This window comes from Notolepis coatsorum (assembly GCF_963971535.1).
Source record: "Notolepis coatsorum genome assembly, chromosome: 1".
NCBI lineage: Eukaryota > Metazoa > Chordata > Actinopteri > Aulopiformes > Paralepididae > Notolepis > Notolepis coatsorum.
This window is the reverse complement of record NC_140165.1, coordinates 64,046,051-64,190,229: the sequence shown is the minus strand read 5'-3', so window position 1 is coordinate 64,190,229 and position 144,179 is coordinate 64,046,051. Positions and strand designations below refer to the sequence as shown.

General features: G+C 44.8%; 2 protein-coding genes across 2 annotated transcripts in view; both read right to left on the bottom strand.

Annotated features, from left to right (window-relative positions):
- Nucleotides 1-49,272: 49,272 nt before the first annotated feature.
- On the bottom strand, nt 49,273-105,065 carry LOC311235828 (uncharacterized protein; the record flags this gene model as incomplete). Its single annotated transcript, XM_084323334.1, has 3 exons — nt 49,273-51,604; nt 80,366-80,516; nt 105,057-105,065. The coding sequence occupies 3 exons, from the start codon at nt 105,063-105,065 to the stop codon at nt 50,550-50,552; spliced, it is 1,215 nt and encodes a 404-aa protein (XP_084179460.1). The 3' UTR covers nt 49,273-50,549.
- A 34,115-nt stretch (nt 105,066-139,180) lies between these two features.
- LOC311235719 (solute carrier family 22 member 13) overlaps nt 139,181-144,179 on the bottom strand; it is a 122,832-nt gene continuing 117,833 nt past the window's right edge. The window contains exon 10 of the mRNA XM_084323185.1: nt 139,181-139,888. Coding sequence (XP_084179311.1) covers nt 139,576-139,888 — 313 coding nt within the window. The 3' untranslated portion in view covers nt 139,181-139,575. The remainder of the gene's footprint in view (nt 139,889-144,179) is intronic.

Here is a 144,179-nt window from a genome sequence, read left to right as displayed (position 1 = left end):
CCATGTGAAGGTATTCTGTATCTTTGCATGTCAACTAATAAAGAAACTTGAAACTTGAAACTTGAATGAGAGCAGAGGTGAAATACACCTGCATCTGACGGTAGCTCATGCCATCTTGTGTGTGCTGTGTTTGCTTGATAACAGGTGTGACATCCTCGGCACGACGCAAAACACAAGCAGGTTTCTTGAACTGATTTTAATGAAGAAGCTTGATCCAACCTCATCTAAACCTTCATCCAAACCTACATCCAAACCTTCATCCAAACCGTAAAATGAAATACAAATGCATACAAAAGATACTATTACTATTACAAGTCCATTAAAACCAATGGTCGGAACGTCACTAAACATATACCACAATTATTATCTACAACAATCAATACCTTATTGGCTGCGTGCCAGTATATGAGAACATCGATGTGTTACTGTAGTATGTCTTCTTTTTTTTTTAAAGCAAACGTTTTTATTGGTGAAGCAATTTTGTACAATAACAAAGTCAGAATTATTCATTCACCCTTTTTTTTTGTATAATCTACCCCACCCATCCCACCCCCAAACCCACCCCATGGATCAACAGGTAGGGTTACATACATGACATGCAACAAGAGAAAAGGTTAAATTACAGACAATAATAACAATTGCTACTTACAATGATACAATTAAATTAAAATAAATAATACAAAATACAAAAATAACAAAGACAAATTAAATAATATAATAAAAAATAAAAAAAATAATAATAATAATAAACAAACGGAAAATAGTCTGAGTCAGGTATGGTACATTAATCAATTATCGAGTATCTACATATTTATCTGGTGGTATTACATAGTACTGTTTGGCCTGGTTAGATGGGAGGATAACTCAAAGAAGGAAGACACTCAGTCAGTCAGGAGGGAGAACAGCTAGGCTGTTAAAGTAAGAAATGAACGGCTGCCACTTCTTAAAGAATTTTTCGTCAACTCCTCTAAGTGCATACTTAATCTTCTCTAGTTTTAGAAACGAGACCATATCTTTTAGCCAGGCGGAGAAGGGGGGAGGTGTAGACAGTTTCCAGGCTAGGAGTATTCTCCGTCTGGCCAAGAGCGTGGCAAAAGCCAACATGTCAGTATCGTTTGGCTTAATAGGGAGAGGCTCAGCCGGTACGCCGAAAATGGCCAACAGTGGACAGGGCTGTATTGTGGTATCTAGTACTATCGAGAGCACATTGAATATCGAGGACCATAATGGTCTAAGCCCCGGGCAGGACCAAAACATGTGAGAGAGATCAGCTTGTGGGCTATTACAGCGGTCACAATTGGGATTGGAGTCTGGGTAGATTTCAGCTAGTCTTGCTTTGCTGTAGTGTATTCTGTGTACCACCTTTAGTTGTATTAGGCTGAGTCTGGCACAAGTAGAGGAGGAATTCACCCTATCCAGTGCTCTCCCCACCACCCCTCTGTCAGTTCCACCCCCAGCCCCTCCTCCCACCTGGATCTCGTCTTAGCGCTTTTGTCTTTGGTCAAGCACATAGTATTTTGATAAATTTCAGATATAAGCCCTTTTTGGTTTGGTGGTAGACCCAAGAGTCTCTCCCAGTTTGATCGTTGAGGGGGGCTAGGAAATGAGTCAAATTGTGAATGTACAAAATGACGTATCTGAAGATAACGAAATAAATCGGAGCGTGGAAGACCAAATTGGAGACACAAGGAGCTAATACTGGAGAAAGTGTCACCGTCATATAGATCCTTGAAACTATTTATTCCGAGTCTGTTCCAGCGTGTAAAAGACGAGTCCAGAGTGGAGGGAACAAACAGGTGGTTATTACTAATAGGCCCCAAGATTGATGCTGAACAGAGTTTAAAGTGGCGACGAAACTGTATCCAAATCTTTAAAGTGGACAGAACAACAGGGTTTGAGGAGTGCCGGGAAGGAGAGAGAGGGAAAGAAGAGTAGACCAGAGCTGCCAGGGAGGATGAACGGCACGATTGCGCTTCTAAGCTACACCAGTCAGTTTCTGGGGCTTTCAACCAAAGAATAATTTTATGGATGTTGACAGACCAGTAATAGTGCATGAAATTAGGGAGCGCAAGTCCACCTGACCCCCTAGGTCCTTGTAGGATGGTTTTGCCTATTCTAGGGATCATTCCCCCCCAGATAAAGGCAGATATTGCTTGGTCTATTGTGAGAAAAAAGGATTTGGGTAGAAATAGAGGGAGACATTGAAAGACATACAGGAATTTGGGCAGGATATTCATTTTAACACATTGTACTTTACCGGAGAGTGAGAGGGGCAGGCTGCTCCAACGTTGAAAGTCAGCTTTCATGTTAGTGATTAATGGGGGGAAGTTAGCTTCAAAAATAGAGTTTAAGGTGTGGGTGATCTTTATGCCCAGATATTTAAAGCCTGATTGTGACAGACGAAAGGGAATTGAAGATTGTGTAATTTGTAAGGCTGAGTTGTTAATGGGGAAACATTCACTTTTATGAAAATTTAGCTTATAGCCTGAGAAAGAGCCAAACTGTCTTAACATAGATTTTATGTGAGGGATGGAGGTAATAGGATGCGTCAAATAGAGCAGAAGGTTGTCAGCGTAAAGGGAGACCCTGTGTTCGACTCCGTGACGGGTGATACCACGGAAGTGGGGCGAGGACTTGAGTGCTATGGATAGAGGTTCAGTGGCGACGTCACTAAACATATACCACAATTATTATCTACAACAATCAATACCTTATTGGCTGCGTGCCAGTATATGAGAACATCGATGCGTTACTGTAGTATGTCTTCTGTCCGTTTCTTGGAAGATTGTCTTGTTACGTTGACTTGATGGATTGTTCTTTACTTATTAGAACGCCAGGTAAGTCCATTACCATTCAAGTTCATGTTCCAACGCAAGAGAGAGAAGGCGGAAAAACACGTCACCGGATATCAGGTGTGTCAACTCTCGTGAGATGTGGTAATTGCACAAACAAAATAGAAAAATAGTGCGCCACTAATCTATATCTTAACTATCATAACTATATTAACCAACTGTTAACCATAGCTGCAGTTACACTCCCACCAATTACACATACCAATAAATGTGGAATGTCTTATTGCACATACTTATAGAATGTGGAATTTCTTATTGTGGATACTTCAAAGAATATGTCTCTAAGATCAATTGGATTCAACCAGGTAAGTATCTCTTTTTAGTGCAAAAACAAAACAAATCAAAAACTCCTATTTTAGAGTAAAGGCAAGCAGAAAATGGGTACGTGCCAAAACAACTTAATGTTAAATGACTCACTAGTGCTCTAGTCTGCTTCTATCAATGTAATGGTCTTGTGTATTGGTCTCTCTAAATACACCGTACTGGTTGTAGCTTTCCCTTTGCTATCGTATGTGGTGTGGCTTACTAACAGCTTCAACTTTCTGACTCTACCATCTTGTCCTGGGTAGACTTCAGTGACTCTTGCTAGTCGCCATTCGTTGCGTGGTGTCAATTCATCTTGGAGAAGGACGATGTCGTTGACTTTGGAGTTCCTTCTGGTTTTACACCACTTATGTCTCTGTTTTAAGTTGAGAAGATATTCTTTCCTCCATCTTGTCCAAAACTCGTTGGCCAAATACTGAACTCGGCGCCACCTCTTTTGTAGGTACAAATCTTCTTTGATGAATTGTCCAGGTGGGGGCAGAATGATTGTAGATTTCATCGTTAGAATGTGATTCGGGGTCAAAGGGTCAGGTCCGGATGGGTCGTTCAGAAACTCAGCGGAGAGCGGCCTGCTATTGATTATGGACATGACCTCGTACAGGTACGTCCGGAGAGAGGTGCTGTCAAGCCTTTGTGAGGACTGGTCCAGTATGGTAGTCAATATGCTTCTTATCGTTCTTATTTGCCTCTCCCATACACCGCCCATGTGGCTTGCCGCTGGAGGATTCATGAGAAACTCACATCCCAGAGCCTTCAGTCTTTCTTCACTCATTCCCTTCATGAGTTCTGTAAATTATCTTCTTGCGCCAACAAAATTGGTTCCTTGATCGCATCTGAGTTGGCGAACGTTTCCTCTGATCGCAATACATGATCTGAGTGCATTGATGAATGAATCTGTAGTCATATCGTCAATCACTTCTATGTGAACGGATCTTGAGCATAGACAGGTGAGTATAAGTCCATATCTTTTTAGATCTTTTCTTCCTTCTTTTACGCAGATTGGGCCGAAGCAATCTATCCCGGTGTAGGTGAAAGGTGGAGTTGCTTCCATCCGATCTTGAGGTAGGTCGCCCATTCTTTGTTCTTCGTGGGGTCATCTATACATTCGGCACTTTCCAGTTCAGAGTCCAAGTAAAGCCCCATCCACTGACAAGACGAGGTGTGCTCTCTACCGTAGCCTCCATATATGACCCCCTGGGGTTTGTGGCACCCTTCGTCCTCCTCGGGAAGCAAGTTCTCCAGCAGATGTGCAGAGACAAAGTCGACTGGGACGATGAACTACCAGAAGCCCTAAGACCTCAGTGGGAGTCATGGCTCAGAGACCTCCCCAACTTGTCCGAGACACACGTACAAAGATGCTACGTACCTCCAGATTTCGGCGATGTCAAAGGCTACGAACTTCACCACTTTGCAGATGCAAGCGTCACAGGATACGGCGGATGTTCATACCTTCAAACAATCAACGAGTCTGATGAAGTACATTGCTGTCTAGTAATGGGAAAGGCAAGAGTTACTCCAACGAAAGTTACAACAATACCAAGACTCGAACTCGCTGCAGCAGTTGTTGCCGTTCGAACCAGCGACATGCTCCGGAATGAGCTCGAAATCCAAGATCTACAAGAGTCCTTCTGGACGGATTCCCAAGTTGTTCTTGGCTACATAAACAACGATGCTAGAAGATTTCAAACCTTCGTAGCCAACCGCATCGAAAGAATTAAGTCAAGTACAAAACCTGAACAGTGGTTCTATGTTGCTTCTGAGAACAACCCCGCGGATCACGCTTCTCGAGGTTTGACTGCAGATCAACTTATGTCCTCAAACTGGTTCACCGGACCAAAGTTTCTTTGGCAAAAGCGTCCACTCCTCAGAGAATGCAAGAAGGGAGAGGTCAACGAAGATGACCCAGAACTTCACAAGGCTCTCGTGTGTAACACTGAGACAAAAGAAGAGAGATCTTTACTAGACAACCTGAAGAAGTTCTCTGACTGGACAAGAGCTGTAAAGGCAGTGGCAAGGTTAAAACGAATGGCCAAAGAACATAAAGGTCTAAAAGAACGCACCAACGAAAAAGTATCGAAGAAAGAAAAGAAGCTGAGTTTGCTATCATTAAGCTTGCTCAAGAAGAGGTCTTCCTGACTGAGATAAAAGGACTCAAGCAAAAGCAGGAACATGTCAAGACAAAGGGAAGTAAGCTACACAGGCTAAGCCCCTTCCTGGACAAAAACGGGATCCTCAGGGTGGGAGGGCGTTTAGGCCAAGCGGAGCTACACCCACACATAAAACATCCGGCGATACTTCCACAGAAAAGCCACATCGCATCCCTAATCATTAAACACCACCACGAAAAGATCCAACACCAAGGGCGTGGAATGACCACAAACGCACTCAGAGCTAATGGATGGTGGATTATGGGATGCAGCAGCGCTGTCTCGTCGCACCTCTACAGATGCGTCGTGCCGAGGATGTCACAGGTACAGTAGTCTTTGTAATAATTTCCATCTTTGTTCAGTCTTCTTTCGAGACCTTTCAGGCGGTGAATCGCGCTGATATTGTTGTTAGGTAACTGTGAGGGTTCGCCTGTCCCTGGGACCTTCTCCTCTCCTCAAGAGCCCCCACCCTTGCATAAACGTTCCTCTCCTCCTCACCAGCCCCCACCTTTGGACAAGCTTTTACTTTTGGCTTTTGTATTGTCTCCCATGTGTTTTAACCTTGTGTTATCTCTAGTCTTGTTCCCTTTGTAATTGTTTTATTTGTCCCTTGTATGGTGTTTACTCTGTCTAGTGTTCAGTCCTTTCTTGTGTGGTTAGTTTGTTTGTTTCCCTGTTATTTCCCCAGAGTGTTTGGTCTTGTGTTCTCCCCATGTGTGCCTCGTTGGTAATTAGCGTCCCATGTCTTAATTAGTCTCCCTATATCTGGTGTGTGTTCCCTACCCTTCAGTGTCGGTTCAATTTTGGAGTTCATGTTTTGGTTCCTTGTTGATGCTTGCGTTTGTTACTGTTGTGTTTCATGTCCACTGTTCCTTATTCTGTCATGCTCCAGTTTAATAGTAAGTGTATTCTAGTGTTCCATGTTTTGTTGCTGCTCATCTTTGTTTTCACATCACAGTTCGTTTTTTGGTTAGTGTTTATTTGTAGTTAGTTTTGCAATCATTTTCCTGCCAGCCTTGCTGAGTTTTTGTGCTTGCCCTTGGAGAATCCTTTGTTTGTTGCTACTGCCTATTTTTGAAGTAAAGACCTTTTTGTTACAATTCACCCCTGGCTCCACGTCTCCTCTGCCTATCTGCCTGTTCTCCCCTTGTTCTGTTCCGCGATTGGGTCCTCAGACAACAATATCCTTAACAGTAACTCTGGTCGTTCCTTTTTGAACGGCAAGGGCATCTCAAAGTGACCGTTTTCCTTCTGTGTGATGTTTTCTTTCAGCTTTGATAAGAACTTCAGGTCATCTTGTGAGATGGGATTATCTTCTTTGAACCTTTCTGAGAAGTCGGACTCTAGGGCCTTTAGTATTTCTGTAGGGGTCACTTCTTTCACTTTGAGCCGATTTACATAGTGTACTTCTGTTCGAAGGTTGATTGAAGACTCAACATCCGGTGTCACTTGTTTTACTTCTATATGATGACTCGTTCCGATGGCATCTCCGAAATCAACACAGGGACTTCCACATCCCACGATGCTCCATCCTAGGTCCGTCCGTTGTGCGTAGGGCTGGTTCGATTTGCCGGATACAACTTCCCTTGGTAGAAGCGCTTGGGAGCAGTTGTACCCGATGAGCAGGCCTACTTCGCAGTCCAACAGAGGTGCTATGTCTTTCTGAAGGTGCTCCAGGTGAGACCAGGACTTTGCTTTTTCTCTCGTTGGAATGTGAGCTCTGTTGACTGGGATGAACTCTCTTATATAGGCTGGTGGCAGGGATATCGTCTTGCCTGTATTGTAGCCACGGACTTGTAGATTACTCACTTTTAGAGAGTTTACTGTAGAGGTTGCAGTCATCGTGGTGAGTCGTAACTTGATCTGGTCTTTGTTGGCTTTCAACGTGTTGGCGACTTCCCTTAGAATGAAGGTCGAGTCGCTCTGGGAGTCCAGCAGCGCGTACACAAGGACTTCTTCTGCTGGGCAAGTTGTTGATGAGAGCCAGACTGGGATGATTGCAGAGGTGATCGCGCCAACATTACCAACGATAGCTCTGTGAGTCGTAGCCGCTGTAGTGGGTATTTCAGGAGGCGTCGATTTAGTTTCCTCTTTATCTTGGTACTCCCTTTCTCTGACGTGTGTAGGTTTCCTGTATTCCTTGGCTCTATCCGAGTGCAGTGATGTAAGGTTCCGCTTGTGGCACACGTCGCATTCACTCTTTTTGCTACAATTCTTTGAGAGATGGCCAGGCTTAAGGCAACCGAAACACAGCCTGTTCTCTTTAACGAAGGAGGTTTTTTCTTGTTCTCCTTCTTTCATGAATCTTCTGCATTTGAGCAAGGTGTGTCCATCCCTCTTGCAGAAGACACATGTCTTGACCGTCTTCTCGTTGGAGCTTGTAGCCAGTACCTTTGCTCCGACGGTCCTATTTCTTCTGTCCTTTGGGTGCTCTGCTTCGCCTTGTTTGATTGAATGCATGGAGGTAATTGGGTGACAGGCGATCCTTACTTCGTAATTCAGGAACGCGATGAACTGGCTGAAAGTTGGGAAATGGCCATTCCGATCTTCCATTTCAACAGACTTTCTACTCCACCTGGCCATCAACCAGTCTGGAAGCTTGGAGATAATCTTCCTATTCTCATTACAGTCGTTCAGGATTTCCAGGGCTTTTATGTGAATCATAGCCGCCTCACAACTGCGGAGAAAATCAACAAAACTTCTGAGCTCGAGGCTGTCTTTGTGTCCGATCTTGGGCCACTCGTTGAGCTTCTCTCTATAGGACTGTGCGATAGTGAATGGGTTTCCATATCTCTCGTTCAAAAGCTTCCACGCTGCAACATAAGCGTTCTCTGTGTTGAGTAGGAAATAGCCATTGATCGCCTTTCTTGCATCTCCATCTACATACTTGCGGAGATAGTAGATCTTTTCATTTTCCTTGATGTTCTTCTGATCTATCAGAGTTTGAAATGATAGTTTCCAGTCACTGTATAATAATGGATCCCCTTTGAATACTACAGGTTCAGGAATGGGGATTCTGTTTGAACTCACTGCGTCAGCTAGGATCCTGACAAGCTCTGAAGTACTTTCACGCAGGAGGGGGGCTACAGTTCTTGGTGCAGAGAGCACATACGGGGAAGGAGGAGTTGTAGGAGCAGGTATTTGGTTGATTGTTCTCCTCCCGCTATCCACTTCGATGCTTAGCTTCTCTTCTTCTTCTGTAGTCGCCACTTGGTTGTACACTTCTCGCTTGGGCTGCATCTAGACTTTTCATTTCCTCCAGTTGCTGTATCCTTCTTTTCCTTTCATCCAGGGTTCTTTGGAGGGCTGTATGCTGCAATATCATTTGAGCTTTGATTGTAGCTTCCTCTTCCTCCTGCTGCATTATTCTTTTCAACTAATCTGTTTATCTCTCCAAGCGATCCGCCTCTCTCTCCAAGCGACGCTGGACAGCTGCTGCTTTTTGTTCAGCTATCTGTTCTTTAGCTTCCTCTTCCAGCCACTGTATTTCTCTATGTTCTTGGTGTTGCTCTTTTGTTAGCTTGAGAACAGCTTGGCCTGCAGCGACGTCGGCAGCAGCATCTTGACGTCTTGCTGTGGACCCTTTCGAACGTACGGAGGTCTTCTTTGAGTTAGAGAAGTAAGAGTTGTTGCTTCCTGTGAATAGAGTACTGTCTTCAGGATAGTCATCTTCATCTTCAGGTGTTCCATACAGTCGGCTTGAGGCTCTTTTGAAGATGATCTGGGATGTTTGGGAGCATAGATCGACTCTCCTACGGGTTTCCTGATCTGGCGTGTCAACTTGTCGTAATTCTTCATATGCGCGGTGGACATCAGCGGAGAAACCACGGATATCAGTAATGACTGTTTCGAGTTCCCCAGTCACTGTCTTAGTTAGTGATAGTATCTCCTTGGCGTCTCTCACATAATTTTTCTATCTCTTGTATACTGCTTGGAACCTTCGCTGGAGTCCTACAATTTTCTCCTCTTGCATCTCTCTGCCCTTCTCTGTCAGAGTTATGATTCTTCCACTTTTTCTTGTATTCCTTTCAGCAGTGTCGCCGTCTCTTTATACCTTTCGGGCTGCTCTTGGGAATCTTCTGTGTTTCTGGGTTCCTCTTCAACCGGTTCGATGATCTGTTCCTTTTGAGCTGTTGTGTCATCTTCTTGTTCTAGCTCAGTAATCTCTCCTTTACGTGACATGTTGAAGACAATGTGTAAATGTCAAGTAAATATGCGAGACTAATAAGTGTATAAGCCTTGTTATTATTACTTGAAGTGTGATTACTTAATCAGTTGCTTAGTTATAAATGTAGACGTAATTAACCAAGCTAGTTGACTTATTTAACTAGGCTGGTTGACTTATTTTATACCAGGCTAGTTGACTTATTTAACTAGGCTGGTTGACTTATTTTATACCAGGCTAGTTGACTTATTTAACTAGGCTGGTTGACTTATTTTATACCAGGCTAGTTGACTTATTTAACTAGGCTGGTTGACTTATTTTATACCAGGCTAGTTGACTTATTTAACTAGGCTGGTTGACTTATTTTATACCAGGCTAGTTGACTTATTTAACTAGGCTGGTTGACTTATTTTATACCAGGCTAGTTGACTTATTTAACTAGGCTGGTTGGCTTCCTATTCCCAAGCGTCCCTGGTCGCACATATCCCTGGATTTTATTTCCGGTCTTCCCTTATCGGATGGGTTCACTGCCATCCTGGTGGTGGTGGACCGGTTCTCCAAGGCGGCCCACTTCATTCCCCTCCCCAAGCTCCCCTCGGCCCGGGAGACGGCTGACCTTGTGGTGCAGCACGTCTTTCGGGTTCATGGGCTTCCAGTGGATATTGTGTCCGACCGGGGTCCTCAGTTCGCCTCCAGGTTCTGGAAGGCGTTCGCCGCCGCGTTCCATCCGCAGACGAACAGGCAGACGGAGCGTGTCAACCAGGACCTGGAGGGCGTTCTGAGGTGCTACGTTGCTGGGTGTCCGGCGACGTGGAGTAGGAGGTTGGCCTGGGCTGAGTATGCGCATAATACCCTCCTCTCCTCCTCTACTGGTATGTCTCCCTTTCAGTGTCAATATGGTTTTCAACCTCCTCTGTTTCCCGAACAGGAGCAGGAGGTGGAGGTGCCGTCGGCCCAGGCACATGTGGCTCGCTGTCGCAGGACGTGGAGCAGAGAGCGGACGGCGCTGCAGAAGGCCTCGGTTAAGGCTCAGCGGCAAGCTAACCGCAAGCGTCGTCCGGCTCCGGTTTTCCGTCCGGGACAGCGGGTTTGGCTTTCCACTCGTGATCTCCCTCTCCGGGTGGAGTCCAGGAAGCTGGCTCCTCGCTTTATAGGGCGCTTTAAAGTGGTGCGTCGGGTGAATCCTATGGCTTACAGGCTACGCCTTCCGGCCTCTATGAGGGTCCATCCGACGTTTCATGTGTCCCTGTTGAAGCCATTCCTCTCATCGCCCTTGTCCCCGCCACTCCCTGCGGTTCCTCCGCCCCGCATTATTGACGGTCAGCCTGTCTATACGGTGCGGAGAATCCTGAGTTGTAGGCGGAGGGGTAGGGGGTTTCAGTTCTTGGTGGATTGGGAGGGGTACGGGGTAGAAGAACGTTCTTGGGTGCCTCAACGGGACATATTAGATCCCAGCCTGATCGATGATTTCCGGCGGCTGCATCCCGAGGCCCCTAGGTGAACGTCAGGTGCCGTTCGTCGGGGGGGGGTACTGTAACGTTCGGGAGACTATCATCCTTAGGATTGTCTCCCACTGTCTACCTGGGTCACTCCTGTTGTTTTGGTTCACTAATTGTCTGTCACACCTGGGTGCTGTCATTGGCTGTCAGACTGCTGCTCCTCATTGACAGCGTGGAATGTTGAGAATGTGACGTATTTAACATTTGCTCTATTCCTTGTTCTTTGCTAGAGCTTCACCTAATTCTACGGACGTACCTACCGCTGGACAAGCACAGACAGATTGTCTTCTCCCTGTTATAGTATATGCTTTTCCCCTGTTAATAAACAGTTCAACTGTTTTGGTATAGTAAAACATTCTCCGTCTCGTTCTTCTACCTCGACAACTTGGAAGTCACTTACCCGTTCGTAACAAATCAGTTGCTTAGTTATAAATGTAGACGTAATTAACCAAGCTAGTTGACTTATTTAACTAGGCTGGTTGACTTATTTTATACCAGGCTAGTTGACTTATTTAACTAGGCTGGTTGACTTATTTTATACCAGGCTAGTTGACTTATTTAACTAGGCTGGTTGACTTATTTTATACCAGGCTAGTTGACTTATTTAACTAGGCTGGTTGACTTATTTTATACCAGGCTAGTTGACTTATTTAACTAGGCTGGTTGACTTATTTTATACCAGGCTAGTTGACTTATTTAACTAGGCTGGTTGACTTTTTTTTATACCAGGCTAGTTGACTTATTTAACTAGGCTGGTTGACTTATTTTATACCAGGCTAGTTGACTTATTTAATGTAGGCTGAATTCCCCTTTACTCTATATGTATCAAATAAGGTTGAACAATGAAATTGCACTTTTAACCTCAAAGCTCTTATTTCAATACATGCATTAATGGGGATCTAAACTACAGAAGAATACAGTGTTTCAAAACGTTACAAATTAAACACATGGAAAAAAGGCGACACCTTGTAGTTGTGACTCACTCCTATCACCCTTCTAATACATTTACAAAATTACCCTTTGTTAGAACACTAATTCTTACAAGTGTCCAACCATATGGCTTTTGCAAATATAATAGTGAAGAATGTGAGTTTAGAACGTTACCCTGATGCCCTCTTCCAGATGCTGTTGTTGATAAACGTTGTCTTGAACACCAGCGCCATCTTGTGGTTTACACCGTGGTCCTTCCCTTGCGCAGCTTCATAAGATGAAAACCAGCGGCGCCATCTTGCTTCCACTTGACTTAGTGTGACAGTTAAGATTTTACTGTGACATCCTCGGCACGACGCAAAACACAAGCAGATTTCTTGAACTGATTTTAATGAAGAAGCTTGATCCAATCTCATCCAAACCTTCATCCAAACCTTCATCCAAACCGTAAAATCTGTATGAAATACAAATGCATACAAAAGATACTATTACTATTACAAGTCAATTAAAACCAATGGTCGGAACGTCACTAAACATATACCACAATTATTATCTACAACAATCAATACCTTATTGGCTGCGTGCCAGTATATGAGAACATCGATGCGTTACTGTAGTATGTCTTCTGTCAGTTTTGTTGTGAAGGATCAGATAAAACCGAATATATATATTTATTTATGGATATATATTTAATAGTATTTGTATATCGTTTGATATCCCTTGTATATTCCTCGTACATATACACTGAATATCCCTTTAGTCTACTAACAGCCCATAATAGTTTCATTCTCTCATTGGACAAGAACTTGGCGCCAGCAGCCAAGCCCCTTGGTTCAAGTTCAATCGTGCCGACGAACATGTCGTTACTAGCCCCGGTTCCGCGTAGGAATACGTCTGGCGAAATACGAATGGTACTATTTGTTCACAGCGCATATATATATGGCGCAAGTAAAGTAGAACTTTCTTTTAGTCCCTTAGCCCTTAGTTCTTTACCCTCCAACCTAGTGGCAAGACGTTAAGCCTCACCCACGATCCACGTGTGGTGCAGTATGGTCAATTTGGCCTCAGAATGGCATTGAGACATCGTGCGGATTAATAGTTGAATTGTCATAGTTTGGCACTATACCGTCGAGTGGGACGTATTTCTATTAAGTTAATAATAGTCTATTATGTATGGTGCATCGTTCGGTTAGAGTTATAAAGTGAGCAGTACCCCCATCGTTTTCCTCGCGTTATCTAGAGTCTTAACCAGGCTGGGCAGACCACGTGTGGTGCTTTCATCCGAGGAGTTCTGGGCTAGGACGAGTGGACCTGCACATTGGATTACCTTACCCGGACGACGGCGAGCCCTACACGGCTTGGATTATCTACTTGCTTTGGGTGCTTTGATTATGCCATGGATAACAGCCAACACTGGTAAGTGTTGGAACTACCCCCGAGAGGAGTCCAGGTGAGACGGCGCTCTAACCCGAGTGAGGTCGCCTCACGTCTCTTCGTTGTGGACCGGCAGCTACCGTCTACAAGAGGGCCCAACTGTATTCATCTGTGGACCAAGGTTCTGTGGGCACCGTGTTCAGCACTCTGAATTCTCCCAAGAAATCGTTGGCCAGATGGGATATCGCCAGCGGCTCTCCTAACCCCCCCCCCCCTACTGACTTACAACCAGCGGGACCCCCTTTAGTGTATCCAGCTATAATCATTAAGTACCATCGCTATAGTTCCCTAAAGAACCAGGTTGTATACTTGCTTCCTGCGTAACCAGAGATTGGACATTCAATGTTGATTTGCCTACGAATACTCATTTGCCTTACAAGTGCATTCAAGTCATAAATGTCATTACGTGAACGTTGTATATACCCTTTGCTATATATTAAAGATTCGACGGATACATTTGTGTGGACTTGGTTTCATGGTGGGAAAGTGTTCATCATATCTATATCGTGTACTGTGTGGCCAGTAGTTAAAGTACATAAAGCGGTAGTGGTTTAATGATACCATACTTATCAATACAGTCAGGGAATTGTACCCCTCAGTTACAATTGGTCCTTCGAGCCGGAGGGTAACTAGTGTAATATTAATATAGTGTTATTAATATTGAAATGGCCTATGATGAACACTCCACGAAACGGTCCTCCTAACGTAGAACGCCCGCGGCGCAGACGACAGCCACCTCCGTACTTAGAGGATTACGCTGTCAGTCAACTACCTAGCCTTCTACAAACGGTAAACGCGGTAAAAGTAGAAAGTAAAATTATGTCTGACCTTAACGACCAGGTTACCCCGACCACAGAGGCCCTAGTGGGTTCTAATGTAACTGACCAAGCTCACGGTGGGGACCAGGAGGGAGCTGACATGCCTTTACCCCCAGCCAATACCGAAGAAGTAGTCCCCGACCAGCCCCGGGAGGAAGACAACCCTACAGAGAGAGAACTCTGCACGGAAGAAGAGGAGGAGAGCGCCGAGGAAATAGAGCTCCAGGACTCCCCAACGAGTACCGCCAGGAGCGGCTCACCTCTACAACCGTCTTCCCCCAGCGAAGCGGAGAGGATGCTATCACAGGCGTTCCTCGTCAGCCTGACAGCCTCTACCGAACGCGATCGACTCCAGGGTGAACGCGATCGACTTCAGGGTGAACGCGATCGACTCCAGACACAGCAACAGAGCGAAGAAGAGCGCATACGCCTGGAGATGAGACGCCTTCAGACGGAAGAGAATATGGCAAGAGACCGAGCAGACACCCAGCGTGCCGCTGCCGGTGCCCAAAGAGAAGCAGAGCGCGACCTTGCTCTCATCCAGCGCGAAACCGAGCGCGACAGACTACAAGCCGAGCGCGACAAGCTACAAGCGCAACTAATGGAGCAGCTGATCCTCAAGGCAACACCCTCTCCCTCCGCCAGGGGTTCAAGGAACTCGTCGAGACAACAGTCAAGGGCAGCGTCTCCTAACCGAGCAAGCGACCCTGAACTTGACCAACAGACCAAGCCTATACCCCCCGCAGACCCCCTTCCCCGACCGGTCCAAGCGAGACCCAGCTACAAGGAAGGAGCAGCATACACTGCGGAGAAGCTAAATAAACGACTACAGGATCTAGAGGACCTGATAGAAGAAGAAGAGGGAGAGGAGGAGAACCAAGCCCGACGACAGCACAGTACTCCACCGGACCAGGAGGTCCAGTACAGCCCAGGCTATACCCCCGCGGCGCTGCGCTACAGACCCCCGACTCTATTCACGGGTGAGCACGACGCACGACCAGCCCCGAGGAATAGCACCTGGACCAGCGGGCCATGGTACCCTGCCGGTACCAGCCCACAGAGAGGCGCAAGAGGAGACTCGCCTAGGAGGCCTCTCCCCCAACGCTCGCCGATGTATCAGCCATCCACGGCGTCATACATTGCCACACCGACCATCCCAGACTTCACCCATGAGAATCGAGCACAGTACACGGAGCTCCGGATGTGCTTAGAGACAATGATGGTGGATGTCGTTGATGAACGCCACAAGTATGCAATATTACTGAAGCACCTGAAAGTACCCCGAGCGCACAATATAGCGCTAGCCTATGCCACCTCTACGACCCCATACACCGCGGCTCTAGCAGCGCTGGACCAGAGATATGGACGTATATGGGATTACATAATCCAAGAGATAAGGCATATTGACCGCCTACCCCCAGCAACAGACAATCGCTCATTAGACGACCTGTCTATAAAAGTGCAGTCCCTGGTAGGGATGCTGGGAGCGCAACGAGAAAAGGGTATGCACGAGCTATACGCCAACTCTAACGTCGAGAGGATTTTAGAGAAGCTGCCACCCGCCAGACAAGAGCGCTTTAGGCGGCAGAGAGACCACCGTGATCCTAACGGTCCCGAACCATCCCTCCTCGATCTAGCCGACTTCCTGGCGAGAGAAGTCAGCAGCTTACGACTGGATACGTTCGTGCGGAGCACACCAAGCTCCAGAGAGGGACCCAGGAGAATAAACGATGGAAGAAGATCGGTGACTGTCATGCACCAATCAGAATCAGTACCGAGCAGTAAGAACCACAGTACCCCCTCGAGAAAAGAGAAGTGGAAGATGGTGTGCCCGTACTGCGAGAAGGAACACTGGCTGTCACAATGTGACCTGTTCACAAAGATGAATGCAGAAGAAGTGAGTCAATGGATAAAGTCCAACAGGCGCTGTTACCGATGTGCGCGCAGTCACATGGCAGCCGAGTTCCGCCTAAAGAAGAGGTGCAGTCGGTGTGACGGAGCCCACCTAGATGTCCTACACGACAGTAACAGAAGAAAGCCTGCACCTGCACCATCGAGCAGCACCAAGGCAAGTGTCATGTACATTGACCCCGCCAGCAGCAGCGGCGCCCAAGTGCTCTTAAAGGTAGTCCGTGTAACATTGAGCTACCAAGATAAAGTCATGGACACTTACGCCGTCCTTGATGACGGGTCAGAGAAGACCCTTCTGCTCGCGTCCGCTGCGGCCCAGCTGGGACTGCGGGGGAGCGAGAACCAAATGATGATTCGGACAATAAGAAGAGATTTAAAGACGATAAAAGGCGAGAATGTCTCCTTCACTATCGCAGCAAGCGGGCAGCCAGAGCGACGGTATAGGATTACAAATGCTTTCACCAGCCAAGAAATAGGACTATCACAGTACACCTACCCCATCGCCAAGCTGATGGATAAATATGTGCACCTGCGTCAACTACCTATCCCGCTCATAGACGGCGCCACCCCGACCCTGCTGATAGGCTCCGACCATGCAGACCTCATAGTCCCGATAGACCGGGTCCATACAGGACCCAGAGGCTGTCCTGCAGCAGTCGAGACCCGCCTAGGATGGACACTACAAGGCCCCCTCGCTAAATCTCTTAACCGAACAGCAGCCACTAGCTGCCTCCACTCCAGAGTGACAGAAGAAGACACCACTCTCCGGCAGCATGTCGAGAGGCTATGGACACTAGAGACAATGCCCTTTAAGAACGAAAAGAAAGACATTCGTTCTAAAGAAGACATTTACGCCATAAACCTCCTCGAGCAAGGGACAAAGAGAGTCACAGTCGGCGGAGTGATGAGATACGCAACTCCACTCCTGAGGCGAGAGGGAATGCCCACCTTTCACGCCACGAAAGAAGCTACGGAGCGGTATCTATTGAACACAGAGCGGCGCCTAGCCAAAGACCCCGCTCAAGAGAGTGTGTACCGCGCTGAGATTGAGAAGCTAATCACAGAGAGACACGTAATGAAGATTGACATTAAAGAGGCCGATCAGACGACCGAATCATGGTACGTGCCGCACCACAAGGTCCACCACAGCGGCAAGGATCGCATTGTGTTTAACTGCAGCTACCAGATCGGATCCCAGAATCTGAATAAAGAGCTCTTGCCCGGCCCCACACTCGGCCCCTCTCTACTAGGCGTGCTACTACGCTTCCGCCAGGACAAGGTGGCTATCAGCGGGGATATCAAAGGGATGTTCCTGCAGGTGAGACTAGTGGAGGAGGATAAGCCCCTACTGCGGTTCCTATGGAGAGAGAGGATCGGAGCTGAGCACCCAGCCATCTACCAATGGGAAGTCCTCCCCTTCGGAACCACATGCAGCCCGTGCTGTGCTACATTTGCACTGCAGAAACACGTCGCAGAGGACCCAGCAGCAGATGAAGAGGTCCGACACAGTGTGAAGAACAGTTTCTACGTGGACAACTGTTTACAAAGCGTTTCGACCCAAGAAGAAGCCGAGGCTCTCCTACTCAAGCTACGCGCCTCCCTGATCAAAGGCGGCTTTGATCTCAGGCAGTGGGCCAGCAGCGACCCGCACGTATTGCGCAGCCTCTCCCCCGCGGACAAGGCTGCCAGCAGCGAGACCTGGATGGCGACAATCCCAGGAGAAGCCCAAGAAATGACACTAGGACTAGTCTGGCGCTTCAAAACAGACTCGCTCCACTATAGACACAAACCCCTGACCACGGAGCAGGGAAGGTCGACGGCGATACCGACCACCAGACGGAGTGTGTACAGAACACTCGCCAGACAATATGACCCGTTGGGATGTATTCTACCTTACACCACCAGGGCAAAGATGATTGTACGAGCACTATGGGACAAGGACCAGGGCTGGGATGACCCAATACCCGCACACCTTGCCTCCACATGGAGAGAGTGGGAGACGGAACTCCGCTCACTCCCAGGCATCAACATACGCCGCAGCTACTTCCCACCCACAGTGAGGCCAGAGACATGCAAGATGGATCTACACGTCTTCAGTGACGCCTCCGAAGTAGCCTATGGATCGGTGGCCTACTTGCATGCCCAAGAGAAGGGAGGAGAGATACACACTGCTTTCATCCTGGCTCGCTCAAGAATAGCCCCACGAAAGCAACAATCTATCCTGCGTCTAGAGCTCTGCGCAGCCCTAGCAGGAGCGCATCTAGCCACATTAATCCAACGTGAACTCACCATTCCGGTGCACAGAACAATCTTGTGGTCAGATTCCACGACAGTACTCACATGGATCAAGTCTGATTCATGCAGATACAAAGTCTTCGTGGGAGTCAGAGTCACCGAGATTCAAGAGTTAACAGAAGCAGCGAGCTGGCGGTATGTGGACACCAAACACAACCCAGCTGACGTCATCACCCGGGGAATGTCCCTAGATGACCTCACCCGTCACAACATCTACAGTGACGGACCAGAGTTCCTCAAGCTCCCGGAAGGAGAGTGGCCTACGCCCACCCCACGGGAGGCGAGTAAAGAGGAGGCTGAGAACAAGAAACCTATGTTCTGTGGACTGAGCACAGTCGCCTCCACAGACCCCAACATAGATGACTGCCTCACCCTACAGAGTGCGCAACTAAAGACATTTCTGTGGCACCACCCAGAGATTCAGCCCACTGCCGACATTTCAGCAGCTGACTACGAAGAAGCAGAACTTCTTCTACTACAACGAGCCCAGAGAGACTCGTTCCCCGACGAGCTAGACTGTCTACAGGGAGGAAAGCCCGTCCCATCAGACAGCAGATTGCTCCACCTGGCACCCGAGAGCGACGCCCATAATCTCATCAGAGTGGGTGGTCGTCTGCGGAGAGCCCCCGATCTACCGGATGACGTTAAGTACCAGATAGTCTTGAACAGCCGACACAAGGTCACAGAGCTGATCATAAAGAAATACGACGAGGATGTACACCACGCAGGAGCAGAGAGAGTCTTCGCGGAGATCAGACGTCGCTATTGGATACTTCAAGGAAGAGAAGCGGTGCGACGCTTCCAGCGAACCTGTCTAGACTGCCGAAAGTGGCGCGCGCAGCCCAGCATACCCCGGATGGCTGACCTACCTCCCTGTCGCCTCCGACTCGGCGACAAGCCATTCCACTCCACAGGCATGGACTGTTTTGGCCCGTTGTATATAAAGAAAGGAAGAGGAACTGAGAAGCGGTGGGGTATTGTATTCAAATGCATGACCACCAGAGCGATACATATCGAACTCCTTCCAACCATGAGCACAGACTCATTCCTTATGGCCTTCCGAAGATTCACATCACGGAAAGGAAAACCGTCTACATTGTTGTCTGATCACGGGACAAACTTCAAAGGCGGAGAAAGAGAGCTGAGAGAGAGCTTCCAAGCTATGGGCCCAGAACTTAAGACCCACCTCGCTCCATCCCAGATTGACTTCCAGTTTAATCCCCCGAACGCACCCCACTTCGGTGGAACCTGGGAACGAGAAGTACGTTCTATAAAGACAGCCCTGTACGCCGTGCTTGGGGCCCAGACTGTAGCGGAAGAAGTCCTAATGACAGTCCTCACGGAGATCGAGGGAGTATTGAACTCCAAGCCCCTCGGCTACGTCTCCCGTGATATAGCAGATGTCGACCCAGTCACCCCCAACACACTCTTGATGGGGCGGCTGGACCCCGCGCTACCCCAGACAATGTACAGGCCTGAAGAAGCGAACGGCCGAAGAATGTGGAGGTACAGTCAAGTACTAGCTGACAAGTTTTGGAACAGCTTTCTACTCCACTACCTACCGTCTCTACAGACCCGCCAGAAGTGGGTAAAAGAGAGAGACAATTTGACAGAAGGAACAGTCGTCATGATTATCGACCAGTCACTACCCAGAGCTATGTGGCCGGCTGGCCGCGTAAGCAAAGTGATCACCGGTGCCGATGGCAAGGTCCGAGCAGCTGAGGTGCTCGTCCAAGGGCGAACTTACACACGACCCGTGGCGAGGCTAATAGAACTGCCCAGACTCCCAGACACTATCGATGACGACCATGACCCCATGACTTTGTGAGTTGACTGACCCTTACAGCGGACCTTGAGTGGTAGACGGTGCGGTTAATCTGTCTCTGCTTAGCTAATTAGGTGGGACTAATTAGGGGGCGGCTGTTGTGAAGGATCAGATAAAACCGAATATATATATTTATTTATGGATATATATTTAATAGTATTTGTATATCGTTTGATATCCCTTGTATATTCCTTGTACATATACACTGAATATCCCTTTAGTCTACTAACAGCCCATAATAGTTTCATTCTCTCATTGGACAAGAACTTGGCGCCAGCAGCCAAGCCCCTTGGTTCAAGTTCAATCGTGCCGACGAACATGTCGTTACTAGCCCCGGTTCCGCGTAGGAATACGTCTGGCGAAATACGAATGGTACTATTTGTTCACAGCGCATATATATATGGCGCAAGTAAAGTAGAACTTTCTTTTAGTCCCTTAGCCCTTAGTTCTTTACCCTCCAACCTAGTGGCAAGACGTTAAGCCTCACCCACGATCCACGTGTGGTGCAGTATGGTCAATTTGGCCTCAGAATGGCATTGAGACATCGTGCGGATTAATAGTTGAATTGTCATAGTTTGGCACTATACCGTCGAGTGGGACATATTTCTATTAAGTTAATAATAGTCTATTATGTATGGTGCATCGTTCGGTTAGAGTTATAAAGTGAGCAGTACCCCCATCGTTTTCCTCGCGTTATCTAGAGTCTTAACCAGGCTGGGCAGACCACGTGTGGTGCTTTCATCCGAGGAGTTCTGGGCTAGGACGAGTGGACCTGCACATTGGATTACCTTACCCGGACGACGGCGAGCCCTACACGGCTTGGATTATCTACTTGCTTTGGGTGCTTTGATTATGCCATGGATAACAGCCAACACTGGTAAGTGTTGGAACTACCCCCGAGAGGAGTCCAGGTGAGACGGCGCTCTAACCCGAGTGAGGTCGCCTCACGTCTCTTCGTTGTGGACCGGCAGCTACCGTCTACAAGAGGGCCCAACTGTATTCATCTGTGGACCAAGGTTCTGTGGGCACCGTGTTCAGCACTCTGAATTCTCCCAAGAAATCGTTGGCCAGATGGGATATCGCCAGCGGCTCTCCTAACCCCCCCCCCCCTACTGACTTACAACCAGCGGGACCCCCTTTAGTGTATCCAGCTATAATCATTAAGTACCATCGCTATAGTTCCCTAAAGAACCAGGTTGTATACTTGCTTCCTGCGTAACCAGAGATTGGACATTCAATGTTGATTTGCCTACGAATACTCATTTGCCTTACAAGTGCATTCAAATCATAAATGTCATTACGTGAACGTTGTATATACCCTTTGCTATATATTAAAGATTCGACGGATACATTTGTGTGGACTTGGTTTCATAGTGGGAAAGTGTTCATCATATCTATATCGTGTACTGTGTGGCCAGTAGTTAAAGTACATAAAGCGGTAGTGGTTTAATGATACCATACTTATCAATACAGTCAGGGAATTGTACCCCTCAGTTACAAGTTTCTTGGAAGATTGTCTTGTTACGTTGACTTGATGGATTGTTCTTTACTTATTAGAACGCCAGGTAAGTCCATTACCATTCAAGTTCATGTTCCAACGCAAGAGAGAGAAGGCGGAAACACGTCACCGGATACCAGGTGTGTCAACTCTCGTGAGATGTGGTAATTGCACAAACAAAATAGAAAAATAGTGTGCCACTAATATATATCTTATATAAAACAAATAAGAAATACAGTGAAAAGCAATTGAGTGTATTATTACTATTATACAGAGTAAGCATATAGATTGTAAACATAAATAACTATATTAACCAACTGTTAACCATAGCTGCAGTTACAACAGGTCACAGAATTAAACTGGACGCAAACTGGCTATCTTGTTGTCGGCGTATTCTTCCAACCACCCAGACACAACGCAGAGCGGATCACGCTACACATACGATAATTTCTATGTCCGATATTATCGGCCTACCGATATTATCGGCCGATATCGGCATTAAAATGTGATATCGGAAAATATCGGTATCGGTTTTCAAAAAAAAAAAATATCGTTTTTTTTTCTTTTCTTTTTTACATTTCTATAACCTTTATTTACCCAGGCAAGCAAGTAAGAACAAATTCTGATTTTATTTATTGTCAAAAGTATGCATATTGTTGTGTTAATTCCACAACAAGAGATATGTAATGTTAATTACCTGAAATTATAAAAAATGTTGGGGGGGGGAAACCCTGCATATATCGGTATCGGTTGATATCGGTTGATATCGGTATCGGAAATTAAGAGTTGGACAATATCGGTATATCGGTATCTGTTGTGAAGGGCCAGATTAAACTGAGAATCTACCTTTATTGTTTGATATACTTTGTATATTATTTATATATATACACGGAATATCCCTTTACCTGCGTTCAAACCAGAGTAATATTCGCTCTCCTTATTGGACAGCGCCCCCAGGCTCCAGCGCGCAGGCCCCCAACGGCAGGTTCAAAGAAAAGTTCAGGCATGTCAGGACATGCCCGGAGACAGCGTATTGATACCAGACAAAGACTGCGGTTTGGGACTAGATATTCACTTAGATTCCTAATTTATGCAAATGACATGTCGTCAGCTTGTGACTGCAACTTGTTCCTGTTTGCGGACGACTCAGCCCTGCTGGTCTCTGACAAGAACAAGTTACAGGTTGAAAAAGCCCTCAGCTCGGAACTAGGCAAAATCTGCATATGGCTCGCCGACAACAAACTATCATTACACATGGGCAAAACAGAGTCCATTCTCTTCGGTTCAAATAACAAACTCAGCAAGACCGACGGCTTCTCGGTTACAGTGGGTGACAATATTATCACAAGGAAAGATGAAATTACCTACCTGGGTTCCATCCTAGAGGCTAATCTTTCCTGTGACAAAATGGCATCCAATGTAATAAAAAAAGTCAACCAACGAACGCGATTCTTGTACCGGATCTCCTCTCTGGTAAACAAGAATACCCTGAAGACTCTAGCAGGAGCACTCATTCAAGGGTACTACGACTATGCTTGCACCTCATGGTACCAAAGCACCTCAAAGGCACTAAAAAACAAATTACAAACATCTCAAAACAAGCTAGTCAGACTACTACTTGACCTGACTCCTAGAACCCACCTCACCCCTGCCCACTTTGACAACCTAGGATGGCTTAGAGTAGACGACAGAGTACAGCAACTTGCAATGGGCCTGGTCTACAAGATACACTACGCGACCAAGGTACCCATGTACATGTCAAAATACTTCCCAAAGGTCAGTGAATACCACGATCACAACACCAGAGGGAGCTCCACAAATCATGTAAAACCCAGATTCGGCTCAAACAAGGGACTAAACACGTTTCGCAATTATGCCACATCAATGTGGAACGCCCTACCTAAAGCTGTAAAGGAATGTGAATCACTACCCACCTTCAAAAACACTCTCAAAAAACACCTACGTGAGACTGCAATTCGAAACTGGCCCCTACAAATGTCCTAACCTAGTTGTACAGTAAATGACCAAGTAAGGCTTTGTCAATATTCCAATGTACAGTGTAAAATGTGTGTGTGTCCCCCCCCCACCTCCAATGTACAGCCCTCACCCAACCCACCCAACCCCACCCCACCCAACCAACCTCCTCCAATGTACAGTTTCTATGCCAAATGTATATACACTCCTTTTCTGGACACTTTTGTATCACAAACAGTACTGTATTTGCAAATCTGATATGTTATAAATGTATAGATGTAGCAGTACTGTCTATCTGTATGTCATGTATGTCATATATGTTATGATGAATTGAAAATGGGGGACCCTGATGTAAACAAGACGAACAATTGTATGTATTGAGCTGTACTGTACTGTACCCATTCTGCAATCTGTTAATAAACTTTTCAATCAATCAATCAATCAACTTAAGTATAAATACAGCACAAGGTGCGCACACCAGTTCAGTTCAGTTCAGTACCTTACCCCACCTTCACCCCGAGTCAACGTGCAGTGAAGTGAGCAACCTTGCTTCTAACAGAGCGTTGAGAACCACGTGCGAATAGAATAGTAAGTGTCAGAGTTTAATGCAGTAACGTCGAGTTCGACCTAATCTAATGTGAAGTAAATAGTCGTTCATTTATTGTATATCGTGCGGCCACAGTTCGTTCGTGTGTAGCATTACCCAGCGGTTCGTCGTGTCTTTAGCTAGTGTACTTAGCCAGGGTGTGTGGCCTAAATACGTCGCCCACACCCGAGGAGTCCTAGGCGGAGAACCGTTGGACATGTACACAGGAGAATCGACGTCGGCGATTGCAGAACCATTACTGGTTGGATTATATTGATTTGGAACGTGGTACCCGGAGAAGAGCATCGTTGATTTCCACTATCGTTTGGGATTCAACCTCGTGAGGATTACAACTCGGGCTGGCCTCGTGGACGGAGGCTGGCTAGCTGTCATCAATGCTATCGAGCATTTGGATTACAATTATTGCTTTGCTGCTGATCAAGGGAGTTTACAAGGACCGACTCCTGTACCTGGAGTCTCTTTATTCCTCATTGAATCAGACGGAGCATCCGAACATTCCTCTACCCTCCAGGCCTTACACCCCCGGAGGGAACCCATTGTCTCCAGGCGGTACCAGTGTTGCCCTATATAGTTGCTACTATACGACAGGTGGTGTCAACTTAGACCCATCGTAGGATTCCTGCTATTCTTAGTGACTCATGCTATTGACTGACTTTACGCATATTCTTCGCCATACAAGCGCGACCCTAATTCTCATTCTGTAACCTAATGTTGCCTAATAATAATAAAATACCCTCAAATACTATTTCTTTGTCAATACCGTGTTCTTGTGGGTGTTCACCATCTATATTTGATGTACTGTCTGGCTAGTAATTAAAGTACATAACTAGCAGTGGTTTAATCTATCACAATCTTTAATACAGTCAGGGTTTTGTAACCCCTCAGTTACAATTGGTCCTTCAAGCCGGAGGGTATCAGTGTAATATTTAATATAATATTAATATTGACATGGCCAGCGGTGAACACTCTCCAAGCGGCTCCCCTAAGCTAGAACGCCCGCAGCGCAAACGTCAGCTACCTCCATATCTGGAGGACTTCGCTTTCATTCTACCCCCTAGCTTATCTAAACAGACGTTAAATACGGATAAATCGGATAGTTTAAGCATGTCCAATCCTATCGACTTGGCGACCCTGCCAGTAGAGACCCCAGTGGGTTCAAACGAAAACTAACTTAGCTCACGGGGGGGACCAAGTGGGACATGACGTGACTATACCTCCAGACAGCGTCACCGGGATAGACCCCGGAGCGCTCCAGGATAAAGAAAGCGCTCCAGGGATAGAACCCGACACACAACCAAGAGAAGAGTACCGCGCCCAGGAGATAGACCTCGGAGCGCGCCAGGAGAACAGATCTCCAACAAGCCCTGTCAGCACCCGATCACCTCCGTCAGTTTCATCCCCCAGCGAGGCGGACCAGAGACTGGCGCAAGCCTTGATCGCCACGCTGACAGCCTCAACCGAAAGAGACCGACTTCAGGGTGAGCGCGACCGGCTTCAAGCAAAGACGCTTAGTGAGCGCGAACACTCTGCCACGGAGAGAGAGCGCCTCCACGCGCAACTCCAAGCGCAAGCCCTTAGTGAGCGCGAACACTCTGCAGCGGAACGAGAGCGCCTCTGGGCGCAACAATTAAGTGAGCGCGAACACTCTGCCGTGGAACGAGAGCGCCTCCAGGCTCAACAAATGAGCGAGCGCGAACAACGAGAGCGCCTCCAGGCGCAACAATTAAGCGAGCGCGAACACTCTGCAGCAGAACGAGAGCGCCTTCACGCGCAACTCCAAGCGCAAGCCCTTAGTGAGCGCGAACACTCTGCAACTGAACGAGAGCGCCTCCAGGCGCAACAAAGGAGTGAGGACGACCGCATCAGACTGGAGGAGAGGCGCCTTCAGACGGAAGAGAACATCGAACGAGACCGCGCCAATGCACAGCGCGACGCCGCCAATGCACGGCGCGAAGCAGAGCGCGAAGCCGCCAATGCGAAGCGCGAAGCAGAGCGCGACCGGCTGCAGGCGCAGATGATAGAACAATTGATCGCCAGGGCGACACCCCCTCTCTCCGCACGGAGCTCCCGGAGATCATCACGACAAGGGTCTAGGGCACCTTCCCCTACCCGACAAAGCTACCCGGGACCCGGCCAACAGGAGGAACCTGTCTACGACTCCGAGCCCCCTCCCCGACCGGTCCATACGAGACCCAGCCAACGGGAAGAACCGGCCTACGTCGCCAAGAGACTAACTAGAAGACTCCAGGACCTAGAAGAGGAAGAGGAGGAATATCAAGCCCACCAGCACGAACGTACTTTGGACCAGGAGGCCCAGTACAGCCCCGACTTCAGCCCCGAGTCACTGCACTACAAACCCCCGACCCAACTCACGGGTGAGTTTGACGTACAGTCAGCACCGAGGAACAGCACCTGGGGACCCGGCCTCTGGTACCCACCAAGTACTAACCCACGACCACACGTACGGGGAGACTCGCCCAGGAGGCCTCTTCCCCTACGCTCACCAATGTACCAGCCATCCATGGCATCGTACCTTGGCACACCGACGTTCCCAGACTTTACGCGCGAGGACAGAGCACAGTACACGGAATTACGCATGTGTTTGGAGACTATGATGTCCGATGTCCACGACGAGTCGTACAAATATGCCATCCTCCTCAAGCATCTCAAGGTGCCCAGAGCGCATAACATAGCGCTGGCATATTCCAACTCAAGCACCCCATACTCCGCGGCTCTGGTGGCCCTCGACCAGCGTTATGGACGCATATGGGATTACGTGATCCAAGAAATACGGGATATCGACCGTCTCCCCCCAGCCAAAGACAATAGAGCACTGGATGACCTCTCTATCAAGGTACAATCCCTCGTGGGGATGCTGGGGTCCCAAAAGGAGAAGGGGAGATATGAACTGTATGCAAATTCTAATGTGGAGCGAATACTGGAGAAGCTCCCTCCAGCCCGCCAAGAGCGTTTTCGGCGGCAGAGAGACCACCGTGATCCCAACGGCCCAGAGCCATCCCTCCTAGACCTGGCCGCTTTCCTCGCAAGGGAAGTTAGTAGCCTACGACTGGACACATTCGTGTGGAGTGGATCTAGCCCAAGAGATGGACCTCGGAGGTCCAACGATAACCGCCGGTCAGTGACAGTTATGCACCAGGCCAAGTCAGTGCCGCAGCACAAGAACCACAGCACCCCCCAGACCAAGGGGAAGTGGAAGATTGTATGCCAGTACTGTGAAAATGAACATTGGCTGTCTCAATGTGACACCTTCAAGAAGCTGACCGCTGACGAGGTGAGTCAGTGGATCAAAGCCAACCGCCGCTGCTTCCGCTGCACGCGCAGCCATATGGCAGCTGAGTGCCGCCTAAAGAAAAGATGCAGCAAGTGCGACGGCGCCCACTTGGAGGTCCTACACGACAGCAACAAGAAGAAACCCGTACCCCCAAGCAGCTCGAGAGTGAACGTCATGTACATAGACCCTGCGAAGAGCGGGAGCTCCCGAGTGCTCTTGAAGGTGGTCCGAGTGCTCTTAAGCTACGAGGACATGGTCATGGACACTTACGCCGTCCTAGACGATGGGTCAGAAAAGACTCTCCTCCTCGCATCCGCCGCAGCCCGGCTGGGTCTGCGGGGGAGCGAAGAAACAATGACAATTCGTACCATTAGAAGAGACCTGAAGACCATAAAGGGTGAAAATGTCTCCTTCACGATAGCAGCGGTCGGGCAGCCCGAGAAGCAGTATAGCATCACTAACGCCTTCACCAGCCACGACATAGGCCTGTCACAGTACACCTACCCCATCCCAAAGCTGATGGAGAAATACGTGCACCTACGTCAACTACCTATACCGCTCATCGACGACGCCACCCCGACCCTGCTCATAGGATCCGACCACGCACACCTCATCGTCCCAACGGACCGGGTCCACATCGGGCCCAGAGGCTGTCCAGCAGCGGTCGAGACCCGCCTGGGTTGGACACTACAAGGCCCCCTCTCCGGGTCTTCCAACCGACCGACAGCCACTCGTTGTCTCAACACGAGGATAAACGAAGAAGACACCACCCTCTTGCAGCACGTCGAGAGGCTATGGACATTAGACGCGATGCCCTTTAAGAATGAAAAGAAACTCGTTCGCTCAAAGGAAGACACTTATGCCATAGCCCTCCTCGAGCAGAAGACAAAGAGAGTCGAGGTCAACGGAGTGATGAGATACGCAACTCCACTCCTGAGGCGAGAGGGTATGCCCACCCTCCACGCCTCAAAAGAAGCGACAGAGCGATATCTACTGAACACCGAGCGGCGTCTAGCCAAAGACCCCACTCAAGCCACTGTGTACCGCGCTGAGATCGACAAGCTGATCACAGCGGGACACATAAAGAAAATTGACATTCAAGAGGCCGACCAGACGACTGAATCCTGGTACGTGCCCCACCACAAGGTCCACCACAACGGCAAGGATCGCATTGTATTCAACTGCAGCTACCAGATCGGACTACAGAATCTGAATAAAGAACTCTTGCCCGGCCCGACACTCGGCCCTTCTCTCCTCTGCGTACTACTACGTTTCCGCCAAGACAAGGTGGCCATCAGCGGCGACATCAAAGGGATGTTCCTGCAGGTGCGACTAGTGGAGGAGGACAAGCCCTTGCTGCGGTTCCTATGGAGAGAGAGGATCAAAGATGAGCAACCATCCATCTACCAATGGGAGGTCCTCCCCTTCGGCACCACATGCAGCCCATGCTGTGCTACGTTCGCACTTCAAAAACATGTGACAGAAGACCCTGAAGCTGACGAGGAGGTCAGACAAAGTGTAGAGAGGAGTTTCTACGTGGACAACTGTCTGCAAAGCGTCTCGACGCCAGAAGAAGCCGAAGCCCTCCTGCTCAAGCTCCGCGCCTCACTGATCAAAGGCGGCTTTGATCTCCGGCAGTGGGCCAGCAGTGACCCTCAAGTACTTCGCAGACTCTCCCCAGAGATAAAGGCAGCAAGCAGCGAGACCTGGATGGCGACCACCCCAGGTGAAGCACAGGAAATGACATTGGGCCTAGGCTTCAAAACAGACTCGCTCCATTACAAATACACACCCCTGACCACGGAGCAGGGAAGGTCGACCCCTCTACCGACCACCAGACGGAGCGTATACAGAACACTCGCAAGTCAATACGACCCGCTGGGGTGTATCCTACCTTACACCAGGGCGAAAATGATTGTGCGAGAGCTGTGGGACACGGAACAGGGCTGGGACGACCCCATACCCGACCACCTAGCTTCCACCTGGAGAGAGTGGGAGAGAGAACTCAGCTCGCTCCAAAATGTGAACATACGCCGGAGCTACTTCCCATCCACAGTGCGGCTGGAGACGTGCCAGATGGACCTGCACGTCTTCAGTGACGCCTCGGAAGTGGCCTACGGCTCGGTGGCCTACTTGCGGGCCCGAGAGGAGGGAGGAGAAATACACACAGCCTTCATCCTGGCTCGCTCAAGGATAGCCCCCCGCAAGCAACAATCGATCCCGCGTCTAGAGCTCTGCGCAGCTCTGGTAGGCGCGCAACTCGCCACGTTAATCCAACGTGAACTCACCATCCCGGTGCAAAGAACAATGTTGTGGTCAGACTCCATGACCGTACTCACATGGATCCAGTCCGATTCTTGTAGATACAAGGTCTTCGTGGGAGTCAGAATCACAGAGATTCAAGACCTGGTAGGATCAGCGTGCTGGAGGTACGTGGACACGAAACAGAACCCAGCCGATGTCATCACACGGGGGATGTCCCTAGATGACCTCACACGTCACAATATCTACAGTGACGGTCCTGAGTTCCTCAAGCTCCCGGAGGAAGAGTGGCCTACCCCCACCCCTCGGGAGGCTAGTCAAGAGGAGGCAGAGATCAAGAAATCTATGTTCTGTGGGTTGACGCACATCCCAGTCCCCACTGACCCTAACATAGACGACTGCCTCACCTTTGAGAGTGCGCAGCTAAAAACATTCCTGTGGCACCACCCTGAGGTTCCCCCCACTACAGACATTGACGCATCGAACTACGCAGAGGCAGAACTCCTTCTGCTACAGCGAGCCCAAAGAGACTCGTTCCCCGACGAGCTAGACTGCCTGCAGGGAACAAAGCCAATCCCGTCAGACAGCAGACTGCTCCACTTGGCCCCCGAGCGCGACACCCATGGCCTCATCAGGGTGGGTGGTCGTCTGAGACGGGCCCCGGACTTAACGGATGACGTCAAGTTTCCTATAGTCCTCAACAGCCGACACAAGGTCACTGAGCTCATCATAAAGAAATACGACGAGGATGTGCACCACGCTGGGGCAGAGAGAGTCTTCGCCGAGATCCGACGTTGTTATTGGATACTGCAAGGAAGAGAAGCAGTACGACGCTTCCAGCGGACCTGTCTAGACTGTCGCAAGTGGCGAGCACAGCCCAGTATACCCATGATGGCCGACCTGCCTCCCTGTCGCCTCCGACTCGGCGAGAAGCCCTTTCACTCCACGGGCGTGGACTGCTTCGGCCCGCTCTACGTGAAGAAAGGAAGAGGGACAGAGAAGAGGTGGGGCATTGTATTCAAGTGCATGACCACCCGAGCAGTACACATAGAACTCCTTCCGACCATGAGTACGGACTCATTCCTCATGGCCTTCCGGAGATTCACAGCGCGAAGAGGAAAACCGTCTACGTTGTTGTCTGATCACGGGACAAACTTCAAAGGCGGAGAAAGAGAGCTGAGAGAGAGCTTCCAAGCCATGGGTCCAGAACTTAAGACCCACCTCGCTCCTTATCAGATCGACTTCCAGTTTAACCCCCCGAACGCCACTCACTTCGGGGGAACCTGGGAAAGAGAAGTACGTTCCATAAAGACAGCTCTGTACGCCGTGCTTGGGGCCCAGACCGTGGCTGAAGAAGTCCTCACAACAGTCCTCACGGAGATCGAGGGAGTATTGAACTCAAAGCCCCTCGGTTACGTCTCAAGTGATGTAGCAGATGTCGACCCAGTCACCCCCAACACTCTCTTGATGGGGCGGCTGGACCCCACGCTTCCACAGACGGTGTACAGACCTGAAGAAGCGAACGGCCGAAGAATGTGGAGGTACAGTCAAATATTGGCTGACAAGTTTTGGAACAGTTTCCTCCTCCACTACCTACTGTCTCTCCAAACCCGTCAGAAATGGGTAAAGGACAGAGACAACTTACAAGTGGACACAGTCGTTATGATCATAGACCAGTCACTACCCCGAGCTATGTGGCCGGCCGACCGCGTAAGCAAAGTGATCACTGGTGCCGACGGAAAGGTCAGAGCGGCAGAAGTTATTGTCCAGGGGCGGACCTACACCCGACCCGTGGCGAGGCTGATAGAGTTGCCGAGGCTCCCTGACTCCCCTGATGACGATCATGACCCACTGACTTTGTAGATTGCCCTACTCCCCACAACAGACATTGAGCAGTTGACTGGACTATTAATCTGTCTCCTTTAACTAATTAGGTGCGGACTAATTAGGAGGCGGCTGTTGTGAAGGGCCAGATTAAACTGAGAATCTACCTTTATTGTTTGATATACTTTGTATATTATTTATATATATACACGGAATATCCCTTTACCTGCGTTCAAACCAGAGTAATATTCGCTCTCCTTATTGGACAGCGCCCCCAGGCTCCAGCGCGCAGGCCCCCAACGGCAGGTTCAAAGACAAGTTCAGGCATGTCAGGACATGCCCGGAGACAGCGTATTGATACCAGACAAAGACTGCGGTTTGGGACTAGATATTCACTTAAGTATAAATACAGCGCAAGGTGCGCACACCAGTTCAGTTCAGTTCAGTACCTTACCCCACCTTCACCCCGAGTCAACGTGCAGTGAAGTGAGCAACCTTGCTTCTAACAGAGCGTTGAGAACCACGTGCGAATAGAATAGTAAAGTGTCAGAGTTTAATGCAGTAACGTCGAGTTCGACCTAATCTAATGTGAAGTAAATAGTCGTTCATTTATTGTATATCGTGCGGCCACAGTTCGTTCGTGTGTAGCATTACCCAGCGGTTCGTTGTGTCTTTAGCTAGTGTACTTAGCCAGGGTGTGTGGCCTAAATACGTCGCCCACACCCGAGGAGTCCTAGGCGGAGAACCGTTGGACATGTACACAGGAGAATCGGCGTCGGCGATTGCAGAACCATTACTGGTTGGATTATATTGATTTGGAACGTGGTACCCGGAGAAGAGCATCGTTGATTTCCACTATAGTTTGGGATTCAACCTCGTGAGGATTACAACTCGGGCTGGCCTCGTGGACGGAGGCTGGCTAGCTGTCATCAATGCTATCGAGCATTTGGATTACAATTATTGCTTTGCTGCTGATCAAGGGAGTTTACAAGGACCGACTCCTGTACCTGGAGTCTCTTTATTCCTCATTGAATCAGACGGAGCATCCGAACATTCCTCTACCCTCCAGGCCTTACACCCCCGGAGGGAACCCATTGTCTCCAGGCGGTACCAGTGTTGCCCTATATCAAGTTTCTTTAATAGTTGTCATACAGAAGTACAGAATACTTTCATACAAAATGCTTCTTACTGTTACGCTCCAGAGACTGTGCTAGACAAGATAGTATCAAATAACATAGTATAGCATGTAATATCCCTTTACCTGCGTTCAAACCAGAGTAATATTCGCTCTCCTTATTGGACAGCGCCCCCAGGCTCCAGCGCGCAGGCCCCCAGCGCAGGCCCCCACCTGTCGTATAGTTGCTACTATACGACAGGTGGTGTCAACTTAGACCCATCGTAGGATTCCTGCTATTCTTAGTGACTCATGCTATTGACTGACTTTACGCATATTCTTCGCCATACAAGCGCGACCCTAATTCTCATTCTGTAACCTAATGTTGCCTAATAATAATAAAATACCCTCAAATACTATTTCTTTGTCAATGCCGTGTTCTTGTGGGTGTTCACCATCTATATTTGATGTACTGTCTGGCCAGTAATTAAAGTACATAACTAGCAGTGGTTTAATCTATCACAATCTTTAATACAGTAAAAAAGCCAATATCGGGCATCCCTCATTTCTAAGCAAAGTGTGGGACGACCGTGCGTACCTGGCGCCCGGTGGTAGAATATGAATATTGCAACGCGGAAATAAGCTTCCGTGCATTAGTTTCAACACTGCCGTGTTCTGTAGTATGACCCGTAATTCATTATAGTTCATTGTAAAATAGCGACAGTAGTGTAATTATTGTCAAACCCTATAAATATAGCATTTGGAATAGGTCTTTCTTTCCGAATGAATGCAGCATGGTTTATATATAGGGTTATCGGAATACTATGGGGTGCACTGACTGGGCTCCGCGGGGGACTGTTTTCAGAGATAGCAGATAGGAATGAATGAATGAATGAGGGGCAGTCTAATTGCAGAGAGAACATAATATTAACTAGAGTCCGCTATACCCGAGACACCTCCTTCATTTGTACTGCAATTTGAGACCGAAATTGGAGCGTGGAACAAAACGCACAAATGCCATCCCCATGCACATTCAAGTCAGTCTCCACCCTCGGGTCTTTGGCCACCGGCACGGTCCATCGTGATATTGGAGATGGATCGAGCAATAGACTGTTACTGTACCACCCATGTAGCTGTCAAAGCTCCATCACAAATGCAGTTATATACTCGTACTGGCATCGCGTCCCGCTCTTAAGCCATACCGAGATATACCTCATCTCATGTACCTAGTGTACTCCATCAACGAATAAAAACCAAATACACCCAGCACCTGCCAGGCCCCGCCCTAGTGACGTACTATATAGTACTAGGCGTGGTCACCACTCACTCTTACTCTATTTTCGTTTCCATCATAGCGGATGCGTGCACCCTATGCAACTATATGAAAAGTTTAGAGAAATTGCATAATATTGAGTGCTTACCGGAGATTTGCTTACCCCTGGAATCTTCGGGGCATGTTCCAACGTCACGTCGGGTCTATTCTGATGTTTCCTCGTCTTGTGGCAGCAGATCGAGGGACAGCGTGCAAGGTTTGGCTATCGAGCCGGCTCGCACACAGGTAGGCCCTGTGTCATCAGGCATTGATGCTAGTGTTAGTAATGCTGGTTGTTTTGTTACACAACCGAGTTGTGTGTCGGCGCCAGGGGCGGGATGTTTTGGTGAACGTTCCCCTGAAGTGGATGGTTTCCAAGCGATCCTGGAGCGTGCTGCTAACACTAATGCTAACGCTAATGCTGAAATGCTGGGTCACTGTTCTAATGTTCCCCGCCGTGGGATGTTGCCGCTTTTCCCTCCTCTTAACAGGTTCATTGATGAAGGTCAGTAGGTAGCTAATGTGGGTTTTTTTGCTGAGTCCTATTTTCCCTTTTTACGGGTAAATGGGTTAACAACAGGGTGCAGGGCGGGTGTGCCGTGGCTAAGTAGCCAGGTAGCATCGATCCTGTGCCCCGGCGGGGTTGGACGGTGTCCCACCCGGAAGCCGACGCTTGAGAGCGAGTCGGCCCGGCGGGTGGCAGTATGGACTGATGAGAGCTATACTGCTGCAGGATGGAATTTAGCGGCGGCCAGTGTTGTGGCTCAGCTGACTGTTTTTCTGTCCACAGCGTCGGGTAGTGGGGCTACAGGACCAGCCGACGCTGAAAACATTTTGCATGTTTTTGGTTTTATAGAGATCTTGACTCAGTCGCAAGCTATAACTGCGGGGAGGATTAGGATGCTATCAACGCTTGTTAATAGGCATTTCTGGTTGGAGCAATCTCCTCTTGGGGAAGAAGAAAGGTTTTCTTTCCTCACGGCTCCTTTTTCCACAGAGGGACTCTTTGGTCGTTCTGCGGAGACACAGGCGGTTGTTGATCTGGGTCCCACACCGCCTCACGCTATGCAGCCAAAGGTTGGAGCAGGGCCTCGTCAGCGACTGTGGCAAGGCCCTCGACAGGCGGCCATGTTTCCCCCGCCAGTGGTACCCTGGGTGGAGAGTCAACAGGGGTCCACAAGGCCGACAGCCTTGTCGGCCGAGGGATCGGCCATGTTGGAATTACTCGGCTTGGAAGATACAAGCCGTCGTCATTCTGCCGCGAACAGCCTGCTCCCCGATCACTCCTCTCCCCGTCACCAACGGAAGAGGGGCTCTGATCGTTTTCCTTTGGCTGCGGGCCGCGAACCTTCTTTGAAGCGCATGCGGCTCCACTTTTCGCTTCTCATGGGGACAGGGGCTGACACCCAGTTGATGGCTGAGCCTGGGTCTGTCCGTGAGAATGTTGTGCTGTCACGTGGCTCCCACGCCACACGTTGTGTGATTGGTGAGCCTGGTGTTACGGCTGCCACTATTTACAGTGGTCAGCAGGGGGACTCGAGGCCTCTTCGTTTGAATGCTTAGCACGGGATACCCCGACCTCGCCTTCGCCAGGCGGGGTATCACGTTGATGCCTCCCACTCCCACGAGATCGGCAGTGGTCTGCAAAGAAGAGGCGCGCGTGATTTGGGTGGTAGCAATATCACTGCAGGGCTACGGTGTGTAGGAACCCATGGGGTCCTCACGCCTTGCATGTCTAGCTGTAGAACAACTCCTCAGCATGCGCTAGAGGGGTGTTCAGGGGGGAGCGTGTGTCAACCAGTTTGATGGCAGCTTCTCCCGTATCAAACCGGCCCTTTTTGTCGGGGTCCCCCCTTGGGTGCAACCGCCCTGTCCGCTTTGGCGGGTTCAGAGGCTACGCACAGCGGGAGGGACCGGGCCACCTATCTACTGTTCCTTGCGGCCCAGCGTCAGTTGACGGCGGGTGCTCTCTGGGATTATTATCACATATGGCGACAAGAATGCCGTTTGGAGGGGTGGATGGAGAGAATGTTGAGGCTGGGGCTTGTTTTGCAGTTCGCAAAACCCCACCCTCCGTTCTCAGGTTTGGTGCAGACCCTATTATCAGGGTCAGCAGCAGTGACAGCTCTGGCCGACGAGATCCAATCTCTGTTGGCGAAGCAGGCCGTAGTCGTGGTCCCGAGAGAGGACGCGATGTCAGGCATCTACTCCCGTTAATTTCTGGTGCCTAAAAAAACGGGAGGGGTCAGACCTATACTGGATCTGTCCGCGTTCAATCGTCTGATTGTGGCGAGACCATTCAGGATGTTGACCGTCAAACACCTGCTACTTGCTGTCAGAGTGGGAGACTGGTTCACTTCCATAGACCTGAAGGATGCGTATTTTCACATCCCGATTTTCCCTCCTCACAGGAAGTTCCTATGGTTCCTGTTTCAGGGCGTAGCGTACGAATACCAGAGGTTGCCGTTCGGCTATTCTCTGGCTCCCCGCACATTCACCAAGTGTGTAGAGACTGTGCTGGAGCCTCTACGTCGTCAGGGAATACGAATTCTATTATATCTCGACGACATTCTGCTCCTCAGCCGGTCGGAGGAGGTCGCCAGGTCTCATACCAGGCTGGTGGTGGAATTCCTCACCAAGCTGGGTTTTGCTGTGAACTGGAAGAAGTGTACGCCTCCTCCCAGTCAACAGGTGGAGTACTTGGGCTTGACATTGAGGTCAAGGCCCATGATTGTAACCCTCTCGGAGCAACAGAGGGTGTCTATCCTCCACACGCTCGGTTTCCGTCCTGGGAAGACGGTCGCGGCGCTGCAAGTGATGCGCCTGCTCGGTATGATGGCATCTGCTCACACGGTGGTCCCTCTTGGCCTCCTCTTCATGAGGAGGATACAGAGGTGGTTCTCCAGTATGAGAATAGACTCGGTGAGGGACAAATGGAAACGGTTGACAGTTCCTTTGTCGATATGGGGGGATTTCGCCCATTGGAGGAGGCCTGGTATCCTCACCAATGGGGTCCCCATGGGCAGCAGACGCTCACACGTCACGGTCTTCACCGACGCTTCCCTCACGGGTTGGGGAGGGACGTGTCGGACCAACGCAGTGGGGGGCAGCTGGACGATCCATGCTGCCCGGTCTACCCTGCACATCAATGTGTTGGAATTGAGGGCGGTCCTCCTGGTCCTCAGACGGTTCGCCCACCTGGTGGTAGGCGAGCACGTTCTGATCAGAACGGACAGTATGACGGCAGCGGCGTATATCAACAGGCAGGGTGGAACACGATCCATCCGCCTGCACCGGGCGGCGGTCGAACTCTGGCTATGGGCAGCTCTAAACAGGCTGCGCAGTCTGAGGGCGCTCCACGTCCCTGGCAAGGAGAATGTGGGCACGGATATGATGTCTCGGGGCGGTCCTCGTGCCGGCGAGTGGGAACTGCGCCACGATATATTCAGGCAGATCTGGGATCGCTTCGGGGAGCTTCAATGGATCTGTTTGCGAGCAGACAATCCCACAAGTGCCCCTTGTGGTTCTCGGTCAGTCGGGCAGATCATCCCCCCTTGGGGGTGGATGCCTTCTCGATGTTTCCATGGCCGCCTGGCCTTCTGTACGCCTTTCCCCCTATACATCTGTTGAGTCAGTTGTTGGAGCAGATACGGAGGGAGCGCAGGACCGTGATCCTGGTCGCGCCGGACCGGGGCACAGCGGTGTGGTTCCTGGTCCTGATCCAGCTACTGGTAGCCCCGCCGTGGCCTATTCCTTGGTCGGCGGGGGCCCTCTCTCAAGCACACGGGTCGCTGTTTCAGCCCCCGGTGATACGCCAACCTCTGATGGTTTGGCTGGTGAGAGGGTAAGTCTGGAGAGGATGGACCCTTCTGTGGTTGACACCATCCGGAATGCGCATGCTCCCTCCACTGTCGCGCTTTACGCGGGTAGGTGGCGTATGTTCCAAGAGTGGTGTAAGGAGGGGGGCAGGGACCCGGTGTCCTGCCCCCTGGATGCTGTCCTTATTTACGTTCAGTCTCTCCTTGATAGACTGTCGGCCTCGACGGTGAGGGTATATGCAGCGGCTATATCCTCTTATCATGAGGGATTTGAGGGTGTTGTTTTGTTCAGCCACCCTCTTGTGAGGCGTTTCCTGCTTGGCGCTCGACGCGTTAAGCCGGTAAAACGCTCTTGGCTCCGAGCTGGGATCTTCAATTGGTCCTCGGTCGGTTGTCCTTCGCCCCGTTTGAGCCTCTTGAGCAAGCGCCGTTGGAACAGCTGTCGTTCAAGACCGCGTTCTTGCTGGCCGTCACCTCCGCTAAACGCGTGGGTGAGCTTTGTGCTCTCTCGGTACGGCCAGAGTGCCTGTCTTTTCGTTCCGATTGCGGTGCCACTCTGCGGCCTAATCCTGCCTTCGTGCCTAAAAATATCCGGAGTTCTTTCCGCTCCAGGGATATTATGGTTCAGGCGTTTCATCCGCCTCCTCACGCTAGTGAGTTGGAGGCGGGCCTTCACCTGTCATGTCCGGTCCGGGCTTTGGGGGTTTACCTCAGCCGTACTCAGGGCCTCAGGGCTACCGATCAGCTCTTTGTCTGTTACGGTGGCTCTCGTGCTGGTAAGGCACTGTCGAAACAGCGCCTGTCCCATTGGTTGTGCGAGGGCATTGCCCTTTGCTACACGTTGGCCGGGCTGGCTCCCCCTGGGGGCGTCAGGGCGCACTCCACTCATGGGGTGGCGGCCTCTGCCGCTCTACTGGGTGGGGCCTCGGTGGAGGACATCTGTGCTGCGGCTTCATGGTCCTCCCCGGGTCCCTTCGTAAGGTTTTACCTCATGGACATGACCGGGGGTTCTGTCTCCCAGGCGGTTCTGAGGTCTGTGGCCTCTCCTGCTTCCCGTCCTTTGGTGGGGTAGCAGGAGTGTGTGGGTGTGGGCCACAATGTGTTGTGTCACACGTGGTTCCGCATGTGATGTGCGTTCAAGAGGTTCTAGTTCCCTCTTGTTCGCACTCGGGTGGAGTTGACTGCCGCCCCCTCTTCATTAGGAAGAGTGGGGTGACGGGACTCCCCTCCCCCCTAATGTGGGCTTACGGGTCCTCAGGGGGTGCATTTGTCGGGCCTCGCGTCCGCTCTACCCCATATCTCGGTATGGCTTAAGAGCGGGACGCAATGCCAGTACGAGTATATAACGATAGGTTATGTATATAACCTAGTTATATGAGTACTGGCTAAGCGTCCCACTCTTAGCGTGCCCTGAGTTCCCTTGGGGAAACTTTTCTTTGGAAACGATTTTCCGAGGAAGAGTGAGTGGTGACCATGCCTAGTACTATATAGTACGTCACTAGGGCGGGGCCTGGCAGGTGCTGGGTGTATTTGGTTTTTATTCGTTGATGGAGTACACTAGGTACATGAGATGAGGTATATCTCGGTATGGCTTAAGAGCGGGACGCTTAGCCAGTACTCATATAACTAGGTTATATACATAACCTATCGGTATGTGAATAGAAAGGTTCTTGTATATGCTCTCGTATTATTGTTTATATAGGCTACCTAATACCGACATCAAAATAGATTGTATGCCTCTACAAATCATATGCAGGTAGAAAATTTACAGAAAATCTGTGGCGATTTGGAATGAAATTGACGGAGAACTTTATTCCCTGGGTATTAATCGAACGAAACGAAGAAAAAGCAGTCATATTCCAGCATGGTTATTAATGACACCAATGGCAAACAGTGGTCAACTCTTTATTAGTGTTTGCGCTGCCCAGGCAGGCAGCAATGGTCATTAGGAAGTTAATAGATATCATATCCGACTGTTTCTGACATCACAGTGTAAACTGTGTCTGTCAGCCTGTCGCGTATTTCTCCCAGGCGTTCGCTCGGCTTAGTCCACTTTTCCACATTTCATGGGGGTGTTTCATTACCATATATGGTTAATTATGGGCGGTTCTATATGCAAATACGTAAAACCGTGCACGAGCACGGAGCGTAAAACAAATGGTAATTATCAACAATTATCTACTTGCAGGGACACTTGCAGGGACACGTCTACGCACGTGTGATAAATCCAGATTTTTTTTGTATGTACACACATTCTAAATTCTGTGCTTAAGAACAAAAATAGAACACTTTCTAAGAATTGATGATAAATGAGGGCCCAGGCTTATGCATGTGCTATAAGCATAAAGTATAAAGATAAGCTTTGCAAAAAAAGTATGCAGTCCTCAAGTTCAAGTAAAAGAATTGCCACTTTTCTGGGTGCATGTTAAGAGGTTAAAACAATAAAGGCATCTTTGAGTAAACTTTGAGTAGAGATTCAAGATTCAAGAGGTTTATTCATCACATACAGTACAGTACATACACAAGACATAGTGAAATGAAGGTGGCCATGCCCGCTTCGATTGTGCAAAGTATCATTAAGTATCTCAAGGCTGGGGCCAGCATGTCCTCTTTTTTGGAAATCAAAATATGGTCACCCTAGTTAAATGCCAGGTAAAAACAGAATAGAGAGACATTTTAAGAACATACTTATAGTATAGTATTTGAATATAACAGCATAGTTAAAAGTGGTTAAGGCTATTAAATACACAATTTGCTATAGGCAAAGTGGGGAGAATACTGTGATGTGAATGAGCTGCAGGGCAATGACGTCAGGAGCAGGGACTCCCTGATGATGGGATGAGACGCTGAACACTAAAAAGACAGTGGGACTCTCATGTCGGGGTGGGAGCACCTCACTACAGTGTCAGCACTCTGTTGGATGTTGGGGGGAGTGAGGACACGGTCAGTTAGGACCGCCGGCGATGAAGACAGACAGCCAGCGGCCCCCGGGTTCCTGTTAGTGCTGAGAAGGGGAGGCTTAACCTCCTGGAGCCAGACAGGGACGGGGATAGAGAGCGCTGCGCTGCATAGCTCCCATACGCAGCGAAGCCGTTTTCCCGGGGAGTTGGACGGTGTCCAAAGCTCAGACCCCGGGGAGGGTCGCGCCCGTGAGGGCGAAGTCCACTTTTACATATTGTATAGCATATTGTATTTTGTATATCACTCTTGTATTGTGGTATATTTCAGGCCTGTTGTATGTTAACTAATTGAAGGGTGGCGGGGGGAAGCAGAAAGGGAGGGGTAACTAGTACCAGGAGGTGGTCCCCTGTGTTCACGTTGGACCAGTCATGGTCGGTTGCAGAGCTGGTTGATTGTGTGCATTGTTTGATGTGCAGTGCCTCTTGTAGAGGGTGTTAGCGTGCCGTGGTTAGTGGTGTGCTCTAAGGCTAGGCTAGTAGGCTTAGCCTGAGGTGTAGTGGTTTCCTTAACTTAATGGAAGCCTTACTGTGGCTGGTTGCCCCCCATGTCTGTTACCCCCGTTCTCCCTGGTAGGAATATGAACTTTGGTTTCATTATTTATGCTAACCATCCAGATCAGATTGTTACCTTTTGTACCCCGGTTGTGCATTTGATTATTTAAGGTATTTGACAAACAGCAGCTTCCCTGCTAACTAGCAGTTTCTCCTGCTTGTGGTGTAACCCACTTTTTATTACAATATTATCCCAAATCAGCTTACTGTTTCCATTTGCTTTATTGATTATGCCAATAAAAACAGATGCCTTTGCCAGTCTCAGTTCTTTGGTCACCCTATTTCTTAGGGTTGTAAACCTATGTTCGTTGTGTTCCATGTTGGACTTAAGGACTACTTTTAGGGAATGATCTCTTTCTTTCATTGACTTTCTTATATTTTTGTTTATCCAAGGGAGGGTGCTCTTTTGGACACATTTGGATTACATTTCTTTAAGAAAGCTGTCCATTGTAGATTTGATAGTAGAGAGGAACAGGTGACTGTCAGTTTCTACATCAGTCCCTGATAGTATATCACTCCAGTCAATTCCATGTATTGCTGCTTCAAAGTGACCTTGGTCAGCCTTAGGGATTCTGAGGTAGGTCTGCTTTTTGGTGGTAGTCAGATTAAATCCATTCTTAGACAGTTTTCTAGATACAAGCGTTAAGGTCAGATAAGCCAGTGATTAAATGTAATGATTTAGTAATCCTCTCTGGCTTGTTACTAAACACTAGGTCGATTTGGGTCTTATCCTAGTTGGCCCTTTAACCCATTCTCTGCCGGGCATTGTACCCATCATTGTACCCTCTCTGCCAGCGCTATAAGTCTATGGAGATGTTCACCTTCTTTGCAGGGCTAACTTTTTTAATTGTATTGCTAAATTGACATTACTATGGCCCATTCAACATCAATTATCTATCGTTCAGGATGTAGGAACGTTTTACTTTTTCATTCACACATTCATACTAAAATACCGTCTAGAGTATAAATATGTTTTTATCGTTTTCTGCAATATTTCATAGAACGTGAGATATAGGCAGAAATGCATATATTAAATGATAAAATGCAGTTTGATAGTTTGATACCGATCAACGTTATATAAAAAATGTCAACTGTACATGGTCCTAAACGTCATGACTGGTCATCTGCGGGTGAACGGAGGGGGGGGGGGGGGGTTGTTTATAATTCAATGACCGACGTTAAATGATTCATGTAGTATGGGTGATATATTGATCAGAGCAGTTTGTATAGAAAATGGTAAAGAAAAACGCTGAAACTCACCCCAGTCTCCTTGTAGCGTTGGGCGATGAGAGTGGAGCAAAAAGATTGCTATTATGGGATGTTGATCGATGCGATCCATTTCCGGTTTGTATATTACTAATACACGTCCAAATCATGTTGATTATTGAGTTATGGCAAAGATTCATATCGACGGTGTCTGTATTGAGCCCCGGGACAATAAGCGAGTGGCCGGACGAAAATAGGGGACGGACCGAGCACTTCCGGGCACTTCCGGTTTGGCAACTCGTCGATCGGCCACGAGGTGGCGGTATTGAAGCGTTGCAGAGTTGTGATGGCCCAGACAGCATCACCCAAGACTCCGTGGGTGAAATATGAATACCATGACGAAAATATGAAATATTGATCTCAAAAACGCCTTACGGAGTTATTGGCAGACAACGCATGGCGGAGAAACCCGCCTTAACACGTGAATGGCGGAGAATGGGTTAATCATCTGAACAAAATCCAATTTTTTAGGGCTTTTCTACCACGTTTATCTTCCCAGTTTATGTTGAAATCTCCCATCAAAAGTACTTCTTTATCAAAGTTGCACTCTCTAAGTATGGTGTTCAGCTGGTCAGAAAATATAGCTTTGGAGTCTGGTGGTCGGTACCGCCCTAGGAGGGTAAAGGACATTTGGGGAGACTCTAATTCCTTATCTGAAAAGTGGATCTGGGTACAGTGGATATTATCTTTAACATAAAACATCACACTTCCCCATCTCCCTTCAGGTCTCTCTAAATATATTATAGCCAGGTACAGTCAGAGCAGCAGCTGGGGAGTTATCATGAAGCCAGGTTTCAGAGATAAATAAATAATCCAAATGTGATTCTAAGAGTAGTTGTTTAATCTGTTAACTTTTAGGGGTGATGCGTATGTTTAGGTGTCCCCCTGGAAGGCCTCTAGGCTTGGCATGGGGGTCCAAGACCACTCTAGCATGATTAACAATCTAAACCTTTTTAGTTTTTTAATTGCTTCTTCAGATTGACAAAATATAATAAAAAACAACCTGGACATCCTGAAAAAATTGGTCCCAGCTTTTATTTGTGAAAATGTCTCAGAAACCCCTCTTTATCATCAATGTATAGATACACCATAAACTCTCTTAACGCCCCATATCTCTAGTTTCAGAGTAAAGGTTCATGAAGTCAGTTTATAAATATATATCTCCATTACATGAAGGTGGAGGTAGATGTGACCTAAATAACTATGGACCAAACTGTCCTGTCTAGCAAGAATCCTGGAATCATAAGTAAATAATAGGGCTGTCACTAACAACTATTTTGTTATCGATTAATCAGTTGATTATTTTATCGATTAATCTAAACCATTAATTGAATCAACAACAATTGATTATATTTGCAATTGAATATTTCAAAATGTTGAATGAGTATCCTAATCCTTTTTAGCTTTAGATTTAAAAAAAACAGAGCCTGAGAGATTTTTACCTGACATAAATAGCTTTTTCGTATATTTCCATGAATTATTATGTATTGTGTGTTATCTCTCCACTCCACGCTATAGTAGTGCTTGTGCCAGCACAGGAGATACAATTAAAATGTATTTTCTATATATAGGCTATATACATATTTAAATCAATATCTCCCTTTTGAATAAAATAGGCTCAGGAATCAGGATTGAGCTAATTAGCCTAATCCAGGTAAAAAAGAGTAGCCTATAGTAAATGTATGCACACATACACATGAGAGGGAGAATAGCTTATAGCAGACTGCCTTAATGATTTTACAATATTTTTGCTAATGAAGTGAAATATATATCAACTATCAAGTTCGTTTTTATAGTGTACATTTTGGCTACTTCATTGATCATCATCATTGAACGTACAGAGAGAAAGAGAGCCCCCCCCCCCCTTTCCTCACTATTAGAACTCCATGAAACTGATTTAATGTGTGCCTGTGAGCTAGCTTAGCTTAGTTAGCAGCTAACGTTAATTAAGGTTTTTAACGGTTTTTAACAGGGATACAGGACTGGCGAGGATATAAAGCATTTTAGACGCATTTATTGGACCCGTTGCTCGCAGAGTTTACATAGAAACAGCGCGAGTCGCAAGAGGAGTTATCACAGGCTGTAGAACGCAGTGGGTATCAGGCTCAGCCCCTCCCTTCCAGCTGGAGTGTAACACGGAAATGATCAAATGTGACTGTCGAGTCCTGGCTGCGTCATTGCTAAGGCCTCTACATGCTACAGCAAATTCAAAGCAACTTCAACACAACATCGGCGCGATTTCAGCGCGCTTGTTGCAGACAGTCTTGTAGACTGTGTTGCGAGGACGTTGCGTACCTGTCTCCAAAATCTAATCTAAAGACCCGTTGCGTTGGTATTGCGTAGCAGTGATTGGTTGGTAGTGAATGGGGGCGGGGCTGTCTGTCACTTCTAGTGTTTTCCTGGCTCGAGACCAAAAGAAAACTTTCTGACAGGAGCTCGAGACCAAAAGAAAACTTTCTGACAGGAGCTCGATAGCTAGTGTATTGTTTCATTACACTTGTTTAATTGTTTGTTTAAAATGAATCAAATGCAGGAACGTATTGCAGAGGAGGTCCGAAAGTACCAACATTTATATAATAGCGGGTCTAAAGACTACAAGGATAGCATTATGACGATGAATCCGTGGAAGGAGATTGGGGAAACAATGGGGATGGACTGGGTTGATGTGGCGATATAACTATATTACACTATATACAAGAACACAAGCGAAAACAAACATAAACAGGGCTATTATTATACTAACGATGTATGGTTGAGAAGGGAAATCCGTTTGTAATTGCTAGAGTGCGCACCTTCGGCTGCCCAAAGTATTCAGGCGGGCTGGGCGCGCTCGAGCCGCACATCCGGGGTACATTTTGTTGCATCATAGGCTGCGCGTTGATTTTGCAGAAGCATAAAGGTAATGTGTCTGCAACACCGTTGCTTTGTCGATGTTGTGTTGAAGTTGCTTTGAAGTTTCTGTAGCATGCAGAGGCCCCAAACGGTGCATGCTTCCACGTTCCCGTTTTGCGCTCTGATTGGCCACTGATGTTTCTGGTCGCACCAATCGTGTGACGGCAAGTTCTTTCCCCGGTTAAGCTTAGGCACTCTTTCAAAGTTGGTTAAGGTTAGAGTTTGTCTTAGAGCATGGCGATAGAACGGTTAGGGTTTGCTGCTGGTCGAGGCGGAAATGGGCGCGTCATGCGATTGGGCGCACATGTCACACGACCAGAAACGTCAGTGGCCAATCAGATTAGCAAAACGCATGAACCGTTTGGGTAAAGCATAGACTCTATGGCTCTATGCAGAATCACAAATAGTGGTTTAAGAGAAGTTAATTCATCACAGCCCTAGTAAATAATCAACCTAAAGCATTTCTCTGAGGATGGGTCGGTTATCTTTCTTTTATTTAATTGTTTAACCGTTTGTTAAAAAAAACAGGGGAAAAAGGAAACGCTGTTTTTGATAATTTATATATTTCCAATAAAATATCTTGAGATTTCAGTTCTGTTCGATTTTTAGAACTGTGGCTGTTATTAAATGTTGATTCAATGTAATTTCTCACTCAAACGACCCTTCTGACCAGAATTCAAGGTTGAACCGTTTTAATATATTTTCCTAAAATAATTACCTGATTTTAGATGATACTTCTCTACTGGATTCTACTTTTGCTTCATGTATTTTTGGTCTTGACTTTTTACCTGGAGCAATATTTTCAACTGAATGTACATGTTTGACCTTGTAAGGGCTTGTTTATAAAAATAAAAAAGGAGAAAAAGTTATTGGATTTATTTCTGTGCAACTCATCAGGGTAAATAAACAATGACAATGGAGTTTTGATTCTCACATTTTACAATTTAGTCATTTAGCTGAGGCTTTTATCCATAGCGACTTAGATTGTGAACAGCATGTCACCAGGAGGTACATCTGTGGCAGCTAAGGGTCAGTGGCATTGTTCATCAAATAATATCAAGCTTGAGTGTTACACTGTGACTGAGTGCATAATAGTATAAACATATTAGCAAGATAGATAGACTATTTTATTTCTTTATTATTTCAGATATTTGAATGTGTTTCTAGTCAACGGCAGAGGATTTTCAAAAAAGATTATCATTGTTGCACTCAGAAGATGAAGCCTTTCATACAAAGTATAGGTTAAAATGTAATATCTCATTTTAATACTTCCGAGTTAGTTACTTCTAAGACATCAATTCACACCTTCCACTTATCTTGACCCTTACAACTCATCCATATTATTAGCTAATCATTATAATGAGAATGTTTTAAAGTTGGGATAAATTCACCTTTTAATTCAAGATGTAGATTTTATTTAAAATATTGTACAAGTTCTGTCATGAAAAGGTTTTACTGGGGCGGTCAGGTGGCGTAACAGAGATTGTGTTCGTCACCAAACCCCGGAGCAGCTGAATTCGCCTGTTAGAATCCAGCTCACAGCTCCGGGGTTAACTTGTCACCAGCTTGGCTGGCCGTTCACACTAATACAATTGGCAGTATTAGAGGGTGGGAGAAGCTGGCGGGTGGGTCCGGGTCGTTGTAAACAGCGACTCCTACAGTTCGGTCGGGGCGCCTGCTAAGCGCGGATAGGACCTGAGTGGGATAGTGTGATCCTTCCACACGCTACGCCCTCTCAATGAGAATCCACGCTGCCAGGTGAAAAGAAGCGGTTGATTGGCTGGACGTGTGTCGGAGGAAGCACATGGTAGCCTCCACTCTCCCAGACCGACTGTGGGGGGTAAGTGCGCAGCGACCAGGAAGGGGATTGGGAATTGGCATAACGACTAACATTGGGATGGGAGAAAATCGGAGGAAAATGGAGGGGGAAAAAGATAAAAAAAAATTTTTTACTATGCAACCTAATGCCAAGTAAATGTGAATGGATGTTCTATCATCAGAAAGTAAACAATTTGTTTAGATTTTAATTGATTGAATTGAAAGTTAATTGATTGCAACCCTGGAATGTTTTGATAGTTTCATCAATACTACAGCCATTACTCGTCAATATAAACACAATGACAAAATAGTTACTTGTGCCAAAGGTTGCTCTGCAATTCCCATGAACCCACAAGCAGTTAGATGGTAGAAAAGCCAAATAGAAAAAGGCAATACATGGAACATTACTCTAAAATAAACACTTTTTGTGAAAGTAAAAAAAACATGTCCAACTAGGAATTTGATTAGATATTTTATTTTATTACGGATCCCCATTAGCTGGTGCCATAGCAACCAGCTAGTCTTCCTGGGGTCCACACAAAAAGAAAATAAATACAAAAACAATTATTATTGCAATTTTTCTTTATTAAAAGTCAGTACTCGACACAATGCATAATGAAACAAAAAATTAAGATGGCTAAAATTACATGCAAGCACAGAAACAGAAAACAAAACAAAATACTTTACAGTGTTAAATACAATTTAAGATTCTTTTAAAAGGTGAATCTACTAGGTTTTGAGGCAGGATATTCCAAAGAGTTAATGCTCTAAAAATTAAATATCTCCTTAAAGCGTTGGTTTTTGGACCTGACAAATCAAGCTGCCCACTACTGGAACCTCTAGTGTAATGCTCATGCACAGTATTACTAAAAACAATCTGTTTATGTATAAAAACAGGAGTTTTACTGCTCATGACCAACTTGAACAGCACAAGTATATTAAAAGACAATCAACGTTAAGCCAAGAGGCGGGCATGCATACTGCTCACATTAGACCTTAGTGAGCAGCCCAGTACCAACCGTGCTGCCCTGTTCTGGACCACCTGGAGCTTCCTGAGGTCACCACTGGCAGCAATGACCACATCGCAGAGCAATAGTCAAGATGACATAAAACTAAACTTTGCACTATCTGACATAAAAGGGGACGGGCAACAAAAGAAGCACATTTCCTGGAAATACCAATTGCTCTTCCGATTTTCAAAACAATATAATTAATATGCTGAGACCAAGACAGAGTGCAATCCAGCATCACTCCAAGGAGTTTAGTACTTTCAACTTGTTGAACTGCCGAATTATACAAGTTTAAATGAAGCTTTGGATTTGAAGATAACCTGTGCCTTGTACATTTAGTCTTGGAGATATTAAGGACAAGTCTATTACATACTACCCACTACCCAGTCATGCACAACTTTAAGTTCTCTGCTCAAAACTTCATTAAGTACAATGCATGATGGTGCAGCGTAATACAATGTCGAATCTAGGGCTGCCGCGTTATAGATTTTTTCCTTACCGCACAAATTTGCGAAATATTTCCTACCGCCGCGGTTACCACAAAAAATATATATAAAACAAATTTTTTAATGCATTTAAAAAAAAAATTGGTAGTCTACTCTTTATAGCATATAGCCTGCCTCTAGTCTAAATGTCTATCTTTAGAGGATGACTTTGCAGCATGAATATTGTTTGGAATTCAGCAAGCACGCATTCGTTATTGAAAGTGAAACACGGATTCGAAGTCTCCCCTCTGGTCGTGCGCCGTTCACTCTGTGTCGCGGGCAGCGGTGGTAGCGCCCGGCGGTTACCCCCCCCCCCCCCCCCCCCCGACCCTTTCTTCTTCTTATTATTATTATAAAGTTACTACTTATGATTAACAAAGGCATTCGATGTGTGCTCTATTATGATGTGTGTAGTGTTCTGATAACGACTATTGGTGAAGCGATGTCGAGATTCATTTGGTTTGGCAGCGGGAGCTAGATTTGCGAGAAGCATGCAACTGCAGAGCTGCAGAGCTGACAGTTGTGCGCGCACAGTGCAATACTCCAATTCAGCCATTGGCAATTCAGCTGTTGGGTGGGTAGCGGTGCTGAGCGGTCCCCAGACCGGACCTGAGAGCGCTGCTGGCTCTGCGGCTCTGCAGTTGCATACTATTTGTATGTTCTTCATTGGGAGGCGGAGATATAATAGTCATCACGCAACGTTTATATTTCACGATAATGTTGCTGTCTCTCTCTGCCAAATTTCTCAGTTCTTCGCTTGATATAATACAAATGTCCAATATAACGGAATTCGTTAGCTCATAAAAATGTGATTATAACACACTGCTGTATTTAATGTCGGGCCGACTGCCGCACATTGCTTTGGTTGAGAGTATTATTATAAAAAACAGCGGTGATGCGGTATTCAGCTAAACTCTGCGGTGGGCGTGATGTAACAGCGATACCGCGGTAATGCGGTAACCGCGGCAGCTCTAGTCGAATCATCTGCATAAAGAACTGTTGTAGCACATTTGGTAGCCCAAGATAGGTCATTAGTAAATACAGAGAAGAGCAAAGGTCCTAGGCAACTTCCTTGCCAACTAGGAATGTTGACAATTAGTTCAATACATCACTAGTGTCCAGTCCACATCAAAATATAAGTCCATACCAGAAGCAGTTTTCCCCTCCAGTGTGTACACCACATGTTTGTTAACTAGCTTGGCTTTTGGCTGGTCACCCCATACTGAGGTCAGAAAGTTCCTATGATCACAGTTTTTAAAACACTAGAACAATGTGTGTTCACTCTTATACCAATGACATATTGTCCCAGGAACATCCACACTGTCTGTCTCACTCCTCAGAGCGACAGAAACACAACTGTTGTTGTCAATGAAAACTGTGTCTATGCTATTACTGATTCGCTCTCACAGAGGCTTCTGTGCAGGTCAAAAGCTCTTGGTAGTAGTTTTTCATTTCAAAACAACAGTAAAATATTACTACCACTATTATTCTTATGATTGTTGATCATAAGCTGTAATGGCGTACTGAAGTGTTTTCCACACCGGTCACAATAGTAGAGCTTCTTTCCTGTGTGAATGCTGTTGTGTATTATCAGTTCGGGTGATTTTAAACTTAAATGGTACATATCTTTCACGTCAGGTTTTCCCCACAGTGGTATAGTTTCTCTCATGTGTGAATTCTCTTGTGTGATTTAAGACTAGAGGGGCAACGATAGCTTTGTCCACACTGGTCGCAGACGTAGGGTTTCTCTCCTGTGTGAATTGTCTGGTGTAATTTCAGATCATGTTGACGACTAAAGCTCTTCCCACACTGGTCACAAGAGTAGGGTTTCTCTCCTGTGTGAATTCTCTGGTGTCTTTTCATATGATGCTGTTGACTAAAGCTCTTCTCACACTGGTCACAGGAGTAGGGCTTCCATCCTGTGTGGATTATCTGGTGTATTTGCAGATTCTTCGGTCCACTAAAGCTCTTCCCACACTGGTCACAGGAGTAGGGTTTCTCTCCTGTGTGAATTCTCTGGTGACTTTGCAGATTGCTCCGATGACTAAAGCTCTTCCCACACTGGTCACATAAGTAGGGCTTCCATCCTGTGTGAATTATCTGGTGTGATTGCAGATTACTCAGTTGCCTGAAGCTCTTCCCACACTCGTCGCAGAAGTAGAGCTTCTCTCCTGTGTGAATTATCTGGTGTGTTTGCAGATTATCCAGTCGACTAAAGCTCTTCCCACACTGGTCACAGGAGTAGGGCCTTTCTCCTGTGTGAATTCTCTGGTGTTTTTGCAGATTATCCAGTCGACTAAAGCTCTTCCCACACTGGTCACAGGAGTAGGGCTTTTCTCCTGTGTGAATTCTCTGGTGCGTTTGCAGATTCTGTTGATGACTAAAGCTCTTCCCACACTCGTCACAGGAGTAGGGTTTCTCTCCTGTGTGAATTCTCTGATGACTGTTCAGATCATAACGATGACTAAAGCTCTTCCCACACTGGTCACATGAGTAGGGCTTCTCTCCTGTGTGAATTCTCTGGTGTGTTTGCAGAATACTCGGTTGACTAAAGCTCTTCCCACACTGGTCACAGGCGTAGGGCTTCTTTCCTGTGTGAATGCGTTGGTGTTTATTGAGATTCATCTTTGAACTGAAGCTTTTTCCACACTGGTCACAGCAGAGACCTTTCCTTTCATCCAAGCCTCTTGGTTTCTTCCCACTCCTGCCAGGACAGCTATCTGGATGGAGATAGTGACGGAGAAGAGTGTCAGAGGAAGGAGAGAAAGATAATTGGTGATTTTATTCAGCTTTAGTTTCTATGCAAGAGGTTTATAATAGTATGTATCTGGGTTTTATAGTTTACGAACACAGTGTAGTCCAGAGTAGTCTACAGTTCTAGACTTAAACCACTTTGTTTCAAGCACCAGTTAGCAGGGGAGGAAATTAGGCCCTTTTACTCGCCAAATGTGAGTATTATTTATGTTTGGCGAGTGATTCATGAAGAGCACTCGCCACACTGGCGAGTAGTAAACAAAACAAAAAAAATCTTTCTGCAATCTGCTGATTCGCTCACTGGCACAAGCCGAACTCTGACTCCCCCCTTATGATTCCTCCCATTTGCGCCTCATAATAATCCATAACCAATGAACATCATCGTTGCGCTCTAAGCTCCTCCAATGAACACTTGTTTTCTAGAAGATGCCGCCCATCTAGGGGAAGTGGACAGACCACTGCGTGCGGACCTACAGACTCCTGTCACCGGCTTGACAACGTAGACAAACTTAGACAAAAACACATCAGTGGATGAAAATATTTTTTTGTTATGCCTAGCCCCTTTCGTGACTGCGATATGCAGTCACTGGCTCCCACGTTACTAGCCATGTTAATGTGCACATCAAGCACTGGTTAAAGACGAGCAGTGGGTCCAAAATATCAGATATAAATTTCAAAGGTACTCACCGTTGCATTAGGGTTTCACACACACACACGGCGGGGTTTGAAAGCTTGGCGTTGCTAATAAACATTTAAAAAAAAAATTATAAACAAGTAAAAAAATTCCTGAGCTAGCCTTGGCTAAAATGGCTGCTTCCGCATTTTCACGCAGGAGCGCTGTGATTGCTGGGCGCACCAGGCACGTGACAAAGCAGCCAGCAATCACAGCGCTCCTGCGTGAAAATGCAGAAGCATCCATTTTAGCCAAGGCTAGCTCAGTGATTTTTTTTACTAGTTTATAAAAAATATTTTAAATGTTTATTAGCAACGGCAAGCTTTTTTTTCTTCTTTTTTTAACTTACGTTTTTATTTTCATTTTTTACAACATACATAGACAATACATTTCAGCATACAAAACTATAAAGACTCAACAAGAAATTAAAATAAAACAGATATACAAAAATGTGACGTTGATGCCGACAAGTCGGCAGACTGGAATGTCAGATTTTTTTTTTAAATTTGTTGTTGTTATCTTCCGTTTTATTTATATAATTACAGTTTGAGTGTTGAAGAACATATTTAGTATAACAGCGAACAGCTATAATATCTCTAATAGTAACAATTATCTGTTTAAAAAAAGGCTGTTTTAGACAAGTTTGAGTCCTCCTAGACAGAGGTGAAGTTATTTTGCATGTGAAAGCTGCGTCGGGAGTTTCCCCTGCATGCTTCTCGAGTTTCCGGCTACACGGCACGCCCACAACAACACAGTCTCCACATGGCTTTTGTTTAGATTGTGTTGCAACAGTAACTGGGCTTTTCAATGGAATCAACCATGCGATCAGTTGAAAATATGTCTGGTTTAACGGTGGAGAGTGACATCGCACAAGAAATCCGAAAGATACAAACTTTTGATGATACCAGAAACGACTCGAAAGATCCGGGAAAGTAAAAGTCTTATACGCGTGGCTTCACGGACAACATACAGATCCATGACATCATCGTCCAACGTTCAGCTTTATTATGGGTATGTGGTGTATTATTATTTTATATGTTTTGTGTGTGGTACAGTGTCGCATTTAACCACAATCGGATGGTGGTTAAACGGCATTCAAGCGCGTCAACAACAGCTTGTCACAGCATTGCAAAGCCAGAGTGCAGAGTGCTTTGGTCGACTAGCCTTCTACAGAACAAGTCAATGAATGAATCACGCTAGAAATACATAACGCCTACAATGCTGGCTATGTGTGTGTGTGTGTGTGTGTGTGTGTGTGTGTGTGTGTGTGTGTGTGTATTCAGTAGGGATGGGTACCGAATTCGGTACTTTTGAGGTACCGAACCGAAACACGTCGGTACTACCGAGTATCGAATCAAGTGAGAAACCGAAAATAAAATTGTAATTTTTTTTTTTTTTTTTTTTTTATTTAATTTTTTTTAACTTTTTTCTTTTCATGTCAACGTTCACACGCACAATAAATGCTTACCTAGGATTTGACTTGATTCAACAACAAAGCAGTCGGAGCAATGACAAGCCGGAAATTGTAGTTATTTGAAGTTTGGATTTCTTTTTTTACGACTGAGGTAGGTAAATTAAATTTCTTGAGACTAAAGTATCGAAAAAAGGTACCGTTGGGTGCCGGTATCGATTCACAGGTACCGGTACCGGTATCGGTTCAAATGTGAAAGGTACCCATCCCTAGTATTCAGTAGGAAGATATCTGGCTCCGTTATTCGCCTAGCTAACTGGCACATCCGCTTCCATTCATTGTGATAAGCTAGGCCTAACAAAATTAATAGTTGGTTTCAGGTTGGTTGTCAGTTTGGCCATGGGTAGGTAGGGAATTTATTTTATTTAATTTTTTTATTTTATTCTTTCCCACGTACTATGGATAGGGAATTTCTTTATTTAATTAAAATGTTCACAACAACATGGATGCATGTACTCTGCCAGCATGTTTAATATCCATAATACTAAATGTTTGACTAAGATTTCTATTAAACTTTATTCTAAAAAAAAAAAAAAAAAAAAAAAAAAAAAAAAATTATATAATTTTTTTTAAAAACTCATAAAATATATTGGGTCGCACCTAAATCGGCAGGGTCGGTCGGCAACCTGAAACCAACTATTAATTTTGTTAGGCCCTAATAACAATGGATAAATCAGCCAGATAGCTACAAGCAGACAGCATCTATCTATCAGCTGGTGAAGTTGACTAGTAGAACAGACAGAATCTATCTATCAGCTGGTGAAGTTGACTAGTAGAAGAGACAGCATCTATCTATCAGCTGGTGAAGTTGACTAGTAGAGCAGACAGCATCTATCTATCAGCTGGTGAAGTTGACTAGTAGAACAGACAGAATCTATCTATCAGCTGGTGAAGTTGACTAGTAGAACAGACAGCATCTATCTATCAGCTGGTGAAGTAGACTAGTAGAGCAGACAGCATCTATCTATCAGCTGGTGAAGTTGACTAGTAGAACAGACAGCATCGATCTATCAGCTGGTGAAGTTGACTAGTAGAGCAGACAGCATCTATCTATCAGCTGGTGAAGTTGACGCATCATTTAAAAGCTTACATTCTGTACTTTCACAATCTGGAAAATGAAAATGGAGACTTGTAGGCATTATCGCTAGACTGGTCACAAATGAGAAAAGAAAAAGTGTGGCATGGGTCCTTCGGTCCATTCTATATTTGCATCCTTTATTTACATTTTTCATCATTTCCTTGTATCCTTTTCAATCCCCTGTGATGTCGTTCCTTTCCTATATTCTTCCCACTTTTCCCCATTTCAATTCAAACTTCTCTTCTTGCAGCCTCAGCAGATGTGTGATTCTCTCTATTTCCTGTATCCTCTACCATTGTTCCATCGTCTGCACTTCTACCCTGTACCAGTTTAGTTAAAGCTTTTTTGGCTGCCACTATTAGTATCTTAATCAAGTATTTGTCTTCCCCTTGAATTCCTTCCTGTGATAGGTTCCCCAGATACAACACTTGGCCTTCCTGGGGTATTTCGTATCCTATTATTTAATTTATTATCTCTCCTATCTCTTCCCAGTAGTGCCTTATTTTCGGACATCTCCAGAATATGTGTGTGGTTCGCTATTTCTTGTCCACACTCCCTCCAACATGGTTTATTTGCTGGTGTGTAATTGCCCTGTATTTCTGGTGTTATAAAGAATCTAATTGTGTTTTTCCACCCAAGCTCCCTCCATATCCTTGATCCTGTGGTTGATTGTTGTGTCTTACACGTGTTATACCATTCCTCCTCTGTTATCTCTATTTCTAACTCTTTCTCCCACTTTTCTTTTATAAATGTTGTATTTCCCTTACTGTCCATTATTGCCTGATATAGTGCTGATATCACCCTTCCCTTCCTTCCTTCGTATGATTTTACCATTATCTTAATTACCCCATTCTGTTCTTTGTCTCTGTCTTGCTTTATTTCCTTGTTATAGTAGTCTCTAATCTGTAAATATCTAAAGTGGTCCCTATTCTCTAGTCCGAATCATTCTTTCAATTTTTGTAGAGTCTGCATCTCCCCTCCTTCTGTCATTGTACATATTGCTGTTATCTCCCCCCCCCCCCCCCCCCCGTTCCCATCTTTTGAACCCATGGTCTTCTATCCCTGGTTTGAATTTGTTGTTGTGCGTTATCCATCTCAGTATCTTGGATTCTTTTTCTAGCTTGTATTTCTTTACTATTGTGTTCCATATGTTTATAGTGAATTTGGTAATTGGGTCTAGTAGTTGTTCCTGTCTTCTGAACAGCTCCCTATCTCCTATCAGTGCCTGCACTTTGAATCCCTCTCTTTTGGTTTCTATATCTTTCCATTTGGCTTCATAATTCACATTGCAACAGGATGCTACTGTTCTAAGCTGTGCTGCATAGTAATAGCTTTCTAAACTGGGTACTGCCATTCCTCCTTTTTCCTTTGGTAGTTGTAGAGTCACATATCTGATCCTTGGCCTTCCCCCCCCCCCCCAAATTAATCTTGATATCTGTCTGTCCCATTCCCTGAATTGTTTTTAAATGTTGTGGTATTAATATAGGTAGAGACTGAAATAGGTATAGTAACCTTGGTAATATGTTCATCAGTTGATTTCGATCCTTGAGCTGAAATCTAGGGGCATTACTGTCCATCTTTCTAGGTCTCTCTTGATTTTCTGATTGATCTATGTATAGTTTGCATCATATAACCCCTCCATCCCTCTTGTAATGTTCACCCCTAGGTACTTGATCCTGTCCATGTCCCATTTAATTTTGTATTTTTCTTTGATCTCTATCGTTGGCGTGTAGTTCAGTGCTAAAGTCTGTGTCTTCGTCACGTTGAGTCTATATCCTGAGTAGTATCCATATTCTGTCAGTAAATCCATCAGTGTCGGAAAGCTTGTGTCTGGTTGTCTCATATACACTATCACGTCGTCTGCGAACAGTCCCAATGTATGTTCTGTTCCCCTTATCTCCACCCCTTTGATGTCTTTGGTCTATCCAATTAGTTGAGCCAGTGGTTCGATGAATACATCAAAGAGCGTCGGCGAAAGACAACAACCCTGTCTGGTAGCTCTCTCTAGTTTAATCCGGTCCATCAAACTACCATTTACCTTAATCCTAGCCGTCGGTTCTTGATATAATGCCCTAATTGTTTTCATAGCGTTTTTGTCTAATCCAAATTTCTCCAATACTTTATATAGAAATATCCAGCTTACTGTCGAAAGCTTTTTCTGCATCTAGGCTAACTAATACTGCACTTCCTCCTTCCTTTTGTATCTCCTCTACCACCTGCACTGTCTTCCTTGTGTTATCCTGTGTCTTCCTTTAATGAATCCGGTCTGGTCTTCATCTATAATATCTTTCATAAATGTCTCAAATCTTTTGGATATTATTGATGTATACATCTTGTAATCTACATTAAGTATGGACACAGGTCTGAAACTGCTACACAGTTCTCCATTGTTCCCTTCTTTTGGAATTGTAGTAATTATGGCCTCTTTCCATGAAGGTGGCATTGTGCCTTTTTCCATTGTGTGTCTGAATGCTGCTTCTAATATGGGGCTCAGTTCCTGTCTAAATGTTTTGTAGAATTCCGAGGGGAACCCGTCGCTACCCAGTGACTTACTACTCTTTGCATTACTGATCGCATTCCATACTTCCTGTTCTGCGATTTCTGCATTTAATATTTCGTTCTGTTCCTTCCCTATCGATGGTAGATCTAATTTTTCAAAAAAAATCTTTATCTCCTCTTCTCCTGCCGCTATCGGTTGTGTGTAGTTTCTTATAATATTCTTCAAATGTCTTCTCTATTTCAGCTGGTTCTCTCAGTATTTGGTTTGTGTTTGTGTCCCTTATTGGGTGTATTGTGTTCAGTTTTTGTTGTGTCCTGATTCGTCTAGCTAAATGTCTGGTCGCTCTCGGTCCCCCTTCATAGTATCTCTGCTTCATGTATCTAGCTTTCTTCTCTATTTCTGTCAGCAGCTCTTTGTTTATCTTTCCTCTAACTTCCTTTACCTCCCTAATAGCGCCCGGGCTCCGGTTCAAGCTCCAGCTCCGTTCTGAAACCTCTGAACCTTGGTGCTCTCTGGCGAACCACCCCGCGTTTACACCCATTTAAGCAGAACCAACATTCCACCGTCTCCGTCATCAACGGGGGCGTTACCCAGGCGGAGGTAGAAATAATGTGTGGAGAGCAAGCCTCAACGCGCAAGCGCACACACAAAAGCACACACGCACTGTATACATTTGAAATTAATCGTTCCAGCAAAGTAGGCTTCCATTATTCAAATGACTTGTTTTAATGGGTATCATAGTAGTACATCCTACTGTAGAACATGACATATTAGCATGACATCTGATTTATTAATGCCAATAATGGACAACCGCAATTGGCACTTGAAAAGTGTAAATGATGGATTAGTCAGTAGCAGTTCATGATGGCTCGTTTAGCTCAACTGGTTAGTGCCCTGCCCAGTTCGAATCTCTTGCTTACTTTTTTTTGTAACGTTAAATAATTTATCCACTCTGGTGTCCCAAAAAGGACAATAACACCACCTTATGCATACTGCACCTTATGTGAATACTGTGATACTGTATATTTCAGTTGGTTAGATAGTCAATTATATTGACTTATTTGTTTATACTGCTTGTGTTGTTTTTACTACCCGTGTACTAGGGCTGGGCGATATGGCCTAAATATGATATCACGATATTTTCTGACCTTTCGGCGATACACGATACACATCACAATGTTTTTCTTTTTTACCCCAAACAATTCATTATGAGGCTTACCAAGACAGTATTTGAGTTTGCAAGCTAACATTAAAGACAAAATAAAATACCCATTTAAAATACCCATTTAGCATTTTTATATTATATATTAGATTTAGATTATTAGATTATATATTGCATATATTTAGCAATGAGATATTATATGATTTAGATATGAAATATGATGAATTGAAAATGGGGGACCCTGATGTAAACAAGACTAAAGTCTTTCTCTGGTCTGCATCCCCTTAACAATTGTATGTATTGAGCTGTACTGTACCCATTCTGCAATATGTTAATAAAGTTTTAAATCAATCAATCAATCAATCAATCAATCAATCAATAGCATTTTAATGAAACTACTGTATATATGTATGTCTCTAAATGTTTTGATGAATTGAAAATGGAGGACCCTTATGTAAAAAAGCCGAAAGTCTTTTTCTGGTCTTCATCGGCAAGCGCTATTAGTTTTTGACTTCCTGAATGTCCTGTGTGCTGAACATCAACAAAGCTACTTACATTAGCTCCCCGCGGCCGTCGAGTAGGATGACTAAATGAGGCATAATGATTTTACTACAACGAATGTTATAATAAAAGCCTTTCCATACATCTGTCTGATTGAAAACTTTATTAACAGACCGCGGAATGGGCATATCTCAGCACGGGCTGAGATATGAACGAGTAACGTGTGGACAGATTGACGCGACACAATCCTCTTAGGCAAAACAGCACGAAATCCACGATACGTTGAAAAAGTGTATCGTTAATGAACTGTACCCGATATTTATATAATATCGTCATATCGCCCAGCCCTACTGTGTACCCCCCCCCCATGCTGCTATGATGCCTGAATTTCCCCAAGGGGATCAATAAAGGAATATCTTATCAACCAGAGTGGATAAATTAATTAACGTTACAGGAAAAAGAATAAGTATCCAAGAGATTCAAACTGGGGACCATATGGTCCACAGGCAGGGCACTAACCAGTTGAGCTAAACGAGCTGTCATGAACTGCTACTGACTAATCCATCATTTACACTTTTCAAGTGCCAATTGCGGTTGTCCATTATTGGCATTAATAAATCAGATGTCATGCTAATATGTCATGTTCTACAGTAGGATGTACTACTATGATACCCATTAAAACAAGTCATTCGAATAATAGAAGCATACTTTGCTGGAACGATTCATTTCAAACGTATACAGCATGTGTGTGCGCGTGTGTGCTTTTGTGTGTGCTCTCTCTCGCTGACTCGTTGAGCCTTTCACTATGCATATTCATTTCTGGAGCATTTCTTTATCCACTCTGGTTGGATGGTGTATTGTACTCACAAATCGCTTCCTGTTGAATGAATCGGTTGAGTGCAATGCCGACTCTCTACTTTCCCCGTCTCGCTGCAGCCTAGAATATGACACGCCCACTGATGATGTCATGGTTCGCGAGGAAAAACCAACTATTTTCCGGTGCCAGCTGAGCACCGATTTGTCACGTCCTGAACCAATTAATCCCGGTCTGAACGCGCCGGCCGGTGCGAGATTACGTTCGGGAACCGGCTCCAGCACGGAGCCTGGCCGGTGTAAAAGGGCTATAAGTGTCTTTTGGTTCTTTGAGCTTTGGTGTTCTTTCTCTAATTCTTTCAGTTTCTTTATCAAGTTCTGGTATGTCTCTATTCTAGCCCTCTTGAGTAATGCCGTCTTTGCTATCAATTTTCCGCGTATTACTACTTTTAGTGCATCCCATAAAATGTTTGGGTCTACTTCTCCATTATCATTTTCTTCTCTGTATCTAATTATGTCTTCCTTTACTTCATTAACCAACCCTTTGTTATTTAATAGTCCTACATTCAGTCTACAAACTGTATTTCTCCATCTACTTTTAAGATTTACTGTCAGATATATTGCGCTATGATCTGATATGTCCGTTACCCCTATCCTGCATTGTTTTACCCTGTATCTGTCCCCTGTTGTCATGAGAAAATAGTCTATCCTTGAATATGTTGTGTGTGGATGTGAATAATGTGTGTATTCTCTATCTAGTGTGTGTCCATGATTCCTAATTCTGCCATTTGTATATTCATCAGGGAACAAAATAAGCACCAGCCAAACGCCAATGGCGTGTAGATTTCCTCTTTGGCTGGTAAATTACAGAGGCTACTCAGCCACTCTGGCGTGTAAATAATTGGGAGCCATATGAGCATAGAGTATTATATCAGGGCTATACAGTGCAAGCATTTCACTCGCATTTGCCTCTAAAAATAGATGTGAGAACCGGAAAAATCATTTAGGAGCACAGTGTGCGAGTAAATCGTCTTGCGTAGTGGGCGTGTCAACAACTGCGCAATTGTCATTTCATAATAGAGACGGAGCAGCGTGGACCAGCTCTGTAACAACTAATCTCGAGTCACGCTGCTTCTATGTGAAACGAAAACTCCGCGAGCAGCGGTTCCAACATGCTTTGCATCCTTGCCAGTCCTGTATACCCACGTCACGCTAAAAAACAATAACTACTGTAATGTTATCTGCTAACTGAGTACTCCAACTAAGCTAACCTGCTAACGCTAATTACTGCTAACGCTAATCACTGGGGACGCTCAGAGGCATAGTGAGGGAAGGGAGGGCTGAGAAACTCTGTCTATCTCTATGTGTGTGTGTGTCTCGCTCTCTCTCCCTCTCCCTCTACATCTCTCTCCTGAACCTATTTAATTCAAAAGGAAGATATTGATGGACAGTAGCTATAGTATATAGCTCAGTAGCTGTAATAGAATAATTGTATTAATTACTATAGTATTGATTTGTATTCAATAGCATTTAAATTATAATGAATTAAATGATTGTATAAAGAATTGTCCATGTTCTGTTATCTAATAATATATTCCATTACCTTTCCTATCTGTATCAAAGTCAAAATGTTGGTATTGTGACAACAGTACAACATACAAAAGCAGCTTGACAACCGATATCCTTTGTGTCTAGTAGGCATGGGCCAATGTGTGATTTTGGTGATGTGCTATTGCACAGATGTTGAACCTTAGTATGCACATGCACGCACAGTATAATATGCATGTAATAAATAGTTTGTTAATAAACTCTTGTTACTTGAAAAATGTTCACTGTGCTTCTACATTTCTTTGTGTGCTCCTAAAAAAAATTATTTAGGAGCACATGTGCTCCCTGGGGAAAAGTTTAGCGTAGAGCCCTGTATATAGTAATAATAATAACACATGGCGATATACTAAAAAGCTATTTAAAATCTTTGGCTGGTAAAAAAATCTGCCCGGCTGGTAGTTTTTTTAATCTACCAGCCACCTTGGCTGGTAAGCCAAAACGTAAATTTTGTTCCCTGATATTCATATATTTGCTAATGTTTGTCCTCCATTTCTTTGTGCTTGTCGTGTCTATGTCATAGTTCAGTACTACATTGAAATCACCTGTACAGATCAGGACCCCTTCCAACGCTATGATATCAAAGATCGTTTCAAATAGATATTTCTCACTGTCTGGTGGAGCATACACATTTACTAATGTTACCATTTGACCTTCCATTTTCCCCTTGACCATTACATACCTCCTCTCTTTATCCCTTATTTCCCTGATCATTTCAAACTTCACTGTGTTCTTAATTAGTATAGCTACTCCTCTTCTAAGGTTCTGTTTAAAAGAACTATAGGACAGATTTTCATACCCGAATCTCTTCAGCTTTTCATGTTCTTGTGATATTATATGTTTCTTGTAGGGCTGTCCCCGACTAAGGATTTGGATGGTCGACTAGGATTGGCCAAAATTTGCCGTTAGTCGACTATTGGTAAAAAAAAAACAAAAAAAACAAAAAAAAAATATATAATATTTTTAATTTTTTTTTTGTTTTTTTTATTTGGGCTGTGGGGGGTGCTTAATGTCTGAAGGAGTCGACTGAAGGCTTCTTGTCCTCTGCAAAAGCATGCAATGGGTCCACTGATGGATACATCTTGATATTTGTCTAGTCTAGTGCAGTGTTTCTCAACTGGTGGGTCACGACCCAAAAGTGGGTCGCGGGGCCATTTTGAGTGGGTCACAGATGTGTGTGTTTAAAAAAAAAAAGAAAAAAAAAGTTTAAATTTTAAAAAGATTTTAACATTTTTTGGCACTACCTATCTTTGTGAAAGTGGCTTCTCAGCTCTGGTCTAGCTGAAGACAAAGCGGAGGAACAGATTGGACATTGAGCATGACCTCAGAGTTGCTTTGTCTACCATCACCCCAGACTTTGAGACTCTTGTCAGGAGCAAACAACATCCCCAGTTATCCCATTAGTTCCCTGCATGTTAAGCTAAGAAGTCTGCTAAGAAGGATATATTATTTATTATTATTATTATTATTATTATTATTATTATTATTATTATTATTATTATTATTATTATTATTATTATTATTATTATTTTATTTCATTGTGTTTTTAGCCCTTAGTTGCACTTTTGTTGCAACCCCAGTTATCACATTAGTTCCCCCAAACTTACTGTAGGTCTGTTATGTTAAGCTAAGAAGTCTGCTAAGAAGCATAATTATTTATTATTATTATTATTATTATTTTATTTCATTGGGTTTTTAGCCCTAGTTGCACTTTTGTTGCAACCCTAGTTATCCCATTAGTTCCCCCAAACGTAGGTATGTTAATGTTAAGCTAAGAAATCTGCTAAGAAGCATAATTATTTATTACTATTATTATTATTATTTTATTTCATTGCGTTTTTAGCCCTAGTTGCACTTTTGTTGCAACCCCAGTTATCCCATTAGTTCCCCCAAATTTAGGTATGTTATGTTAAGCTAAGAAATCTGCTAAGAAGCATATATTAATTTATTTATTATTATTTTATTTCATTGGGTTTTTAGCAATAGTTGCACTTTTGTTGCACTTTTTTGTGTTTATTTCATGTTTTGAAAGATTGCGTATTACTGCATTTTTTTTTTACATAAATCATAGTGGTTAAAAATTTTGGGTCGCGACTTAATGACTAAGGAAAATGTTGGGTCCCGAGGCTAGACCAGTTGAGAACCACTGGTCTAGTGTGTTCATTAGATGGGTGAAATCCTCTTTCAGTGCCTCTGTGCCTGTTTTCATAGGCAGTTAGCCTCTGGTATGCGTGCCATTAGCGTTAGCCACGATTCTAGGCCTATTTTCTTTTGGAAAGAATGATAAAAAAAAAGAATAAAAAATTATTAGTACTTTTTTTTTTTTTTTTTTTTATTATATTCGACTAAGAGGTTGGCCAGTCGACTACGGTCCCTTTCGACCGATTAGTCGACTAATCGATTAATAGGGGTCAGCCCTAGTTTCTTGTAAGAAGATGACCTGCGCCTCCTCTTTCTTAAGTTTCGTCATCACCTTACTACTCTTGATCGGATTATTCATACCATTCACATTTAACAACATCATTTGTATACCCTTAACTTGTCATATTTCTTTTCCAATTGTTTTCGCGTTCTACCCATGTCACATAAAATAATATTTGTGGTTGTAGCCTCTGCTATCTCCGTCTGATTTACATATAACCATAATAAACATTAACATCAACATTAACACTTGGAACTTCCATGGCAGTTGAGGGTCTCACTCGTACCGCTCTTTCCCCCGCTGGTGGGTGGGGAGTAGTGGCTCTCCTAGTGAGAAGGCTCCCCCTAGTGGCTAAAAGATTTGCACTATATATGTCCAACTCGTTCTGTGTGCGACCTCCGAGCTCCCGGTCATAAGCTCTGCATCAGTCACTTTCATGTTCCCGTCTAATTGTATTATGAGTCACGTGTAATCCTGTGGTTCTTTCATGTCCGTCTCAATACATCTCCCAAATCCCCATGTCCCTTTTATTTTTTAAATTTTTTTTTAATAACTTTCGGTATAATTATCTTGTATGTACCATCTTCTCCTTGCATAAGTCCTTTTCATGCTTTCATCTTCTTGTATTGTGTGTCATATGCATATATTTTTTTCAAGATTCAGGATTCAATCGTTTTATTTCAAACCACAGTGTTAGTTTGGCTACATATATCAGTCTACTCTAATGTGTCTTGAATCTTCATGTCCTTTTTTTTTATAACTTTTGGTATAATTATCTCGTATGTACTTTACCATCTTCTCATTGCATCAGTCCTTCTCATGTATACATTAACCTGTATTGTGTGTGTATTGTACTTATCCTCCCTTGGATCACCGTGTCCCCTCTCGTCTCCTCTCTGCCCCCCTTCTCAGTGTCTTTGCGACTTCCTTCTCAGTTGATCTGCTTTGAATCGATTCAGATCCCATTCACCTTCCCGTTCTCCTCGCCTCCTCCTCGTCCCCCGACCCTGGTCCATCTCCTCGTTCTTTCCAACCTCTGCAACAGCGTCGGCCTCTCCTCTTCTCATCCCGGTACCTTCCATCCTCTTCGGCCCATGTCCCTCACCGCGTCCCTCACGTCGCCGTACACCTTTGCGCCTTCATTCCAATGGACCTTCAGCGTGGTCATTGGTGATTGGTGATTGAAATCTGATTCCTTTTTCTATCAGAATATTTTTTATCTGAACGTAGCTCCGACGCTTTACCGCCACCTCTGTTGCATAGTCATGGTCGAAGGTTACTTTCTGTCCCTCCACCTCCATCTTCGTCTGCCAGGCTGCTCTGAGGATGTTTTCCTTGACATCGAATTCCAAGAAATGAACTATAACTGCTCTCGTGGTTTGTCCATCCGCGGCTTCGGCGCCAGTGTCCTGTGTGCTCTTTGAATCCCCGTCTTGTCGAGTTCTGTCATCTTCAATTCTCTTCGAATTAGGCTGTCTATATATTTGATCATAGAGTCTCCTTCCATCCCTTCTTTCAGTCCCCATATTCGTATGTTGTTTCTCCTCGACCTCCCCTCCAAGTCCATTAACTTTTCTCTCAATATGTTCTGTTGTTCGAGCGTCTCCTTTAGAATATCTTGTATATCTGTAGTAGGGCTGTCTTAAATACTTCGAAGCTTCGTTCAATGGCACAAGCTTCGAACATTAAAAAGAAATCGACGTTTTTTTTTTTTTACTTCTGTGTGTGTGTGTGTGTGTGTGTGCATGGGGCCATTGGGTGGGGCCAGGGGACAAATACACTGGAGGAAAGGAACCCAGCTCAGCACTGCCCAAATTATATCATCACTATTGCCTGTTTGAAGGATATCATCCTCAAACACATATACACCTAGAGCTGCCGCGGTATCGGTATTACCGCGGTATCGCTGTTACCTCATGCCCACCCCAGCGTTGGGCTGAATACCGGCATCACCGCTGTTTTTTATTATATTATCATTATTATTACGCTCTCGTTGGGCTTGCGGCTCTGCAGATATACCCTACTTCTCTGTCGAGATTCCAAGCGACCCTATTGGGTACCAGAAAAGTCACATGAAACACTGCAGACCACTGATTGGTCAGAAGAGATACGCGTCACATGCTTGGAGCATCTTGCAGTGCGTTTACTTCCTGAATCTCAGCCATCACAACACGGCTAATAGTACGTTAGCTCCCACCGGAGACCGGAGTGGATTACCGACGCCGTCGCTCCTCAGGGAACGAGGCATAATGATTATACTGCAACGAAATGTTATAATAAAAGCCCTTCGTTCTATACACTTGTCTGATTGAAAACTTTAATAACAGACCGCAGAATGGGTACAACTCGGCACGCTCTGAGCAAAGAAAGGAACTTAGATATTAATTGAGTAACGCTTGCCTTGCTATGTGGTCCGGTAAATACGAACGTGTAACTATACTAACGTTAATGCCACAAATCGAATACCTTTGTAATCATAAGTAGTAACGTTATAATAATAATAAGAAGAAAGGGTCGGGGGGGTAACCGGCGGGCGCGACACCGAGGGGAGACTTCGAATCCGTGTTTCACTTTTAATAACGAATGCGTGCATGCCGAATCCCAAACAATATCCATGCTGCAAAGTCATCCTCTAAAGATAGACATTTAGACTAGAGGCAGGCTATATGCTATATAAAGAGTAGACTACAAAAAAATGCATTCAAACTTTTTTTTTTTTGTGTGTGTGTGCGGTAATACCGCGGCGGTAGGAAATATTTTGCAAATGTGTGCGGTAAGGAAAACAGCAATACCGCGGCAGCTCTATATACACCACCTACACGCCTATTCTCAGTCCTTGCCCCACAATGGTGGAATGAACTACCCACCCCAGTTAGGACAGCCGAATCCCGTCCAATCTTTCGCTGTCGACTAAAGACGCACTTCTTCAACCATTATCTGAAATAAAATAAAAAAAAAGTAAAATAAAAAAATCTAACCCTAACTAACCTTACTGTCATGCACTTGTCCTAATAAACTAACCTACACTGTAACACGCAACACTTTGATGAATATTGTTACTCAGCTGTATCCTTCCTGATGACCTGTCAGAACTTGTAAGTCGCTTTGGATAAAAGCATCAGCTAAATGACTAAATGTAAATGTGAATGTAAATGCCTTGTAGAATTCCACACATAAGAAAGAAAGATACTGGGATGAATAAACAAAATAGGAAATAAAATGTAGAAATGCATGCAATACATAAATAAATATGAATCTCCATATATGAAATAGAACATTTAGATAAGGTGCTACTGCGATGTTTTGGTGAGTTCTTTGTTTTTTTGTGGAAGTAGCCCTTCTTAAAAATGCATGAACATTCACTGATAATTGGTCTGTAGTGGAGTCTACAAGGTCTACATTGCCGGACCATGTAGAATCCGGACCTTGTAGACTGACATAATTCTGTGCATAGTTTAGTCTACACAGGCCATATTTCAAATAATCAAAATCTTACTTCATTCATCTTAAACATTGTTGATTTGGGGGATTGGTAGTTCCCATGAAATCTGAAGTTGTTCAAACGACAACAGCGATCCACCTTGAATTAAATCACACAGCCGTGTTGGCTGCGTCACAGTCACGAAAGGGGCTACTTAATTCATTAATCCAATCCACTTTATTTATAGAGCACATTTAAAAACAACAAAGTTTACCAAAGTGCTGTACAAGTCCCACAACATAAGATTATAAAAAAAAAATATATATATATATATATATATATAAAGAAAAAAAATTTATTAAAATTGTTTTTAATTCGAAACTTCGAATTAAAATCGAAGCTCGCCCCCGAAGCTTCGATTGCCAAAAGGTCAGCCCTAATCTGTAGTCCATTCCTCGGTTTCAGCCGTCCTTCCTTCCAACATCTTTATGTCTTTCTCTTGTTCCTGCAGTTTTCCATCGATGTTCGCCTGGATAGCTTGTATGCTAGTTTGTAGCTCTTGGTTAGCTGTTGCGTTAGCCTGTTGGCTAGTCAACGCGCTATCTTGCATGTCCTGCGTGTTAGCTTGCACTCTAGTTTGTATGCTAGTTTGTATAGCGTGGATATCCTTTGCGTTAGCTTGCATGTTAGCGTGTAGCTCTTGGATAGCCTTTTGGTTACTCACCGCGTTAGCTTGCATGCTATCTCGTAGCTCTTATACGCTAGCTCGTAGCTCTTGTTTAGCCGCTTGTGCGCTAGCTTGTATGCTCGCTTGTATGTTAGCTTGTAGCTCTTGGTTAGCCTCTTGGTTACTCTCGCGCTAGCTTGTATGGCCGCTTGCATCTTCGCTATCCAGGCGGGTTCCACAGGCTTCACTTCTCTGTCTCCCTGCGTCATGCTCGCCTGATCCACCTCCTCCGCCATTTCCTCGTGCCTAGATCTTTCCTCCGTTGTTTGTACTTCTTCTGGGGTCCTTTTTTCTCGCACTCGTGTTCATCCTTCCTTTTCTCTCATATCCTTGAATTGTCACTTTTTCTTTTGTTTTAGTTAGTTTTAGTTCCTTTTTTCGAAGTTTTTTGACCGAGAGCTCTGACACTTGTCAACTACCCACACATCTCAAAACCGGAAGTCTTTCAAAACCGGAAGTCTCAACGCCGAGCTTTCAATGCAGCCGAGTGACATTTTATTATTACCGGGTTTCCCCCCATATCACCACTCGCCCATATGCCCTTCACAACGGTGATGTTGTCATACTTGTCATTCAGAATACACCTGCTGAACCCCTAGCGTTGACATGAGATTCGATTCCAATGTATTGTCATCATACAGCACAAGTACAGTACAACCAGAATACGTTTGGCATCCAACCAGAGTGCAAATGTAACAAGTCAAGTTCAAGTTGTTTTATTTAGCTATTACATTACAGTGAAATGCTTGGTTCTTTCACTGCCCAGCCCAGTCCAACCCAGTCCAACCTAGACCAGCCCAACTTTCCCTGCCCAACCCAGTCCAGCATAGCATCTTTCACTGCCCAGTTCAGCCCAACCCAGTCCAGAATAGTTCCCTCTTTCAAGTTAATATGTGATATCCTAATATTTTGAAGAGTAGAGAGACGGTGTGATTAATATATGCTAATATTGTGAAGAGTAGAGACACTTATACATGTTTTATGGTAATAAATATTTTAAAGAGTAGAGACACGGTGTGATTATTACTATGATTGAAAATCAATTTAGACTAAGACATACAAAGAAGTAATTATCACAATTAGCGATTTATTTATGGCTGGTAAAAAATCTGTTTGGCTGGTAAAAAAAATCATATACTCGCCAGTTGGCTGGTAAGCCAAAAAGTTTGTTTCCTCCCCTGCCAGTTAGTCAACAGTTTCTGGAGCAGGGGTGGTTACATCATGGCTGCGGTTAAGGTCAGTTTAATTTAGTCCAGGACTAAAGCCCCTTTAGTCTCAGGTTATGACAGATTGTGTCACCTTATGGATCAAATCTTATATCACGCTATGGGAAATTTCATATATCGGTAACGATATACATCATGATATATAGTATGTTTTCTGTAAATTGGATGAAGCATTTGTCTACAAAATAACCACATAATCCATGACTACTTTTTAATAATCCTGAGTTTAAACTAAATAAATGAATTAAAAGGCACTTTGTCTTTTCTCCTTTTATTTGGAAGCAACGTTGAACAGGGATGGGTACCTTTCACATTTGAACCGGTACTTGTGAATCGATACCGGTACCCAACGGTACCTTTTCGGTACTTTAGTTTCTAAAAATGTAATCTACGTACCTCAGTTGTAAAAGATTATTCCAAACTTAATAAATAAATAATGTATTATTATTACTTTATTATTATTTACATCTTACTGATGTAAAGCACTTTGATCTGCAATTCCCTGTATGAAAGGTGCTATACAAATAAAAGTTATTATTATTATTTATTTAGAACAACATATACTGTATATATATATATATATATATATATATATATATATATATATATATATAGTATACACAGTCACACACATATCAAATTATTCTTTTCATATGCATTATCTGTATTATCTATCTGCGAAACAGCACCAGCATGCAACGAGTCAAAATTCTCCGCTATCTCAACTGCAAGCAGGAGCAGCATCTCTGTCTGCATGTCGACTGCTCCACTGTGTGTGTGTCTATCTGCTTTGGTCCAATCACATTCCCCCAGCCACAGTCTGCGAATCAGAGGCAGAGTAGGGCGGGTCTTCACGGCAAGTTTGGTTGTCTCTCAGCGACCTGGGCAGTGCAGAGCCAAGTTATAATGAATCTTTTTAGAAGGCTCAAGTCTGGGGCAGTGTAGCGCATATGTTTATTATATATATCGAAGGAGATCCAGGCACCGCCGGCGCTCAGATGTGAAAAAAGCGGCCCCTATCGTCTCCCAGATGGTAAATCACGCTTTTGGATTGGACTCAATGAAAGTGAATGGGAGAAAGGATTTCTGACTCCACATTTTACTTCTCACTGATGTAACCGGGGTCTACCAGAGTTCATTCTGGAGCCTTGGTGCCGCGGCGAATATGTGTTTTACTGTATACACGATGGATCAATCAAATGAGCGATTTTTTCGAATGGCGATCGGAAATTGGAATAAACCATTTGGATACCATCTGACCTCAGGTAAGGAATCTATGTTATCAGTCTTAGGATAATCAGACTCGTTTTCACGGATATATAAGCGTTTCCCCTATATGTGATATACATATACGCGCACACATATACTATCGATCATCATCTAGCGTTTATTTGAAAACGATTCATAAATAGGCCGACAAATGAAAACGTTCTGGAATATTCCAGTAAAAGACGATTATCATAGAATGGGTTGTTTTTTCTGCGAAAACAAGTGATTTTCAAAATGCTATCAAACGGAAATGAAGCGATACATTTTTTTTTAAATCTGCCTTGACAATGTTGACTGGAAAATGAGTCTTTGATAAGCGACGGGCAGATTAGACACATAGCCATAATTTAAAACATAGATTAGGCGATATTAAGTTAACATTGGAGTGGATGGTGGCATTCAAGGGGGTAAAAAGGAAAACACGGCTGGCAATCAAAGTGTTAAAGGGGAACACCAACATTTTGGGAAATTAGCTTATTTAACATCTTCCCTGGAGTTAGACAAGAAGATACATACCTTTTTTGTCTCTGTGCGTGCATTTTAGCTTTGGGAATAGACGCTCCGTTAGCATAGCTTAGCTTCATCACTGGAAGTGAGGCAGGACTAGGGATGGGAATTGATAGGATTTTATCGATACGATTCCATTATCGATTCTGCTTATCGATACGATTCTTTATCGATACCCTTATCGATACCTGATCAATTTATAATTTACATAAATAAATTGGAAATGCAACAGAACTACATTTACATTTAGTCATTTAGCTGACGCTTTTATCCAAAGCGACTTACAAGTTCTGTACGACAAGCCATCAGGAAGGGCACAACTCTATCAGCTGAGCAACAATGTTCATCAAAGTGTTGAGTGCTACAGTGTAGGTTAGTTTATTAGGACAAGTGCATGACAGTACGGTTAGTTAGGGTTAGATATATTTTTTTTTATTCAGATAATGGTTGAAGAAGTGCGTCTTTAGTCGACGGCGAAAGATTGGACGTGATTCGGCTGTCCTAACTGGGGTGGGTAGTTCATTCCACCATTGTGGGGCAAGGACTGAGAATAGGCGACTTCTCTTTGATGACCCTCCCGGAGCTTGGATAGGAGTAGGTCTGAGGCGGCCAGAAGATGCAGAGCGTAGGGGTCTAAGTTGGTTAGAATAACAACATGCAACTTGACATTTCTGATTGTCATTTATTGTTGAGCCCCCATGTCAGAAAAATACAAAAACTGTAAAAAATAAAACATTAACTATAGCCTACACTTAAATAAAATAATGTATTTGAAATTCTCTTAAAATGTTTTTTTTTTTTTTATTCTTAAACTAATTTAATCTATTGAATAACAGGTCGTTATTCCTCCGACTTCTGTCTCTCTCACACACACACACACACACACACACACCAGGGTTCGAAATTAACGGGGGCTCGGGGCAAAATGCCCTTGAAAATGGACAAAATGCCCCCGAATATCAGTTAAGGGGGGCAGAAAATGCCCCCGACAGTTTACTAATTATATATATAATTATATATATGATCTACAGTGCGAGCATTTCCCTTGTATTTGGCCCTAATAATATGTGTGTGTGCGCCACCCGGAAAAATCATTTACTCGAGACGAGTGACGATTACAAAACAGCTCCGCTGTTATAATAGTCCTACATTACACAAGGCGCATAAACGTCCAATCACAGTAGCGCCCGAAAACAAAGTCACGGTACCGGCTTAGGCAAGTTATACATTCAGAATCAGACAACGCAAAAAAAATCAGCCAGCCATGAAGCCCATTCATTTTTATTTTGAGCAAAAGAGAGACGAGGAGAAAGAGAGGAATCCGGCTGACATGGCTTTTGAAGTGATATTCGCACGTGTTTTTGCGGGTCCAGTCCCCACGGTATGTTGACAGAATTCGCAAAACACCTTATCGACTGAAGCATAAAAGTCATTAGGATACTGCTCTGCTCTGAATTTAGGGCTTAGTGGGGAATTTCTTCCGACGTTAACGTTAACGACGCACCGAAGCAGCTAGACCATTTCTCCGTGTTGTGTGTAACACGCAGCGGTCCCCGCCTCCTCCCTCCTTGCAACAAACGTTCCACCCAAAAACGGAATTTCTATTTCATGAATGAATGAATGAATGAATGAAAACTTTATTTAACAGATTGCAGAATGGGTACAATACAGTACGGCTCAATACATACAATTGTTAAGGGGATGCAGACCTGAGAAAGACGTTTGTCTTGTTTCCATCAGGGTCATAATGAATTAAATAATTGTATAAAGAATTTTCAATGTTCTGTCATCTAATAATATATTCCATTACCTTTCCTATCTGTATCAAAGTCAAAATGTTGGTATCATAACAACACTACAACATACAAAAGCAGCTTGACAACCGATATCCTTTGCGTTTGATTGATTGAAAACTTTATTAACAGATTGCAGAATGGGTACAATACAGTACAGCTCAATACACACAAGTTAAGGGGATGCAGACCAGAGAAAGACTTTCGTCTTGTTTACATCAGGGTCCCCCATTTTCAATTCATAGTGTGCACACGCACAGTATAATAATGCATCAGATAAATAGTTAATAAACTCTGTGTTACTTGAACAATTTTCACTGTGCTCCTAAATTTCTTTGTGTGCTCCTAAATTTTTATTTAGATTTTATTTATTAACATTTTATTTAGGAGCACATGTGCTCCTTGGGAAAAAGGTTAGCGTAGAGCCCTATATATGGAGACATTAACATTACATTATCAAACATAGGGACGAAGACTGTAAAAAAAGTGTCAACAATGTTTTATAATCCTTATGTTAATTTTCATCATAAAAATTCAGTGCCCCCGAAATACAAAAAAAAGCCCCCGAAAATCAATTAAGGGGGGCAAAAAAAGCCCTTGAAAAAAAATGTTAATTTCTAACCCTGACACACACACACAAACCCCCCCCCCCCCCCCCTTCCCGGGCCCCTGTCCTATAAGGTATTGGCTTGTGTTGCTACACGGACACATTTGTATGTTGCACCACCATGGTACTTCCTGGCTTACAGTGTAGACTTGTAAACAAACACTGCGGCTCTTATTATATGTGAACTAAAGAGTACAAGGTTTACACAACAGCCCCCACCTGCTGTTTTATTGTATTTGTACCTGTACTATCCGCCGTCAGCTGTTTATCTCTCTTTGTGAGCTTGATTAAATAGCGTTAGCTCACGTTAGATAGCGTTAGCTCCGCGGCTAATTTTAGCTCACCCTGACCTAAATCAATGACTAGGTTCTAAAGCATTCAAGTAGTTTTCACTGCACATAGAAGTAGCCAAACAGCGGGAGCATTTCGGGAGCATATTACCAAAATCCAGGCAATTTCGAGCCCTTAAGGAATCAAATAAGTCTGCCATGGCTACATGCTAACGCTAACGTTGTTTTGAAAACCTGGCAGCGATAAGGGAATCGAAAGTCACGGGAGGCACACGGTTCCAGGCATCGGCCAATTAGGAACCGGTTCCCAACGGGAACCGGTTTTCGATTCCCATCCCTAGGCAGGACAGTAGCCTTACAGTGCCTTACAGTGTATTGCAAGGTCTGACATTGACCAAACTTGATATGCATGACCTTGGTGGGCTCTAGGTCAACTCCTGAAAAGGGGGTCAATGTCAGACTTTGCAATCAAAAGTTAGGGGGCTAATAACCCTTGCCATAATTTCAGTGCGCCCCCTAACTTTTGATTGCAAGGTCTGACATTGACCCCCTTTTCAGGAGTTGACCTAGAGCCCACCAAGGTCATGCATATCAAATTTGGTCAATGTCAGACCTTGCAATACACTGTAAGGCACTGTAAGGCTACTGTCCTGCCTCACTTCCAGTGATGAAGCTAAGCTATGCTAACAGAGCGTCTATTCCCAAAGCTAAAATGCACGCACAGAGACAAAAAAGGTATGTATCTTCTTGTCTAACTCCAGGGAAGATGTTAAATAAGCTAATTTCCCAAAATGTTGGAGTTCCCCTTTAAGTGTGAATTCACCGCTTGGTATAGCGGTCTGTGCTGTCGCCTGTCGCCCGTGTCGCGGCAGACCCGGGTTCTAAACTCCCTCTGGGCATCTAAGTTAAACAACGCAAAAAGGTGACCATATATCAGCTCAGTTACATATAAACTTGCTGTAATAATGTCTAACTTGCTGTGCCTAATCTGATCACATCTGTATGATCCAAATGCAGGATGGCATGTCGATTTTGAGTAGCTTTTTCTGAATAAAAATGTATGAAGCAAGCACTTTCTCCTCTGTCCCTGCTATCATTCTGTCAGAAAAACACACTATTAAATAATAGAATGGTGTAGTAACACAAGCACTTTCTCCTCTGTCCCTGCCATCATTCTGTTAGAAAAACAGACACAATATTATTTGTTTATTGGCATCATCATCACATCAAAGCTTCAGACACCAAAGCCACCATGGTATTATTATAATCACGCGGCAGCGTTTATTGTCCACTTGATGGCACAGTAGAGCAAATGAAACACCATGAAGCTTCAACACTAGGGGTGTAACGGTACGCGGATACGTACTGTACCGCCTCAATGTGGTCCTCCGGTACAGTACGGGCTGTGCACCGAGCGATTGCAACGGTATGGAACCTTTTTTTGCGGAACATAAATCCCCCTGGCCCTAATATAACGTGCACAACTAACCGGATGTTGTTTGTTCATTCCACGCAGCGCGCAGCTACACTGAACGAGAGCTGTAATTCAGCATAGCATATTAGCCTTAGTATGGCGAGTCAATACTAACTGATAGGGATGTCCCGATCGCCTTTTTTTGCTTCCGATCCGATCCCGAGCATGTGATTTTAAATATCTATCGATCCGATCGTTTCCGATCCGATCTTTCACATTAGTAATCAATTTTGACGCATTTTTGTCAGAAACTGGCAGAGCGAGACAAGCCCATCTGTTGCTTATAATAGTCCGGGGCGCGAGAGCGGAGGCTTTTGTTATTACATTCACCCTGAGAAATGTGCTTCTGCTTCATATGAGAAATATTAAAAGTTTCAATATATGTTTGCACATTAGTATACATTCAGTGTTCGACTTACGTAATGGTCCATTCTGGTCTGAAACGCCGACGATAAACCTCAGTCACGTAACGTTATCCTCCAGGTGAAAATTTAGTCTGAAAACTTCGCCTCCAGCCTGCTGCTTCATGAGTTTTTCCTCCACGCGGAATCTCCTCCTTGCAAACATTGCAACTGGCTTGACTTTCTTTTAAAATGCTTAGTTCCAAACCTCTGACATTAAGTCTAGCTGCTCAAGTCAGTGGATATTAACCGTGTTTCGGGAGCGACGTGTTGTTGTTGTGGTCGCGTGTAGCGTGTAGCGTCTAAATTAAAGGGAATGTTTGTTGCAACGGTGAAAATTAAAGGGGAATGTGTTTGTTGTGGATAATTATTCTGCTCTGTGTGACAATAAATACATTAATGATGATATATTATATGTACTTTAAAACCAAAACTAAGGCCTCCGTATGAGTTTAAGACGTGGACATGGTCATGTTTGTTGAATAAAATTTTTCTTTTTTTGACTGCCGATTTTTATTATTATTTTTTCCCGATCCCCGATACTCTGAAAAGCACGTGATCGACGCCGATTCCGATCACGTGATCGGATCGGGACATCCCTACTAACTGACAAGCCAGTTATTGTTCAACTTTATTGCGAACTTTATCACGCATTTGAAACGGCATCACCGGAATGTGAATATCACTGTCTGGTACACGGAAGAAACATATCCTAGTGCAAACCCAGCTCCCCGTTGCAATCCGTTGCATTCAAGCAGCATCTCCCTATTAATTCACACCGGGCCAAAGTAATAACAAACGCCATATGCGTTTTTATAGCAGCAGATCTGCGACCATACTCCGTTGTCGAGAACACTGGGTTTAAGCACATGTTAAAAGTAATATAGCCCGCTACCTAGTTCCTAGTGATGCACCGATGTGAAAATTGTGTCCGATACCGATAACCGATATTAATATTGCTGTTCTGGCCGATACTGATATTTACCGATGTCGATATCTCTGTATAGAAAACACGTTTTTATGATAATCAAATAAAGAGCTATTTTCCAAAACGCATATTTTTTTTTACTTTTGTAACTTATTTTCAGAAATGACTGATATTTTGAAACGATTTAAGGCCAAAACATGTAAAAAGAAGAAAAAAAAGATAAAAAAAAAAAAAAAAAAATTTAATATCGGCCCTATCTTGATATCGGACCGATACCGATGTGTAAAAAAAACTGCCATATCGGCCGATATTATATCGGCGGCCGATATATCGTGCATCACTACTAGTTCCCTCTCGTCATTAGGGGGACCCTGATGTAAACAAGACAAACGTCTTTCTCTGGTCTGCATCCCCTTAACAATTGTGTGTATTGAGCCGTACTGTATTGTACACATTCTGCAATCTGTTAAATAAAGTTTTCATTCATTCCGTATTTCAGCCAGCAAGTCATACCACCAGCTCTGTATTATAAACTAGGGCTCCCCTTTCATGACTGTGATGCAAGCCCTGCCCCTGTATTCAAGCATCACAGTCATGAATATGTATAAACAAGCACACGCTACAGTTGTCCACGACTTATCCTCCAAGGCATCTGCTATATAATAATCTTCAGATTTACTTAAGTGTTATTAGTAGGTTACAGCAGTAAGCATTAGTTTGCTCAGTCAATTATGGCCAATCCGTTTTATATTGTTTAATACAGTTAAATAAATAGATAAATGAAAAGCAATTTTTTTGTGACTTCAAAACCGAGGTACGTACCGAACCGTTACACCCCTATTCAACACATGTGTGGCAGTGGCACTATTGGATGGAAAGCCTCAATGCTTCATCTCGCCATCACTAGACGTAAGCAGTACGCGACGAGAGCCTTGAGAACCCTTTCATCATATTTTTATGCAGTTTGACTGTTCAGATGATAGCGCGAAGGTGTATCGCTTCTAGGATTTCCACCCAGGAAGGTGGTTTCACTTCTTTTTTGCGGATTCTCCCCGCAAAAACGCTGTTGCCGTATGAACAAAAGGCACATCCGATCAAATATTTTGCCAGATTCACCTGCGAGCGTTTCCGTCTAAAGACTACCAAGATTGTAGCACTGAACGGCACAGGAAGTCCTTCATTCCAACAGCCATCAGACTTTATAAAGCATCACTGAGCACAGGGTGACAGTACTATCTTCCTGGACTTTTACTTTTAAACCAACATAGTACAATTTTACACTTACTGTTTATTTTATATTAGAATGTAACATAGGAAATGTATATCCCGGACCATATTTTATTCTTAGACTTTTTATTCGTGACTTGTTTTTGTTTACCTAAATGTTTACCATTTACTGTGAGCGTACAGTATGGTTAACGCAAACGACACCTCAGAGAATACCTACCAGAGGAAGACAGCCGGGGGCAGTTTCTTTTCACAATCTAATATACATTTCACAATTTTCACTACTGCTGCTATTTTTCTTTTTTACATAAATGCTACACCAACGCTGCTCAACTGCTGCTTTAATGTTCTTTAAAGTTTAAGACTCGGGGGCGTGGCTAGACGCAAGTTGGGCGTGGCTAGACACAAGTTGGTTGCCTTTAATATTTAGGCTTCCCAGACACCTCTCTGGAACTTAACTCACTAGCTTAGCCGCCTAACCCCATAAGTGGACATTACCCCGCGGATATGTCCCCCTGTAAAGACTGCTGTGGACATCTACAGACGATATGTCCCCCTGTAAAGACTGCTGTGGACATCTACAGACGATATGTCCCCCTGTAAAGACTACTGTGGACATCTACAGACAATATGTCCCCCTGTAAAGACTACTGTGGACATCTACAGACGATATGTCCCCCTGTAAAGACTGCTGTGGACATCTACAGACGATATGTCCCCCTGTAAAGACTACTGTGGACATCTACAGACGATATGTCCCCCTGTAAAGACTGCTGTGGACATCTACAGACGATATGTCACCCTGTAAAGACTACTGTGGACATCTACAGACGATATGTCCCCCTGTAAAGACTACTGTGGACATCTACAGACGATATGTCCCCCTGTAAAGACTACTGTGGACATCTACAGACCAGTGTTGTACTCAAAACGAAGAGAAAGATGACAATACGATGGACACCAAAGGTCAGACAAGAGGCCGTCTAGTCAGAATTGGTACAATACAATACAGTACGGCTCAATACACACAATTGTTAAGGGGATGCAGACCAGAGAAATACTTTCTTCTTGTTTACATCAGGGTCCCTGTAGCTGTAAAGGAATGTGAATCACTACCCACTTTCAAAACTACTCTCAAAGAACACCTACGGGAGACTGCAATTCGAAACTGGCAAATGTCCTAACCCAACTCCCTCCAATGTACAGTAAATAACCAAGTATGGTTGTCAATATTCCAATGTACAGTTTTGCTTGTACAGTTGTACAGTGTCCCCCACCCCCCCCCCAACCTCCTCCAATGTAGTTACTACGTCAACTCTCTTTTCTAGACTCTTTTTGTATCACAAACAGTACTGTATTTGCAAATCTGGTATGTCATAAATGTATAGATGTCACAGTACTGTATCTCGTGTATGTCATAAATGTTGTGATGAATTGAAAATGGGGGACCCTGATGTAAACAAGACGAAAGTCTTTCTCTGGTCTGCATCCCCTTAACAAGAGGGAGCTCCACAAATCATGTTAAACCCAGATTCGGCTCAAATAAGGGACTAAACACGTTTCGCAATTATGCCACATCAATGTGGAACGCCCTACCCAAAGCTGTAAAGGAATGTGGATCACTACCCACTTTCAAAACCTCTCTCAAGGGACACCTATGGGAGACTGCAATTCAACACTGGCCCCTGTAAATATCCTAACCCAACCCCCTCCAATGTACAGTCATTTACCTAGTATGGTTGTCAATAGTCCAATGTACAATTTTGTTTGTTTGTACAGTGTCTCCCCCCCCCCTCAATGTACAGTTTTGCTTGTATATACAGTGTGCCCCCCCCAACCACCTCCAATGTAGATTACCCAGTATGGTTGTCAATATCCCAGTGTACCCAACCCCCCCCCACCCAACCTCCTCCAATGTACAGTTTCTACGTCAAATGTATATACTCCCTTTTCCTGACTCCTTCTGTATCACAAACAGTACTGTATTTGCAAATCTGGTATGTCATAAATGTATAGATGTAGCAGTACTGACTATCTGTATGTCATGTATGTCATATATGTCCTGATGAATTGAAAATGGGGGACCCTGATGTAAACAAGACGAAAGTCTTTCTCTGGTCTGCATCCCCTTAACAATTGTGTGTATTGAGCTGTACTGTATTGTACCCATTCTGCAATCTGTTAATAAAGTTTTCAATCAATCAATCAATCATGTATTGAGCTGTACTGTACTGTACCCATTCTGCAATCTGTTAATTAAAATGTTCAACCAATCAATCAAACAATCCCCCATTTTCAATTCAAGTAGACTCTAACAAACTAAGCTAACACTAGGCCCAGCTAAGCTAACAATAGCCCCAGATACAGAGGTACCAGCTAAGAAGATACTAGCTCCAGCTACCGAAGGAAAAACTAACAGTAACGAAAATAACTATTGGAATGAACGTGGAGCAAGACCGAAAACAAATAAACCAAACGAGAGAGAGAGAGCTAATGACTGGCTGTGCTTACTAGCTAACACCAACCACCAGGACGATAAGCAGCAGCTGTGGACGCTGCTAACAACACAGTAAGAGGAGAACTCTCCTCAAAAACTCTCTACATGCAGCTAACAACACAGTTCAGTCTCTACCTGACGAGCCTCCATCAGCAGGAGGACGGGGCTCAGACGTCGGTCCCACTAGTAGAGACATGAGCAGCACAGAGAAGCAGCAGCCATATGGCAGCAGCAGCAGCAAGACCACACTCACTGCAGGAAGCACGATACTGCTGGGAACGTGGCGCTGCAGCCCCGGAGAGCAGCGTGTTTTTGCGACAGCACCACCTACCGTATTGGATGACAATCAGAGCGTTTGAGTACCTTGAATGTGAATTTGAAGTTTTATTTGTTTAACGTTAAAAACCATTCCGAGGTGCGTAGAAGTTCAACGACCAAGGCAAACGTTTGCAAACTATTTCAAACGTTAGCTTTGTGTTCGCCGCAAACCTTTGTTCAAGTTTTGTTTTATTTGTCACATATAAAGTATGAATGAATGAATGAAAACTTTATTTAACAGATTGCAGAATGGGTACAATACAGTACGGCTCAATACATACAATTGTTAAGGGGATGCAGACCTGAGAAAGACGTTTGTCTTGTTTCCATCAGGGTCCCCCATTTTCATTTCATATAGACATTTATGACATACACAACATACATGACATTTATGGCATAGGGACATATAGGTATTTAGTACTGATACATTTGTGACATAAGCGGTATTCAAATATACAGTACTGTTACCCCTAGATCCTGACAGAGTATATACATATGATGGGGAGGGGACTGTACATTAGGAGGGGGTGGGTGGGTGGGAGGGAAATATACATACGGCGGGGAGGGAATATATACATGCGGTGGGGAGGAGACTGTCTATTAGGAGGTGGTGGGGGTTTTGGGCATTTACGGTGGCCAGTTTCGAATTGCAGCCTCCCGTAGGTGCTCTTTAAGAGCGGTTTTGAATGTGGGCAGGGATTCACATTCCTTTACAGCTTTGGGTAGGGCGTTCCACATTGTTGTGGCATAATTGCGAAACGTGTTTAGTCCCTTGTTTGAGCCGAATCTGGGTTTAACATGATTTGTTGAGCTTCCTCTGGTGTAGTGGTTGTGGTATTCACTGACCTTTGGGAAGTATTTTGACATGTACATGGGCACCCCGGTCGTATAGTGTATCTTGAAGACCAGGCCCATTGCAAGTTGCTGTACTCTGTCGTCTACTCTAAGCCATCCTAGGTTGTCAAAGTGGGCAGGGGTGAGGTGGGTTCTGGGGTTCAGGTCAAGTAGTAGTCTGACCAGTTTGTTTTGTGATGTTTGTAATTTTGTTTTAAGCGCCTTTGAGGTGCTTTGGTACCATGAGGTGCACGCATAGTCATAGTACCCTTGAATGAGTGCTCCTGCCAGAGTCTTCAGGGTATTCTTGTTTACCAGAGAGGAGATCCGGTACAAGAATCTAGTTCGTTGGTTGACTTTTTTTATTACATTGGATGCCATTTTGTCACAGGAAAGATTTGCCTCTAGGATGGAACCCAGGTAGGTAATTTCGTCTTTCCTTGTGACAATATTGTCACCCACTGTAACTGAGAATCCGTCGGTCTTGCTGAGTTTGTTATTTGAACCGAAGAGAATGGACTCTGTTTTGCCCATGTGTAATGATAGTTTGTTATCAGCGAGCCATATGCAGATTTTGCCTAGTTCCGTGCTGAGGGTTTTTTCAACCTGCAATTTGTTCTTGTCAGAGACCAGCAGGGCTGAGTCGTCTGCAAACAGGAACAAGTTGCAGTCACAGGCTGACGACATGTCATTTGCATAGATTAGGAAGAGTAGCGGTCCTAGTATGCTTCCTTGTGGAACACCACAGCTCACTGTGAGGGGGGGGGATAGCGTACCGTTTACCTCTACCATCTGTTCTCTCCCCTCCAGGTAGGATTGCATCCAGCTCACTGATAAGCTATCAAAACCAATTGCCTTTAGCTTGTCCATTAGAATGGAGTGATTGACAGTGTCGAAGGCCTTTTGTAGGTCCAGCATGACCATGCCGCAGTATTTGCCCGCGTCCACCTCTTGTTTGATGTGGTCGTTCAGATAGAGGAGGCATGTGTCAGTGGAGTGGGACGTTCTGAAGCCAGATTGGAATTCGTAGATTAGATTTTTTTCCGCCAGGTACTTTTCGACCTGTTCGTAGACTATTTTCTCCATGACTTTCGAGATGGAGGTAAGAATAGAAACAGGGCGGTAGTTGCCTGGGTCTAATTTGCTGCCCTTTTTGTGCAGAGGGGTCACTCTTGCAATTTTGAAGTCCTTGGGGACGTGCCCCTGTTTTATAGAGAGGTTTATTATGTGTGTGATGACTGGGGTGATGGCGGCTGCTGCGTCTCTGAGGAATTTGGAGGGGATGTTGTCATGGCCAGTGGCCTTGTTAGGTTGGAGGGCGCTAAATCTTTTGAGTACCTTACAGTGAAATGCTGATTGATTGATTGATTGAGTGAAAACTTTATTAACAGATTGCAGAATGGGTACAATACAGTACGGCTGAATACACACAATTGTTAAGGGGATGCAGACCAGAGAAAGACTTTCGTCTTGTTTACATCAGGGTCCCCCATTTTCAATTCATCTTAATAATATAATAATAATAATAATAATAATAATAATAATAATAATAATAATAATAATAATAATAATAATAATAATAATAATAATAATAATAATAATAATAATAATAATAATAATAATAAATTAAATTTATAACGCACCCTACATTCCTGAGAGTCTCAGAGTTAAAAAGAATAGAATACAAATGGATATATAAAAAAGAAGAACACATAGCAGAACTACATATGAATAAGACATAAAAAGTTATAAAAGGCCTTTCTAAAAAGGTAATATATATATGACATACATGACATACAGATAGACAGTAGGCTACTGCATCTATACATTTATGACATACCAGATTTACAGATACAGTACTGTTTGTGATACAAAAAGAGTCTAAAAAAAAGAGAGTACATTTGATGTAGAAACTGTACATTGGAGGAGGTTTGCAGTCTGCTGCGGTCGTGTGCGGTGTTATTCCCAAACCAGGAGAGGATGTTACCAGTCAGGATGCTCTCTAGAATGCTTGGTTCTGTATGAGCCCTCCCGCCCACCCACCCCTCCTAATGTACAGTTTCCTCCCCCTCGTATGTATATATATTCTGTTAGGATCTCTGTTTAACAGTACTGTATATTTGCATATTTTGTATGTCACAAATGTAACAGTACTGTATACCTACCTGTATGTCATGTATGTCATAAATGTCATGATATATATCTGTATATCTGTATGTTGTGTATGTCATAAATGTCATTATGAATTGAAAAATGGGGCACCCTGATGTAAACAAGACGAAAGTCTTTCTCTGGTCTGCATCCCCTTAACAATTGTGTGTATTGAGCCATACTGTATAATAATGCAGGACCTGTTGCAGAGGTCTTTATTCGGCATGCAACGACACTCAATGTTTTTAGCGGTACACACAGCGGTTAGTTTAGCACTCACACCGGAACACACACGCATGCATTGTCTCTTTAGGATCGCCGATGCGATTCGTCTCTGCGATTAACCCATCCCGTCGTCCTTCCCCCCCAAGGGCAGCCGGGAGCAGACAGGTGTCAACGTGAGCCGCGCCAGGGGACCAATCCAAGTGCTCCTGTCCGTCTTCGTCAAGGACGCCACAGTGTTAGCGATCTGTTGTTGTGCATGTTTTTCCATTGGGTTTATCTTATCGAGGGGAAACCCTTGCGAGCACGGGGAGAACATGCAAACTCCACACAGAAAGGCCTGGGAGATACCCCACCTGGGTACCTGGCATCATGGAAACCTGGTCCCCAAGCGGGAATCGAACCCTGGACCTTCTTGCTGTGAGGCGACAGTGTTAACCACTACACCACCGTGCCGCCTATTGTACCCATTCTGCAATCTGTTAATAAAGTTTTCAATAAATCAATCAATCAGCCCCCTGAGAATGTGCTTCAGTAAAAAAGTAAAAAATAATAAAGTCCAAACACTATACAAAGTATACAATATACAAATTAAAGTACAACCTATAAGTAGTACAAAATTCAAGCTATGAAGTACAAAATGCAAAATGCAAAATGCAAAAAAAAAAAAAAAAGTAGGGATATATTATCATGTCATTATAGATCTGGGTTGAGATATCATTTGATCATTTTACAGCTTGACTTGTTCAGTGTGACCAGCTAGTGTAATGTGTGTGTGTCTCTTTAAGAGACTCCAAGTTACCAAAGTTATCTCCCCAGCCAGCCAAAGCAAGGTTATTATTACTTCCCGTAACTGGGAACCATTTTTATTTACTTTCATCATCATATCTGTTCTAATGTTACGTCTTGCAAGTGTGTATAAACTGTTCTGTATAAATGTTCTGCCCAGACCTCCTGGTCACTTCCCTTTGATCGCCGGGGTTAAATTCATAATTTACCATCCCTCGCCAGCCCTATTTAACATGGAGAAGTTCCCCTTCTTTGCAGGGCTATAACTTTTTAAATTGTATTGCTAAATTGACATTACCATGGCCCATTCAAAGTCCTATATCTATTGTTCAGGGTGTAGCAACGTTATACTTTTTCATTCACATATTCATACTAAAATACGGTCTAAAGTATAAGTATGTTTTTATCGTTTTCTGCAGCTTTCGCCAGAACGTGATTTATAGCCCTAAATGCATTATATTGATGATTGTATACAGTTTGATAGCAATCGGCGCGGGATAAAAAATTTCAAATGGACGTACTTCTAGAAGTTACTACGTATGATCTGATGATGACCGGATGGGCGGGGGGTCGTTTATAATTCCGTGGGCAACGTTATATCATTCATCTAGTGTGGGTGATATGATCATTGGAGCAGTTAGTATAGAAGACATTACAAAATAACGCTGAAACTCACCGTAGCTTCCTCTCGCCGTTGGGAGATGAGCGTGGAACAGAATTTTTTCTATTATGGGATATAGAAATACCCGATCCATTTCCAGGTTGTATAATAGTATATACGTCCAAATCATGTTGTTTATCGAGTTATTGGCAACGGATCGATATCCATTGTGTCGAGCTCGAGTCCCGGGACCTATAGCGAGTGATCGGACCAAATTGAAATGAGCACCAGCTTCCACTTCCCTGTTTCTTCCCTGGGCGATCTGCCGATCGGCCACCAGATGGCGCTCTTGAACCGTTAGAGAGTTGACAGGGGCTCACCAGTATATATAATGTCTCCGGGGGAGAAATATGATTTCGATCACAGATTTTTGAAATATTGATATCAAAGACGCTGTCCAGCGTTATCGGCAGAATAAGCATGGCGGGGAATGACGTGTTTCAGCGTCAACGGCGATTAAAGGGTTAATGGCCAGATGCTAGTGTGTGAACATGATGTATCTGTCTGTAAACTGTCCTTTCATTGTGGCCACGGTGAAATAAACTTTTCTATTATTAATAATGACTCAGAATGATTTATAAAACGGCTCATCGTTTTGTCCTTTAATATTTCCCATTACAGGATGTAGTGCAAATCTTTTTGTAATAAATAGATAAAAAATATGGTGTAGTGTTAAAAAGTGTTTAAAGTGTCTAAAGTGAATGTTAAAAGTGAGTGTTTATTTAAAGTGAGTGTGTGCATGTGGATGTGTGTGCAATGAATGTAGATGGATGGGTTAGTGTTGCATAGATTCATTGAGCATCATGGTGGCCTGGGGATATAAGCTCCTTTTGAGTCTCTCTGTACTGGCCATGAGACTCTGGTAGCGCTTGCCTGACCGCAGCAGTGCAAAGAGGCAGTTGTTTGGGTGGCTAGAGTCTTTGACTATTCTCTTTGCCTTGGCCCTGTAATGCCTTGTGTAAATGTCCTGGAGGCGTGTATATTTTCCCTAACAGAGTTGCACTTCCGTGTTCGGTTTGCGCGATCTGATTGGCCACTGACGTTTTTCTCAGCACCAATCACGTTACTCCTAACAAACTGGTTAAGCTTGGCGACTCTTTCGAAGTCGCTCTCTTTCGAAGTTGGTTAAGGTTAGGGTTAAGGTTAGGGTTAGGGTTAGTTGGTTAAGGTTAGGGTTAAGGTTAGGGTTAGTTGGTTAAGGTTAGGGTTAGGGTAACAGCCTGCTGGCGCGATTGTTAGGAGTAACGCGATTGGCGCTGAAAAAAACGTCAGTGGCCAATCAGATCGCGCAAACTGAACGCGGAAGTGCAACTCCGTTAGGGAAAATATACATGCGTCCTGGAGAGTGGGAAGCCCACCTCCAATTGTGTGTTTGGCTGATCAAGCCACTCTCTGCACTCTCTGCACTGGCTGCGGTCGTGTGCGGTGTTATTCCCAAACCAGGAGGGGATGTTACCAGTCAGGATGCTCTCTATATAGAATACTAGAAGTTATATAAGATCTTCTGACTCACTTTGAACTTCCTTAGGCACCTAAGGAAGTATAGGCGTTGCCATGCCTTCTTCACTACACTGTCTATGTGTGTGGTCCATGTCAAGTCCTCGGATATGTGGACTCCGAGGTACTTGAAACTGTTCACTCTCTCGACCGATGCCTCATAGATACTGAGGGGGCTGTAGTCCTTTGCCCTTGACCTCCTAAAATCCACAATCAGTTAATTGGTTTTGCTGACGTTCAGGGAGAGGCTGTTCTCCTGGCACCACAGTGCCAGGTTCTCCACCTCTCCTAGGTAGTGTGGAATAACCGTATCTCCCCCCTCCCCCACAGCCTACTGTCTGTTGTGTATTGACGTACCACGCTGTTACGTGGTTACGTCATAGGAGCTGACGCGGGGCGTTCACTCCAGAGTTTGCAGACTGAGAGTAAGTCGCGTGCGGGAGCACGAGAACGGACGATGCAAATAAAAGACTATTGTTTAAATACTGAGTCGTTCTTAAATGAAGAGATACTAAATATCTAACAATGGCGACGAGGATAAACTCCGAAGAGTAGAGTTATCACGGTGTTGAGAAGAGAACATGGACAACGTGCCGAAGTTTGAATGCTACAACGAGCCTGCTACACTGGGACCGAGGTGGACCAGGTGGCTAATGGCATTTGAGCTGTACGCTAACGGAAAAGGGATGATTCTGTCTGTTGGTGTGGACGCCACAGTGAGACAGAGAAGAAGGGCTATGCTCTTACATCATGCAGGTACAGACGTACAAGATATATTCGCTACATTGCCGGTGTTGGCGATTATCCGCTCCACAAATCAAAGCACCAAAGCAAATAGATATTCCATGCCGTATAGGGCTCAGCAGTCGTCGGGGTAGGTAATCCAATGTGCAGGTCCACTCGTCCTCGCCTAGAACTCCTCGGATGAAAGCACCACGCGTGGTCCGCCCAACCTGGTTAAGACTCTAGATAACGCGAGGAAACGATGGGGGTGCTGCTCACTTTAGAACTCTAACCGAACGATGCACCATACATAATAGACTATTATTACTTAATAGAAATACGGTGCCAAACTCTGGCAATTCAGCTATTAATTCGCACGAGGTCTCACTGCTATTCTAAGGCCAAACCGGCCGTACTACACCGCACGCGGTATCGTGGGGTGAGGCTTCACGTCTTGTTACTTAGTTGGGTAGAAGGGTAAAGGACTAAGAGGAATTCTACATTTCTTGCGCCATATTTATATGCACGGTGGACAAGTAGTGCCGCTCTGCTTTCGGTAGCCGTATTCCTGCGCGGAGCTGAGGCTAGTAAGGGCATGTCTCGTCGGTACCTTTGAACTTGAACGCCAGGGGCTTGTCCCTGGCGCCTGGTCCTTTTGTCCAATAAGAGAATGAACTATTATGGGCTGTAGTAGAATAAAGGGATATTCCGTGTATATGTACAAGGAATATACAAGGGATATCAAACGATATACAAATACTATTAAATATATATCCATAAATAAATATATATATTCGGTTTAATCTGATCCTTCACAACAGCCGCCCCCTAATTAGTCCCACCTAATTAGCTGAGCAGAGACAGATTAACCGCACTGTCCACTACTCAATGTCCGCTGTAAGGGTCAGTCAACTCACAAAGTCATAGGGTCATGGTCGTCATCAATAGTATCAGGGAGCCTTGGCAGTTCTATTAGCCTCGCCACGGGTCGGGTGTAAGTCCGTCCTTGGACGAGCACTTCAGCTGCTCGGACCTTTCCATTGGCACCGGTGATCACTTTGCTTACGCGGCCAGCCGGCCACATAGCTCTGGGTAGTGACTGGTCGATGATCATGACGACTGTTCCTTCTGTCAAATTGTCTCTCTCTTTTACCCACTTCTGGCGGGTCTGTAGAGACGGTAGGTAGTGGAGTAGGAAGCTGTTCCAAAACTTGTCAGCCAGTACTTGACTGTACCTCCACATTCTTCGGCCGTTCGCTTCTTCGGGCCTGTACATTGTCTGTGGTAGCGCGGGGTCCAGCCGCCCCATCAAGAGGGTGTTGGGGGTGACTGGGTCGACATCTGCTACATCACTTGAGACGTAACCGAGGGGCTTTGAGTTCAATACTCCCTCGATCTCCGTGAGGACTGTCATTAGGACTTCTTCCGCCACAGTCTGGGCCCCAAGCACGGCGTACAGGGCTGTCTTTATGGAACGTACTTCTCGTTCCCAGGTTCCACCGAAGTGAGGTGCGTTCGGGGGATTAAACTGAAAGTCAATCTGGGATGGAGCGAGGTGGGTCTTAAGTTCTGGGCCCATAGCTTGGAAGCTCTCTCTCAGCTCTCTTTCTCCGCCTTTGAAGTTTGTCCCGTGATCAGACAACAATGTAGACGGTTTTCCTTTCCGTGATGTGAATCTTCGGAAGGCCATAAGGAATGAGTCTGTGCTCATGGTTGGAAGGAGTTCTGTAAAGTGTCACAGCCAACTAAGTGACACTGGGTATGACATCCTGATCTTATATATGATTATGGGGAATGTCTGTAGATTCTTCCTGGACAATGGAATAGAAACACGTTATGTGTAAACACATGTTAAAGTGCCACAAGTCAACGAGTGACACTTTGTATAATATTCTTATGTTTATTATATATGATTGGACTATGTATATGACCTGTATACTCTTTATACACTTATAAAACTATGTTACAGTTAATGTGCAGTCGGAGTGAAGAGCAGGATTGAGCTGAGAGCAAGTTGGCACAGTTTAAACCTGTCCTGTCTGCATAGAATAAAACCAATGATTGGTACAGGTGTATTGTATATTTATATATATATATATATACAATATATACAATGCAATATACAATAGTATATTGATGTATTACAGGTATGTAGTATGCAGTACAGGTATATTGTGTATTGTAGGAACACAGGCCAGTTATTCCCTCTCAATAATGACTACAGCCCAGAGGAATGTACGGGGGCCTCTTCCTGGAGCTCTCCGGCCGGCAGACGCATTAAACTGGTTAACCCTTTGTGGGGTCTGAGTGAGATGGGGAGTGAAGGGACTTTCCACAGCAGAGAACAAAGGGAGTCTGTTCCAGCGAAAAATGTTACAATTACTTTCGAGTTACGGCCTAGTGGAGTAAAATGGGAGGAGAGCCAGTCCCCACGAGCCGTGCATTGACTGGCTGGTGAAATGACATCACGGTGACAGCGCTGTATTTGGACCAATAAGCAGAAGAGACCCTGGGGCCCTTTATAAGGGCCAACTGGCGAGATCACAGGCAGATTTTTACACTGAGCTGGAGAGATAGGAAGAGGCACAAGCCGTGCCAGATCAGACTTTTTTGAGAGATGAGAAGAATGGTGCTCGACACTGGGCACAAGCCGTGCATGATGAGATGTTTTGTTCTGTGCTTATTTTAAACTGAATTGGGTGCTTTCCACTTCAGTATCTTTTTGTAACTAGCTTTTTCTAATTAAAATTACCTCTTTATAAATATGATTTGTATCCTTTCTTCTGACCAGACGACCGGGTAAGCATGAAATGTGTTTTGCATTGTAACTTCACCCCATGCATTTTTTGATTAATGATGTAAAATAGAATAAGTGGCTTTATCCCTGCATTAAGGACTAAAGGTGGATTCTGTATAATGGGATTATCAAGTAAAGCCATATAGTGATAATGCGTGTACTTAGGAGACATATGATTATGGATTAATGTAAAATAGAATAAGTGGCTTTATCCCTGCATTAAGGACTAAAGGTGGATTCTGTATAATGGGATTATCAAGTAAATCCATACAGTGATAATACGTGTACATAGGATAGGGAAAATGGACCTCATCTAAGTAAAGAGAGTCCTTCCCAGTGCAAATAGAATAAAAATATACCCCGCAACTCCATTTAATCAACTGTATTACTGGAGGGGACGGGGGGTTCCTGTGTGTGAGCCGAGGTCTGCTGAGTTTAAGCCCTGAACGTTTCGCGGGACGCTGCTTGAAGCTGGGATTCGGACTAAAGAGTTATGGGATAATCAATCTGACCTCGGTTTACGACCGGTGCTCAACATGGCGTCCCTGGCGATGTGCATTTATACTAACCAAAATAGGTGCTAAAACGGCCGAAGAAGACAGGACTACTGTCAAAATCCTCTGGAGTAAAATTAAATTACAGATTTGGCAAAATCAAAAAAGTAGGAGGTTCTACTTAAAGAAAGGATCACGCTTAAAGTATATTTTTGTGATTGCGGTAAAAAGGTTTACTCATGACTAAAAAGTTACGTAATGTTTTCTTACAGTCAAAAAAAAAAGTAGAAAGTTCTACTCGAAGAAAGAGTCGCATTTAGAGTATATATTTGTGATTACGGTAAAAAGGTTTACTCATGACTAAAAAGTTACGTAATGTTTTCTTACAGTCAAAAAAAGTAGGAGGTTCTACTTAAAGAAAGGATCACGCTTAAAGTATATTTTTGTGATTGCGGTAAAAAGGTTTACTCATGACTAAAAAGTTACGTAATGTTTTCTTACAGTCAAAAAAAAAAGTAGAAAGTTCTACTCGAAGAAAGAGTCGCATTTAGAGTATATATTTGTGATTACTGTGAAAATTCTGCTGGGTGAAGTTGCAATGCAAAAATCACTTTCATGCTTTGTTCACAGAAAAGCGAGGGCTTCCTGGCCCAGAGACACTTTGTAAGGAGCGGAGTGTGGATGTGAAGCGAGTCAAAACGACCGTTCACAGAAAAGCGAGGGCTTCCTAGCCCAGAGACACTGTTTGTAAGCGGAGTGTGGATGTGAAGCGAGTCAAAACGACCGTTCACAGAAAAGCGAGGGCTTCCTAGCCCAGAGACACTTTGTAAGGAGCGGAGTGTGGATGTGAAGCGAGTCAAAACGACCGTTCACAGAAAAGCGAGGGCTTCCTAGCCCAGAGACACTTTGTAAGGAGCGGAGTGTGGATGTGAAGCGAGTCAAAACGACCGTTCACAGAAAAGCGAGGGCTTCCTAGCCCAGAGACACTTTGTAAGGAGCGGAGTGTGGATGTGAAGCAAGTCAAAACGACCGTTCACAGAAAAGCGAGGGCTTCCTGGCCCAGAGACACTTTGTAAGGAGCGGAGTGTGGATGTGAAGCGAGTCAAAACGACCGTTCACAGAAAAGCGAGGGCTTCCTAGCCCAGAGACACTGTTTGTAAGCGGAGTGTGGATGTGAAGCGAGTCAAAACGACCGTTCACAGAAAAGCGAGGGCTTCCTAGCCCAGAGACACTGTTTGTAAGCGGAGTGTGGATGTGAAGCGAGTCAAAACGACCGTTCACAGAAAAGCGAGGGTTCCCTAGCCCAGAGACCCTGTTTGTAAGGAGAGACTGGATGTGAAGCACAGTCAAAAAGACCGTTCACAGAACTGGATGGCTACCTAGCCCGAGGCTACGTGACACGAAGCCAGACGGAAGCTAACTAGCTCACCATCGGCTAACAAGCCAGTGCTAACACCCATGAGCTGGCCCTAGCCAGACGAGAGCCAACTAGCTCACCACAGGCTAACAAAGCCAGGAGCTAACAGCAGGCGAAGTAGCCAGAGCTAGCGACCAATGCTAGCTCAGGAGGAGCTGGCACAACCAAAGCTAGCACAAGAGAAGCTAGTTCGCATCTTGAGACATCTCAAAAGACTGGAGATCCCCGAAAGGGCCTCAATGGCGCAACGGATGGAAAGAGGAGTAAGCACCCCCGGTCAAGATCCAGGGGATAACATGGTGGAAAGACTGATCCCACAGGTGCGAGACGGGAGCATGTCTCTCAGTGTTGCAGCCGAATCAGTCATGAATGGAACACCCATGCAGGGATCATGCTTTCTGCTTGAAAAGCTATTCGGAGGAGTCCCAGGGGGTAACCTACTGGCAGCCCGATGCGCAGCATGGTCACAAGACCAGCTACGTATCGAGTGTAGGCTGTATGACCAAGTCATAATGCTATCTGACAAAAGGGGGGCCTCCCAGGAGCCTCCCCCGAAAACAACCAAGGAGAGAACAAGGAAGAAGAATTACATATACCTACCTCCAGACGAGTGGGCCGCATTAACCCCAGAACAGCAAGCAGAAAGGAAGGCAACAAGGGAGGAATTCAAATCCCGGAAGAAGAATTACCTATACCTACCTCCAGACGAGTAGGCCGCACTAACCCCCGAGCAGCAAGCAGAGATAGGGGCAACAAAGGGAGAAATTACCTTCTGGGGCCCTGACACATGACACTCAAGCTAGTGCAACCTGCACTTGACGGGAGAAACATGGGGGAGAAACTAACCCCAGAACAGCAAGCAGGGATGAGGGCAACAAAGGGAGAAATTACCTTCGGGGGCCCTGACACGTGACACTCAAGCAAGTGCAAACTGCACTTGACATACCGCTCATCTGTCAAGAGGAAGAATATGTAGTGTTATTGTCATTTAGGAAGGAACATGACATAGAATACTACATGCATTTTGTATATATTTTAAGTATAATATGTAAAGATGTCCGTCCTTGCTCTAAACCCAGAGTAAAGTAAAGTGAATTTGTAATCTATTTCATTCAGAAGGGATTTCCTGACAGCAACCATTTGGTAGGTTAGCACCCTACCAACCATATCAGCTGCATGAGATGTACACTCACCAGCGCCTATGGGTAACAAATTGAGACTCTGCAAACTCTCATCGAGCTTAGCACCTTGACGCGGGGGGACAGAGCGAGCATCAGGGTCTCTGTATCCGACGGGCCTATCAGATTTGTGGAGACTTGGAAGCCTCAGCATACAGGACGCTGTGGTGCTTAGGCGGCCAAGTCGCTGGTTTATAGGTCTGTCAAAACGGATTGGAGGTTCCGGGGCTTAGAACATGAGTTCAAGTGAGTTGGGCTGTATACTAATTAAATAGGTATCAACAGCCGAAAGAATATTAACTGAAATAACTGCTGTCAGGTGTCTCTGGAGTAGAATTAGTTACAGATTTGAGTCAACCTTACTCAAGATTGGTCTTATCGGCAGAACCTCTCCAACCAAGACTCTTCCTAATGTTCGAGATCTGGAACACTGGTGACGTAGATGGTCTGCAGAGCGCAGCAGACAGCCAAAAGTATATTGGTAAAAAATCTATCAGGAACAAGAGAGGGTTGATAAGTAACGACTTGAAGTAGCGGTTACTCATGACTAAAAAGTTACGTAATGTTTTCTTACAGTCAAAAACGTAGAAGGTTCTACTTAAAGAAACAATCACAATTAAAGTATATTTTTGTGAAATACGGTAAAAAGGTTTACTCATGACTAAAGTAACTAAATGCTTACTTAAAGTCAGAACTTAAGTAGAAAAAACTCTACTTTGTGAATAGCAGGCTGAAATAGCCATTGCGAATAGCAGGCTGAAATAGCCATTGCGAATAGCAGGCTGAAATAGCCATTGCGAATAGCAGGCTGAAATAGCCATTGCGAATAGCAGGCTGAAATAGCCATTGCTAATAGCAGGCTGAAATAGCCATTGCGAATAGCAGGCTGAAATAGCCATTGCGAATAGCAGGCTGAAATAGCCATTGCGAGCAGGCTGAAATAGCCATTGCGAATAGGAGCGAATAGCAGGCTAACTAGCCATTGCTAACAGGACGAGGCTACTCACATGATCAGACAGGTATATGATAACCTTGGACATGCCGGAAGTAGGAGGATGTTGGTATACCTGAGAACTAACAACATTCTCATACATAAAGCCAAACAAAGAGCGATAACAGTCCGAAAGGCCTGTGAACGATGTGCGCTGGTAAAGGTGCGCTGGTAAAGGGACAAAACCTGAACCAGTGCCGCATTCTTAGACAGGGGGGGGGGGTCCCCCGGAGTCAGCGGACGACGCAGCGAATGGCAAGAAGGAATATACTGACTCAGGTCAGAAATCGGAAATGGAGGAAGACCGGGATAGGTCAAGCTCCAGAGCATCCTCAAGGTCCTCATCTAGACCTCCCAGACCTCCCAGACCTCCCAGACCTCCCAGACCTCCCAGACCTCCTAGACCTCCCAGACCGGACAGAGAGACATCGGCCTGGACCCAGGTTACAGGGCGACGAGAGCCCTGAATGGACCTGAAAGAGAGAAAAGAAATGAGTCCTCTGTGGACTGTATCTGTGATGTCCTGCGAGGCCTACGAACAGGGTCACAAGACCAGGCCAACCACACTTCAATAGAGGACTGCTGCTACAATTCTCGGGGATCCGTGGGGGTCGCCCGAGAAGTGACAAATCAACCTACCTCAAACTATGGGAGAGGTCCAAGAGGTCAGAGGGGGCGACCGCAAGATGACCAAGGTGACCAAGATGACCAAGGTGACCAAGATGACCAAGATGACCAAGATGACCAAGGTGACCAAGATGACCAAGGTGACCAAGATGACCAAGATGACCAAGATGACCAAGGTGACCAAGATGACCAAGGTGACCAAGATGACCAAGACGACAACAGCCTGGGTGCATTGGCCGGGAACAACAGATGCAAGTCTTCCCGCCGGATACCAAGCAACAACGTGACCCCTATCCTGTCGAGCCGTCCTGCCAGGGAACAACAGATGCAAGTCTTCCCGCCGGCTACCAGGGTAACAAGGTACCAAGATGGCAGAGGGGGTGTGGAGACTCACAGCCACGTGACCCCACAATCGCCATCTCGTCCCCCAGTACAGACGCTATTAAGACAATGGAAAATGACCGACCAGGATGACAGAGGGGGTGTAAAGTGTCACAGCCAACTAAGTGACACTGGGTATGACATCCTGATCTTATATATGATTATGGGGAATGTCTGTAGATTCTTCCTGGACAATGGAATAGAAACACGTTATGTGTAAACACATGTTAAAGTGCCACAAGTCAACGAGTGACACTTTGTATAATATTCTTATGTTTATTATATATGATTGGAGCTATGTATATGACCTGTATACTCTTTATACACTTATAAAACTATGTTACAGTTAATGTGCAGTCGGAGTGAAGAGCAGGATTGAGCTGAGAGCAAGTTGGCACAGTTTAAACCTGTCCTGTCTGCATAGAATAAAACCAATGATTGGTACAGGTGTATTGTATATTTATATATATATATATACAATATATACAATGCAATATACAATAGTATATTGATGTATTACAGGTATGTAGTATGCAGTACAGGTATATTGTGTATTGTAGGAACACAGGCCAGTTATTCCCTCTCAATAATGACTACAGCCCAGAGGAATGTACGGGGGCCTCTTCCTGGAGCTCTCCGGCCGGCAGACGCATTAAACTGGTTAACCCTTTGTGGGGTCTGAGTGAGATGGGGAGTGAAGGGACTTTCCACAGCAGAGAACAAAGGGAGTCTGTTCCAGCGAAAAACGTTACAATTACTTTCGAGTTACGGCCTAGTGGAGTAAAATGGGAGGAGAGCCAGTCCCCACGAGCCGTGCATTGACTGGCTGGTGAAATGACATCACGGTGACAGCGCTGTATTTGGACCAATAAGCAGAAGAGACCCTGGGGCCCTTTATAAGGGCCAACTGGCGAGATCACAGGCAGATTTTTACACTGAGCTGGAGAGATAGGAAGAGGCACAAGCCGTGCCAGATCAGACTTTTTTGAGAGATGAGAAGAATGGTGCTCGACACTGGGCACAAGCCGTGCATGATGAGATGTTTTGTTCTGTGCTTATTTTAAACTGAATTGGGTGCTTTCCACTTCAGTATCTTTTTGTAACTAGCTTTTTCTAATTAAAATTACCTCTTTATAAATATGATTTGTATCCTTTCTTCTGACCAGACGACCGGGTAAGCATGAAATGTGTTTTGCATTGTAACTTCACCCCATGCATTTTTTGATTAATGATGTAAAATAGAATAAGTGGCTTTATCCCTGCATTAAGGACTAAAGGTGGATTCTGTATAATGGGATTATCAAGTAAAGCCATATAGTGATAATGCGTGTACTTAGGAGACATATGATTATGGATTAATGTAAAATAGAATAAGTGGCTTTATCCCTGCATTAAGGACTAAAGGTGGATTCTGTATAATGGGATTATCAAGTAAATCCATACAGTGATAATACGTGTACATAGGATAGGGAAAATGGACCTCATCTAAATAAAGAGAGTCCTTCCCAGTGCAAATAGAATAAAAATATACCCCGCAACTCCATTTAATCAACTGTATTACTGGAGGGGACGGGGGGTTCCTGTGTGTGAGCCGAGGTCTGCTGAGTTTAAGCCCTGAACGTTATAGACAAATTGAGTCCTAGATGTCCCACGCTTCGCGGGACGCTGCTTGAAGCTGGGATTCGGACTAAAGAGTTATGGGATAATCAATCTGACCTCGGTTTACGACCGGTGCTCAACAAGTTCGATATGTATCGCTCTGGTGGTCATGCATTTGAATACAATACCCCACCGCTTCTCGGTTCCTCTTCCTTTCTTTATATACAGCGGGCCAAAACAGTCCATACCGGTGGAGTGGAAGGGCTTGTCGCCGAGTTCGTCGCCGACAGGGAGGTAGGTCAGCCATCCGGGGTATACTGGGCTGCGCGCGCCACTTACGGCAGTCTAGACAGGTTCGCTGGAAGCGCCGCACTGCTTCTCTCCCTTGCAGTATCCAATAACGACGTCTGATCTCCGCGAAGACTCTCTCTGCCCCTGCGTGATGCACATCCTCGTCATATTTCTTTATGATCAGCTCTGTGACCTTGTGTCGGCTGTTCAAGACTATCGGGTACTTAACGTCATCCGGTAGGTCTGGGGCTCTCCGCAGACGACCACCCACTCTGATGAGATTATGGGCGTCGCTCTCGGGGGCCAGGTGAAGCAGTCTGCTGTCTGATGGGACGGGCTTTGCTCCCTGTAGACAGGCTAGCTCATCGGGGAACGAGTCTCTCTGGGCTCGTTGTAGTAGAAGGAGTTCTGCTTCTTCGTAGTCAGCTGCTGAAATGTCAGTTGTGGGCTGAACCTCTGGGTGGTGCCACAGAAATGTCTTTAGCTGCGCACTCTCTAGGGTGAGGCAATCGTCTAGAACCGGGTCTGTGGGGACGAGTGTGTGTGTCAACCCACAGAACATAGGTTTCTTGTTCTCTGCCTCCTCTTTGCTCGCCTCCCGTGGGGTGGGTGTAGGCCACTCTTCTTCGGGGAGCTTGAGGAACTCTGGCCCGTCACTGTAAAGGTTGGGACGGGTGAGGTCATCCAGGGACATTCCCCGGGTGATGACGTCAGCTGGGTTGTGTTTGGTGTCCACATACCGCCAGCTGGTTACTTCTGTTAACTCTTGAATCTCGGTGACTCTGACTCCCACGAAGACCTTGTATCTGCACGAATCAGACCGGATCCATGTGAGTACGGTCGTGGAGTCTGACCACAAGATTGTTCTTTGCACCGGGATGGTGAGTTCACGTTGGATTAACGTGGCGAGCTGCGCTCCTGCTAGGGCTGCGCAGAGCTCTAGGCGCGGGATGGATTGTTGCTTGCGTGGGGCTATTCTTGAGCGAGCCAGGATGAAAGCAGTATGTATTTCTCCTCCCTCCTCTCGGGCACGCAAGTAAGCCACCGAACCGTAGGCTACTTCGGAGGCGTCGCTGAATACGTGCAGGTCGATCTTGCATGTCTCTGGCCTCACTGTGGGTGGGAAGTAGCTGCGGCGTATATTAACACCTGGGAGTGAGCGGAGTTCCGTCTCCCACTCTCTCCATGTGGATGCAAGGTGTTCGGGTATGGGATCGTCCCAGCCCTGGTCTTTGTCCCATAGCGCTCTTACAATCATCTTTGCCCTGGTGGTGTAAGGTAGAATACATCCCAACGGGTCATATTGTCCGGCGAGTGTTCTGTACACACTCCGTCTGGTGGTCGGTATTGCCGTCGACCTTCCCTGCTCCTTGATCAGGGGTTTGTGTCTATAATGGAGCGAGTCTGTTTTGAAGCGCCAGACTAGTCCTAGTGTCATTTCTTGGGCTTCTCCTGGGATGGTCGCCATCCAGGTATCGCTGCTCGCGGCCTTGTCCTCGGGGGAGAGGCGGCGCAGTACTTGCGGGTCGCTGCTGGCCCACTGCCTGAGATCAAAGCCGCCTTTGATCAGGGAGGCGCGGAGCTTGAGTAGGAGAGCCTCGGCTTCTTCTGGCGTTGAGACGCTTTGTAAACAGTTGTCCACGTAGAAACTATTTGTCACACTTTGTTGGACCTCTTCATCTGCTGCTGGGTCCTCTGCGACGTGCTTTTGCAGTGCAAACGTAGCACAGCATGGGCTGCATGTGGTTCCGAAAGGGAGGACTTCCCATTGATAGATGGTGGGGTGCTCATCTCCGATCCTCTCTCTCCATAGGAACCGCAGCAGGGGCTTGTCCTCCTCCACTAGCCTCACCTGCAGGAACATCCCTTTGATGTCGCCGCTGATAGCCACCTTGTCCTGGCGGAAGCGTAGTAGCACGCCTAGTAGGGAGGGGCCGAGTGTTGGGCCGGCCAAGAGTTCTTTATTCAGATTTTGTGATCCGATCTGGTAGCTGCAGTTAAACACAATGCGATCCTTGCCGTTGTGGTGGACCTTGTGGTGCGGCACGTACCATGATTCGGTCGTCTGATCGGCCTCTTTAATGTCAATTTTCTTTATGTGTCCCGCTGTGATTAATTTGTTAATCTCAGCGCGGTACACCGCTTCTTGAGCGGGGTCTTTGGCTAGGCGCCGCTCTGTGTTCAATAGATACCGCTCCATCGCCTCTTTTGTAGCGCGAAAGGTGGGCATTCCCTCTCGCCTCAGGAGTGGAGTTGCGTATCTCATCACTCCGTTGACGTTGACTCTCTTTGTCCCGTGCTCGAGGAGGGCTATAGCGTAGGTATCTTCCTTAGAACGAATGTCTTTCTTTTCGTTCTTAAAGGGCATTGTCTCTAGTGTCCATAGCCTCTCGACATGCTGCAGGAGTGTGGTGTCTCCTTCTGTCACTCTGGAGTGGAGGCAGTTAGTGGCTGCTGTTTGGTTAAGAGACTTAGCGAGGGGGCCTTGTAATGTCCATCCTAGGCGGGTCTCGACTGCTGCAGGACAGCCTCTGGGTCCTGTGTGGACCCGGTCTATCGGGACTATGAGGTCTGCATGGTCGGAGCCTATCAGCAGGGTCGGGGTGGCACCGTCTATGAGCGGGATAGGTAGTTGGCGCAGGTGCACATATTTCTCCATCAGCTTGGCGATGGGGTAGGTGTACTGCGATAGTCCTATTTCTTGGCTGGTGAAAGCATTGGTAATCCTGTACCGTCTCTCGGGCTGCCCGCTTGCTGCGATAGTGAAGGAGACATTCTCGCCCTTTATCGTCTTTAGATCTCGTCTTATTGTCCGAATAGTCATCTGGTTCTCGCTCCCCCGTAGCCCCAGCTGGGCCGCAGCGGACGCGAGGAGAAGGGTCTTCTCTGACCCGTCATCAAGGACGGCGTAAGTGTCCATGATCTTATCTTGGTAACTCAGTGTTACACGGACCACCTTTAAGAGCACCTGGGCGCCGCTGCTGCTAGCGGGGTCAATGTACATAACACTTGCCTTTGTGCTGCTGGATGGTACAGGCTTTCTTTTGTTACTGTCGTGTAGGACATCCAGATGGGCTCCGTCACACCGACTACACCTCTTCTTTAGGCGGCACTCGGCTGCCATGTGACTGCACGCACATCGGTAACAGCGCCTGTTGGACTTTATCCAGTGACTTACTTCTTCAGCGGTCATCTTCTTGAACTGGTCACATTGTGACAACCAGTGTTCCTTCTCGCAGTACGGGCACACCATCTTCCACTTCTCTTTCATCGAGGGGGTACTGTGGTTCTTGCTGCTCGGTACTGATTCTGATTGGTGCATGACAGTCACCGATCTTCGGCCATCGTTTACTCTCCTAGGTCCCTCTCTGGAGCTTGGTGTGCTCCGCACGAACGTATCCAGCCGTAGGCTGCTGACTTCTCTCGCCAGGAAGTCAGCTAAATCTAGGAGGGAGGGCTCGGGACCGTTAGGATCACGGTGGTCTCTTTGCCGCCTGAAGCGCTCCTGTCGGGCGGGCGGCAGCTTCTCTAAAATCCTCTCGACGTTCGAGTTTGCGTATAGTTCGTGCATACCCTTTTCTCGTTGCGCCCCCAGCATCCCTACCAGGGATTGTACTTTTATAGACAGGTCGTCTAGTGAGCGATTGTCTGTTGCTGGGGGTAGGCGGTCAATATGCCTTATCTCCTGTATTACGTAATCCCATATACGTCCATATCTCTGGTCCAGCGCTGCTAGAGCCGCGGTGTATGGGGTCGTAGAGGTGGCATAGGCCAGCGCTATGTTGTGCGCTCGGGGCACTTTCAGGTGCTTCAATAATATTGCATACTTGTGGCGTTCATCAGCGACATCCACCATCATTGTCTCTAAGCACATCCGGAGCTCCGTGTACTGTGCTCGATTCTCATGGGTGAAGTCTGGAAACGTCGGTGTGCCAATGTATGACGCCATGGATGGCTGGCACATCGGTGAGCGTTGGAAGAGAGGCCTCCTGGGCGAGTCTCTTCTTACGCCTCTCGGTGGGCTGGTACTGGCAGGGTACCATGGCCCGCTGGTCCAGGTGCTATTCCTCGGGACTGGTCGTGCGTCATGCTCACCCGTGAGTCGAGTCGGGGGTCTGTAGCGCAGAGCCGCGGGGGTATAGCCTGGGCTGTACTGGACCTCCTGGTCCTGTGGAGTAATGTGCTGCTGTCGGGCTTGACTCTCCTCTTCTCCCTCTTCTTCTTCTGCCAGGTCACCTAAATCCTGTAGTCGTCTATTTAGCCTCTCCGCGGTGTCCGCTGTTCCTTCCTTGTAGCTGGGTCTCACTTGGACCGGTCGGGGAATGAGTTCGGAGGGGGGTGTAGACTCTCTCTGGTGGTCGAGTTCAAGGTCGCCTGCTCGGTTGGGGGAGGGTGCCCTTGACGTGTGTCTTGACGAGGCTCTGGAACCCCTTGTGGAGGGAGGGGGTGTTGCCCTGGTGATCAGCTGCTCCATTAGCTGCGCTTGTAGTCTGTCGCGCTCGGCTTGTAGTCTGTCGCGCTCGCCTTGTAGTCTGTCGCGCTCGGCGTCGCGCTTGGTGAGATCTGCTTCTCTTTGGGCACCGGCAGCGGCACGCTGGGTGTCGGCCCGGTCTCTTGCCATATTCTCTTCCGTCTGAAGGCGTCTCAGCTCCAGACGTATGTGCTCTTCTTCGCTCCGTTGCTGCGCTTGGAGTCGATCGCGTTCACCCTGAAGTCGATCGCGTTCACCCTGAAGTCGATCGCGTTCGGTGGAGGCTGTGACAGCATCCTCTCCGCCTCGCTGGGGGAAGACGCTTGTAGAGGTGAGCCGCTCCTGGCTGTACTCGTTGGGGAGTCCTGGAGCTCTATCTCCTCGGCGCTCTCCTCATCTTGTTCCGTGCAGAGTTCCACCTCTGGAGGGTTGTCTTCCTCCCGGAGCTCTGGGGGGACTACTTCTTCGGTATTGGCGGGGGGTAAAGTTGTGTCAGTTCCCTCCTGGTCCCCACCGTGAGCTTGGTCAGTTACATTAGAACCCACTAGGGCCTCTGTGGTCGGGGTATCCTGGTTGATAGGGTCGGACATAATTTTACTTTCTACTTTTACCGCGTTTACTGTTTGTAGAAGGCTAGGTAGTTTACTGACAGCGTAATCCTCTAAGTACTGAGGTGGCTGTCGTCTACGTTGCGGGCGTTCTACTTTAGGAGGACCGTTTCGTGGAGTGTTCATCATAGGCCATTTCAATATTAATACCACTATATTAATATTACACTAATTACCCTCCGGCTCGAAGGACCAATTGTAACTGAGGGGTACAATTCCCTGACTGTATTGATAAGTATGGTATCATTAAACCACTACCGCTTTATGTACTTTAATTACTGGCCATACAGTACACGATATCTAAGTATGATGAACACTTTCCCACATATGAAATCAGGTCCACACAAAGGTAATAGTCAAATATTTAATATATAGCAAAAGGTACATATAATAGTTACTTATTACATTTATGATTTGAATGCACTTGTAAGGCAAATGAGTATTCGTAGGCAAATCAACACTGAATGTCCAATCTCTGGTTACACAGGAAGCAAGTATACAACCTGGCTCTTAGGGAATTATAGCGATGGTCACTTAATGATTATAGCTGGATAATATACTGAAGGGGTCCCGCCGGTTGTAAGCCAGTAGGGGGGGTAGGAAAGCCGTCAGCTGTATCCCGTCTGGTCAACGATTTCTAGGGAGAGTCCAGGTACAGAACACAGTGCCCGTAGAACCTTGATCCGCAGATGAATACACTTGGGCTCTCTTGTAGACGATAGCTGTAGCTGTAGCTTTAGGTCCACAACGAAGAAGAAGCGAGGCGACCTCAGTCTGGTCTGAGCGCCGTCTCACCTTGGCTCCTCTCGGGGTAAATCCAACACTCACCGGTGTTGGCGATTATCCGCTCCACAAATCAAAGCACCAAAGCAAATAGATATTCCATGCCGTATAGGGCTCAGCAGTCGTCGGGGTAGGTAATCCAATGTGCAGGTCCACTCGTCCTCGCCTAGAACTCCTCGGATGAAAGCACCACGCGTGGTCCGCCCAACCTGGTTAAAACTCTAGATAACGCGAGGAAACGATGGGGGTGCTGCTCACTTTAGAACTCTAACCGAACGATGCACCATACATAATAGACTATTATTACTTAATAGAAATACGGTGCCAAACTCTGGCAATTCAGCTATTAATTCGCACGAGGTCTCACTGCTATTCTAAGGCCAAACCGGCCGTACTACACCGCACGCGGTATCGTGGGGTGAGGCTTCACGTCTTGTTACTTAGTTGGGTAGAAGGGTAAAGGACTAAGAGGAATTCTACATTTCTTGCGCCATATTTATATGCACGGTGGACAAGTAGTGCCGCTCTGCTTTCGGTAGCCGTATTCCTGCGCGGAGCTGAGGCTAGTAAGGGCATGTCTCGTCGGTACCTTTGAACTTGAACGCCAGGGGCTTGTCCCTGGCGCCTGGTCCTTTTGTCCAATAAGAGAATGAACTATTATGGGCTGTAGTAGAATAAAGGGATATTCCGTGTATATGTACAAGGAATATACAAGGGATATCAAACGATATACAAATACTATTAAATATATATCCATAAATAAATATATATATTCGGTTTAATCTGATCCTTCACAACACAGACTGTGAGATGTGTTGAAACTGAGGACCAGAACACTGGGAACAGAGACTATGCATTTGTGGTTGAAGATGATTCAAATACTGAGAGGGTCACATTTGATGTTGGGGGAGTAGATCTACTTATGTTAATCGATTCAGGTGCATCAAGTAACATTGTAGATGAGAACACATGGAAAATGCTTAAGAGTAAAAATATTAAGTGTGTTTCTACAAAGGCAGCTAACAAACCGCTGTATACATACTCTTCCAAGGTGCCTCTTCCAGTAATGGGTATATTCAAATGTCATGTTAAGGTGGGAAAGTGTGACACTGAGGCAGAGTTCACTGTAATACAGGGACGGGGGGAGCCACTGCTAGGCAGGAAGACTGCTATTGAGCTAGGTGTACTGAGGGTAGGCACAAACATAGCAGCAGTGACAGATGCTAAATCTGAAATACAGAGGCAATACCCCAAACTGTTTAAAGGTGTTGGTAAACTAAACACAAAGCAAATCAGTTTGCATATTGATGAGAGTGTAACACCAGTGGCACAACCCCTGAGGAGGGTGCCATTTCACCTAAGGGAAGCAGTAGAGAAGAAAGTAAATCAGCTGCTAGACATGGACATTATTGAGAAGGTTGAGGGACCTACACCGTGGGTGAACCCTGTTGTAGTTGCACCAAAAGCAAATAAGGACAACATTGCAGATCCACTGTCGCGACTGCTGGGAGAAAGCACGACAGACGGAAACCACAAGCACGGAGCAGAGGAATACGTGCGGTTTGTAGCTACACACGCTATGGCACGAGCACTGACTACCAGGGAGGTAGAGGAAGCATCTGCAACCGATGAGGAACTCAGTGACCTGAGAAGTGCAATACAGAGCGGATGTTTTGACAAATGCCAAGGGTATGCACGCATTGCATATGAACTATGTGTAATTGGACAGTTGGTGTTGAGAGGGACACGCATTGTACTGCCACACACACTCAGAGACAGAGCCCTGGAGCTGGCTCATGAGGGACACTTGGGGATTGTCGGTACGAAGCAGCACCTCAGGAGTAAAGTGTGGTGGCCAGGTATAGATAAGGCAGCTGAGAAGTATGTGAGGTCATGTCACGGATGCCAAATAGTGTCGAGGCCTGATGTGCCTGAACCCTTGAGACCTACAACACTTCCAGATGGGCCGTGGCAGGACTTAGCCACTGACCTACTTGGTCCATTACCGACAGGACACTCGATATTAGTTGTAATAGACTACTACAGCCGGTATTACGAGTACGATATCCTGCAGTCGACCACTGCTGAAAAGGTCATTAACAGCCTGGAGAATATCTTCAGCAGACATGGACTACCTATTTCCATACGGTCAGACTGTGGACCACAGTATATGTCTGCCCAGTTTCAAGCATTCTGCCAGGAGAACGGAATTGAGCATGTGAAAACCACACCCAAGTGGGCACAAGCCAATGGGGAAGTGGAGAGACAAAACGCTTCACTGATGAAGAGGATTCGCATCGCACAGTCTGAGGGGCTGGACTGGAAGAAGGAGCTACGCAAGTATGTGACCATCTACCGGTCTATTGATCACTCCACAACAGGGAGAAGTCCTGCAGAGCTCCTGTTCAAGAGAAAGATCAGAGGAAAGCTCCCGGACATCATGACACCACAAAGAGACCTGGAGGTCAGAGACACTGACGCCGAGAGAAAAGGAAAGTCAAAACTGTACACTGACAACAAGAACAGAGCAAAATACTCTGACGTGTCAGTGGGAGACCAAGTCTTACTCAAACAAGACAAAACAGACAAGTTTACAACAGCCTTTGACAAGACACCACACAAGGTTATCAGCAAAGATGGGAACAATGTGGTTGTCCAATCACCAAGTGGAGCGACCTATTCCAGGAACACTACGTTCGTCAAAAGGTACTACACAGAGGATCCTGCTCCACAATCGTCCAGCAAGACGCAATTAACATGGACTGAGGGTGAGGAGAAAGAAAACACACCTGACACAGAGTCCGAGGCAGAGACTCACACTAGGGTGTCCACACCCAAAGCCACACCGCCTATGGCTAGGTATGAGAGACCCCACAGGCAGATCAAAATGCCTTTGGCACACAAAAAAAAAAAAAAAAAAAAAAGAGTGGGTGCCAGATATTGTTATGCATTATTATTCATGTTCAATGATGTTTACATGCATTCACTAATTTCAAGGTGGAGTTTTGTTCATGGTGAACCTTTGTTTATTTTTGATAACAGGTTTAACAGAATTGAAGTGTATTCTGTAAGTGAAAAAAAAAGTAATTGAATTCACACATATTTCTGTATGGGACCTTGGAGTTTATGTCCTAGTAAGGAGGGGATGTTGTGTATTGACGTACCACGCTGTTACGTGGTTACGTCATAGGAGCTGACGCGGGGCGTTCACTCCAGAGTTTGCAGACTGAGAGTAAGTCGCGTGCGGGAGCACGAGAACGGACGATGCAAATAAAAGACTATTGTTTAAATACTGAGTCGTTCTTAAATGAAGAGATACTAAATATCTAACACTGTCCTCCAAATATACTAGTTTCTGTCTACCCTTCCCCCATCCACCCACCTATTGTCCCACTAACTTCACCCGAACAAGGCCACTGGCCATGACAACATCCCCTTCAAATTCCTCAGAGACTCAGCAGCCGCCATCACCCCAGTCATCACACACATAATAAACCTCTCCATAAAACAGGGACACGTCCCCAAGGACTTCAAAATTGCGAGAGTAACGGCACGGGCACACTGCTGACGGATGAATTTCACGTGCGACTCCCTCGCGGGATCGCGCGCCTGGCCAGGCACACACCTCCCCCCGGGACTATATAAGCGTGCGGCGCGCAGGGAGGAATGCACATTCAACAGATCATTCTACAGACTACAGACTAGAGTTTATTTCATCGACCTTCGCTTACATAATACCAGCTTACATAATGCCATTGGGTAAGTAAATATTTACACTGTTACCAACATGTTACCTCTATTTCCAGGATTATAAAAAAATACATTGTTGTTTACTTCAAACTAATCTCTAAATACAGTGTTGTATTTGTATCACTATGAATTGAAAATGGGGGACCCTGATGTAAACAAGACAAACGTATTTCTCTGGTCTGCATCCCCTTAACAATTGTATGTATTGGATTTTCCGGTTTAGCGTAATATGTAGCACACGCATTTGGCAACTGCTCCGCTCCCACAACGTTAATTTCGTTTAAAAACATTATTTGGACAATATCAAAAGAGATTAGACCACATCGTATGTATTGATAAGACCTTCTACTAGCTATATCAAAAGACAACATGAGTAAGAATAGAGGAAATCAGGGAAAGAAACAAGATACGGTAAAAGATACTCGCTCAAGAAGACACGTTCCAGCCGACGCGGGTAAACTGCCGTTGGCGACAAGCTCCGACGTGGAGAATGAAGAGGAAAATACACCGGGACCATCGACTACGGTCCCCGACAGAGAGTCAATAGATGCCAACATAACAGAAGTGACAGGAACAAGCTCCGTGAAAGATAGAGCAGCCGATCTGGATAAGATGATACTAATAGCAAAAAAATCCACCGTCACCGTCACTGCACCTATATCACCAATTGAAACAAGCAGTACAACCACACCATCCGATTTCAACACACTGTCTATCCTGATGAAAGAACAGATTACAAACATCGAGGCGCTCAAAGCAAACGTCGAAGATAAATTCGATCGCATCGATGCTAAATTGGAGGAAGTCATGAAAGCGGTCGCTGCGCAATCCGAGCGAATCACATCAGTGGAGAATTCGGTGACAGATATTACACTGTCAGTCAAAGTGATCGAAAACAACATCGACAAGGGCTTGACAGAGATGGCAATTGAGATAGAAATTGTGAAAGAAGCATGCCGGAGGGAAATACAAGAGGTTAAAAATGAATCGATGGAGAGGCAACTCGAATCCCAACGCTACCACAGGCGAAATAACATCCGCATTGTAGGGCTTGAAGAAGCAGTAAACTGCAAAGACGCCAACTTTCCAACAGTGCTATCAACGATTTTAGGTATCAACCCTCCAAACAAAGTGCCGAAAGTGGACCAAGTTTACAGAATCGGTCCTCGGGAGCAAAGAAACAAAGGGCCAAGAGTCATCATTGTTACTCTGCGGAAGACATCACTAAGAGATGACATCATCAAAGTTGCTCGCACCCAACGGGGGAATCTGAAATATGGTGATAATTCAATATATATCTACGAAGATCTAAGCAAAGACGCCATCGCTCGACGTCTACCATACAAGGAGGTGATGCAAAAATTGTTCATAGCTGGTCACAAGCCAAGGCTAGCATACCCGGCGCTGTTATCGATCGTGGGCAGTGACGGCCGCAGGTTTGGATTACGCACACCTAAAGAAGCTGAGGATCATTTGAATCGACATGGAGTGGATACCCCAAGGCAGGACGAAAATGCCTGAAAACAGATAAGCCTCTTTCTCAGTGTATATCAGAATTTAGAATGACTTTATTGTGTTCATCAAGGTAACAGACGATATGCAGGCCGTCTATACCAATGCGATCTGTGTACAATACGTTCCGTAATACACTATAATTTCAGACTCTGGTCTCCGGGGAGACAAATATATATCATTGCAAAAAGATCAATCTGGAATATTCTGGGTTTATCGCTCGAATGCCCTGGGTCTCTTAGATCATTCTGGAACATAACAACAGTCTATTGGCACTAGTATATTCCACATCCTTCTAGAATATAATGTACCATGACAACGAAGGCCTGCAACTCTAGCATTAAACATCCGGTGTGTATATACATAGCAGATAATCAATTGAATGAAGTTCAATCAGTCCTTAATAATACTTTAAAAATCAACCACATCTAAACGTATGAGCACTACAAGGTTATTCTAACAATTTAAGTAATCACTCCACTGTTGAAGTGACTGGCTCATTGAAGCTCTAAAAGGCTCTGCTTTTCTATTTTATTTTCTATTTTATCTAATCAGTTAATTCGGTTCTAGTGGCTTCTCCACGTTGATTATTATTCTATCTCTCATTCCTTATCTATATCTTTCTTTTCTTTTTTCTTTTTTCTTTTTTCTCTCATTATTCTATTTTTTATCTTTATCTTTTATCTTACATTGTTCTTTTCCATTGTCCTTCACATTAAGGTGTCAATATTTCTCTACAATCTTTTCCTTTTTCCTGACTTTCCTACATGTTAGTAGAGGGTTCAAATGAATATGTCGATGAAAGTTTATTCTCTTTTTTAATTTTTTGTCATTTATCACAATATTTATTTACAGTAAGGGAAGGTGCAAGACCAAAAGCGACATTCTTTTGCATTAGAATGAAAATGTTAGATCCTATGGCAATTAGCATAGGAAGATTAGGATTACAATGCTCAGTTTGGGCAATCCGGTGGACTAAGGGGGAGAGTCATTCACGGAGGATGTGTTTTTGGAACACAGGCCTGTACGACTCTCTGGGCGAGGGGAAAATAGGGGATTTTTATTTGTATATATATATGTTTTTAAGCTCGGCTCTCAACGGGAACACTTTGAGTGCCGGGACACGTCTTCTCACGTCTTTGCTGGCCATGCTAAAGTTGCCGGGGGACGCTGTACAGCGTCCTTATATCAATATTTCAAAAATCTGCGATCGGATTCATAATGTCCCTCCGCTGGCCTGAGATCCACCAGCAGGACCCACTGAGCTCTCTGGCGGTTCAGGAGCGCCATCTGGTGGCCGATCGGCGCAACCGCTTAACAGGAAGCGCAGTAGAGGTTTTGCTGGTCGGCCATATTACTTCCGGGCACTCGGTATAGGTTCCGGCACTCTAGCTCGTCACACTACATAGCGATCGATTGCCAATAACTCGATAAACAACATGATTTGGACGTATATACCATTATACAAGCTGGAGATGGACCGGGTAATAATATATCCCATAATGATAAAATTTCTACTCGACGATGATCGCCCAACGGCGCGCGGAGACTGGGGTGAGTTTCAGCGTGTAACGTTACCGTCTTCGATAATAACTGATATTATCAACATTTGACCCACATTAGATGATTGGTATAACGCTGCCCACGGAATTATAAACGCCCCCTCGCCCATCCGGTCAACATCAGATGACGTGTAGTAACTTCTAGAAGTACGTCTAGTTGGAATTTTTTATATTGCGCTGATTGCCATCAAACTGTATTTCATCATCAATATAATGCATTTGGGGCTATATATCACGTTCTGGAGAAAGCTGCAGAAAGAGATGAAAACATACTTATACATTAGACCATACTTTACTATGAATATGTGAATGAAAAAGTTTAACGTTGCTACACAATGAACAATACATATAGGACTTTGAATGGGCCCTAATAATGGCAATGTAGCAATAGAATTTAAAAAGTTATAGCCCTGCAAAGAAGGGGACTTTCTCCATAGACAAATAGCGCTGGCAATCTATGGTATATCATTAATTTAACCTTAGGCAACCAAAGTGTTAATTGGATGTACATCTATTGTAGCTTCACACTCCAGAAGCATTACCAAAAACTACACAATAACATGCATAGATTATGGCTAGTTTGAATATAATGGTATGGAACACCGGTGGGATAAACAAACAACACAAACGCAAAAGCGTGCTCACACTGATGAAAAAAGAACATGTGGACGTGGCTCTTTTAAGCGAAACGCACATTTTAGAGGCAGACATAAATACGTTAGCGGATAACATATACCATAATATTAGTCACTCTTCTTTTGGTACGAGAACTAGAGGTGTAGCCATAGTCGTCAGACGTAAATTAAATATCGAATTGAAAGGGGTATGGTCGGATGCTGAGGGGCGTATAACTATAGCTAGGATTGTACATAATAACAGGAAAATTGCGTTGACAGCGGTATATGCCCCAAATTTGTACGAAGTAGGTTTCTTCACTTCACTAACCGGAGAAATGTTAAACCATCCCGAGTACTCATATATAATAGGTGCGGATTTTAATGCCATTTGGAATCCAAGGTTGGACAAATCTTACCTTGCCTTTTCCAGCGAACAAAAAAATTCATCTAAAGCATTAAAAGATTGGTCAAAGTCTACAGGTGTAATTGATTTATGGCGTTCTCTTAACCCCATGACCCGTAAGTAATCCTGTCGTTCGGCGAGACACAACACATTATCCAGAATTGATTACGTCTTTGCATCCCCGAGAATATTTGATAAATATGAAGTGGAAATGATACCCAATGCGCTATCAGATCACTGTTACTTAATCCTGAAAGCAACATTTGGTACACTATCTTCCCGGGCCCCAAGATGGCGTTTTAATACTATGCTGCTTAACAACAATGAATTCATTACACAATTTAAAGAAGCTCTCACAGTATTCCTTCGGGATAATGCAAACGCGGAGCAAGACCCCAGAATATTATGGATGTCGGTAAAGGGTATGATCAAGGATTTCACGGATAGATTTTCCTCCATATTGCGCAAAAATCAATGCACAAAACTGTCGGAAATGGAAACGCTTTACTCAACGCTATTTAATTCTTTAAAATACAACAACTCTACTAGACTAGAAAACCAAGTTAACATTCTAAAGACAGAGATCAAAGCAATATACAGACAAAAATCGGAAATGCAAATACGCAGCACAAGACAACAGCAGTATTTCCAAGGTTCTAAACCTAGTCACCTATTAGCCATGCGATTAAGACTTAATGCAAAATTTGCAGATATAACTGCCATTAGAAAACAACAAGTACTTGTAACAGACCCCAAAATAATAAACGATACATTCAAAGAATTCTACTCCGACTTGTATAATTCAGAAACGACCTTTGATCAAATCAAATTAGACACATATCTTAATCAAATTACTCTCCCTAAACTTTCGGAGGACGACGCTAAACAGTTAGAAGCACCGATCACATTAGAAGAACTCAAGAAGGCCATATCCGGAATGAAAAACGGTAAGGCTCCGGGAAATGACGGTATCCCATCAGAAATGTACCTTTCTTGCTGGGACATATTTGGACCCTTATTACTAAATATGATCTTATACTCAGTCAAGGAGGGGAGCTTCCATAAACACCACAATATCGCACTCATTTCAGTCCTTCTCAAAAAAGACAAAGACCCCACTGAGTGCAGTAGTTACCGACCTTTAAGCCTTCTCGGAACCGATGTCAAACTGTACTCTAAGATATTAGCCATCAGATTGCAAAAGCATATGACGTCTTTAGTTCATCCGGACCAAACTGGCTTCATAAGAGGTCGCCTGATCAATGATAACATAAGGCGAATACTGCACGTACTAGATGCAGACAATGAGGACACCACACCTAAGGCGATGCTATCCCTGGATGCTATGAAAGCATTTGACAGGCTGGAATGGGCGTTTCTATGGGCAGTATTAGAAAGGATGGGGTTAGGAAAAGGATTCATTGATATGATTAAAGTACTATACAAGGACCCATCTGCCATGATTACTACAGGCACATTCATCTCCGAAATCTTTCCGGTATCACGCTCAGCCAGACAGGGTTGCCCTCTTAGTCCCGGACTATTCGATCTATCATTAGAGCCTTTAGCACAATTTATAAGACATTCCCAACACATAGAACCAATCGTAATCAAGGGCACACAACATAAAATGTGTTTATATGCGGACGACGTAATATTGTTCATGCAAAACCCCAACACCACATTGCCGCATCTACTCAAGTTGATAGAGAACTTTGGTGATTTATCGGGATTTAAAATAAATTGGCCTAAGTCGGCTTTCCTTCCTCTTAACATCCGAGCAAAAAAAGACACAACCCTCCCAGGTGCGATACCCATGGTTAAACATTTTAGATGCTTGGGTGTGGACATTTTTCCCACCATAAGACAAACGGTGAAGCACAATTACACAAAAATACAGAACAAAATCAAAGACGACCTGGACAGGTGGGCAAAACTTAAAAACTCAGTACAGGCAAGGGTATCAATAGTTAAGATGAATGTGTTACCAAGAATCAATTTCATCAGCTCAATGCTACTGTTACCTCCTCCAGAGGGCTACTGGAAAAGATTACAATCCTCCACATACAAATTTATTTGGAATAACAAACCACCTCGCATAAAAAGATCCACCGCACAGAGAAATAAAGCAGACGGTGGCATGGCAGTTCCAGATTTTTTACAATATTTTAAGGCTTTCACATTAAGACCATTGAAAATATGGTTTGATCCCCAGGCTTTGGTATCTTGGAGAGAATTGGACGAAAACATAGTAGCCCCACAGAGACTGAAAGACATAGCACACACTAAACTTTCAATCAACCATTGTGAGCGGGAATTTGGCCCCATAATTACCCATGCAATCAGAACATGGCGGGAAACACAAAAGAAATATCCTAACCCTCAAGAATGGCATAATCACACTCCCATATTCAATAACAATGCACTCTTAATGGGAAAACGCCCTATAAGATTCCCTATATGGGAAGAGCATGGCATACACTCATTAGGGGATATTTTTAATAACCAGGGCTTCTGTAGTTGTGGCGAAATATGCACAAAGTTTAACCTCACCGAGTCCACATGGCTTTTTTATATACAGTTACGACTATGTCTGAGGTCTCACGGTGTTCCATTACTCATACCAATTGAACACCACAGATTCCACAAATTTTTCTATGAAAGAGAAACATTAGGAGGTTTTGTATCAGGTTTTTATTATCAATTACTAACGTCCTCGTATGAAACCCTTCAACTAGACACTGTCTGGAGGAGGGATATACCAGACCTGGAAAATGACTTTGATTGGCAAGGAGCCTGGGCAAATGTCCGACTCACATCAAGGAACCCGGATCATCAACAAATCAATCTGAACTATATTCACAGGACATACTTGACTCCTATAAGACTGTGCAGAATGGGGCTTAAACAAGACTCCAAATGCTCCCAATGTACAAATGGGGACGAAGGAACATTTATGCACATGTATTGGGACTGCCCACCAGTTAAGGCATTCTGGAAAGATGTGTCCCAACAGTTATCAAAACTCGTATCTTGGAATATACCTGTACACCCCTCGGTATTACTATTGAACGATGTTTTTGAGTTTGCAGTGAATCCACAGCTAAAGAGATTGGTTTTATCGGGTATCACAGTAGCTAAAAAGCTGATCGCATCACGCTGGTTTCAACCGGAAAAAATGTGCCGGAAAGTTTGGTTTCTTACATATCTCGATGTGATATATCAAGAAATATCTACAGCAAGAATTCTGGGTCTCAATGAATCCAAAATGACAATGTGGGTAGAAGTGGTGGAGAGAATAAAAGCTAGCTTATAATGGTAGTGTCTGGTTAGGAGTGAGGGATAATGGAGGTACTATCCAAGGGGGGGTCCGGGAGAGGGGGGTTCGAGCTGGAGCATATGTGTGTAGGGTTTTAGAAAATAGGTATTAGGGGTATATTCTATACTAACATTTATATAATTTTATATAATTTATATAATTGTAATTTATTGGATATACACTGTATACGGTCAAAATGTTATTATGGACTATTTTTGTTTTATCTTGTTTCTGTACTTGCATGTAATTTTAACCACCTTGACTGAAAGTTTCATTATGCATTATGTGTTGAGTACTGACTTTTAATAATTTTTGTTCTGCAATAATAAAAAAAAATATAAAAAAAAATAAAAAAATTGTATGTATTGAGCTGTAGGCCTACTGTATTGTACCCATTCTGCAATCTGTTAAATAAAGTTTTCATGTATCATTATCATCAGTATCATGTTCTGATGAACCAATGTAAAGAAAAAAGTCAACCAATTTCAAGCATGTTTGTTGTACCCCAGAGCATTTGGGTCATCAGCAGTTGTTAGTATTAAGCTGTACTGTATTGTACCCATTCTGGTCTCTGACAAGAACAAATTGCAGGTTGAAAAAACCCTCAGCACGGAACTAGGCAAAATCTGCATATGGCTCGCTGATAACAAACTATCATTACACATGGGCAAAACAGTCCATTCTCTTCGGTTCAAATAACAAACTCAGCAAGACCGACGGATTCTCAGTTACAGTGGGTGACAATATTGTCACAAGGAAAGACGAAATTACCTACCTGGGTTCCATCCTAGAGGCAAATCTTTCCTGTGACAAAATGGCATCCAATGTAATAAAAAAAGTCAACCAACGAACTAGATTCTTGTACCGGATCTCCTCTCTGGTAAACAAGAATACCCTGAAGACTCTGGCAGGAGCACTCATTCAAGGGTACTATGACTATGCGAGCACCTCATGGTACCAAAGCACCTCAAAGGCGCTTAAAACAAAATTACAAACATCACAAAACAAACTGGTCAGACTACTACTTGACCTGAACCCCAGAACCCACCTCACCCCTGCCCACTTTGCCAACCTAGGATGGCTTAGAGTAGACGACAGAGTACAGCAACTTGCAATGGGCCTGGTCTACAAGATACACTATATGACCGGGGTGCCCATGTACATGTCAAAATACTTCCCAAAGGTCAGTGAATACCACAAGCACTACACCAGAGGAAGCTCAACAAATCATGTTAAACCCAGATTCGGCTCAAACAAGGGACTAAACACGTTTCGCAATTATGCCACAACAATGTGGAACGCCCTACCCAAAGCTGTAAAGGAATGTGAATCCCTGCCCACATTCAAAACCGCTCTTAAAGAGCACCTACGGGAGGCTGCAATTCGAAACTGGCCACCGTAAATGCCCAAAACCCCCACCACCTCCTAATAGACAGTCTCCTCACCACCGCATGTATATATTCCCTCCCCGCCGTATGTATATTTCCCTCCCACCCACCCACCCCCTCCTAATGTACAGTCCCCTCCCCATCATATGTATATACTCTGTCAGGATCTAGGGGTAACAGTACTGTATATTTGAATACCGTTATGTCACAAATGTATCAGTACTAAATACCTATATGTCCCTATGCCATAAATGTCATGTATGTTGTGTATGTCATAAATGTCTATATGAATTGAAAATGGGGGACCCTGATGGAAACAAGACACACGTCTTTCTCAGGTCTGCATCCCCTTAACAATTGTATGTATTGAGCCGTACTGTATTGTACCCATTCTGCAATCTGTTAAATAAAGTTTTCATTCATTCATTCATTCTATATATGCATTTTTGAATAAATATAAACAGAGTAAAATATAATAAATTGTTGCTACTAACCCTCTGGGCTGCACAAAAGGTAGTAAGAATGCCATAATCCTGGCATACTTCCACTCTTTCTGGTTAGTGGCCCCAGAGCCGCTTCGTGCTGGCTTTGGCTTTGATTTGACATAGGAATCACGAAGATTCTTCCACCTCGTCTTGCAATCATCCGCTGTAACAGAGTAAAAAAGCAATGTTTTAGTAACCAAATAAAATAAATAACACACTCCTTTGTCATTTGTATTTACACAGGTTCCTGGCAACAGGGAAGACTTTCGCCAGCCTCGCCTTCAGTTACCGCCTGGGAAGGTCGACAACCAGGGACTCAGTGCACATGACGTGCAATGCAATTGCGACGAAGATGATGGCCGCACAGTTCCCCAGCCCAACAGAGGAGAGCTGGAGAGAGATTGCATCTACATTTTGGGAGAAGTGGAACTTTCCCAACTGTCTCGGGGCACTTGATGGGAAACATGTCACGATCCAGGCACCTGATAGATCGGGGAGTTTGTTCTTCAACTACAAGAAGACATTTTCAATTGTTCTCTTGGCGTTGGTGGATGCCAACTACCGGTTCATCAATTTACAGGTGGGAGACTTCGGCAGGGCAAGCGATGGAGGGGTCTTTGCCAATTCCAATCTTGGGAAAGGGTTGGCAGACCAAACCATCCATGTGCCTGCTGACACCCCTCTACCTGGATCTGGCATGCAGGGTCCAATGCCATTTGGCAGCGTGCATTCTGCACAACTTTCTTCTGTCCCCCACAGAGGACCAAAGGTGGCTTCATGAAGCTGAGCAAAGAGGCGAGCGCCTAGGAGGGCCTAGAAGCATGGGTGGTCACAGGGGTACAGGGGGGCCTTACGAAGTGCGTGAGAAACTAAGCAAGTTTTTCAACTCCCCTGAAGGAAGTGTGTCCTGGCAGGACAACATGAGCTAGATTGTTGTGTTCTAAGAAGTTTAATAAATACTTATCCACAAACAATGTTTTTTTTATTTATTTCTATGTAGGCATATTATTACTCATCTATTATGTTAATAACAATAACCATTATACTTATATGGTGGAGTCAGGTAAAGCTGGCCACTATGTCTGTCTGTCTGTGTTTTGTCTTGGCTTTCTCTGCAGGGCATTTGTGAGAAGATGGTGGGGGGGGGGGGCTCATTTGTTTGTTCTACAGGTCTTGCTGGCAGGAGGTGTTTATCTGCAGGGAAGTGGAAACTTTTGAGAAGATGGTGGGGGGGGGGGGGGGGGCTCATTTGTCTTGCTCAGCAGGAGGCCAGCAGGAGGTCCAGAGCAATGGAAACTTTGGAGAAGATGGGGGGGGGGGGGGGGGGGGCACATGTGCTTATTGAGACTGCATGTCATTCTTTGCAAAGTTAGGAGATATAGTGCTATATGGAATCTGTAAAAGAAATAGCATACATTAACAAATAGTTTTAAACTAACAGATAAAAGGTATTGTTTTAAGACAATATTTAAACATAAATATGGCCCATACCAACATTAAGTTAAATTGGGCTGGCTGCTGCTTTTTTTAAAGTGGGATGGGAAGTTTTAGAACAACATCTATGCAGATATTGAACTTTCAGATATTGAACTATTGAACTTTCACGTGTCAGGCCAGTCATGGGGGGACCTATTTAACTGCTACAATAATATCAAGCCTACTGGTTGCTGTTCAATCATAATAATCATAATCATAATTACCATAATTAGCTGTCAGGAAACAAATAAAATGTTTGTCATTATAGGTGACAAGGTGGATTGACTTAATGACTGCTATATCCTGCTATTATTATTATTATTATTATTATTATTATTATTATTATTATTATTATTATTATTATTATTATTATTATTATTATTATTATTATTATTATTATTATTATTATTATTATTATTATTATTATGCAACATTGTAATAGTTATAGGTATAAACAAACATACAGACAGGGGGGGTTGGGCGTTTATTTGCAGATACAGACACAGCTGGTTGAACAACATCTATATCTGTGGTAATAATGCAGATATTCAATTGTATTTCTGTGACAATGCGCGTGGCGCACGCCTCCCGCGCCGCCTCGATCCGATTGAAGCGGAAAAGATAGCTTGCCGCTTGGGAGCCGCTTGCGAGGCGCGCTCCCGCTTGCGGCCAGTGTGCCTACTAGCGTCCGTTAACATGGGAGCGGAAGTGAAGAGGCAGCCGCCCGTCCGTCCGTCCGTGTTCATTCGTCAGCAGTGTGCTCGTGCCGTAACACCCCTGCACAAAAAGGGCAGCAAATTAGACCCAGGCAACTACCGCCCTGTTTCTATCCTAAGAAAGCGAAGCAGCGCCTCTACCACCTGAGACAGTTAAGGAAGTTCAGAGTATCGGGGAAGATACTCCAGTCCTTCTACTCAGGAGCTGTAGAGAGCATCTTGACCGGAAACATCACTGCCTGGTATGGGAACAGCACGGCACAGGACAAGAAGGCCCTACAGAGAGTGGTGCGCTCAGCCGAGCGTACCACGGGTATTGCGCTACCTCCCCTGCAGGCTCTATACAACAAGAGGTGCAAATCCAGAGCCTGCAGGATAATGAAAGACCCCCACCACCCCAATAACAGCCTGTTCCAGCTGCTGAGGTCAGGCAGACGCCTGCGAACCCCAGCTACTAGGACGGAGAGGCTTAGGCTAAGCTTCTTCCCCCAGGCCATCAGAGCCTTGAACAATGAACATTGAGAGACACAGAAACTGAACTATCCACACACAAGCACACACTAGCACATACACGACACGCACGCTGAGCACGCTCACACACTAGCAGCCACTTTAACACTCATGCAGCACACACGCACACTTATGGCCAGAGGAAAGGCCACTTAAATTAGTATAACATCAGGAACAGTGTATTGCACTACTAAAGCTACCTAGCATGTCCTATATGCTCTGTAAATACTATGTACAGATACCGAGATGGCACACCATGTACCTGTTTATTGCACTGTTGTTTTTTATTGGATTCTATTATATGTTGTACCACTGTATTTTTATTGGACTCTATTATATGTTGTACCACTGTATTGCACATCGTCGCGGGCAAGACCAGCCGCATTTCATTGTATACCTGTATGCCGTGACAATTAAAACTCTTGACTTGACTTGACTTGACTATCCTTACATCCATCTCGAAAGTCATGGAAAAAATAGTATACGAACAGGTCGAAAAGTACCTTGCGGAAAAAAATCTAATCTACGAATTCCAATCTGGCTTCAGAACATCCCACTCCACTGACACATGCCTTCTCTATTTGAACGACCACATCAAGCAAGAGGTGGACGCGGGCAAATACTGCGGCATGGTCATGCTAGACCTACAAAAGGCCTTCGACACTGTCAATCACACCATTCTGATTGACAAGCTAAAAGCAATTGGTTTTGGTAGTTTATCAGTGAGCTGGATACAATCCTACCTGGAGGGGAGAGAACAGATGGTGGAGGTAAACGGTACCCTATCCCCCCCCCCTTACAGTGAACTGTGGTGTTCCACAAGGAAGCATACTAGGACCGCTACTGTTCCTAATTTATGCAAATGACATGTCATCAGCTTGTGACTGCAACTTGTTCCTGTTTGCGGACGACTCAGCCCTGCTGGTCTCTGACAAGAACAAGTTACAGGTTGAAAAACCCTCAGCTCGGAACTAGGCAAAATCTGCATATGGCTCGCAGACAACAAACTATCATTACACATGGGCAAAACAGAGTCCATTCTCTTCTGTTCAAATAACAAACTCAGCAAGACCGACGGCTTCTCAGTTACAGTGAGTGACAATATTGTCACAAGGAAAGATGAAATTACCTACCTGGGTTCCATCCTAGAGGCTAATCTTTCCTGTGACAAAATGGCATCCAATGTAATAAAAAAGGTCAACCAACAAACTCGATTCTTGTACCGGATCTCCTCTCTGGTAAACAAGAATACCCTGAAGACTCTGGCAGGAGCACTCATTCAAGGGTACTACGACTATGCTTGCACCTCATGGTACCAAAGCACCTCAAAGGCACTAAAAACCAAATTACAAACATCTCAAAATAAACTAGTCAGACTACTGCTTGACCTGACTCCTAGAACACACCTCACCCCTGCCCACTTTGCCAACCTAGGATGGCTTAGAGTAGACGACAGAGTACAGCAACTTGCAATGGGCCTGGTCTACAAGATACACTACACGACCAAGGTACCCATGTACATGTCAAAATACTTCCCAAAGGTCAGTGAATACCACGATCACAACACCAGAGGGAGCTCCACAAATCATGTAAAACCCAGATTCGGCTCAAACAAGGGACTAAACACGTTTCGCAATTATGCCACATTGATTGATTGATTGATTGATTGAAAAGTTTATTAACAGATTGCAGAATGGGTACAGTACAGTACAGCTCAATACATACAATTGTTAAGAGGATGCAGACCTGAGAAAGACTTTCGTCTTGTTTCCATCAGGGTCCCCCATTTTCAATTCATCATATGACACACATGACATACAGATAGACAGTACTGCTACATCTATACATTTATGACATACCAGATTTTCAAATACAGTACTGTTTGTGATACTAAAAAAATCCAGAAGAAGAGTATATACATTTGACATAGAAACTGTGCATTGGGGGAGGTTGGGTAGGTGGGGTGGGGCTGTACATTGGAGGGTGGGGGGGGGGGGGGGGGGGTTGGGTAGGGGGGACACACACTGTACATTGGAATACTGACATACATTTGACATGGAAACTGTACATTGGAGGAGGTTGGGTAGGTGGGGTGGGGTTGGGTGGGGCTGTACATTGGAATAGCCATGCTTGGTCTTTATTGTACAACTGGGTTAGGACATTTGTAGGGGCCAGTTTTGAATTGCAGTCTCCCGTAGGTGTTCTTTGAGAGTGTTTTGAAGGTGGGTAGTGATTTACATTCCTTTACAGCTTTGGGTAGGGCGTTCCACATTGTTGTGGCATAATTGCGAAACGTGTTTAGTCCCTTGTTTGAGCCGAATCTGGGTTTTACATGATTTGTGGAGCTCCCTCTGGTGTTGTGATCGTGGTATTCACTGACCTTTGGGAAGTATTTTGACATGTACATGGGTACCTTGGTCGTGTAGTGTATCTTGTAGACCAGGCCCATTGCAAGTTGCTGTACTCTGTCGTCTACTCTAAGCCATCCTAGGTTGGCAAAGTGTGCAGGGGTGAGGTGGGTTCTAGGAGTCAGGTCAAGCAGTAGTCTGACTAGTTTGTTTTGAGATGTTTGTAATTTGGTTTTTAGTGCCTTTGAGGTGCTTTGGTACCATGAGGTGCAAGCATAGTCGTAGTACCCTTGAATGAGTGCTCCTGCCAGAGTCTTCAGGGTATTCTTGTTTACCAGGGAGGAGATCCGGTACAAGAATCGAGTTCGTTGATTGACTTTTTTTTATTACATTGGATGCCATTTTGTCACAGGAAAGATTAGCCTCTAGGATGGAACCCAGGTAGGTAATTTCATCTTTCCTTGTGACAATATTGTCACCCACTGTAACTGAGAAGCCGTCTGTTTTGCTGAGTTTGTTATTTGAACCGAAGAGAATGGACTCTGTTTTGCCCATGTGTAATGATAGTTTGTTGTCGGCGAGCCATATGCAGATTTTGCCTAGTTCCGAGCTGAGGGTTTTTTCAACCTGTAACTTGTTCTTGTCAGAGACCAGCAGGGCTGAGTCGTCCGCAAACAGGAACAAGTTGCAGTCACAAGCTGACGACATGTCATTTGCATAAATTAGGAACAGTAGTGGTCCTAGTATGCTTCCTTGTGGAACACCACAGTTCACTGTGAGGGGGGGGGATAGGGTACCGTTTACCTCCACCATCTGTTCTCTCCCCTCCAGGTAGGATTGTATCCAGCTCACTGATAAACTATCAAAACCAATTGCTTTTAGCTTGTCAATCAGAATGGTGTGATTGACAGTGTCAAAGGCCTTTTGTAGGTCTAGCATGACCATGCCGCAGTATTTGCCCGCGTCCACCTCTTGCTTGATGTGGTCGTTCAAATAGAGAAGGCATATGTCAGTGGAGTGGGATGTTCTGAAGCCAGATTGGAATTCGTAGATTAGATTTTTATCCGTAAGGTACTTTTCGATCAATGTGGAACGCCCTACCCAAAGCTGTAAAGGAATGTGAATCACTACCCACTTTCAAAAACACTCTCAAAGAACACCTACGGGAGACTGCAATTCGAAACTGGCCCCTACAAATGTCCTAACCCAGTTGTACAGTAAAGACCAAGTATGGCCTTGTCAGTATTCCAATGTACAGTGCCCCCCCCCCTACCCAACCCCCCCCCCCACCTCCAATGTACAGCCCCACCCAACCGCACCCCACCTACCCAACCTCCTCCAATGTACAGTTTCTATGTCAAATGTATGTCAGTATTCCAATGTACAGTGTGTGTCCCCCTACCCAAGCCCCCCCCCACCTCCAATGTACAGCCCCACCCAACCCCACCCACCTACCCAACCTCATCCAATGTAAAGTTTCTATGTCAAATGTATATACAGTCTTTTTCTGGATTTTTTTTGTATCACAAACAGTACTGTATTTGCAAATCTGGTATGTCATAAATGTATAGATGTAGCAATACTGTCTATCTGTATGTCGTGTGTGTCATATGATGAATTGAAAATGGGGGACCCTGATGTAAACAAGACGAAAGTCTTTCTCTGGTCTGCATCCCCTTAACAATTGTATGTATTGAGCTGTACTGTACTGTACCCATTCTGCAATCTGTTAATAAACTTTTCAATCAATCAATCAAACCCCCCTTCCTTACCTCGTCCCCCTCACCTGAAACCCACATTCCCCCCCTCCTCCTTCTCCTAAATACAACCCCTCCCCCCTCATAGAACCACCCTCCAACCCGACCTGGGCGAAGCCTACCCTCTCCATCCCCTAACTCAGACCCCCCATCCAATCCAATTGTCTCCCACCTGGACACACCCACTCCCAGACCTATAGACCATCGTTTTCCCTTGTGAGAAGAGCCGGTTTAGGGACCCCCCCGGCCAGGGGTCTCTCCGGGTCTCTCCACGCCAATTCTCCTGGGTTCCATGTAAGCTAATAAACCTTATCAACTGAGTTCACCTGATTGTCTACATTCATTGATCAGGTTAATTTCCCTAACAGTAGACCCTCTCATCGTTTGCAGAGATCAGGCCCACCACAGCGGTGTCATCAGCAAACTTGACGATTGTGTTGCTGTTGTGCTTTGCCACACTCATGCATGTAAAGTAGAGGAGGGGGCTCAGAACACAGCCCTGGGGGGTACCTGTGTTGAGAGTAATGGATGAGGAGGTGCAGTGTCCTGCTCTCACCACCTGGGGTCTTCCTGTCAGGAAGTCCAAGACCCACTGGCAGAGGTTGTAGTTCAAGCCCAGGTCTCTGAGCTTGACAACAAGCTTGGAGGGGACTATGGTGTTGAATGCTGAGCTGTCCTAATAAACTAACCTACACTGTAACATGCAACACTTTGATGAACATTGTTACTCAGCTGATAGAGTTGTACCCTTCCTGATGACCTGTCGTACAGAACTTGTAAGTTGCTTTGGATAAAAGCGTCAGCTAAATGACTAAATGTAAGTGTAAATGTAAATGTAGTCAATAAATAGCATTCTCACATAGTTCCCCTGCCTCTTGTCCAGGTGTGATGCTGCCGTGTGCAGCACATGGGCTATGGCGTCCTCCGTGGACCTGTTGGGGCGGTATGCAAATTGCAGGGGGTCCAGTGTGTTGGGGAGGGAGGAACAGATGTAGCCCTTCACTAGCAGTTTTGCAAAAAGATGAATTATACTGAATTATATATTTATAATTATATTATTTATATAATATATTTATACAATATAAAATTATACTGACCAAAACAAACAGTACAGCTCTGTGACTTGTTTTAACATGATGAATTATACTGACCAAAACAAACAGTACAGCTCTGTGACTTGTTTTAACATGATGAATTATACTGACCAAAACAAACAGCACCGTGACTTGTTTTAACATGATGAATTATACTGACCAAAACAAACAGTACAGCTCTGTCACTTGTTTTAACATGATGAATTATACTGACCAAAACAAACAGCACTGTGACTTGTTTTAACATGATGAATTATACTGACCAAAACAAACAGCACTGTGACTTGTTTTAACATGATGAATTATACTGACCACTACACGACCAAGGTACCCATGTACATATCAAAATACTTCCCAAAGGTCAGTGAATACCACGATCACAACGCCAGAGGGAGCTCCACAAATCATGTTAAACCCAGATTCGGCTCAAACAAGGGACTAAACACGTTTCGCAATTATGCCACATCAATGTGGAACGCCCTACCTAAAGCTGTAAAGGAATGTGAATCACTACCCACTTTCAAAACCACACTCAAAGAACACCTACGGGAGACTGCAATTCGAAACTGGCCCCTGTAAATGTCCTAACCCAACCCCCTCCAATGTACAGTAATTTACCTAGTATGGTTGTCAATATTCCAATGTACAGTTTTGCTTGTTTGTACAGTGTTTCTCCCCCCCAACCCCCTCCAATGTACAGTAAATTACCTAGTATGGTTGTCAATATTCCAATGTACAGTTTTGCTTGTTTGTACAGTGTTCCCCCCCCCCCCCAACCCCTCCTACCCACCCAACCTCCTCCAATGTACAGTTTTTACGTCAAATGTATATACTCCCTTTTCTGGACACTTTTTCATCACAAACAGTACTGTATTTGCAAATCTGGTATGTCATAAATGTATAGATGTAGCAGTACTGTCTATCTGTATGTCGTGTATGTCATATATGTCCTGATGAATTGAAAATGGGGGACCCTGATGTAAACAAGACGAAAGTCTTTCTCTGGTCTGCATCCCCTTAACAATTGTGTGTATTGAGCTGTACTGTATTGTACCCATTCTGCAATCTGTTAATAAAGTTTTCAATCAATCAATCAAACCAAAACTAACAGTACTGTGACTTGTTTTAACATGATGAATTATAAGAGTATTTTAAGAGGAATTGTTGGCACATGAGTTGTTGTTGCCAACAACAAAAGGACCTTATCTGACCATGTTACATCCACATTATCTGACCACGTTAATTTCATTCACTAGAATCCCAATGAATGACAATTAAGATCGTATAGGATTCACTCACGCTGTTATCTGCCCTACAGTACAGACAGTTATGGGCTCATTCTGGACAGAATCACATCTAACTACAGTCTTCTCAGATGGTCCCTGGTATAAAATCCTATCACTATGCACAACATGGTGGTTCTTGACATGATGCGACTAGAGAACCACTGTACATTTACAGTGTAAACCTACAAGCCTTGCTATAACATATCCACTCCACTAGGTGTCACTGTAGCACTCATAATTGGATTCCATTTTCAACACAACTCAAGCATGTGATGGGACCTATGGATGGGACTTGTCTTGTAGTGTTTCTCTGTATCCAGTAGAAGAGAAGAACAGTAAACACCATGCAGGACACACATCTCAGCCATCACACAACTGAAGAGTGGACATTGTAACTGGAGACACAGAGGACCTTGCTGATGGACGCTGGTGGTGGCCACAGATCTCCTAGTCAACATGTTATCATTTTGTAGGTTCTATTTTGACGTTTTCCTTGTTAGGTTATGGTTACATTTACATTTACATTTAGTCATTTAGCTGACGCTTTTATCCAAAGCGACTTACATGTTCTGTACGACAAGCCATCAGGAAGGGCACAACTCTATCAGCTGAGCAACAATGTTCATCAAAGTGTTGAGTGCTACAGTGTAGGTTAGTTTATTAGGACAAGTGCATGAGAGTAAGGTTAGTTAGTTTTTTTTTTTTTTTTTTTTTTCAGATAATGGTTGAAGAAGTGCGTCTTTAGTCGACGGCGAAAGATTGGACGTGTTTCGGCTGTCCTAACTGGGGTGGGTAGTTCATTCCACCATTGTGGGGCAAGGACTGAGAATAGGCGACTTCTCTTTGATGACCCTCCCGGAGCTTGGATAGGAGTAGGTCTGAGGCGGCCAGAAGATGCAGAGCGTAGGGGTCTTGAGGGTGTGTAGTTAGAGACCATTGACCGGAGGTAGGCGGGAGCGGTTCCCTTTGCCGCACGGTATGCTAGGTCGAGGGCCTTGAAGCGGATTCGTGCAGCAATGGGGAGCCAGTGCAGGTCCCTAAGAAGTGGGGTGACATGGGCCGACTTCGGTAGGTTTGAGATCAGGCGGGCCGCTGCGTTCTGAATGAGTTGAAGAGGCTTAGTGGCAGTGGCCGGGAGGCCAGCGAGCAGTGCGTTGCAGTAGTCGAGGCGGGAGATGACTGTTGATTGGACGAGGAGTTGGGTGGCTTCTTTTGTCAGGAAGGGGCGGATCCTTCTGACGTTGCTCAGGAGGAATCGGCAGGTTCTGGTTGTCGCTGCGATGTGAGCAGAGAAGTTCAACTGGTCGTCGAGGACAACACCAAGGTTCTTGGCGGTCGGGGACGCGGTCACAGCTGCATTCTCGACTGTGATGGAAAGGTCGGTCAGGGCGGAGGATTTGGCCGGCAGGTGGAGCAATTCTGTTTTGCTTAGGTTCAGTTTGAGGTGGTTGGTCGTCATCCAGGCGGAGATGTCGGACAGACAGGCCGAGATCCGCTCAGAGACGTGGATATCTGAGGGAGGGAAGGAGAGGAAGAGTTGAGTATCGTCGGCATAACAATGGTAGGAGAAGCCATGAGACGTGATAATGTTACCCAGTGATTTAGTGTAGAGAGAGAAGAGAAGGGGTCCTAAAACCGAGCCCTGGGGGACACCCGTCCGCAGGGGGCGGGTGGCTGACAGGGTCCCTCTCCATGACACTTGGTAGGAGCGGTCATTGAGGTATGATGACAGCCATGTCAGCGCAGAGCCAGCCACTCCCATTCCTGCGAGGGCCGCGAGGAGTATCTGGTGGTTGACTGTGTCGAAGGCTGCAGATAGATCTAGGAGAATCAGAACGGAGGAGAGGCCTTTCGCTTTTGCTAAGTGAAGTGCCTCTGTGACCGCAATGAGGGCTGTCTCTGTGGAGTGACCAGTCCTGAAGCCTGACTGATTAGGGTCTAGGAGGTCATTCTGTAAGAGATAAGCAGTAAGTTGGCTGGATACAGCACGTTCAAGTGTTTTAGAAAGGAAGGAGAGAAGAGAGACAGGACAGTAGTTGCCTATGACGGTAGGGTTCAGGGATGTTTTTTTTTATGAAGGGCGTGACTCTGGCTTGTTTTAGGGAGGTGGGGACCACCCCCGAGTTGAGTGAGGAGTTGATGGTTGCAGTTAGGAATGGGAGGATGTCTGGTGCTATGGTCTGGAGGAGTGGGGAGGGTAGCCGGTCCAGCTGGCATGTAGTCGGACGGTTCGACGTTACCAGTGTCAGGGTCTCGGCTTCTGTAATGGGAGAGAAAGATGACAGAGTGAAGGATGAGGTTCTCGATTCAGCATTTGGAATGGGTGGGGGTTTGGAGAAGGAGCTGCGGATGTTCTCCACTTTTTCCTCAAAGAAGATCGCAAAGTCTTCGGCAGAGAAAGATGAGGGAGGGGGGGGTGTGAGGAGGGAGGACATGGTAGCATGCAGTTTGCGTAGATTCTTGGCAGAGGCCTCGATCCTATGGTGAAAGAAAGAAGCTTTGGCATTAGTAATGGTTTTGGAGAATGTTAACAAGAGGTTGTGATATGTGTCGATGTCAGCAGTGAGGCGTGACTTTCTATACTTCCTTTCAGCTGCTCTCAGGACCTGTCTTTGTTCTCTCACTGGATCTGTCAGCCATGGACTGGGTGGGGAACGGCGGGCAGGTTTCTCAACGAGGGGACAGAGCTTGTCGAAGGAGGTTGTAAGGGCTGAGAGGAGGGTGGAGGTTGCCATCTCTGCGGAGAGAGCAGAGAAGGTGTCACTCAAAGGTAGAGCGGATAGTATGTCAGAGGAGAGGGTGGAGGGGGATAGGGAGGCCAGGTTGCGTCTGAGTGAGACGGTTTGAGTTGGGGTGAAGACCTTTCGGTTAAGCATGAGTTAGTGAGAAGGATATGAAGGAATGGTCAGATACATGTAGGGGAGTTACCGTGGTGTTAATGATGCTGGAGTTACGGGAAAATATGAGATCCAAGGAGTTGCCTGCTTTGTGGGTGGGAGGCATGGCAGTGGGAGTCAGGTCAAACGATTGTAGGAGGGAGACTACTATGACTGACTGAGATGAGTCAGGCAGGTTGAAGTCGCCCAATAGAAGGAGAGGGGTACCATCTTCCGGTAAGGAGCTTAGAAGCATGTCCAGCTCATCTGTGAAGTGATCGAGCGGACCTGGAGGGCGGTAGAGTGTAACAATGGTGAGATTGAAAGGATGAGAGACAGATACTGCATGATATTCGAAAGAGGAGAGTGACAGTTCTGGGAGTGGTGTTACGTTTGTAGCCCATGAAGGAGATGTCATGAGGCCAGTGCCTCCACCCCGTCTGGAAGGTCGAGGTGTGTGAGTGAAGTTATAGTTTGTAGATAATGCTGCCGGTGTTGATGAGTTATTGGGGGTTATCCAGGTCTCAGTTAGAGCCAGGAGCTGCAGATTTTGACTATGGGCGTAGGCAGTAATGAAGTCAGCTTTCTTGACTGCTGATTGACAGTTCCATAAGCCTCCCCGTACTGTGACAGGTGTATTAGTGGCTGTAGGAGGGTAGGAGAGATTAGCCGGGTTGCTAGCAAACTGCCGTGGGTGGGTTGAATCGGTTCTGGATGAGCAGATTGTGGATATAGGTATGAGACACATTGTGGTGTCAAGGGTGGCAGGGAGGAAGTAGAGAAGTAGCAGAGTGGGAGGGAAAGGGAGGTTTTTTAGAGTGGAGTGTAAGATAGGATTATGGTGTACTTAGCACTAGGTGGATCCCTGGATTCCTCGGTGTATAACTCCAGGAAAACTCCTCTTTGTCCCTCTTCGTTTCTTGCCGCTTCGCTGACGCTAAGCCAGCAAGCCTTTAAATCCCTATCACTAATTAGTGTTGTCTAACACCTGGCCCTTAATGGGTCACTTAAGGAAACAAAATGGCCGCTTTAAACACGCCCCTTAATCAAGTCAGCTGGTCAGGTCAGAAATCAAGTCTCAGTTTAAAGATATTACTAAATTACTTAAAATGTCTTACCCTGATGCAGTGTAAGTCTCTCAGTGAATGTGATGTCCTTCCACAACAGAATGTAGTACAGAGTGATTCCAGGAGAGGCTGAGGTTCTGCTTTTAAGCAGTGACAGGCCTTTGATAGCACACTCAGTACACAAGTGCTGTCTTTAAGCAGGAAGCAGCCTTTAATGGGTCACTTAAGGAAACAAAATGGCCGCTTTAAACACGCCCCTTAATCAAGTCAGCTGGTCAGGTCAGAAATCAAGTCTCAGTTTAAAGATATTACTAAATTACTTAAAATGTCTTACCCTGATGCAGTGTAAGTCTCTCAGTGAATGTGATGTCCTTCCACAACAGAATGTAGTACAGAGTGATTCCAGGAGAGGCTGAGGTTCTGCTTTTAAGCAGTGACAGGCCTTTGATAGCACACTCAGTACACAAGTGCTGTCTTTAAGCAGGAAGCAGCCTTTAATGGGGCACTTAAGGAAACAAAATGGCCGCTTTAAACACGCCCCTTAAGACTGTCAATCAAAATGATTCTGTTTGCCGTCTGAATGAATGAAAACGTTATTAACAGATTGCAGCATGGGTACAATACAGTACAGCTCAATACAACAACAGTCAACAGTGGACTGGAGGATGCAGACCAGAGAAAGACTTTCGTCTTGTTTACATCAGGGTCCCCCATTTTCAATTCATCATATTTCATATCTAAATCATATAATATCTCATTGCTAAATATATGCAATATATAATCTAATAATCCAATAATCTAAATCTAATATATAATATAAAAATGCTAAATGCATGGGTATTTTATTTTGTCTTTAATGTTAGCTTGCAAACTCAAATACTGTCTTGGTAAGCCTCATAATGAATTGTTTGGGGGAAAAAAGAAAAACATCGTGATGCGTATCGTGTATCGCCGAAAGGTCAGAAAATATCGTGATATCATATTTAGGCCATATCGCCAAGCCCTAGTTCCAAGTCAGTCAGAAGATCCTTAGGAACTTCTACTCATGTACAATAGAGAGCATCCTGACTGGCAACATCACCTCCTGGTTTGGGAATAGCACTGCACAAGACCGTAGCAGACTACAAAGAGTGACACGTTCAGCCGAACGCACAATTGGAGGGGGGCTTCCCACCCTCCAGAACATTTACAACAAGCGGTGCAGGGGGAAGGCTAAGAGAATTATTAAGGACTCGAGCCACCCGAACAACTGCCTCTTTGAACTGCTGCGGTCAGGCAAGCGATACCGGAGTCTTAAGGCGAGCACAGAAAGACTCAGAAGAAGCTTCTATCCCCAGGCCATCAGGCTGCTAAACTAACAATAAACACTATGCAACAACCATCAAATGCACACAGCACACACCCACACACTCACTTAAACAAACAACACACTGCAGCACCCACTCTCCACACTTTAGATCACACAAACACACTTTATATTTATTGATAAAGGATTTGCACTACAACTCGTACACCTACTGTAAATTGTACCTAAATTGCACCTCATCCCATTTCTGCCTTGCACTATATAGTATTGTATATTAGTACACTGCATAGTATTGTATATTATATGGTAACTCAGTTACGTCTATTCCGCATCGAACATTGTACATATGTCTATACTGAACACTGTGACCTCATTTTTTTTTTTTACTTCTAATTTACATGCTATACTATGTTATTTTATTTCATACTTATCTTGTCTTGCACAGTCTCTGGAGCGTAACAGTAAGAAGCATTTTGTATAAAAGTATTCTGTACTTCTGTATGACAACTATTAAAGAAACTTGAAACTTGAACTTGGTCATGAAAGTGATGAAACACCCCCCATGGGATGTGAAATAATGGACTGACCCGAGCGGAACTCTGAGAAACTTCACGGGAGATTGTTCACTGAGGCGCTGCCGAACCAAGAAGACACAACGCGTGTTATGGGATAAATAAAAGGCTGACTTGTCAGATATCAACGGCTCCCTAAGACCATTGCTGCAATTCTGCCTGGACAGCTCAAAATACTAATAAAGACCGTTCATTGACCACGGCATTGGTGGTTTGATTGATTGATTGAAAAGTTTATTAACAGATTGCAGAATGGGTACAGTAGCCTACAGTACAGCTCAATACATACAATTATTAGGGGGATGCAGACCAGAGAAAGACTTTCGTCTTGTTTACATCAGGGTCCCCCATTTTCAATTCATCATGTGTGTCATTATAACCGTGCTGTAATATGAATGCCTTTATTAGTTGTGTTCGATTGGCTATAATATGATTTTTAGAGGCATCTATTTTGAATGAATGAATGAATGAAAACTTTATTTAACAGATTGCAGAATGGGTACAATACAGTACGGCTCAATACACACAATTGTTAAGGGGATGCAGACCAGAGAAAGACGTTTGTCTTGTTTACATCAGGGTCCCCCCCTGTTGTTGTCGGTATTAGCCTAATAATACCGACAACAAAATAGATTCCTCTAAAAATCATATACTATTAGGTAGCCTATATGAATTACATATAATAGCAGCCATAGCCTTCATTATGCAACAGTAACTTGCACATACCAGTGTATGCGACGGACCAGTGTATACCTTATATCATATCATATTCATATAATAGTTTACTCTGAGTCTATCAGCATACCAGCATGTAATACGTTCTGAGTGTGTATCTACCTCAACTCCTTATTAAATTTGCGCATAGATTGCAGAAATACGGAAATGTTTTGATTTATATTAAAAGGCTTTGACATTGTAAAACTAAATACATGGAATTCTGTAAGCATAATACAAGTCATATCACCCACACGATATATGCTCAGTGTCCAGAGTATGCATGCTTCTCATTCATTTAAGACACATTATTGCAAGGGTTTTGTAATACACATACACCCTGGTCTCATTGCAATGCGTTTTCTATTCTTTCTTATACAGTAGGAAGGGGAAGAACACTATATCGTGGGTGTTCATATGACTTGTATTCTGCTTACAGCTTCGAAATTCCACTTGTTTCGTTTAACGTAAAGCCTTTTAAATATAATCAAAACGTTCCCGTGTTTCTGCGGTCTGTGCGCAAAATAATAACAAGTTGAGTTACGCGGAGCGCAGTCAGTCAGTACACCCCGTATATTCCGATAACGCTATATAAACCATGCTGCATTCATTCGGAGATAAAGACCTATTATTCCAAATGCTATTTATAGGGTTTTGACCATAATTACACTACTGTTGCTATTTTACAATGAACTATAATGAATTACGGTTCATACAGAACATGCCAGTGTTGAAACTAATGCACAGAAGCTTATTTCCTTGTTGTAATAATATATTCTACCAACGGGCGCCAGCTACGCATGGTCCGACCTGTGCTTAAATATACGCACAAAGTCAAGCACAAGTTCAAATTGATAAATCCCACACTTTGCTTAGAAATGATCGTACGCACGGGTTACGCACATATCTGTGCGTACGCCACGTTGATAAATGAGGGCCCTGGTCTGTCTTGTCTGATTAAAGACACAAGTACAAACAGCTGTGAATCTACACCGCCCTTTACACTCGACCTCCAGCCAAGCCTGGAACTGCAGACCCTCCCCTCCTGCGTTACCATGACATTTACTACCACCAGATTCAACCAGATTCACCCAGTCAACTGGGAAGGATCCAGTTCAGGTAGCGAACCTGTGAGAATGGGTTTAGGCAGAGCCCAATAGCTGAACACAGGAGAAGAGAGAATGGAGCGTTTTAGGGTGTTTTAATAGTATTCCCCAAGCAGACAGTTGAACAGGCAGGAATGTGCAACAGACAGGGGTTAGAATGTTCTTGGGGGGTGAGGACAGGTGCACTTCCAGTGCAGCTGTGGGCAGAAGACACAGGTCTGTGTCGAGAGAGAGCAGGAGCACTCCTTGTGCAGCACGAGATGTCCAGGCAGGGAGGTGCACTGGAGCGGAGGTCCTGGGCATAAGAGAAACAAGATTAGAGCAAGGAATAATCACAAGAGCAGGTTAGCAGGGCTTCAGGCTGAGTCGTTGTACCTAGGTAACTAGAATAACACCACAACGAGGTCTGGTCAGAATCTGCCGGTAGATGTAGTGTCTTGCTGATCAGGGGATGAGGTACAGCTGTGTCGAGTGAGGTGCCTGACAGCGTGTGAATCAGGGGATGAGGCACAGCCATGTTGAGTGAGGAGCTTGACAGTGTGTGAAGGGGTGCTGCCCATATATGGGTGTGAGGCTTCCGTTGTGAATGTGGGAGAGGATGAGGAGGAGTGAAGAAGGTGTGGGGCTGCCGTGGTGAATGTGGGGGGAGGATGAGTGAAGGCTCTCGCCGTGATTATGACAGAACCACCCTCCCACCCCCTCCTAATGTACAGTTCCCTCCCCCTCGTATGTATATATTTACTGTTAGGATCTCTGTTTAACAGTACTGTATATTTGCATATCTTGTATGTCACAAATGTAACAGTACTGCATATCTGTATGTCATAAATGTCATGATTAGTTTAGATTAGATGATTAGATTAGATTTCTATAGCTGTATATCTGTATATTGTGTATGTCATAAATGTCATGAATTGAAAATGGGGGACCCTGATGTAAACAAGATGAAAGTCTTTCTCTGGTCTGCATCCCCTTAACAATTGTGTGTATTGAACTGTACTGTACCCATTCTGCAATCTGTTAATTAAAGTTTTCAATCAATCAATCAATCAATCAGGTTAGTGAGTTCACACGAGTTTACACGACTTCTGTGGGTTCAACCTTGTCACGGGCGGGTGGACAAGGTGTACACTGCATGTACAAACCCAACACACACACACACACACACACACACATAATGACCCACTGCGCGGTTTAGACAGTAACTTTGTTAACCTGCACTAACAGATGAGCTGCCGACGGTGTTTCTCGTCGACACAGTCCGTGGACATAAACAGACCCTGTACGTCCTCTTCATCTCTGGATATGAATCAAACAGGTGTAACGTATGAGTCGTCGTTCAACCGCGAATAGGTGTGGTTTAGATTAGGGCTGGAGTGAACACGCTTCGAAGCTTCAGTCCATGGTGGTAATCAATTCAGATAATGGATTATTCAGTCATCAATAATCAATGTCAAGATCTGCCTTTATCAATATTAGAAATAGGTCATAGAATCAAGAATCCCAACATTAATTTTCAAGGATCAGTTCTTTCAGGAGACACGTCTGTCCCACTGCTCTCATTCATCACCAGCTTTCAAACTGTCATGTGAGAAGAAAGATGCTTGATGATTACTGATGAAGAACGATGCTTGATAATTACTGAATAAGAACGATGCTTGATTACTGATGAAGAACGATGCTTGATAATTACTGAATAAGAACGATGCTTGATTACTGATGAAGAACGATGCTTGATAGCGGCACGGTGGTGTAGTGGTTAACACTGTCGCCTCACAGCAAGAAGGTCCAGGGTTCGAATCCCGCTTGGGGACCAGGTTTCCATGATGCCAGTTACCCAGGTGGGGTATCTCCCAGGCCTTTCTGTGTGGAGTTTGCATGTTCTCCCCGTGCTCGCAAGGGTTTCCCCCCCCGATAAGATAAACCCAATGGAAAAACATGCACAACAACAAGATCGCTAACGCTGTGGCGTCCTTGACGAAGACGGACAGGAGCACTTGGATTGGTCCCCTGGCGCGGCTCACGTGGCGCCTGTCTGCTCCCGGCTGCCCTTGGGGGGGAAGGACGACGGGATGGGTTAATCGCAGATACGCATTGTATGCATGGTTCGCATGTGTGCCAAATGATGACCTCGGAGCAGGTCCTAAATTATTATTATTATTATTATTGATGATTACTGATGAAGAACAATGCTTGATGATTACTGATGAAGAACGATGCTTGATTACTGATGAAGAACGATGCTTGATGATTACTGATGAAGAACGATGCTTGATAATTACTGATGAAGAACGATGCTTGATAATTACTGATGAAGAACGATGCTTGATTATTACTGATGATGGGACTACTTTCGTACGCAGAGCACTGATTCAACATCCAACAAACATACTGTATAATATCTGTACAAAAACATTAAAGGATCAATTGGCAGCCGCAGGTTTCAGGCAACATTTCTTATTATATCTCAACAGTAATCAATAGTACTCAAATAAATAAGATGTTTGACACTGAAATGAAAACAATCAGTCATTCTGGTGAGAGGTAGGAGCTAAAACGACGACATCCAATCAAACGAACGACCAAGTCAAATGATTGGAACGAGTGAGCTGTCTATCATAGGCCGTAAGGTGAAGGCTGTATCGTTTCATCACGTTCCCACCTCGGCGGACTACTCAATTTTCACTCTGGGTGAAAGATATATTGGTGTAGATTTAGGAATAAAAAGACAATCCTGCCCATTTTGCGCAATCATAATCTTAAAATCGGGACTAGATCTTTCCTCGCAAACGGATACTTGGTCACCACAGAGTTTTATTTGACGTAATTGGTGTGAGTTCGGTCGCATATCTTGCACTCGACCAATAGCAGCTCTTTGTTGCGAGGATACGGCCGTCGGGTGACAACAAATATGACATCCACAGATTAACGTTACATCAGAACAGGATGAAAATGGACAAAAACACCTTCTAAAGTTCGCAAAAAGGTTTCTAAACAATGTTATATGCATCTCATGTCCGTTCAGAAAGAACGTGTACAAGATTTTACACAGACACGGTGAGATAGATATAGAAACTGCGTTGAACGGTAGCTTAACCCAGGGGTTCCCAAACTTTTCAGGCCCCCAAATAACGGTGTCAGAGCCGCGACCCCCAATATTATAGGAGGTTAAAAAAAATTTAAATTATAAATAAAATAATAATAATAATAATAATAATAATTTAATGGAAATGTATGGTTGAAACATGCAAACGTTCAAACGCACAAACACTAATAAGCATTGGAGGCTTTTAACCAGGGCCGGACTGGGGAAATCATTCAGGCCAGGAAATATAGTGCAAAATATAGCCCCAGTCAGGCCACTTTTTAAGTCCCCCACCAGGAAATTCTTTGTTACAAAGACTTCATTTCCTGCATTCTGGTGGAGGAATTCTTATATTTGTACCCTTTATATGCCAGTGTTTGTGATGGGATCACAAATTATTGTTAAAAAACAGGCTAGCATATGTATGATTAGCAACAACACTGATTTTGATGGATTTTCAGTTTTTTTGTAATGTCAGATTGAAAAAAAATACAATATTTTATTCAACTTCAGCCCTGATCATAACACCACATTCATTTTATAATTCTAACCCTTTAAATGCCAGTGTGTGTGATGGCATATATTTGCAATATATCAAATGCAAAATAGATTTTTCTGGGGGGGATTATTACAGGCTAGCATGTGTCAATGATTAGCAACAACAGTTTTTTGTAAGGGTCCCGCCTCCACCAATCACATGCGGCTCCCTTTGTGTGTGTGTGAGAGCAAGAGAGAGAGAGAGATAGTTCTCCAACTTGTGTGAGTTTCAGTGATCTCCTGGTTGTTCCCCACCTAGGTTATCTAAATATTGGGCTGCTGCAACTAGAAACACTGGCCTGGCCTGCTTCTAAGTTCAGTGGCCTGACTGCATAAAAAAAATAAAATCTTTGGATTTTTTTTCTTTTTTAACCCATTCTCTGCCACACGCTTATATCCATCGGTTTGATCTCTGCCAGTACTGTAAGTCTATGGAGATGTTCACCTTCTTTGCAGGGCTATAACTTTTTAAATTGTATTGCTAAATTGACATTACTATGGCCCATTCAACATCGATTACCTATCGTTCAGGATGTAGGAACGTTTTACTTTTTCATTCACACATTCATACGAAAATACCGTCTAGAGTATAAATATGTTTTTATCGTTTTCTGCAGTATTTCCCAGAACGTGAGATATAGGCACAAATGCATATATTAGATCATCAAATGCAGTTTGATACCGATCGACGCTATATTAAAAATGTCAACTGTACATGGTCCTAAGGGTTATGACTGATCATGCGCGGGTGAACGTAGGGGGGGGGGGGGGGGTCGTTTATAATTCCGTGATAGTCGTTAGATGCTTCATGTAGTATGGGTGATATATTGTTCAGAGCAGTTTGTATCGAAAATGATAAACAAAAACGCTGAAACTCACGTCAGTCTCCTCGTACCGTTGGGCAATGAGAGTGGAGCAAACAGATCCCAGTTATGTGGTGGGGATCTAGGCGATCCATTTCCGGTTTGTATATTACTAATACACGCCCAAATCATGTAGATTATTGAGTTATGGCAAATATCCATATCCACAGTGTGTGTATTGAGTCCCGCGACGATAAACGAGTGGCCGGACGGAATTAGGGGACGGACCGAGCTGCAACGGGCATTTCCGGTTTGGCAACTCGCCGATCAGCCACCAGGTGGCAGTATTGAAGCGTTGCAGAGTTGTGCTGAGTCCCGCAGCATCTGACAAGGCTCCGTGAGTGAAATATGAATACCATGGCGAAAATATGAAATTATGATCAGAATCACGTCGTACGCCGTTATTGGCAGAATTCGCATGAACTTGAAACCCGTTGTACAACGTTTTTGGCGGGGAAAGGGTTAATCATCTTATTCTGCGACCCAAAACAAATCCCTGCTGTTTTATTCCGCAACGGGTCAAATGCATATAACATGCTTTGCAATCCTCGCCATTCCTTTATGACCATGTCGTGTTTAAGACCGGAATTAACATCCCATTAGCAGGGGCATTCTCCCTTCTGTGTGTGTGCGTTTGAAAAGATATGATGAAGTCAGACGAGTATATTATATTGATAGTAAATGTACTGAGGGTAGACAGATGATGTTGATATTTAAACATAAAAAATACAATACATAATAAATGTATGCATGATCATCATGCAACATAAAACAATTGCAGGAACGGTTTGGGAGAGGAAGGGGTTTTAGGTTGCGTGTTCCAAAAAAAAATTACTTAAAGTTTAAAGCTCAATATATCAAAACGTGGCACTTTATAGTGAACAGGAGGTCTATTTGTATTAAAAACAATAAATAGTTTTTCATTTAAATGTCTGGAAGAGCTAAAAACATTTTTTCCAAATTATATTTGTTACCTTTTGAGTTGATCTAAATGTTACTGATTGTGTTAAATGGGCTTATATCATCATCTCATATCGATTGCAGGCACCTGCATTGTATCGTATCGTGGCAGATATCGGCAAATATCGTATCGTTGTCCAAAGAATCTAGATCGTATCGTGATGAAACTGGTGATTCCCACCCCTAGTAGAGTCCATACACCCAACACCAAATCCCATAATTCCTTACACGTAACGTGTCTGGCTGTGTGACGTCAACTTGTCAGCATGAAAATGACAGCCAAACATGGCACTGCAACTAAATAACACAAATACAATAGGCACATTTGTGACTGTTACAAATATAACACGTTTTATACTTATGCTACAAGATTTTGGCCAGTGCTACAAAACTATCAACCTCTGTAGCACCAGTGCTATGTGCAAAAAAAGTTTAGCTGTGTTTTTGTTTACATAAATTATCATCTTTTAAAATAAAATTTTCATCTTTGACGGTGAATAACACCATGCTAACATTGACCAGACGTGAGAAATTGCCACTGAGCTCATTCAGCACCTTCTTGGGATCAAGTGTACAAACAATCTAAGCAAATTAATTAAGGGGTTAAAACAGCTAATAACAACATTAGCGTTTATACGATGTGGGTGGGCCATGTTGAAATGACGTCAAATGACGATGCGCCTTGAACTGGGGGTTGAGAAATCATACCGGAGTTTGTCACCAGGAACTCTGAGTTGATGTACCACTTTATTCGTTTTCTCCTAGTAGGAAGTCAGAATTTCCAACCTCCAAGTTATTCTCCAATGCAGCTTTAGTCATTTAGCTGAACGCTTTTATCCAAAGCGACTTACAAATTGTGTACAACAAGTCAGCAGGATACGTACTGTACATCTCTGGCAGCTAAGAGTACGTGGTATTGTTCATTAAATAGTGTCAAACTTGAGTGTACACTCTGAGTACATAGTAGTATAGACATAGTAGCATAATAGTATAAACATAGTAACATATAGTAGTATAGACATAGACCACCCGCATTTCATTGTATACCTGTATGCCGTGACAATTAAAACTCTTGACTTGACTTGACTTGACTTGAGACATAGTAGCATAGACAGTAAGAAGGCTAGTAGCAGACTTAAGACTTCTCAGAAATTGCCTACCCCACCTTTAAGCGTGTGTGTGTGTGTGTGTGTGTGTGTTACACTTAGATGATTCCGGTGTCTGTGCGGGGTGTGTGTGTCTCTGTGTGGGGTGTGTGTGTGTCTGTATGGAGTGTGTGTGTCTCTGTGCAGGGTGTGTGTGTCTCTGTGTGTGGGGGGGGGGTGTCTATATAGAGTGTGTGTGTCTCTGTACAGGGTGTGTGTCTCTCTGTGCAGGGTGTGTGTGTCTCTGTGTGGGGGGTGTGTGTGTCTGTATGGAGTGTGTGTGTGTTGGTAAGGACCGCCTCCTCTGCTCCAGACTTCTCTGGGTCCTTCTCTCCCAGGGGCGTCTTATTCACAGGGGTGTCCGCCGCATGCCTGTCAGAAAATCAGAGAAAGCGTTCTGTAGTAAAGCTAGACAACTACACAAATAATACAATATGGCTTGAATCGTCTTTATTAAGGGAACAACAATCTTATTTTCTGTGTTTTACCCAGATCTGATTATGTTTGAGTGACTCCAGTACTATTTGGAGCATGTATACCTCCCTTTTTAGACAGACAAGCTACTGCATGCTGGGAACACTAAGGGTCACATTAAAGGTGCTATAGATAACATTCAGCCACTAGATGTTAAAGGTGCTATAGATAACATTCAGCCACTAGATGGTAACGGTGCTATAGATAACATTCAGCCACTAGATGTTAAAGGTGCTATAGATAACATTCAGCCACTAGATGTTAAAGGTGCTATAGATAACATTCAGCCACTAGATGTTAAAGATGCTATAGATAACATGCAACCACTAGATGTTAAAGGTGCTATAGATAACATTCAGCCACTATATGTTAACACTTTGAGTGCCAGCAGGGGGCGCCAGAAATAGCGCTTGAGTGCCAGCGCTGTAGTCAATGGGAGGGCGATCACATTTGCGAACGCATAAACTATATCTTAAATTATGTGTCTAATACGCCCGTCGCTTATCAATGACTTGTTTGCAGTCAACATTGTCAAAACGGATTGTTTTTTTAATGGGTTCATTTCCGTTTTATACCATTTTGAAAAACGCTAGTTTTTTTAAACTTCCAGAAAAAAAAAGATTCTGCAGGAATCGCGCTTTACTGTAATACACAAAACACGTTGTCATTTTCCGGCCTATTTATGAATCGTATTCAAATAAACGCTAGATTATCGATAGTATATGTACTTATGCACGCTAGAGAAGCGGGCTGAAAAATCGATTATCTTATTTCCTGATCAGCACACACACTCACAGCCACACACACACATATGGGACACGCTGAGATATAGGTGAAAAGAGCTCTCATTATCCCAAGACTGGTAAAATAGATTCCTTACCTCAGATCAGATGTTCTCCAAAACGATTATTCCAATTCCTGATCGCCATTCCAAATATCGATCGCGTTTATTGATCCAACGCTGGGTACTGGCAACACATATTCCACGCTGTTCTGAGGGTGGGCAATGACTGGGATCGTCTCCGGTTACATGCCTGACAAGTAAAATGTGGATTCCGGACTCTTTTTTTTCCATCCATTTCATTCAGTCCAATCCAATGGGTGCAACACCATCCGGAGAGACGATAGGGGGCGGTATTTTCCCTGTTCGAGCTCAGACAGATCCCCACTGGTAACGTGAGGCTAGATTGATGAAAAATGAATGGAAATCGATAATAAAAAAAATAACGATTAAATAACGAGATTTCTCGTTCTTGGCACTCAACGCATGGCATGAACTAACGAGCTTCTCGTGGCTGGCACTCAAAGTGTTAAAGGTGCTATATAGATAACATTCAGCCACTAGATGTTAAAGGTGCTATAGATAACATTCAGCCACTAGATGTTAAAGGTGCTATAGATAACATTCAGCCACTAGATCAGGGGTGGCCAACCCGCAGCTCGCGAGCCGCATGCGGCTCTTTGCCCGTCAATGTGCGGCTCTTCCACCCATAAAAAAAAAAAAAAAAAAAAAAAAAATTTTATGTCACTCATTCCATAAGGACATAGAATAAACATTTACAATTTTTTTTAAATGATCCATTGGCATGTTCTTGGGATCTGAATCTAGGGACATAATAGATCAGTGTCAGAAATAGTGTGTCTGTTACTAGGCTTGAGTAAATTGTAATGAACCAAAGGAGAATATCAATTCTATTTAATTAAATTTTTATCTTTGACTGTGAATAACACCATGCTAAAATTGACCAGACCTGAAAAATCTAAGCAAATGAATAAAGGGAAGATTATTAAACAGAAGGTTTTGTAGATACAGTACTGAATTCTGCCATCTTTTTTATAATGTAAATTTCTCCACCATTTTTCATCGTATTGCAACACCGTTTTTTGCAAGACGTTCACAGAAAGGTAGAGAAACTAACATTCTGCATTCTGTTTTATGGCAATAACGTTCAGGTTTGTGGGAGATAATCCCAAAAAATAAGAGAAATAAAAAAGTAAATCCAGAAGTCAGATGATTGACAGGGGCTGGTGTGAGCTGGGTAGGGTAGTTTTTCGAAATTCGAAAGCCCTGAGTCTCTTCCTTCAAAAGACTACACTCACTTTTGGCTGTGCCACTTCCTCCTGTCAATATGCGCCGGTTTCCGACTCAATGCCCTGAGATTTCTATAATCTTATATTTCACTAATAACAGTTAAAATAATTGGTAAACAAACGTAATGCTGAAAATATACACTTTTACTGTATATCTCGTTTAAGAGGAACCCTGTGAGGCCCAAATTAAAAAGACATTAGCAACTTCAGAGGCCAGAGGGTGGGACATATAACACATTTACTATCAAATAGCATTGTGAGGCTGAACAACAGGACCAATTGACTATAGGCCTACATGTGCTTAATTTTTTTTAAATAAACATAATTTTTTTAAATTTAAATTTTTTTATTTCTCTTTCTCCAATTTTCAGTTTTTCTCCCCGTCCCAATTTAGTCGCTGTGCCTATTCCCCCCATCCCCTACCTGGCTGCTGTATGCATGTTCTCCTACGAGTCGGTACAAGGGCGTCCCGAAGCTGACCGCGCACTTCCTCCGATACGTGTGGCGACTGCCAGTGACGTCTTTTCACTTGGCAGCGAGGACTCTCATTGGTGAAGTGTAACGCGTGGGAGGGCACGCTATCTCCACCAAGTCATGCCCCCGCTGAGCAATCGCCGAGACCTGACCTGTAGGCGTCGCTGTCCACAACGCCAGATTCCCACCCACCAGCTTCCCACCCCCTAATACTGCCAATTGTATTAGTATGAACGACCAGCCAAGCTGGTAGCAACGCCGAGAGCTGGGCTCGAACCCAGCATCTCCTGCGTTGGTGACGAGCGCAATCTCCGCTACGCCACCTGACCGCCCTATAAACATTATTTTTTTAAATGGCTAAAAGTGATTTTGTAATTTTGCAACCGTGGGTCTCACAGGGTACTTTTAACCCTGTGAGGCCCAAATAAAAAAGACATTAGCAACTTCAGAGGCCAGAGGGTGAGACCTATAAACACATGAAGGGTGCCGTGACTGAAAAAAAAGGTTGAGAAACGCTGGTATATGGTGTGGCTCTTTGTGGTACCACAGTAATTTTTGTGGCTCTTAGTCTCTGACTGGTTGGCCACCCCTGCACTAGATGTTAAAGGTGCTATTGCCTTCCTCACCCCTCATCCTCTCACACCCTTATATGGGCAGCATCCGACCCCAGGATTCCCACGCTGCCAGTGGGACACTAATTGACACGGCTGTGAGGGATTCCCTCGTCAGCGAACTACTACTTTAGCCCACGGATCCTGCTCTACCCTCGTCCCAGTGTTAACTTAACTTCCTAGGTACGACAACGAACCCTAGCCTTGCTACTCAATCCTTGTTGAAATACCTTGTCCTAATCTTGTTCTCTCTGTGCCCAGGACCACCGCTCCGGTACACCTCCCACCTGGACGCCCCGTACTGCACAAGGAGTGCACCTGCTCTCGTCCATTGCACATTCTTGTACCTGTTGCACATTCTGATGTTGTAAACCTGTCTGCTTGGCAGCGTTTCCGTTAGCCGGTAATTACCGGTATTTGACCGGCAAAATCTGTTGAAGTCCGACATATTTAATCTCTCCGGTCATAGTGTCCGGTGAAAATAGTTCCCTCTGGGAACAGTTTGATTATTTGAATTGTATTTGGATGGGCTGGAGTTGGGTGGCCTATGCGATGAACGAAACAATCATTGCGTTTGTTGTCGTTGCTTCGCAAAGCAGCCGGTCTGGTAATGACGACGCTGTGTCAGCGAGAGCTTGCTGCTGGATTTGCGGAAGGCATGCAGCTGCAGACCCACAGAACCCACCAGCTTTGCTGGCACAGTGCGGTCCCCAGACCTGGAAAGCTGCTCTGCGGGTCTGCAGCTGGATGCTTCTTGCAAACTAACTGCGGCCGGCTCGCGCTGACAACAGCTTTGACCGGCTGCTTGGTGGAGCAACGATGAAACGAATGTAATGAATCGTTCGTCGCATGGGCTATTTAATTTTGGCCTGTTTTGGTACGGTTCGGGTGGTCAAGTTGTGCTTGGAGGGAGTTGTTTTCACCGGACATTATGACCAGCACCAAGTCGTTGGGAGGTGGAGATATACATCACGCAAACCCACGATAATGTTGCCGTCTCTCTCTGCCAAATT